We start from the raw sequence: 128,773 nt of genomic DNA, 5'->3' as shown, positions 1-128,773 counted from the left end.
ATTACAAATGGGGAATGGTGTGATTGTTACAGCTAAAAAAAAAAATTTTGTTTTTGTAATGAACCTCAGAATAAAGTTGTCATTTTTGGTTGCGCTGTGTAATCTATAAAACAATCCCCTCACTAAGGTAGTCAAACTGTGTGGGTTTTTTTGTTTGTTTTGTTTTTTTCTTCTCTATTTCACTCCAAATAGAATTTTTTTTCCCAAGTTTTTCAGTATGTAGAATGGTACCATTGAAAATACAACTTGTCCTGCAAAAGAGAAGCCCTCACACAGCTACACTGACTGAAAAATAGGCGTTATGATTTTTCCTTAAAGGGGTGGTCTCGCGAAAGCAAGTGGGTCTATACACTTCTGTATGGCCATATTAATGCACTTTGTAATATACATCGTGCATTAAATATGAGCCATACAGAAGTTATTCACTTACCTGCTCCGTTGCTAGCGTCCCCGTTGCCATGGTTCCGTCTAACTTCGGTGTCTTCTTGCTTTTTTAGACGCGCTTGCGCAGATGCATCTTCTCCCTTCGGCTGGTCTTGGAAGCATCGGAGTTTTGGCTCCGCCCCCTTTTCGCGTCATCGCGTAGCTCCGCCCCCGTCATGTGCCGATTCCAGCCAATCAGGAGGCTGGAACCGGCACACGTCATGGGGCGGAGCTACGCGATGATGCGTACAAGGGGGCGGAGCCAAAATGCCGATGCTGCCGAGCGGAGCCGAAGGGAGAAGAAGGGAGAAGACGGATCTGCGCAAGCGCGTCTAAAAAGGCAAGAAGACACCGAAGTTAGACGGAACCATGGCAACGGGGACGCTAGCAACGGAGCAGGTAAGTGAATAACTTCTGTATGGCTCATATTTAATGCACGATGTATATTACAAAGTGCATTAATATGGCCATACAGAAGTGTATAGACCCACTTGCTTTCGCGAGACCACCCCTTTAATTTAACCCCTTCCCTCCATATGACGTAAGGGTATGTCCTGGCAGCAGGGTACTTCCCACAAAATGACGTACCCTTATGTCATAGGGATAGCGCGAGATCATAGCAGATCTCGCGCTATTCCGCAGCGGGAGCCAGCTGTCACTAGTAGCCGGCCTCCCGCTGCGACAGCGGGGGGGCATCGGAGATGCGCCCACCCACTGTTAACCCCTTCCTTGCTGCGGTCTAAGTAGATCGCAGCAGGGAAAGTGTTTACAAAGGGAACGCGCTCCCTCTGTGACTCCAGCCGGCTCTCCAGGATAACATCGCCAGAGCCTGGCTGGTTGCTATGGCAACAGGACGCCGTATACCCGGCATCCTGTATTGCCATAGCCTGTGATCACTATAGTAAGCGATAAGGCATGGCAGGAGAGAAGTCCTGCAATGCCTTATCACAGCGATCTGCAGTCCTGCTCTGTAAGGTGTAAAAATAAAAGCTAAACAAAATACAAAAAATTAAAATGTAAAAAAAAAACTTTTTAATGCTTTTTTTTTTTCTCATATTAGCATAAAAAAATTTCCACATTTTTGGTATTGATGCGTGCAATAAATTGAACACACTTTTTATCCTGCACGGGAAAAAGCATTAAATGCTAAAAAATTGAGGTAGAATGCTAGTTTTTAGCATTTTGCCTCCCAAAAAAACGCAATAAAAGTGATTTTAAAAAAAAAAAATAAACATACCCCAAAATGGTACCAATAAAAACTACAGCTTGTCTCGCAAAAAATGGGCCCTCACAGAGCTCCACCCATGGAAAAATAAAGTTATAGGACTTTGAATGCAGCGAGTTTAGAAAAAAATAATCATTTCTAAAAAAGAAGGGTTTTTATTGTGGAAAAGTGCAAAAACCTAAAAAGAAAAATACATAAGGATTATGGTAACCGTACCGACCCGCAGAAAAAACGGATTGTGTCATTTAAGCTGCATGATTAACGATAAAAAAAGACAAAAAATCTAGGGCTGAATTGATGCGTTTTTTCTCGCTGCGATCATTAAAAAAAAATAACAGTTTTCCAATCCAGTCAATGTACCCAAAAATGGTACCAATAAAACTGCAGTTCGCCACACAAAAAACAAGCCCTCATACGGCCGCGCCGACGGAAAAATATAAAGCTATGGCTGTTGGAAAATGGAGATGAAATCCGCCAAGAATCATTTGGTCCTCAACGCCAAAATAGGCCAACGTGGCCCCAAAGGGGTTAAACTGTATAGGGCCATCAATATTTGGTGGTGGGAGTCTGACTCCAAGGTGACCTTCACTGCTGCTGGTTGTAGAGCGGCTCATAAAATGGGATCATGCCTGATGTATATAAGGTGGGGGGGAAACAAGTAGCCTTCATTCCTTCCCTCTCATTGCTAATAGAACGCTGGGTGCACAAACTATCACAGGGGGTTTCAGAAGGATTGCGGGGGCGGGCGGGCGATCATCGAGCCGTGATATCACCTGCGCCATCTTCAGCGGTTTGTCTTTATTTTAAAGGGCCCAAAGCACAGAAGAAATTTAAGCGACTGATGCTGAGCCGGATCAAGTGGGACGAGCAGACGTCCAATCCAAAGGCGGATGGTGAGTGTGGGGATGGGTATAGTACTGGGTGCAGGACAATTAGGGGGCAACAGTAGGAAATGATGAATGACTTGTGTATCACTGGGCTTTGACATGACTGATGGAGTTCTCCTGCGCTTCTCCCATACAGAAGACGACGCGTCAGATGAGGAAACTGTAAAAAAGTCCAACAAGTGCTCTTTAGTGTGGGAGGTGAGTCCTGGAGTATCGCTGCTTAATACTGGGAATCAGTGATTAACTGGTCCAGGTCTGAACTATTGATGCTGAGTCCTCAGCTGTTCTCCTGGCCTCTGTCAGTGTGTACAGAATTGGAAGCTGACAGCTCTGTACACACTGCAGTGGCTCGGGTTGGTAATGCGGGCACGGCTCCTATACAGTTCAAACCTGATGTATGACCACTTAGGGCTGTACTACATGGCCCATTCAATCGCTCATGTTCTGTCTGACTGATATGGATGGAACCTGCATGAGAAAATCACCTCCACCCCCCCTCCTTTTCTTTGTGTTTATATGCATGGGGGATTTGTCTTTCAGGCAGTCTTGGGTATAAAAATTGCAGCATGTCCTATTTTGGAACGCCCATTATTGTCTCGCGTGCAGATGCAATTTACAAGTGCGATTCCATTTATTTTCCTATAAAAACATGCATTTTTTACAAATCCTGACAATCACACGTGAAGTGATGCAATGCGGTCTTCTCGCACAATGCATCACAATCGTGGGTAAATCATGTTTACGAGCACAATATCCATTTCATGCTCACCTGTGTAAATGTAGCCTAACTGGGCGATGTGACCATTGAAGCTATAAAATGCATCTGGTTGTCCCCCACCTCAATTAAAGGGAACCCGTCACCACCCTGTAGCACCATAAACTAAGTTACCATGCTGTTGAGGGACGGGACAGGGAGCCGCATGATGGGTTTTTTTGTTTTTTTTTAATGCTCGCCTGCTCCCTGTCTTGCATGATGTCCTATTTAAGGATCACATGGCACATGAAAGTCTTGTTCACACGAGCGTATATTGGCTGCTGTTTTCACGACCAGTCGATATACGCTACTTTCTGATGCATTGGATTCCAATGTATCAGATCATAAAGCCGTATTCCTGCGATGTAAAAGTGCCCGGCAGGCCAATATAGCGTCGGGCGCTTTTACGTTGGGCCGCAAAGATAGTCCTGGAACTATCTTTCGGCCCGGAATACGTTGGACACTGCATGGGCTCCTATGGGAACCAATGACAGCGGCCGGAGGGGGGAGGTGGGAGGGAGTTTAGCAGCGGGACTACTAGACTCCCTCCCTCTTCTCTCCTTCTCTCTGGCTGTTTGCAATGGGAGGGGACTGGACAGGGGCGGAGCTAAGCAAATTTGTCATAGTGGTAGATCCGCTGCCAATTTGCCACATATTTTGCCCCTTACAGTGCAAAGGGAGAAATCTACAGCATAAAGTCTAAAACCCGTTATTTTGTCCACAGCCTGTGGATGAGATGTTAAACATCTGCTGTGTTGCTACTTTAACTACTGTGGAAACACCACATGTAAAAATCGGCAGCAAATCCATCCCATGTGAAGCTGTCCTTGGGCTCCAGATACAGAAATAGTGCAGTTTTTGTGGCAGAAATACTGCGGTTTTGCCTCAGATCCTGACCGTTTGCATTGCAGAGGGTGAAATCAGTGGTGGGAATCGTAAATTGACACACTGGGGATTCCAGTGGCTCTCTTCTGTACTGCAGGAACAACTGTTGAATATAATGGGAGCTGCGCCTGCAGGTCCAAACCCGGCCACTGCATTACAGACGGCAATGTTTGCACTGACATTGGTGAGGATTCCGAGAGGTGGACCCCTGACAAACTATTGATGACCTATGCTGAGGATAGGTCAACAGTAGTATGGACAACCCCTTTAATAGCCTCAATTCTATGACAAGCCTGGGGGCTTAACTAGGGCATGATTGACTTGGTCAAATGTTAGTGATTGAGGTTGGCTCCCATCAAGGGTAGGTGTCAGCTATCTTAACACAGCTGGCATCTGCCACGTGTGGTGCCCGCTTCATACCCACTCTTATGACATAAATGTACATCACAAAGGGATAATGAGTTAAAGGGGTTGTCTGAGAAATAGAAACAAAATAAAAGCACCAAATGTGCTGAAATGTAAAAAAATTAAGCCCCCCCCCCCCAGCAGTCGAGCACACAAGCTTCATAGGCTGCCCTCCGGCTGTCTCTACCTGCTGCCAGTGATGTGAGGGCTGCCTCCTCTAATGATCTGATGCTGTAACCTCCTCCGCCTCGTGCTAATTAATATTGGTCATTTTCAGGGAACAGCCAAAGAACGAAGTTTCGGGGACATAAAGTTCAAGCAGTGCCCCACAGAGAACATGGCTCGGGAACATTTTAAGAAGCACATGGCCGAGCACTACTGGGACCTGGCACTCAGCCAATCAGTTTTGGAAACTGCAGACTGAGCTCCGTTTTTGGCTTTTATGTTGCATCTAGTTTTACCAAGGTTGTACTTCCACAAAAACAAGCAGGAACCTTCCACACTGGACCGCAGCGGATCTCCTTACACCCCGCTGAGGGGCGTTCAGCCCCCCATCACCGGACTAGAATACAAGCAGACCACAACTTCTGGATTACCGAAAAATAAACCTTCTGCTGCCGACCGGCCCCTCTGCGTGAGGCCTTCTGGTAGCCACAGTGGTCCAGGAGTTAGCCGTGACACTGGTATCATTTCGACGGGCATCTGGTGTATTTTTTTCTTTTTTTTCTTTTCTCTGAAAGCAAACCTACGATAAAGTTCTTTCTTCCGGCAGGACATGGATGATGCATTGTATAACTCTTCCTGCATTGTTCTAAGTGGGTATACTAGTGCCTACATGGGTCCTAGAGGTGCACTGTGGTGGCACTGCTCTGTACCCTTGTACGTCCAGTTGTGGCCACTTGGATGTGTCCTAGGAAGCCCTGGCCATGTGGGGTCTGTTCACATGTAGCTTATTTGCTGTGGGTTTGCCGCAGCAGAAAATCCATACCAAATGGTTGCCAATGTTGACATGGGTTTCGGTACTGGTTTGCAATGGATTTCACCCGTTCAAATGACTGGGGTGATACGCACTTCAAAATCTGCATATTACAGCTAATCTGCATATTACAGCTGATCTGCTGCGGAAAATACGTTCACATGGGGCAGATACGGTTTGCCACAGCAGAGAATTCCTAAATTTTAGTGCGAATTCGCAACAGATTTCATCCCCTCAATTGCAGGGTGAACTCCATGATGGCGGACTTGCTGTGGATTTTTGATGTGGATCCATGTGTGACCTTTCCCTTATGCCTCACTTTCTATGCTGGATTTCACTGTGGGGTTGGGTTCTGTGCCCAAATCCATGCTGAAGTCCGCATCATTCTACCGAATGCTATAACCATTCCATGCGACGTACAAATGTCGTGGATTCTGAACTCCGTGGTGTTGAAAAAAGAACTGATGTGTCCGTTTTTGGTGCGGTTGTAGGGTTGGGTTGCCAAACGTGGATTTGCTGTACTGATAGGGGCAAAATCCACGTGTGAGACTGAGGCCCAATGTCCTCGGGCAAATTTGAATTGCAGACACGCTGCCCATAGGGAAACATGGGCGCCCGCAGCTTAACTAAAGATGTGTTTTGTGGACCTTCTGGTTCGGAAGACAAATCGCCGCATGCTCCATTCAGCTGCTGTTCCTGCACAGAAGGCTTCCATTGAAGTAATTGGAAACAGCCCATCCACAGTTGAATTGCGGCCGGTTGCGGATTCTGCACTGTCCTCGGCCACGGGCAGGGTCGGATTCTGCTGTGGGTTTCCGCATGCGGGATCCGACCCGCCCGTGGACATATGAGGCCTGCGGCTCAGTGGATTAAACTGCCGGATTCACGTCAGAGAGACCCAGCTTGGATCTGACATACAAAGCTTGTGTGAATGAGGCCTCCGTGGGGATTCACACCTGCAGATCTCCGTCTCTGCAGGTCTGTTTTGGGGCCCTTCACACAGAATGTTTTGCAGGACGTTGCAGGGTGCAACACAAAAGCACTGAAAACCACATGTCTAACATGCGGATCATGAGGAGGAATTGAAAATAGCCGAATTCTGCTGGCAGTTCCATGTCAAAATCTGCATTTGGACCTTCGAATGTTGGTGTGGAATATTGTGCAACCTCCTCCGGAATCCCATCTAGATTAGTGGGGTAGTCACAAAGATGTATGCAACCAATCTGCTGCATGTGAAGTCCCCCCTAAAGATGATGCAGAGCCGCTAGCAACAAATAAACCGATGTAATGGGACTATTTTAATAAAGTATAAAAAGCAAAATCCCAATAAGGCCGCATGCACACGGGCGGGGCGGATTCTGCATGCCGGAGCCCGCAGTGGAAATCCCCACCCCATGCCCAGCTGGCATCCACACGTACCTGTGTTTTCTTCTTCTTTTCTGTACTGTGGATGGTTTGCAAGGCTCACCATCAGACATGCGCTGTCATGGCTTCCATTGACTTCGATGAAAGCTGTTAGGAATCCGCAGGAAAAAGGAAATGCTGCGATTTTTCATCCGCAAGCGGAAACCTGAATTAGTTTCCGCTCGTGTGCATGAAGAATCATTTTTGCATTGCATGTTATGGGCGGTATTTGCTGCGGAATTCGGAGGCAGATGCCCACTCCAGATTACGGAATTCAGATCCGCCAGTGTGCATGAGGCCCAAGTAATCCTACAGATGTCAATGTGTCTGATGATTGCTGCTGCCATCTTGGGAGGCACTAAATGGGGCCCGGAACCAGCGGATTCAAAGGAAAGTGCTGCAGAGGATGGAGGGCAAGTCATGTCATGTAAATGCCCCCTCTGGACTACAATCCCTTTAAATGATAAATACTGACTGCCTGTAGCTGCTGCTAGGAGGAGCTCACTTCATACAGATTTCTACAGCTCCTATTTAAAGGGAACCTGTCATTGCCTCTCAGTCCCACAAGGTAAAGGTGAGGGAATGGGGACTCATGGGAGATGCTCACCAGGTACTATGGTCCGGCGTTGTGGCTGCTAAGGGGGCAGATGCACACAACTCTGATGCGGCCCCCAAGACTTCTGTCCCTTACCTGAACATAGTTTATGGGGCTCAGAGGTGATGACTGGTTCCCCCTAATTAACAAAATATAACGATGGTTACACTTGAAGATGCCGTGTTAAAGACTGGCCTGAAGCCGGAGAACCCCTACCCCCCCCCCCCCGCATACTCTGTGTATGCAGATTTGGTGCGCAGCCTTGATTACGCAGGGAGAGCCGTACAATGCTTGTCTTCAGAAAACAAACCTAACAAACTGTAATTAAGGTAAGGCTTTAGTTTTTTTTTTCTCCCTTTGGTTTTTATTTCGTACAGCGAAGCCTTATTTGCGTTGCTGAAAGTAACATCTTGTCGTTTCTGCAAAGTTCATTAAACACAAAAGGCCAAACCTGAGTGGAGTATACAGTCATTACTGCCTCTTGGTCCGTTGTTCCCTGTAATGGGATATATACTTGTTTGATGTACTCCTGTTGTTAAGGGGTGGTAAACTACTGGATAGGTCCTGTATACTAGATCAGAGAGGGTTCATCACCCGCCACCATTCGCTGGTTTGCTGTACTTGCGCACTGATCTGATTTCTGCAGGAAGTAGGCAGCTTGGTTCCCACTGCAGTGACTTCACTTAGCATTGCAGTAAAGTTCCCATTCGTTTAAATGCAAACATGACCTGCAATACAAAGCTGAGCCACTGCAGTGGGATTGGAGCTGTCTGCTTCCTGCAGAAATCATCTTGGTGCAGAGTGTAGCAGCCCAGAGAACACCTTATCCATGGGGCGTCCTGGTTGATGGAACCTCTCATCTACTATTGCTGACCTAGTCTGAGGAAAGGCCATCAATAGTCTACAACTGGACAACCCCCTTTCTCATTCGTATCATTGAGGGGGGACACAGCTCAGACTGTATGGAAGTCCACCCACCTCTTCTGCTAGGGCCCCTACTACTACTCCGATCATGCCTTACTGGGGTGCTCCTCTTTTGGTAGTCCTCAATTTTTTTTTTCCCCTCTGTATCTATTATTTTTTGTCCACTGCCCACCGACTGTGATATTAAGTTACCTTAGTGGGCAAACAACTACTCTAGTCACCCAATTGGTGGCTACAATTATGGGGAATGGGCTCACAGGCTCTCTTCAGCCTATCGGGGTGCACCTGCAGGAAGGCGGTACTTCTAATCACTGCTCTGAGTGCCCTTTTCTTGTGCTCCCATTGGTCCCGGTGCTTCCCAGTGCTAAAACCTGCGCTCAGCCCTGCCCTCCCCCTGCCTCAAGGTCTTTTTGTCTTGTTCCTCCTGATTTCAGCATGCACTCTCTCTCCTCGGCTGAGAACTGTGGTACTTCTCACAGCAAAAAGGACTTTCTACTTGTGCCCCTTCTGCAGCGCCCATGGCAGCAAGTGAGTTAGACCCTAGCATCCTGTCTGCCCCCATGGCAAAATGCTCCAGATAGGCTGGGTCATGCTGTCAGCCTTCGTTTCTTTGGGTGCTCCAGTCCACGTATTGTGGATACCACGAAAACCACCAAGGATTGCAAGAAACCTTCCTTCAGGACCTGACCCTCCAGGAACCCCGTCTATGGGTTCCCAGCCTCCCTCCACAAAATCCTCTGCATGCCCACAGTGACTGTGTGAGGGGATGACTTTCCTGCTTTCGAGACCTTTGGTTTTCCTACATCTCCGACAACTGGGTGCGAGAGGTGCTCTCTTTAGGGTATGCCATAGAATTTAAGTTCTCTACGGTCTGTTACTTCAGATCCAGAAACTCGACATCTTCACGATCAAGCAATATGCCAGCTCCTCGCCCAGACTGTAATAGCCCCGGTTCAATTTGCAGAGCGTTTCGGGGCGGTTTATGCAAACCTTTCCATTGTTCATGAGAATGATGGATCTGATCTCTGTTCTAAAATTGAAGAAATTGAATCAATATGTGAAAGTCTAGCATGGAATCCCTAAAGTTGCTCATCGCATCCATGGAACAAGGTGAATTCCTGACGTCTATCGACATCTCTTCTGTTCGCGGCAGCTGGAATTTCTGGGCGTGGTTCTTTGACATAAGTTCCCATGTTCTGATACCATCACACAAACCTCAATTACTCCAGAGACAGCAGCACTCCTTACAGATTTGGACTTCAATCCCCCATTTGAAATTGTATGAAAGTCCTAGAGTTAAAGGGGTTGTCCCGCGAAAGCAAGTGGGGTTCAGTACTTCTGTATGGCCATATTAATGCACTTTGTAATGTACATCGTGCATTAATTATGAGCCATACAGAAGTTATTCACTTACCTGCTCCGTTGCTAGCGTCCCCGTCTCCATGGTGCCGTCTAATTTCAGCGTCTAATCGCCCGATTAGACGCGCTTGCGCAGTCCGGTCTTCTCCCTGGTGAATGGGGCCGCTCGTGCCGGAGAGCTGGTCCTCGTAGCTCCGCCCCGTCACGTGTGCCGATTCCAGCCAATCAGGAGGCTGGAATCGGCAATGGACCGCACAGAGCCCGCGGTGCATCGTGGGTGAAGATCCCGGTGGCCATCTTACTAAGGTAAGGAAGAAGTCTCCGCAGCGCGGGGATTCGGGTAAGTACTAAACGGTTGTTTTTTTTAACACATGCATTGGGTTTGTCTCGCGCCAAACGGGGGGGCTATTGAATAAAAAAATAGTTTCGGCGCGGGACAACCCCTTTAATGGTCTTTGTTGGAGGCGATACCATGCAGCCTATTTCATGTGTGGACAATCCTCTGAATGGGACGAATCCTCATGCTCACTGGATCAAGAATCCAACTTCCCTGGATGTTTTATCACTCCCTCAACGGGTGGCTAGAATCTCCTCTAGTTTTTCAAGGGTGATCCTTCCTGACCCAACAGTGGTTGGTGCTGACCATGGATGCCAGGTAAAGGGACATTACACAACTTCACAGTGCAGGTAAAGTGGACAGTACAGGAGTCGTCACAACCGATAAATGTGTTAGAACTTCAGGCCATACTACTGTCGCTCTGTCACTTTGCAACAGCTGTCTGTGTTCCCAGTCCATGTCCAATCGCACAATGCAATAGATGTTGCGTACATAAATCATCAAAGTGACACCCGCAGCTCAGTGGTAGTGGAGGAAGTGCAAAAAAATCCTAGCATAGGTGGAAACGCACCTGCCAGGCATCTCAGCAGGCCACAGACCAGGCGTGGACAATTGGATAGCTGACTTCCGAAGCGCAGAGAGTGTGTTTTATTTGGGAGAATAGAAATTCCACTTTGACGTCTTAAGAACTGTACCACAGATGGGGCCTCCCAGATGTCAACATTATGGCATCCAGAATCAACTGCAAGATTCCAGCCTTCGTGGCCGGGTCAAAGAAGCCTGAAGCGCAGGCGGTGGACGCTCTTGTAATTCAGTAGACAGACTTTGTTCCTCTACGTATTTCCCCTGTTCCCACTCATTCATCACCTTCTCAAGAAGATCAAACATGACGGTCTTCCAGTGTTACTCGTGGCTCCGGACTAGGCTTGACACACACAGTATGTAGAACTACTTGTCAAATGTACCTTCCTCTGCAACACTATTTTCTCTTGCAGGGAACCCTCTTCCACCGGAGTTTAGCCACGCTTTAATAGTGTTGGTTGAAGCTGTGACCCTTGGGCACTGGGGTTTTACTGAACTTGTCATTGAGACAGAAATCTTTCTTCCTCTGGAGCGAACAGCATGGTTTTTACCTCATGAATTTTTCTCTTTCCTGACTACTTTCTTTTCCCCAGGCAGGTCTAGATGTGGGCTTGGGCCTCAGCTCCCTGAAATTGACGGGTATCAGCAGCGTCCACCCACTTCCATTGTACTTTGGCATTGAAAGCGGCTGTCCACACCTTCATACAGGGAGTTGCCCATGCTGCTCCTCCCTATTGTTCTCCAGTTCCACCATGGGACCTTAACTTGGTTCTAGATGCACTTCAATCATGTCCTTTTAAAACTGTGTGAGACATCTCGGCTCGCCTTTTGGCATACAAGGTGGTGTTTTTAGTGGCTGTCCCCTCCTTTCGCAGGGGCCCAGAATTTGCAGCCCTCTGCCAAGCCTCCCTTCACTGTAGCACACTAGCATAAGTTGGTCCTCCAGCCTGTACCCTCCTTTCTAACAAAGGTATTGTCATGATTCCACATCAATAAGGACATAGTGCTAGCCTCCTACTGCCCTGCAGACTTGCACACATTCTCCATAAGCTCAATGTTGGTTCATCCTCTGAGAATCTATTAGGCTCAAACTTCTGCTTTCAGGCTCCCTGACTCCCTTTTCATGATTCCGGACGGTCCTAGAAAACGCCTTGTGGCTTCCAAGGTGATAATGTTTTATCTGTCACTCTACCTGTTGTACCTTATTATATCCTCCTCGATAAACCTCTGATAGTTCCTACCCAACTCCAAGACCCGGATTGACAACCCGCTGGTCACCTAATGTCTATGTCCTGTAATATCACAGCGCTCTAGAAAGACATCCTCTATGGATCCTGCCATCACCACGTCCTCAGGCAGAGAGTTCCACAGTCTCACTGCTCTTACAGTAAAGAACCCCCTTCTGTGTTGGTGATGAAACCTGCTTTCCTCTAGACGTAGCGGATGCCCTCTTGTTAGTCGCAGTCCTGGGTGTAAACAGATCATGGAGAGATCCTTGTATCGGCCCCTCATGGATTTATACATAGTTATTTGGTCGCCCCTTAGCCGTCTGTTTTCTAGAGTAAATAATCCCAGTTTTGGTGCCTCTCTGGGTATTCCAGTCCTGTCATTCCATGTATCAGTTTAGTTGTCCTTCTTTGAACCCCCTTCCAGCACTGTAACATCTTTCCTGAGCCCCGGTGACCAGAACTGTACGCAGTATTCCATGTGGGGCCTGACAAGTGCCTTATATAGTGGGAGAATAGGAGGAAGGCGTATAGCTGGTAGCAGGAGCTAGCCCTTTTTCTGCTCGGTGTTCGCTTTGACCGTTGGTATATCTACTGCCACGAGGGGGCAAAGTACAAAAAGAATGGATGACTTACCAGTAGTCCTTTTTCCAGGAGTCATCACGACGGCCTCATTACATATGGAGGTTGCCCTCTGACCTCGGTAAGGACAGGAAGAGCCCTTAAAGCACCTCCTCTCCACCATCTCCTCAGTGACTTTCAAATTATTACGGTGGACTATGTTTACTGAACCAAACATTTTTCCTTTATTCAGTATCATTTTACATAAAGTACATAAATATAGGGGAGGGAACTATGGGCCGTTGTCATGACTCCCGGAAAAAGGACTACCAGTAAGTAATCCGTTCCTTCCCCGGTCGTCAACACGACGGCCCCATTACATATGGAGTAATACCAAATTATAAGTACTTAGGGGTGGGACTACTGCCTGGAGGACTCTCCGTCCGTATACCAGGTCGCTGTCAAACTGTACATTAATCCTATAGTGCTTTATGAATGTATGCAGACTGGACCAGGTAGCCGCTTTACAGATTTGTTCAGCGGAGGCCTGGGCTTTTTCTGCCCACGAGCAGGAGAGGATCTTGTACAGTGGGCTTTGATATTTTCCAGAGGATCGAGACCCCTGACTCTGTACGCCTCCCGGATGGCCATCCTGATCCATCTTGCTATGGTACTCTTAGATGCTGTCTTTCCTCTGCCCGGCCCCTGAAATTGGACAAAGAGGTTATTATGCTCCCGAAAGGATTGGGTAGCCTCTACATATGCTAGAAAAGCCCTTCTGAGATATAAGGTATGGAATTCTCTCTCTGTCATTTACGGGGTCCTGGCAGAAAGCGGGTAGGGTAATTGCCCGTTCTCTGTGGAATTTAGAAACTACCTTTGGAAGGAAGGTGGGATCTAGGTTAAAGATGATTCTACCGTCTTGCGCTATCATATGTAGCTTTACACTACATAATGCCTGTAATTCCCCCACTCTCTGTGCTGAGGTATGGCAACCAGGAGAGAGACCTTAAAGGGGTGGTCTCGCGAAACCAAGTGGGGTATACACTTCTGTATGGCTATATTAATGCACTTTGTAATATACATCGTGCATTAATTATGAGCCATACAGAAGTTATTCACTTACCTGCTCCGTTGCTAGCGTCCTCGTCTCCATGGTTCCGTCTAAATTCGCTGGCAGCTTGCTTTTTTAGACGCGCTTGCGCAGTCCGGTCTTCTCCATTCAGCACGAGCCGCTTCAGTGTGCTCCCCGCTACAGCTCTTCTGCGCATGCGCAGATGAGCTGTCACTGCTCGGGAGCGCGCTGGAGCGGCCATTCTGCACCATCCTCTGTTAGAGGAAGGTGCAGAAACTGGAGCTGCCCAGCGGAGAAGCCCAGCCCAGGAACCCCCGAGAAGCGTCCCAGGTAAGTGATGGGTCGGGGGGCGGCTGCCGCTGCGCCGGGGGAACTAGCGCTGCGCCGGGGGGGGGGCTGTCGCTGCGCCGGGGGGGCTGCTGCTGTGATGGGGGAACTAGCGCTAGGCCGGGGGGGGCTGTCGCTGCGCCGGGGGGGCTGCCGATGTGATGGGGGAACTAGCGCTAGGCCGGGGGGGGGCTGTCGCTGCGCCGGGGGGGCTGCCGATGTGATGGGGGAACTAGCGCTAGGCCGGGGGGGCTGTCGCTGCGCCGGGGGGGCTGCCGATGTGATGGGGGAACTAGCGCTAGGCCGGGGGGGGGCTTTCGCTGCGCCGGGGGGGCTGTCGATGTGATGGGGGAACTAGCGCTAGGCCGGGGGGGCTGTCGCTGGGGGGGGGGGGGGGGCTGCGCCGGTTACCTTCTGCCTGGCGGTGGGTGACTGGTCGGTGGCTGCGGGGCGTCCAGTCGGCGGCTGCTTGGCGTCCGGTTGCCATGGAGACACAGCTGGCAGCGTCTCGGGAGCGCGCACGTCGGGCTGCAGCGAGCGACGGGGAAAGAGCCGGCGGCCATCTTGGGGAAACTTTTATAAGTTGCTGGAACGGTAAGTAGAAACCAGCTAGGAAAGTAATTTACAGGGGTAATTAGTAATGTATGTTTAATTAGGGGGACTGGGCAAAAAAAAAAAAACACTGCTTCCTCGAGACATCTCCTTTAAGTGTGAGTGATTTCATTGGGAGTTGGGTGGCTTGCAGAAACTCTTTAGGACTAGATTTAGGTCCCATGTTGGAATGGTGGCCCTGATAAAGGGCCGGGGTCTGTCATCCCCTTTAAGGAACCTGCGGACCCATCGATGCTCAGCTAAGGGAAAATCCAGACAGGACCCCAATGCTGCCACCTGTACTCTGAGTCCTTGGACTTAGACCCTTCTCTAGGCCTGTTTCCAGAAATTCAAGAATTATGGGTATATCTATGGTTGGGCCCTCACTCGGATCTAGATTACAGTATTTTGAGAATTTCCTCCACACTTTGTGGTAAATAGCTGTGGTTACAGGTTTACGGCTTTTGTAGTAATTACTTTTTGTGAGAGCCCTTTCCCCTTCAGCATTCAGACTGCTATCTTCAGTTTCGCAACTCCTTAGTAAGTTAGTGGACCCTGGAATAGGAGATCTTGTTCGACTGGTAGCTGAAGCGGACCCTGTATTGCTAGGGTCTTAAGTAGGGGATACCAAGGTCTGTTGTCCCACATAGGAGCGACTAGGATTACAGCTGCTTGGCTGATCTGAACCTTCCTGAGGATATGAGGGATCAGTGGGAAGGGGGAAAGCATACGTCAGCTCTATGTCCCAGTTCTGAGACAGGGTGTCTACCCCTCATGGATTGTCCCTTGGATTGAGGAAATAGAAGTCCCGGTATTGTGGCAAATAGGTCGATCTGTGGTTGCCGACCCTGACGCGTTAGATCGCCCAGCGTATTATCCTAGTCGCCGGCTGTTGAAGGTGCGGGCGTCATGTTCCTCCCCTGGTGACGAAGAAAACAATAAGGCTGTCATGTTGTCCGTCAGGGTCTTGACATGCCTTCCCCTGAGGTGAGGTTCTGCCACACAAAGGGCCTCCCACATTACCCTTAGCTCCCTATAGTTGGATGAGCATGCGGCTATTCGAGAATCCCAGGTTCCCTGAAAAGTTAGGTTCGCTACTTGTTCTCCCCACCCCCTCTTGCTTGCAACCATTTTAATGGATATAGAGCGTTCTCGTGACCAAGGGGTACCTTTGCTAAGGTTACTCTGGGAAGTCCACCAGCGCAGCGACTGTTTAACTTGAACGGACAGGCTCACCGTCTTATCTAGGGAGGTCTGTCGTTTGTCCCAGCGGGCAAGGATAAACCGTTGAAGCGGTCAGTCCCATAGGCCCAAGCCCATACCCATCTGTATACAAGCTGTTAATAGGCCCAGAAGTTACATTGTCTCTCTAATGGATACTGTCGTTGCTTGACATAGGGACGATACCGACTGGATGAGGTCCCTCCTCTTAGATGGGGGAAGCCGTTATTCCTGGGTGCGGGAATCTAGGAGTACTCCTAGATATATCTTCTCCGTACTCGGGATCAGGTCTAATTTTTGTCTATTTATTCACCCCAAATCGCTCAATGTGGACAAGACTACGGACAAGTCTGTGCGTGTGGTTTCCACTGATTTTGACACCAACAGGAAATCGTCCAGATAAGGGAGAATAAGTATTTTAGGTTAACAATTCTATCACTACTTCCATGAAGACTCTAAGGGCAGTAGAGATACCGAATGGCAGAGCTTTAAATTGGTAGTGATCGATTGCCTCACGTATTTGTAATGAGCGGCAGTTATTGGGACGGGGTAGTTCACGTCTTTAAGGTCTATGGTGCACATGACGCTCTCAGGATTTATTAGAGAGATGATGGATCTAACAGTTTCCATTTTAAATTTCCTAAAGGAGATAAATTTGTTTAGGGCCTTGAGATTAAAGATGGTTCTTATAGAGCCGTTTGGTTTTTTAATTAAGAAAAGGGGGGAATAGAAACCTTCACCCCTTTCCTGTTTGGGAACCTGTACAATGACCCCCAGATCTTTTAGTTCCTGAATGCACTTTATCAAAGTTTTCCATTCTTGCGGGGACCATTGAGGGGTTAGGAAGAATCTGTTGGGGGGCAGGGAATAAAACTCGATTTGATATCCGGTTTCGATTATTTGTAGTACCGAGGGGTTGGACGTTATCCACTGCCACTGGTCCAGATATCGTGACAGTCGAACCCCCATCGTTGGGTCAGAAACTTGCTGAATTTCCTTACCCCGACCTCCTTTTGGGGTACGATCACCTTCCCGTTGTCCCTTTCGTTTCCGGAGGGGGCTGCCGTGTCCTTTTTGGGAAGAGTCGTTTCTTATATGACCTTCTATCCGTAAGGATTTTATTCTTGTCCCCTGCTTTTTCGAGGATTTTGTCCAGGACAGGGCCGAACATGTACTCTCCTTTAAAAGGAATTGCGCAGAGCTTGTTCTTTGATGTCATGTCTGCCGACCATGATTTCAGCCATAGCGCTCGTCTTGCGGTGTTACTCAGGACTGCAGTTTTCGCACCATATGTAACCCATTCCGCCGACGCATTCGCTAGGAGCCCCGTAGCCATCTTAAGAAGGGGAAGGCAGCTTGCTATTTCCTCTCTGGGAGCCCGTTCTTTTATTGAGATCTCCATTCGGTTTAGCCACAGAACCATGGACCTGGCTACTGACGTCGCTGCAATGTTGGCCTCCATGGTGAAGGAAGTCGCTTCCCACGCTTTTTTCATCAGCCCGTCAACCTTCTTATCCATGGAGTCGCGATGCGTCCTCAAAGGGTAGCAGAGTTATCTTAGCCACTTTGGTTATCTGCATGTCAACCTTTTGGGGTTTCTCTATATATGCCGACATCCTCTGGCACAAACGCCAGCCTGTTCTCAATCTCTTTTGAGACTAAAAGTCTCTTTTCTGGCTCCTGCCATTCATCCGACATAACTTGCTTCAGGGTCTGGTTTATTGGGAAAATAGTTTTCCTTCTGGACTGGAACCCCCAGACATCTCGTCCTGGGCGGACGGACGGACCTCTTCAACCTGCATGGTGTGTGTCTCCGCTTTGAGGAGATATTCCATATCCCCTGAAGAGAAGTAATATTTTTTTTCGTCTTCGGCTTGTGGCAGTGGGTCCTCTAATTCCCCTTCTGAGAGGGGTTCCAGGGACTCTTTTTAGATGGAATTCAGCGAATCTGCTAGCAATGACCTTTTGGAGGGTCTTGACGGACCAGGCTGCGAATAGTGAAGGGATGCCATAGAGCAGTGATGGCGAACCTTTTAGAGACAGAGTGCCCAAATTGCAACCCAAAACCCACTTATTGATCGCAAAGTGCCAACATGTCAGGGGGTGGGGCTTACCACAACATATGATTTTTACCTCCTTTGTTATAAAAAGGACCGGGCCAATTCAAAATTGACAGGGTGCAGATTTTGACTGCTTTTTGGATATGGAAATGCTCAAGAATTTGTCACGGGAATTTCCACTGAGGACATTCTGCAGCATTTCTGCCATGTGTAAACATACCCAAGCAGTAATAGTGACACCCCCCCCCCCCCCACAGTGGCCCCAGCGGTAACTGTGACCCCCCCCCCCCCCACACACACACACACACCGGCCCCAGCGGTAACAATGACCCCCCCCCCCCCCCATAGCGGCCCCCAGTAGTACTAGTGACATCCCTCAGCGGCCCCCCAGTAGTACTAGTGACATCCCTCAGCGGCCCCCCAGTAGTAATAGTGACATCCCTCAGCAGCCCCAAGTAGTAATAGTGCCCCCTACAGCGGCCCTAGTAGCAATAGTGACATCCCACAGCAGCCCCCAGTAGTAATAGTGCCCCCCCCCCCCACAGTGCACCCAGTAGTAATAGTAACATCCCACAGCGGCCCCAGTAGTAATAGTGCCCCCCCCCCCCCCAATAGCAGCCCAGTAGCAATAGTTCCCCCCGCCCCCAGCGGCCCCAGCAGTAACTATGACCCCCCCACACACACACCGGCCCCAGCGGTAACAATGACCCCCCCCCCCCATAGCGGCCCCCAGTAGTACTAGTGACATCCCCCAGCGGCCCCCAGTAGTACTAGTGACATCCCCCAGCGGCCCCCAGTAGTAATAGTGACAGCCCTCAGCGGCCCCCAGTAGTAATAGTGCCCCCTACAGCGGCCCCAGTAGCAATAGTGACATCCCACAGCAGCCCCCAGTAGTAATAGTGCCCCCCCCACAGTGGACCCAGTAGTAATAGTAACATCCCACAGCGGCCCCAGTAGTAATAGTGTCCCCCCCCCAATAGCAGCCCCAGTAGCAATAGTGCCCCCCAATAGCAACCCCCAGTAGCAATAGTTCCCCCCGCCCCCAGCACTAATAGTGACATCCTACAGTGGCCCCAATAGTAATAGTGCCCAACTACAGCAGCCCCAGTAGCAATAGTGATATCCCAGAGCGGCCCCCAGTAGTAATAGTGCCCCCTTGAGACTCATATACTTACCTCCTTCTTCTTGTGGAAGCGCAGCTGCTCCTCTGCTCGGCGCTGCTAGCGGCGTTGACCCCCGTTTCACACTGTGATATCAGTGTGTGCTGCCGGACACTTACTCCCTGTTCTCGCGGAAGTTAAGAGGAGACATCAGGAGAAGAGGGAGGAGGATCCCGGCTGCACACTGACGTCGCTAGCAGCACTGCTGAGTGAATGCCAGCTGGGGAGCCGTGGACCCTGCCGGCATTCACTAACATGGTGATCGGCCGACGGCGGCACGTGCCAGCAGGGAGCGCTCTGCGTGCCGCAGGTTTGCCAGCACTGCTATAGAGGCATGTAATTCCTCTTGTATCATACCCCTAATATCCGCCCTAAAAGCCGCCCTTTCTTTAGCTAGTATTTTTCCTGTACATTCTTCGCCTAGTGATTTTTTTTTTTTAATAATTATCTTCCAATTTCTTATTGCAGATAACACCCTTTTTAGGGTCCATTGTGCTCTTTAGACCTTATCAGTCTGAAAAACCCAAAAAGGGAAAATATATGCATTCAAATCAACCACAGTGACCATTGCACCTTCCTTTTTGGCATATAGCCACTCACAGTTTGCAGGAGGTCTGCCTCTCCTTCCCGTGCTAAGCTGTCGTGTGCTGACATGCTGGAGCACTCTTGACCTTGCAGGGTAACCTCCAGCAGGAGCAGAGCCTGTCAGTGGAGGCAGGAATTTGAAGTTGGTGCCATTTCCGGGTTTTCCCCGGTAGCCACGCTCCCCACGTCGTGCACGTAACATTACATAGCCGTCTCGGGTAATGTCATCGCTACGCGCCCATGGCGCTGGGAGGAACTACAGGGAACGCAGCAGCAGCACTTCCCGGAATGCCAACCCACCCATGGAGACCAGCGTTGCAGGCTGGGGATGTAAGGACCAGAGCAGTACCGGCCTCCTTCCTCCAGGGGATCTTCGGCATAGCGTGCCCTTGGTGAGTAACCCCCGGAGCTTGCTCTATCTGGCCACTGTAGGGACAGGAAGACACTGAGGAGATGGTGGAGGGGAGGTGCTTTAAGGGCTTTTCCTGTCCCTACTGAGGTCAGAGGGCAACCTCCATATGTAAATGGGGCCGTCGGGATGACGACCAGGCAAATCTGACTTTTCCCCGGCGTCGTCATGAAGGCATACCTGGAGGTTGCACCTTGACCTTGTAGGGACAGGAAGCAAGAGACTTCCAAAGGCTCCTCCTGCCTCCCATTCTCCAGTGCTTCCTGTCCCTACAGGAACATGCAAGAGGAGCTCCCTCCAGGGAGCCGCAAGGCTGACAGCAGGGGATGTGCGGTCCACCGGCTCACCTCCCCTCTCACCTAGTCAGCGCGGTCCGGGAGTACGGCGGGCCACAGGTCTGACCGCCCAGGTATCACCACCGCAGCGCATCGGAGAGCGGCGGGCCAGAGGCTCTAGATCCCCTCTCCTTCACGGTCCGGGGGGCCTCCCCGTGTCTTTACCACAGCCGAGGAGAGCGGCGGGCCATAGGCTCAAGGATCCCCTCTCCTCCAGGCATGCCGGCCGCGTGTAACGTCGGGGGGCAGAGCTAATGACGCAGCGTGGCGTGGTGACGTCAGACGCCGCGGAATCCCGGAAATGAGCGGGAGATTTAAAAATTAAAGCCCTCCGACAAGCTTCCACAGGCAGGACACCTTCAGAGAAGGATTATCCTGACAAGCAAGGCTGGTTATTGCTAAACCTGCACTATGACAACCAGAGACACAGAGGTGGAAGCCCTGCAAACCGTAAGTGTTACTTATGCAGGTGCACTATGCCCAAATGTATGGGGGGATTCCTTTATGTGCATGTATATATCATTGCAGGACAGGGAGTCCACCAAGACTAAACCGGACCCTAAGAAAAAGCATAGGAAATACGCCCTGTGCTTTAAGAAATTGGATGAGACGTACAAAAAGCCGTTATGCTCTGATTCTACAGCTAAGATCCTCACGGACAAGCAGTCAGCGTTCAGGGAAGACATAAGGTCCCTGGTTAGGGAGGAGGTCCAGGCATTAATCTCCAGCCTACCCCCAGCCCAGTGGGAGAGAAGGGCCGCCAAAAGGGCTAACTATGTACCGATGACAAGCTCTGACTCCGAACAGTCACTGGGTGAGCTCTCCGAGGGTGAATTGTTTGACCGTCCCCCCGACTCTAAAGATGAGAACAAAAAGTATTATTTCTCATCAGGAGACCTGGACGACATGATTAAAGCGGTCAGGAATACTATGAAAGTGGAGGATGTGGTCGAAACAAGGTCCGTACAGGACGATATGTTTGGGGGGGGGGGGGGGGCTGAGGCCAAGAAAACGGATCGTCTTCCCGGTAAATACCACCCTGAAAAAGGTGATCGCTGATGAGTGGGCTTGCGCGGACAAACACCTCTACCTACGCCGCGAGTATAAAGAGAGGCTCCGTTTCGCGGAGGAGGATGTGCGCATCTATGAAGAGGTTCCTAAGGTGGACGCGCAGGTGGCCAGGATGGCCAAGAAGACAGCCCTTCCATTTGAAGACTTGTCACACCCCAAAGACCCTATGGATAATAGGGTGGACGCCTTAATGAAACGCGCCTGGCAAGCGACAGCCTATAATTTAGAGTCCAACATTGCGGCTACCTCTGTGGCAAGGTCAATGTTCCTCTGGCTAGGGGAGCTAGATGACCAGGTCAGACAAAGAGCTCCGAGAGAGGCAATACAGGAGTGAATACCCCTGCTGAAGCTGGCGACAGGTTTTCTGGCAGATGCTTCTGCTGAGTCTATGAGGCTGGCAGCCAGGAGCGCCGCATTATCTGACATGGCGAGGCAGGCGGTGTGGCTGAAAACATGGAAGGCTGATGCGGCATCCAAAGGAAGGCTGTGCAACATTCCTTTCCATGGCCAACACATCTTCGGCGCCGACCTGGAGAAAATTCTCAAAAAGGCAACTGACAAGACACACAGTTTTCCTGACCAAATGAGGACTGGACTTCCCCCTCCCCCCCCCCCCCCCCACCCCCAGATGACAGCCATCCTTCAGACCCTACCGGGGGAAAGGGAAGACGGGCCCCGTAGAGGATTACTGGGTACCGGGTGGGGGGTAGACTATTAAGGTTTTCCCAGGAATGGCAACATATCACGGGCTATCCGTGGGTTCTGCAGCTCATATCCCAGGGGTATAGGATAGAGTTCTTCACTCTGCCCCCAAATAACTTCAAAGTTACCCCCGTGCAATCCCCTGCTCTGCAGGATATTTTCAAGAGCGAAATTGCCAATCTGCTACAAATGGGGGCAGTAGTCCGGGTCCCCATGGTAGAGCAGGGCTCTGGATTCTATTCGCCCTTCTTCCTTATTAAAAAACCAAATGGAAGTTACCAGATGATCCTCAACCTGAAAGGCCTGAACAGATACATTACCTATAAGCAGTTCAAAATGGAAACTGTCAGGTCAGCAGTAACCCTAATTAGAAGAGGGGACCTTATGAGCACGGTCGATCTGAAGGACGCATACTACCATGTCCCAATCCTGCCGGAACATCACAAGTACCTGCGATTCGCGATCAGGATAGGAAGTGTGCCACTTCCAGTTTCAGTGTCTACCATTTGGTATTTCTACGGCACCCAGGGTTTTTTCCCAAAATAGTGGCATAGATGGTGGCGCATCTCCATGTATTAGGCGTTAACATCATCCCCTATCTGGACGACTTCCTAGCAATAGGATCCTCGCCAAAGACCATCAGAGAGGATACCGCTCGAGTCATCTCCCTATTCCAGAGACTCGGTTGGGTGATAAACTTCCCCAAATCGAGTCTCCTTCCCGAGACATGCAAAACCTTCCTGGGGGTGCGTATAAACTCAGAGTCGCAGTCCTTATCCTTGTCCCCACCCAGGCAGGAAAGCCTTAGGCGCACAGCCCAGAGATGCGGCCAGAGGAGACTAATAACAATTAGGGATGCAATGAGACTCCTGGGCCTTATGACTTCATGTATCAGCATTATTCCATGGGCCCAGGCACACTCAATATCACTCCAGAGGGCCATCTTGGGCAACTGGGACGGGCGAACAACCTCCCTGGACACCAGGATGCCCATGTCAACATCAATCACACGGTCCCTTCGCTGGTGGAGGTCAACACACAACTGAGAAGCAGAGTCCCCGTGGGTGGCGGAGCCCTTCATTTGTGTGGTCACAGACGCAAGCCAGTCTGGCTGGGGAGCACAAGTAGGACAGTGCCTGCTCCAGGGCGAATGGGGTCCAGGATTGAGAAGCCAGACCTCAAATTTCAGAGAACTTAGGGCCATCTGGGAGGCACTACGCAGAGCGCGCAGGATACCCTAAGGAATAAACACGTTAAGATCTTCTCTGATAATATGACCGGCGTTTCCCTTATTCGCCTCCAGGGAGGCACCAGGAATTTCCACCTACTGAAATTGACAGCCTGGATTTTCCGATGGGCCGAGGCTACGGTACAGTCCCTGACGGCGGTCCATCTCAAAGGGTCTCAGAACTTAATAGCCGACTTTCTCAGCCAAAGACGCCTAGACCCCGGGGAATGGTCCCTGAACGGCGAAGAGTTTCAACACATTGTAGACACTTGGGGCAGGCCACAGGTGGACCTATTTGCGAACAATCGAAATATAAAATGCCCCGCTTACTTTTCCCTAGATCCGAGGGACAGGGCTAAGGGGATAGCCGCCTTTTCCCAGAATTGGGACATCGGCCTGGCCTACGCCTTCCCACCCATTCCCCTGATCCCCAGGGTCTTGCAGAAGGTCCAGCAAAGCCACATGACTCTCATCCTAATCGCCCCATACTGGGAAAAACCGGCATGGTTTCCAGTGCTCCTAAGACTGGCCATCGCGGAGCCAATCCACCTTCCAGCCAGGAAGGATCTCCTAGCGCAGGGCCCAGTGTTGTGCCCCAATTTAGAGAGGCTGAACCTTACAGCGTGGATATTGAGGAACAGATGCTACCGAGGCAAGGTCTGTCCACCAGAGTTATCGCAACCCTACGCCAGTCTCGCAAACCGGTTACTTCAGCCATCTACAACAAAATATGGAAAAGGTTCTCCTCCTGGAGGGCCATGGCTATGCCGGACCAAATATGCAGGGCGGCCACATGGTCGAACCTGCATACATTTACCAAGCACTATAGGCTGAATACGGACCTATCCTCCGACCTCTCGTTCGGGAGAAAGGTCTTACAGGCAGTAGTCGCCCCCCCCCCCGGGCAAAATAATCTTGTATAATTCCAGGTATGCCGTCATGATGACACCGGGGAAAAGGAGTGAATTTCTTACCGAAAATTCCTGTTTTCCGAGTCATCATGACGGCACGTAGTTCCCTCCCAAATAAACACACAGATACGTCTAGGATCATGCGGGTATGGATACGTAACCCAGAGGCTCCTATATTGGACTTTCATGTGATAATTCTTGCATAATATCCTTTGTTAAAGTTCGGGCGAGCCACCCTCCTGATTATGTTCAAATGAAATTAACCATGTTATTTTTGTCTTGGAACAAATAAATATCTTCCTTGGTTAACCACGACATGTCCATGTAAGTAATTTAGAAGACACTGGTGAATGGGAGGCAGGAGGAGCCTTTTGAAGTCTCTTGCTTCCTGTCCCTACAAGGTCAAGGTGCAACCTCCAGGTATGCCGTCATGATGACTCGGAAAAAAGGAATTTTCGGTAAGAAATTCACTCCTTTTGCATCAGTGCCCTTGTTGGGTAGCCTAGTAGGCTCTGTCTACTCCTGGACGCCTGGCGCTTCTCCCGCAGGTGACTGCTGCTTGAGGCCAGACAAAAGCCCCTCTCTCCTCCCAAGCAGGGCTTTCTTAGCAGCACATGCTGCAGGCTCTTCATCTGCTCATGCTTACTGCCAGACCTCTTTTGCTTCTACGTGGGCCAGCAGGTATTCTCCTGAGTAGGTCAGGCAATTGTGCTGTGGCAATTTCTTGTGTTCTTCCTCTGAAGAACTCGTAGACATTGTGACGCAAATAGGCCAGGCAGGCAAATACCTCTGTGAGGTATCTCTGGATGTGGGCAGACTAGTGGCTTGGGGCTTGGCAGCCTCCATAGCGACATCTAGGACAGTGGTGGCAAACCTGCTGGCACGCGCCGCCATCGGACGCTCACCACTTGTGAATGTCGGCAGGGGCCGCGGCTCCCCTCCTCCCCCGACATCTCCTACTACTTAGTTCCGCAAGAGCAGGGGGAGGAGGCGTCCGGCAGCACATTGACATCACCGTGTGCACCAGGATCAGTACCAGCAGCAACGGCGAGCAGAGGAGGAGCAGGTAAGTATATGGGGAAGGGGGGTGTCGCTGTCACACTTGGGGCTGCTGTGTGTGTGTGGGGGGGGGGGGGGGCGGGGTTACTGTTACACGTGGGGCCGCTGTGGGGAGGGGGGGGTCGCTGTCACACTTGGGGTCACTGTCACACTAATGGGCTGCTGTGGGGGGGGTCACTGTCACACTAATAGGCAGCTGTCACATTAATGGGCTGCAGGGGGGGGTCGTTGTCACACTAATGGGCTACTGTCACACAAATGGGCCGCTGGGGGGGGTCGCTGTTGCACTAATGGGCCGCTGGGGGGGGGGATGTCGCTGTCACAGTAATGGGCCGCTGTGGAGGGGGGGGTTGCTGTCACACTAATGGGCCGCTGTGGGAGGTCGCTGTCACACTGGGGGCTGCTGTGGGAGGGGGGGGGGTTGCTGTCACACTAATGGGCTGCTGTGGGGGGGTCGCTGTCACGCTAATGGGCCGCTGGGGGGGGTGCTTTTTAGAACGACGGGAGTAAAATCATACATCGTGATAAGCCCCCCCCCCCTGACCTGTGGGCACTTTGCAATAAATAAGTGGGTTTTGGGTTGCAGTTTGGGCACTCGGTCTCTAAAAGGTTTGGGCACTGATCTAGGACCTTGTGGCTGAAATCCTGAGATGTGGATGCAGCATCATAAAGGTCTTTAACTGGACTTCCTTTTGTAGGTTCCCACCTCTTTTGGCGCTCAGCTGGACAAGATTCTTGGAAGCCATTGGTGGTAAGAGCTCCCACCTACCTCAGAACAGATCTAACTGTACAAGGTGCCCTCAGAAGAAGCGCCCTCAGTTTTGTTCCTCTCAGCGTCCCAGTCTACACACTGCAGATGCCAAGTAAACCACACAGGATCACAGGAAGAAGTCTCCTTTCAGACCCCGACCCTCCTGGGGTCTTCATCATTAACAAAATCCTCTGCATGAGGGGCGGATCCCATCCCAGTAATTCAGGATGGTGGGACGACTTTCTCGCTTCGAAGACACCAGGTTTTCCCATGTCTTAGACGCCTGTATCTGGGAGGTCATCTCTTCAGCATATGCCCAAGTCTGTCAACCACTCTCTGGACCATTTCTTCAGGTTCAGACTTCTGACATCTCCTTCATGGGTCAAAGATGTAGATCAAGTGATTTGCCACTCATTCACCTAGGCTGTCATTGTTCCGGCCTTCCCCTGGAGCATTTCACAGGGTTTTATTCCAATTTTTTCATTGTTCTCAAGAAGGACAGGCCCATTCACCCCGTTCTGCATTTGAAGAAACTGAACGAATATGTGAAAGTCCAGCATTTCCACATTGAGTCCCTAAAATCGATCATTGCATCCATGGAACAAGGCAAATTCCTGTAGTCCATCAACATTAAGGATGCATGTCTCCATATGACCATTTGCAAAGCGCATCAGTGTTTTCTGTGCTTCACAATTTGCTGAGAACAATACCAGTTTGCGGTTCTCCCATTCGGGTTGGCCATGGCTCCTCAGGTGTTCACAAAAGTCCTGTAGGCAGTGATGGCCCCTCTACAATCCACGGGGATTGCCGCTATCCCGCTATCTCGACAACATCCTTGTAGAGGGGCCTTTCCACTCGGCTTCTCTGGAGAGCCTCCACATCAACTTGTACGCTCTCTCTCGTTTCGAGTAGATTATCAATCACCCCAAATCCTTTCTTTCCATCTTGGCATCTGGAATTTCTGGGTCTGGTTTTCAACACAGTCAGTGCCCATGTTCTGCTACCATTGCAGAACCTTCAGCTACTCCAGGCACAGCTGCACTCCTTGTAAATTCCAAATCTGATCTCTGACATTGCATGATAGTCCTAGGGTTGATGATCTCTTTGTTTGAGACGATCCCATTTGGTCAATTTCACACCCCACCTCTCAGTGGACATTCCTCTCACAATAGGACAAATAAGTGCACTCACTGGTTCAGAGAATCTGACTACCCTGGATTCTTCGTCATTCCCTCAACTGGTGGCTGGAATTCCCTCTAATTCACCGGGGATATCCCGACATTTCAGTGGTTGGTTCTGACCACAGATGCTAATCTCCTTGCTTTAGAAGAACATGGACAGTACAGAAGTTGTCCCTTCCAATAAATGTCTGTGAGCTTCAGGCCGTACTTCTGTCGCTCTGTCATTTCACATGACACATCTTGGGGTTCCCAGTCTGTATCCACAATGACAACATGACGGCAGTTGCATAAATAAATCATCAAGGCGGAACCCGCAACTCAGAAGTCATGGAGAAAGTGGAAAAAATCCTGACATGGGTGGAAGCACACCCCCCAGCAATCTTTGCCGTCAACATACCAGGCATGGCCAACTGGACAACCAACTTCTTGAGCAGAGAGAAAGTTGACCCAGGAGAATGGGAATTCCATCCTGACATCTTTCAAAATCTGTGCCGCAGATGGGGTCGCCCAGATGTCTACATGTTGGCATCCAGATTCAATTGCCAGATTACACCCTTCATTTCTATGTTGAAGGATCCCCAGGCTCAGGCAGAGGACATGCTCATAATTCTGTTGACAGGCCTCCAGTTCCCCTATATATTTCCCCAATTCACACTTATTCCTCGTCTCCTCAAGTGGCACTCATGGCTTCTGGACTGGCCTAGAAGCGCATGGTACATGGATCTAGTCGAGTTTTCCACCTCAAGACTATCTTCTCTTGCTCCTCTTCCACATGAGTCTAACCACGCTTTAATAGTGTGGTGGTTGAAGCTGTGATCCTGATGTCTTGGGGTTTTACTAAACCTGTCATCCAGACTATGATGAAATCTTCCTCTTCTCGGGTCTACCACTGGGTGTGGAAAACTTTCTTCCCCTGGTTTTCACCTCATGTGCTTTTCTCTTTCCTGACCTACAGTCTTTTCTTCTGCCGGGTCTCGACATTGCCTTGGCCCTCAGTTCCATGGAAAGTGTCCTTTGGTTTCGAAAGCGGCCGTCCAAACCTTCATACAGGGAGTTGCGCACATCATGCCCCCTTACAGTTCTCAAGTTCTGCCTTGGGATCTCAACTTGGTCCTAGATGCTTTGCATTCACGTCCCTTCTAGCTTATGTGAGGCTTCCCAGATCACATTTTGGCATGCAAGATGACATTTTTGATGGCTGTCACCTCCATTCGCCGAGTCTCAGAGCTACTAGCAGCCCTCTCGGCCAAGCCTCCTTTCACTGTAGTACACCAGGACAAGATAGTCCTCCATCCTGCGCTCTCCTTACCATCAAAGGTGTTGTCATCAATCTACATCAGTGAAGACAATGTGTGATTATACTTCTGTCCTGCATACTCATTTGAGGGCAATACGTGATGTCCAGGGGCGTAACTATAGGGAATGCAGAGAATGCGGTTGCTCTCAAGCCCAGGAGCCTTAGGGGGCCCCTAAGGCCTCTCTTCTCCATATTGGGAGCCCAGTACTATGAATAAAGCATTATAGTTGGGGGCCCTGTTACAGGTTTTGCATTGGGGCCCAGGAGCTTCAAGTTACGCCTCTGGTGATGTCAATTGTGAATGGGCCGTGGGTTGGACGGCTTTCACTGACTTCAACAGAAGCACTCCGTGCAGAATCCGCAGAAGAATAAAGCATGCTGCAATTTTATTTCCGCGAGCGGAAATCGCAATCGCTGTGCGCTCATGTGAACGGACGTGCAAGGCTCTATTATTGTTTATGGATGCAGATCATCCGCAGCTTCTGCAGTCCAAATAGGGTCGTGTGAGACCGGCTTTAGTGTCCGCCTCTTAGTGGCAGTAGCAATACCATAGTCCAAGCTATGTCTCAATGAATGAGATGAGAGAAGATGTTACAGTAAGTACAAAAATCTCATGATATTTGTGTACTGCTACCCATAAAATAACTGCATTCCTCTGCGACTCCTCCTGGAAACATATACATACACTGAGTATTACAATACTACTTGTCAGTAGTGGATGTCTTTATGCAGTCTATCACTGTCTAATAGTGATAGACTGCATAAAGACATCCACTACTGGAGAAAGTGCTTTCATAGTGCAGGTTCCTCAATAAATGGCGCAAGAAATCTTATTTTAGCTCGCAAGTTTCCTGTTGGAGTGAGTGATATGTGGCCGTCTGATCAGGAACAAATCAAAAATGGGTATAAATGTGATAAACTCGTCACCGGCAATTCATAATCCGTTATCAGATTTCTGTTTTCCGGTGTGGCAAGTTGGGTTCCTTGCCTGCGGATCGCCGACCTCTCGGACCGGTAAATGGCCGCCACATGTGTAGAAACGGCTCAGGAGACTTCACTTATCTGACGCCTGCCAGCGTTTATTTCAGCATCGCAGCACACTACAGCAAACAGCAGTAACATAAAGTCCATTATTTAGGGTTCACAACCCACAAGGCCGCTGTCACTACCCCGCCCGGGGCATCTGGAGGGTGTCTTCCTCTGTCAGATGCCACAACTGGTCCGCACGGGACCCCAGGCTCCCAGTCCTGATGGCTGCTCTTACAGCCTCTCACTCTGGCTGGCAGCCAGCATTCCCCCTGAGTGTGGCAGGACTGACACTTGTAACCTTTTGTTTCTGCCACACCCACAGATGTTAACCCTATCTTAGGCTCTAGGATGCCTGTCTGTAGCCCTCTGCAGGCCATCCTGTGTACGGCTCTTCTACACCGGATATATGCACAAGAGCCGTATACTCTCTGTAGGCTAATTCAGACTCAAAATGAAGCTGAAACGGTCTTGCAGGAGTCTATCTGTCCAAATACAGAGCTGCATGGTTCCGATTGTAGTGGTGGAAACCTAACGGGTTTCTCTGCTAACGGCCACTAAACGCTTCATTATTGACTATAGAACGGTTTTAGGAATCGTCCAGGAACAGAGTCTCAGGACGGAAAGTCTTCAATACTTCACAGCACGTCCTCTCAAGAGCATCCGCAGCTTAAGATGATGGAAGGGCTTGGCTGTGTCCTATTCTGACAGCCGGTGACACCCAGCCTCTATTTACATAGCGGGCTGCATGCGAGAGCTGTACTTTAACCCCTTAGGGACACGGCCTATTTTGGCGTAGAGGACGAAACGATTTTGTTTTGGATTTTTATCTGCACCTTTCAAAAGCCATAACTTTTGTTATTTTTTCTGTCGACGCGGCCGTATGAGCGTTTGTTAGCGAGGCGAACTGTACTACATATTGGGTACATATTGTAAAACTGTTATTAACTTTTTTATGATCACAGGGAGAGCAAACGCATCAATTCTGCCATCGATTTTAGTGTGTTTTTTTCTTAGCGTTAATCCTGCAGCTTAAATGACACAATACATTTTTCCGCGGGTCGGTACGATTACTACGATACGAAACATAATTTTTTTTAGGTTTTACCACTTTTCCCCAATAAAACCCTCCTTTTTTTGGAAAAGGTTTGTTTTTTTAAATCGCTGCATTCAAAGTCCTATAAGCTTTGTGAGGGCTTGTTTTTTGCGTAATGAACTGTAGTTTTTATGGTTACCTTTTTGGGGTAAATACGACTTTTTTGATCACTTTTATTGCTTTTTTTGGGAAAAGGAAAATAAGCATTTGGCCTCCGTTTTTTACCATTTTTTTTAAACGCTTTTTGCTGTGCAGGTTAAAAAGTGGGTATAATTTGTTGTGCGAGTCATCACGGATACGATGATACCAAATATGTGGGACTTTAATTTTTTACATTTTTTTATACTAATAGAAAAAAAAGCACAAAAAAAGTTTGTTTTTTACTTTTTAATTTTTTAAACTTTTGATCTTTTTTTTTTTTTACACCTTTTATGTTCCTGTAGGGAACTTACAGCATAGCACCTATGATTGCTATGATAAACCTCTGTCCTGCAATGCCTTATCGCTTGTATTAGCAATCATAGGCACTGGTAATGCAGGACGCCTGTAGCTGGCATCCTGTTGCGATGGCAACCCATTGGGCTCTTCATAATTCTATCTTGACTGTCCAATGACGTCAGAGGGAGCACACTCCCTCTGTGAACCCTTTACATACCACGATCTACATAGATTGCAGCATGTAAGGATTTAACAGTGGGGGTCGCTGTCCCGATGCACCCCCACATTGCAGAGGGAGACTGGCTATCAGTGACAGCCGGCTCCTGCTGCCGGATAGCACGGGATCTCTTCTGATCTCACGCTATGCCCAGGCCATAAGTGTATGTCCAGTTGCGTTAAGTGCCCCGCAGCCAGGAGGTACATTTACGTCCTGTTGCGTTAAGGGGTTAAACTTCTCCGGATAAGCAGAAACCAGACAAAAGGAAACTTTATTTCTGTCCAGTTTGATCTTAAGACCTAGGCCGTTCAGGATGAGTTTGGTTGATTACATATGTCTCTAAAAATTGAGCCCAAACATTGGATAGATCGAGGTTGTGTTGTGGCCCAGGCTCTTTTACTGAAGCCTGAATTGTTACCGTTGAGTCCTTCCATGATGGCGCCCATCTGTATGTTTATAAAACAAGCCCGCTGTAAACTGCGACGCCGGGGTGTGCGGACCGTAACTTAAAATACTTCAATGTATGCTCTACAGCTATAAAGGTAATCAGATGGTGAAATAAGTCAATCCCCCAAAGTGATGGATAGAAAAGTGTTGCTGTAAGATAAGTCCCACATGAGAACCGTCGGCCATAGCCGTGTTATCTTGTGTCATTACACGGCACTTTATATACAAGAGGGTGTTCTTTAAATCGTAATGTTCTCCACTTCAGGATACGAAGCAATGTCCGCCGGAGCTGTAACAGGCTGGACTTCTACAGTTAGAGATTTTTCAATACTCTGTGTGGGCCCTATGTCGAAAATATCCCATTCAGCTTTGGTGCAGTCAGCAGAGCCCTCGTGTGTGAATGCCGTCTGATCAGCAGACGTCTAACTGGTTTCTGGCGACAACGGCTTTTAGGCACTACACTCTCTGGTGAAGGTTCCTTTATACTGTGGGATCGTTATATGATCTCCAATTTCGAAAGGGGGTTTAACAGGCTTAAAGTCCAGAATGTCGTTAGTGATCAAACAATCACATCTTCAAGTCTACTTTAGGGACTAAAGAATAGTGGCAAAAAAAGTTCCGTAAAGTCTAATTTCAAGAAAAAAATCCAGTTAAAAAGAATACAAATTTTTTGTCCGTGTCATTGGGGGACACAGCACGACCTTGGGTATAGTTTATGTCACTAGGAGGCAGACACTAAGCAAAGAAAGAGTTAGTTTCTTGTACCAGCTACACCCCCACCCCCCTCTTGCTGGTACTGAGCTACATCACTTTTAGCTTGGTGTCCATAGGAGGCAGACCACCTCTACAGGACTTTTCGGCTTTTATTTATTTTTTCTTATTCACAGACGGAATTCCTTTAAGAACAATCTTTTATTAATCTTAATGAAAACCTATGGGCCCTAAACCAACAAGACAAAATAAACAAATCGGAAGGACAGGCAAACATTAATGTGCCTTACTAGATCCAGTAAGGGATTGATAGAGAGAACTGGTATAGTGTATAATCCCCTCAATACAAAGGGGGAGGGTGAAGAGATCCCCTGGATAGAATTCAAATTACACTAGTACTGTCTATAAGCACAAAGTTTAGCCCACTTGGATATATCATGGGCGGATGCACTAGTGAGCAGTAAAGAATAATAAGTCTAGTGTTACTTGATATCCTGATGGCAGTAGATGTGTGTGTGTACTCAGACAGAAGGAGATGATGGAGAATCATTATAGGATTGATTCTATGGAATTATTTTTTTTCCTCTCTGTTAAGATCAGGGATAAGCGAACTTCCCTGATTGTCCCTAAGTGGGGATGGCAAACAGTATTGCATCAGACACACTGTTACGCCCTCCTGCAAGAACACAAAGTGGAACAGAGTGGCATTAACCACTCTGTTTCCTGCCTGCCATGGGGTCACCTGAGATTCCTGCATGCTCCCCCATATCTGGCGATCTCTCACACTAATCGCACATTTACACGTAATGAGTGTTACTCAGAATTCATTCTAAAAGGAACAAATTTGCGCAATAATTGTTGCATCTGAACGCGAAGTCATTGTACACTTTTCGTTTGTCGCTCAATTTTGACATGCATACAAATCATCGCTGGTTCGCTCACTTCTTGTAACGTCTGACGCTCCCCACTCGGTCTTTCACATGGGAATGTGCAGCATTGAGTGAGAAGTCAGCGATTCTCAGTGATGATTGGTCTGTGTGAACATTTTGCATGAAGGCATTCGCTTGTGCGCTCGTTTAAACAAGGATCATCCTGTGTAAAAGGGGCATCAGTAACAATTTCTGGAGCGATTACCCTGCTGGTCCCCTGGGGAAGCCAAGACGAAGAGGATGAAGATAGTGGATAATGGGATTGGGTAAGTATGGTTCCTTCACCCTTCACCTTCCTCCCGTCTCAATCCACCTTTGGCTGTGTTTTTTGCCCCAGTTCCTTGCAGTGCCCCGCTATTCCCTCAGTGACTTCCCTCCTCTGTTGTCAACCTGTACTATGGTCCTTGGCCCCGTCACCTCCAGCAGTTCCTGGCCTGTTTCTATGACAGCTCCGTCTCTGGTCCCCCACTTGCATGCACCTGTACTGGGCGGAGGCTTCTGTACCCCTCCGGCTCTACACTCCTGGGGAGTTCCTGTGTGCCTTAATACTTTATCCTGACTTCTGGCCCCTCACAAGCTTTGGCCAGGAGGTACGACACTCATGGGCATCACGCACTGATGATGGCAGAGGCGGAACTCCCACAGTCCCGGCCAACTCCTCTGAGGTTCTGGCTTGTAGAACTATATATGTGCTGGTGGGGACCGGACTTCCTGTTCGCGTGCTGGAGGAGGTGAATCTTCCTCGTTCTGCAATACTAAAGGCTGTTGGCTACATGCAGCTCCACCTTCCTTGCCCTAGGATCCTCCCTTCCCATAGCAGCTCTCCAAGGGGAACATAGCAGCATACATCTAAAATCCAGATAGCGCTGTGCTGCAGCCTTTTCCAGCAAGGTCTCCAGCAGATCCTAAGATTTCTGGTATACTGCCTTGGTTAATGTAGGCCTTTGCCTATAGGTATTTTTTTTTCTTGCCATTACTTCATCCCACAGACCCTTGCATATAAAGGCATGGGAACCTTACAGACAGGAATCGACAAATATCCAGTGTATGGCCAGTTCCAGCCCCCCTTTGTGGTTGTCTAGAACAAGTCTGATTCTCCCGGGTCCCTGACGTTCCTAACGCTTACTGCCTCTGTATTAGCTGTAGAGATAATTCCAGAGGCGGAGAATGTTCATGGCTAAGGATAGCACAGTCTTCCTCTGGTCAATACCATTACCCTGATTAGATCCGAAGGTCAGTTCCCCCCCTACCTCAAATGGAGTGGGCGAGCTCCCCTTTGACAGGTTCTCACCATCCAGAGTTGTCCTACTTCTGCCTACTGTTTTTTCAGGTGCTGCACAGGATCTCCTTGGGATACAGGCGCACCTATACCCTGTACCTAACATGGTGGAGAAACTACTACCGGTATATGTACACCTTCCCCTCCCGCATAGGAGGAGTCATTGTTAGACCAGGTTACCACAGGAGGTGGGGAGTTCAACTTCAATGGAACTGTTCGAACAAAGGCTGGACAAATATCTGTCTGAGATGATTTAGTGAATCCTGCACTGAGCAGGGGGTTGGACCCGATCAACCTGGAGGTCCCTTCCAACTCTACCATTCTATGACATGACCGTCATGTAATCAGGGGCAGAGGTCAGAGCCCAGGTGACTGATCGCATGATGGTGACATTATCACAGGTCCTGTCAGCACACGGCTGCTGTCAGGCTCTGCATGTTTTATGTTTTACGTCACCGTCATGTGATCAAGGGAGGAGCATGTAATGCACTCATGTACAAGTGGTCATTGGCACAGTGACTAGTTATTAGCATTATTTATAGCACCAGTGTTTCTGGTGGTGCAATGCGCCACTTACTAATATAATATATAGTGAAAGTTTGGAGTTTGGGCAAAATATTTCCGTGCAAATAGTAAGCTATTGGCATTATTATTTACAATTTTCCTGAACATTGCAAACAGCTATGAAAAATAAAACTTCAATGAATCTAAAAAATAGCAACACCGATACTGCAACATTTACACCTGTGGAGCTTCTGAAGTGATTTACAAACTTCAGCAGCTCGCTGAGGAGACATGTTCGCTTGTAGCTTTCGAATATCTGCTGCATGAGATGTACAAACTCCAAGTGGTGGCTGAGGTGATATCGTGGCTTGTCGCTGTCATGTAAGCTGCATCAGCTTCTCAGCGGCGTTGACCCCTCTGCGGTGACATGTTTACATAACAGCGACGGTTTGTTTCCACACTGGACAGCGGTTGAGGATTAGATGAAGGCTGGACCGGTTTTGGCAGCATTAGCACTGGAGATGACACGATCTCACGTTCAGGAGATGTGAAGGACGATGGTTCAATGTTGTTGGTCAATATGCACCGCCAGCTATGTACGTGGACATTTGTGAGGTGTCATTTATTAGTCTCCACACAGGGGTCCAGCTGTCTCACAACCAGGTACAAACTTCCAGACTGAGTACTGCTGTATCCAAAGCAACTGAGGCCGCAGGGGTTTGTGGCGAATGTAGTCCACCCATTATCCCTCATTCAGGGCATAAGTATAAGGGACCTGTAATGACAACACTGTCATGTGATAAGGGGGCGGAGCTAAGAGCCAGTAACTGATTATAGGATAGTGACATCACAGGTGCTGTCAGGCTCTGCATGTATCTCTCTCACACACAGACGGACAAGTGGTCGTTAGCGCTTTGATATGTTTCACAGCTGGAATCTGCAGTGATATGATGATGCAGTAAATAAAGGCATAACGCCCCCTTACTACCCCTCGGGCAGAATGAATGAACTACTGCTGGAATCTATGTCTCACACTATTCTACAGTGAATGTGATTTCCAGGTGGCCTCATTGCCTCCTCCATAGGTGGAAGAATGGTATTGCTGCACAACTCGGTATTTCACGGCTAATGCTCCTTTTACATGGGATGATTCCCGTTTGAATGAGCGCACGAGCGAGTGATGTCATCGCTAGTTGTTCGCGCTCATGCAGAATGCTTAGACAGGTAGATCCTCGCTGTCACTTCTTGCTCAGTGCTGCGCAGGGAGTGTTTAGACATAATGAGAAGTGAGCAAGCCGACGACGATTTTTATGTAGGCTGGAACTGAGCGACAAATGAAAAGCAAACAAAACGTGTAAGCTGACTCGCGTGTAGGCGTAACGATTATGGAGCACTTTTGTTCATTTGAGCAAGCTCTGAGCAACAATTGGTAAGTGTAAATGGGCCTTCAGGCAGTGACCACCGCATTTCCACCTCTGTGGGTGGAACAATTGTATTACGGCTACCTTGGGAAGTACCATCAGATGGTCCCTTTTCACCCTTCGTGGAGGAGTATCTATATTACCGTGTCACACAGTATCCACGTGGCCTGCAATACTACCCTCCATACCACCGTTACATTACCGCTACATTCTTTATAGCAGGATCATGAAGTCTGGGAAGCATCGGATTGGCCTCGTTCTTTTCTCGTCATTAGACAGTGTCTTGCTACATTCTGTCTCACGTTAGTTACATTATGTTTGCCGAATAGCCAGAAGCATAATTGCATAGGTCAGGCCATATCTAACATGGTTATACCATGTTCTCAAATATCAGTCAGCCCGTATCTCCATAACCACACTGTTATGACTCCTTCCACAGGTTATCATATGCCTACTAGATTCTGACGTCTTACTCTCATGCCTCATTCAGGGCTCATGTCCACGGGCATTTTTTCACTGCATATTACGCATGCGTTGCACGGCCGCATTATACGCGGTGAATGTAGTCAATTGACTATCCTTGATCCATGCACATGTGCATATAGATACGCATGAGAAATAGATTGCAGCATGCTTCGTTTCTCTGCATAGCTCGCAGCGTGAGCCCAATGTGTTTGTATACACAGCGAATGCAACACTGTCCATACGCAACACAAACGAAACGCTAACAGTAAACGGCTTTGCATTTAGATGTAACGGTTCTCGCGCTTTTTCATTCATTTGAACAACTTCTGTGCAATAATTGTCCCGTGTAAATGGCGCTTCAGTCACATCTGCCATACGGATTCATTAACCCCTCCCATGACGGAATATTTACGTTGAAGTTAATGTGGGTACCGGCAGCGTTTCGAGTGTCTGCCTCCTCACTCCCCATAGGCAGAGCAGTTCTGCATGGCAGTTTGTTCCCTCCTCACCTTCCTTTCAAGCTGTGTTTCTTATGTTGATGCTGATCAGCACTAGTATTGATCCTAAATCCCTTACTCCCCCCATACCCTGCATATCACTCTATGCCAGACTAAAAAATCTTTGTAGCGCAATAGCCAAGGCTGCACAGTACAATTGGACGCCCTGATATCAAGTCCAACCTCTTCCAGTTTTTGGCAACTTTTTGCCCTCAAGAAGGGCATTCTCTGGACGAGGCTTCATAAGACTTGTCTGATAACACTGAGGCAGATTCTTGAAGCTTCTCCAGTTGGCATAGCTCTTCTGGGAGCAGTCACGCCTGAATGAAACAATAGAACAGAGACTTTGAGTATCGTTCTTCTCCGGCAGTGTTCACTCTCAAAAGGGACTTCTAGTCCTGTAAGGATTCTGCTAACCTTCTGTTGTTTCGGGATAGATCCCACAAGAATCCTGCTTTGGGATCATTATCTAGTTTCTTCTTTTGTGGTTGGACTTCAGTGAAAATGGCTCCAATTCCAGGGTGACCCCACTCCGCTATTGACGAACACACCATCCAGCAGGTGGAGGCTGCCATTTTGCAAAATCGGCATGTTACCATTCACAACCTAGCCCAAAATGTCAAGATTAGTGTGGGGTCATCCAAGACCGACTTCATCTGCATCAGGCATACGCTCGCTGGGTTCCCCTGGCTGCTCACACCTTTCCAGAAGCAGAAACAAGTCCCAGACTCTTGACGATGTGTCGCAGAAACCAGGAGGACTTTCAACAGATTGATCAGACTGGATGAAAGCCGGGTCCATCACTATGATCCGGAGACTACAGTCGATGCAATGGAAGCATCCGGACTCACCGCCTCCAGTGACGGCACGTGCCCAACCCTCGGCAGGCAAGGTCATACTCAGTCTTTTGGGACCGGCACGGAGTAGTCTTGATGGATTTCCTATTAGAGGGTCCCACGATTACTGGGGCATTCGATGCTTCACTGCTGCGGAAAGCCATCAAGGCCAAGAGGCGTTGCATGCTCACCAAATGGGTCCGCCTTCTGCAAGACAATGCCTCAGTTCACAACTCACATGTTGCCCAGATGGAAGCACGCTGCTGCAGGGATGAAGTCCTACCGCATCCCCCTTATTCACCCGACCTCGCACCATCGGACAGCCACCTCTTTCCAACAATGAAGTCATTTCTGAAGGGCAAGCATTTTCCAGATGATGAGACTCTGATTTCCGAAGTCACAACCTGGCTGATGGAGCGACCTGTCAACTTCTATAAGCGAGGGGTTTACAGCTGCATAAAGATGGGAGAAGTGTGAGGCCCCTGGTGGCACGGGTGTAGAGGGGGGCTAATAACTGGGCCATGTATCGTTGCTCTCAGTCCACAGGAAGTGGGTCAGGGGAAACCTTTAATGAACGCCCCTCGTATGGATGGCTTATTACAATTGGTTATTAAAACTCGTAGTGCAATGATGCCAGTATCTAAACAACTCCACCCCCCCCTGTGCAGTTTGTTATAGTAACCAATCCTAGGCTTGTTAACTACCAGTAGTTAATGTTTAGGTTTCCTCAGCTGATTCTATTCCTAGTCATGTGTTTACATGTATGTTATCTATTGCTACAATTATTAGCTGGTAATGTAAATTACTGGCAGTGTTGAGTAATTATTAATTGGTTAAGGCTTACCTTACATAGGGTGACGTCACATTCTCTTGGCAGACTGTTTTTGCGGGGTGAGTTTGCCACATCTCTTGGTTTTGATGGTCTCTTTCAATTTCAGCAGCAGTGAAGCCTGTGAATTTTAACTGCAATATGTCAAATATGTGCAAACATACTGTACACATTTTTGATTAGATACATATTTTCACTTGTTTACTTTATTCTGGAAGCACATTTAAAAAACTTTAGTTTTTTTTTTTTTAAGCAATTTAATATTGGTTATTAGAATTTTGAGGAACATTGTTTTCCTGCACCAAGCCAAGATTGTGAAGGCTCATAGGTGTCAGAGTGATAGATACCCCACAAATGACCCAATTTTAAAAGATACACCCCTTAATATATTCACTGAGGGAGGTGAGGGGGGGCAGGAGTATTTGGACCCCACAGTTTTTTTTCAGTAGTTAATGCCATTTAGAAGAGAGAAAATAAAATTTGATATATTTGCAAATATGTCAGTTTAAAGGAAGTTTTTTTCTATAATGCACATGAAAATGAAGACTTGCACCCCAAAATAGATACCCGTTTGTCCTGTGCGCAGAGACATACCCATTGTGGCCCTAATCTTGTCTGTATGCACAACGGGGCCCAAACCGCAAGGAACAGCCAGTGGCTTTTTAGAACAGACATTTGGCTTGATGGTGTTTCAGCTCCCATTGCCCACTTGTAGAGCCCTTGAGCTGCCGAAACGATACAGAACCCCCAAAATGACTATTTTGAAATCGAGACCCCTTAGCCCATTTATCTAGGGGTGTACTGAGTATTCTGACCTCACAGCAATTAGTAAAAATTATTATAAAGCAGGTGAAGGATAAATTAAAATTTAATTTAGCCCCAATCTGCTTACAGGACACATGGCTCGGCCTATAATGGAGGGAACACCCACTGGCTTTAACCCCTTAGTGACGAAGCCTGTTTGCGCCTTAGTGACGGAGCCAAATTTTGGAAATCTGACATGCGTCGTTCAACGTAGCATAACTCCGTAAAGGCTTTACATATCCCAGTGATTCTGTCATCGTTTTTTCACCACATGTTGTACTTCATTTTGGTTGTAAAAAGAGACCGATATAATTTGTGTATATTTATTAAAAGCGCCAAAATTGGGAAAGTTTTGAAAAAATTGTCATTGTTTTCACATTTTCAACTGTAATATCTCAAATATGTCCAAACATACTGTACAAATTTGTGATAAGATATATATTTCCATCTGTTTACTTTATTCTGGATGAACATTTGAAAAACTTTAGTGTTTTTTTTTTTTTTTAACCATTTAGAGGACGTACAAATTTAACATTACTTTTCAGCATTTTGAGGAACACTTTGTTTTCCTGCACCAAGCCAAGATTGCAAAGGCTCATAGGTGTCAGAATGAGAGATACCCCCCCCAAATGACCCCATTTTAAAAACTACACCCATTAATGTATTCACTGAGGGAGTCAGGAGTATTTTGACCCTAGCAGTTTTTTTCAGGAATTAATTCAATTTAGAGGAGAAAAAATAAAATTTCATATTTTTGCAAATATGTCATTTTAAAGACATATTTTTTCCTATAGTGCCCATGAAAATGAGGATTTACACCCCAAAATGGATACCCCCGTTTCTCCCGTGTTCAGAACATAAATTTTGCTTGTACTGGTGTACTGACCATTTTGACCCCACAGTTTTTGAATAAATTCAAGCAAAGCAAAATGAAAAAAATGTGATTTTCGTTTTGTTGGCAATTCTGTTGTTTTAAAAACTGCTTTTTTTGTACAACACACATATGAATGAAGACTTGCACCCCAAAATGGATACCCCTGTTTGTCCCGTGTTCAGAGACATACCCATTGTGGCCCTAATCTTTTTTCTGGGGCCCAAAATTAAAGGAGTAGTCGGTGGCTTTCAGAACAGAAATTTAGCATGAAGGTGATTTAGGCCCCATTGCCCACTTGTAGAGCCATTGAGCGGCCAAAACGATAAAGAACCCCAACAAATGACCCCATTCTGAAAACTAGACCCCCTAACGAATTCATCTAGGGGTGTACTGTGTATTTTTACCCTACAATTTTTGAATAAATCTAATCAAAGCAGTAGGAAAAAAAATTACAATTTTCATTTTTTTGGCAGTTGTATCAATTTAAAAACATTTTTTTTTGTACAGCACACATAGGAATTAAGACTTTCACCCCAAAATGGATACCCCTGTTTGTCCCGTGTTCAGAACCATACCCCTTGTGGCCCTAATCTACTTACAGGACACATGGCTAGGCCTGTAATGCCGGGAGCACCCGTTGGATTGCAGGGCACAACTGAATAAATTCCAGGCCCCATTGTTCATTTGTACGGAATAAAAATTGACTCCCTAAAAATCCCCCACCGCTTCCCCTACACACTCCGCGCCCTTTTCGGCGTTCCCCAAATCTTAGATAAAGTAATAATGTGAACTGTGTGGTATTTCTGAAGACGGGGGTAATTACGGAAGCTAGTTGGGATGGCTATATGGGGCAATAAAACCATGCATCCCCCCTCCTCTCATGCTTTTTGGGGGTCATTTCTTGACCTCAGTGGCGGGTATGGGGTGTAAAAAGTGGCGCTCTGTGGGTCTCCGTAAGCTTGATGAGGTGCGGCGGTCTCGCACAGAAGACGCTCAACAAGCTGCTCCTGGAACTGCATGAAGGCGAGCGTTCCCGGGGCTTCTTGTAACATACGTATTACAGGTAGCGGTCTGAATAACGCCGGGCTCACGCAGCCGTAGGCGGGATCCGCTTGTGGAGGCCTGTAGCAGATCCCGGCTGTGACCCTGCGTACGGCCGCGTAATGTACTGCGCATAACTGCGTACTCACACAGGCGGTCAGGCGCAGTACATTTCTTTTTTTGCTTGTATTTCCCGCACCGTCGCTTAGCGATGACCCGGGTACCCGCAGCCCGTATACAACGTAGTTGCGTATGGGCAGCGGGTATATCCACGACCATAGAGCACAATAGGCTCTATGCTGCGGATATCCACGGTAAAATAGAACCTGCTGCGTTCTCTTTTCTGCGAGTGGATTACGCAGTTCCGACCCACTAATGTGAGCGGAATTGTGTAATCCAAGGCGATTGATCTGCGTATTACCACGGATCAGACGCATGTGGAATCTGTAATTCCTATCCGGTCATGTGAGACCGGCCTAAGGTAGATCGCTACCTTTTTATCACGTGACCGGGCACCGCTCAATGAGGCCACCCGTCACTGCTCCAGGCTCTCGGCGACCGTTGGTCGCTGGGAGCAAGATTTTAAATTTCCTGGGCTCCCCCACTCCTGCGCATGTGTCCGGCTTTTTGCCGGCGGTCGCAGAATCCGGGAAAGTTCACGGAGGAAGATCGCGTCGGGGTGCAAATACGGAGGCCTTCGGTAAAAAGGTTCATCTCCTCTCACCGATCACATTGGTGAGGGGAGATGAACCTTCACTAAGGATGAGCGAGTATACTCGCTAAGGCACTACTCGCTCGAGTAATGTGCCTTAGACGAGTATCTCCCTGCTCGTCCATAAAGATTCGGGGACCGCCGCGGCTGACAGGTGAGTTGCGGCGGGGAGCAGGGGAGAGAGGGCGGGAGAGAGAGATCTCCCCTCCGTTCCTCCATGCTCTCCCCCGTAGCTCCCCGCCCCGCGGCGGCACCCGAATCTTTAAGGATGAGCAGGGAGATACTCGTCTAAGGCACATTACTCGAGCGAGTAGTGCCTTAGCGAGTATACTCGCTCATCCTTAACCTTCACCTTTTTTTTACTTTTACGTGATCGCCATTATCCACTGGATAACGGCCAACACGTGATAAGTTTTGTAGCCAGGAGCAGGGAGATTTTAAATTATCCTGGCAATCCACAGCTTTTGCGCATGTGCCTGCCATTGTGGCGACGGGCGCTTGCGCAGAAGCTGGGGTAAATTCGCGGGTCTTAGGTACGTCATTTCATCCTCCCTCATGGATATGATCCATGGGGGGAGATGAAACGCAAGCTTTTTCAACTTTTTTTTTTTATTTAACACTTTTTTTTAACTTTACATGATCACTGCTATCCATTGGATGACAGTGATCATGTCCCCGGTATAATCTCTCTGCTCCTGGTCACATATGGCAGCCAGGAGCAGAGGGATTTTAAATCTCCCAGGGCTTGAGCCCCTCTGTGCATGCGCCCGATGATTGACATCGGGCGCGCATGCGCAGACGGGGACTTCGGGTCCCGGGACATCGGGGAGGACTTAGGTGAGTATTTTCACCTCCCCTCATGGATCTGATCCATGAGGGGAGGTGAAACTGACACTTTTTTAAAAAGGGCCCCTGGTAACACCTCCTGGCTCCTGAAGGTAGATTTCAAATTTGCCGGGGGCTCCCGGGATTCTGTGCATGCGCCTTACGTCATCGTCTGGCGAGTATGCGCAGAAGGCCGACGGCGGGTCCGGGAGGACCAGATCTCCGAGGGACACTGCGGACAAGCGGGGTGAGTATTTTTAGCTGCCCTGATGGATCCAATCCATCAGGGCAGCTGAATATCTAACTTTTTTTACACTTTTATTGACTTTATTGCGATCGGCGCTATCCATTGGATAGCGCCGATCGCAATGCCGGGGGTGACTGCCCGCATCCTGGGATGACAGCTCCATGCTGTCGGCTACCTGCGGGCACCGACAGCATGGAGCTGTCATGTCCTCAGGCAAGTGGGCATTAATCCAAATAGGATTCTACGTCCTCTAGGATTAAAGCCCACTTTCTGAGGACGTAGAATCTTGATGGGGCCGTCGTTAAGGGGTAAGGGCACAACTGAATAAATTCCAGGCCCCATTGCTCAGTTGTGCAGAAAAGAAAAAAAAAGTTGACTCTCTAAAAAGACCCCCCTTCCTTTTGGCATTCCCTTAAGCCGCCTTTACACGGCCGAGAAACTCGTGTGAGATTTGTGTGTTGTGAGATGCACTAATATGAGTCCCATTCTCCTGAATAGGGTCACACATGATGTTTTCCCGCATGGCACTGCGATGTGATGCAGGAAGCAAATCGTGGCATGTTCTGTTTTGCTGCGTTCTCTTGCATCACACCGCCCATTCTTTTCAACAGGGCGATGGTAGCAGCAACGGCTCCATTGAAGACAATGGGAGAAACTCTGCAAGGTTCCTTTCATCCCCGAAGTGATGCGAGGCTGTTGTCACATGGGGCGGAGCGCGATATTGCGCTCACCTGTGTGGAGTAAGCCTAAATCCTAGGTAAAAGTAATAATGTAAACTGTGTGGTATGTCTGAAGACAGGTAATTACGGGGACCGGTTGGGATGGGTACATGGGGGCAATAAAATGGGGTAGCCCTCCTCTTCCCATGCTGGTTTTGGGAGGTATTTCATGCCCTCAGTGGCCGGGATAGGGTGTAAAGTGGCGCTCTGTGAGGCTCTGTAATCTTGCTGCAGTGCGGCGGTCTCACACAGAAGGCGCCCAACAAGCTGGAACTGCAGGAAGGCGAGTGTTCCCGGGGCTTCTTGTAAATGACGTATTACAGGTAGCGGTCTGGATAAGGTAGATCAGCGGGCGGCCTGTAGAATAAAGCTCAGGCACGCAGGAGCACATATGGATGGTCACTAATCAGAACATTCTGGTTTCTCTCACAATTAGTAGAAGTAATTCATTATGTGCACCGATGCAGGAGCATGCACTTGTTGTACCAACTAAATGTGCGCACAACATACAGCTCTGTAAACAAAGCCATTGCAAACAGCGGTTCTATTCCCGGCATGGCACCTGTGTAGATACATTGGTGTGACAGGCCTGAGGCACAGAATAGGCTCCTCACTAAGGCCCACGGACGGATTATCACTGCAGAACTGGCGGTCAGACACCCGCCGCGTATTCCGCAGCGATCTTGGGCTATAGACCTGCTGTGATAAATGGTTCTCCCATGCCCATGAGTGGAAATTAACTGCGATTTTCCGCTCGAGGGGGAGAACTGCAGCATGTTCTACTCTATGCGAAAAATCGCACAGACGGCTTCCATCGCAGTCAATGAAAACCGTCCGTCCCGCGATACTCCGCGCTGTGAGCACAGCAAAAGTACTGCAAGAACCTGCGGCACCGCCCAGCATCAGCGCGTGCTGCCCTGCACTGCAGGTACACGCCGGGCGAGACACTCTCCGATGTGGAGAGGGGAGTATAGGGTCTCTTGGGGCGCCAGGTCTGATGCCACGCGCCGTGGGCAGGAGCCCTAAAACGTTAATTTTAAAAGCTGCCAGAATAGAGAATGTGTTTATCAGACGCTACAGCTGGATCTTACATTCACCAGCAATGGCAGACCCCGTATGCAGGGAGCGCCCCCTAGCGGCAGCCTGTATTTTATCATTTATAGCCTCTCTTATGGGGTCAGACCCCATTCCCTGCAGACATATATGTAATGTTGGCGGCCTTATTCCCCAGGTATCTGCTCAGCCTATAACTTGCGGTTTCCCCATGTATCCACGCAGCCTGTAACCTGCGGTTCTCCCGTGTATACATGCAGCCTATAACTTGCGGTTCCCCCGTGTATCCGCTCAGCCTATAACCAACGGTTCCCCCTGTGTATCCGCTCAGCTTATAACCTACGGTTTCCCCTGTGTATCCGCACAGCCTATAACCTACGGTTCCCCCTGTGTATCCGCTCAGCCTATAACCTACGGTTCCCCCTGTGTATCCGCTCAGCCTATAACCTACGGTTCCCCCTGTGTATTCGCGCAGCCTATAACCTGCGGTTCCCAGTGTATCCGCTCAGCCTGTATGCTGCGGTTCCCCCGTGTATCCGCTTAGCCTATAGCCTGCGGTTCCCCAGTGCATCCACTCAGCCTATAGCCTGCGGTTCCCCCGTGCATCCGCTCAGCCTATAGCCTGCGGTTCCCCCGTGCATCCGCTCAGCCTGTATCCTGCGGTTCCCCCTGTGTATCCGCGCAGCCTGTATCCTGCGGTTTCCCCGTGTATCCGCGCAGCCTATAACATGCGGTTCCCCCGTGTATCCGCGTAGCCTATAACTTGCGGTTCCCCCGTGTATCCGCGCAGCCTATAACTTGCGGTTCCCCCGTGTATCCGCGCAGCCTATAACTTGCGGTTCCTCCTATGTATCCACACAGCCTGTAACCTGCAGTTCCCCGTGTATCCGCACAGCCTGTAACCTGCGGTCCCCCCGTGTATCCGCACAGCCTGTAACCTGCGGTTCCCTGTGTATCCGCACAGCCTGTAACCTGCGGTTCCCCCGTGTATCCGCGCAGCCTATAACTTGCGGTTCCCCCTGTGTATCCGCACAGCCTGTAACCTGCAGTTCCTCGTGTATCCGCTCAGCTTATAACCTGCGGTTCCCCCGTGTATCCGCTCAGCATGTAACTTGGGGTTCCCCCTTGTATCCGCTCAGCCTATAACCTGCGGTTCCGTGTATCCGCTCAGCCTGTAACGTACGGTTCCCGTGTATCCGCTCAGCCTGTAACCTGCGGTTCCCCCCGTGTATCCGCTCAGCCTGTAACCTGCGGTTCCCCGGTGTATCCGCGCAGCCTGTAACCTGCGGTTCCCCCGTGTATCCGCGCAGCCTGTAACCTGCGGTTCCCCCGTGTATCCGCGCAGCCTGTAACCTGCGGTTCCCCCGTGCATCCACGCAGCCTATAACTTGCGGGTCCCCCTGTGTATCCGCACAGCCTGCAACCTGCAGTTTCCCGTGTATCCGCTTAGCTTATAACCTGCGGTTCCCCGTGTATCCGCTCAGCCTATAACCTACGGTTCTCCCTGTGTATCCGCTCAGCCTATAACCTGCGGTTCCCCTGTGTATCCGCGCAGCCTATAACCTGCGGTTCCCAGTGTATCCGCTCAGCCTGTATCCTGTGGTTCCCCCGTGTATCCGCTCAGCCTTTAGCCTGCGGTTCCCCCGTGTATCCGCTCAGCCTATAGCCTGCGGTTCCCCCGTGTATCCGCTCAGCCTATAGCCTGCGGTTCCCCCGTGTATCCGCTCAGCCTATAACCTGCGGTTCCGTGTATCCGTGCAGCCTGTATCCTGCGGTTCCCCCTGTGTATCCGCACAGCCTGTATCCTGCGGTTTCCCCGTGTATCTGCTCAGCCTATAACCTGCGGTTCCCCCGTGTATCCGCTCAGCCTGTATCCTGCGGTTCCGTGTATCCGCTCAGCCTATAGCCTGCGGTTCCCCCGTGTATCCGCTCAGCCTATAACCTGTGGTTCCGTGTATCCGCGCAGCCTGTATCCTGTGTATCCCCCTGTGTATCCGCACAGCCTGTATCCTGCGGTTCCCCCTGTGTATCCGCACAGCCTGTATCCTGCGGTTCCCCCTGTGTATCCGCACAGCCTGTATCCTGCGGTTTCCCCGTGTATCCGCACAGCCTGTATCCTGCGGTTTCCCCGTGTATCCGCGCAGCCTGTAACCTGCGGTTCCCCCGTGTATCTGCGCAGCCTATAACTTGCGGTTCCCCCTGTGTATCCGCACAGCCTGTAACCTGCAGTTCCTCGTGTATCCGCTCAGCTTATAACCTGCGGTTCCCCCTTGTATCCGCTCAGCCTATAACCTGCGGTTCCGTGTATCCGCTCAGCCTGTAACCTGCGGTTACTGTGTATCCGCTCAGCCTGTAACCTGCGGTTACTGTGTATCCGCTCAGCCTGTAACCTGCGGTTCCCCCCGTGTATCCGCTCAGCCTGTAACCTGCGGTTCCCCGGTGTATCCGTGCAGCCTGTAACCTGCGGTTCCCCCCGTGTATCCGCGCAGCCTATAACTTGCGGTTCCCCGTGTATCCGCACAGCCTGCAACCTGCAGTTCCCGCGTGTATCCGCTCAGCTTATAACCTGCGGTTCCCCCTGTGTATTCGTGCAGCCTGTAACCTTCAGTTCCCCGTGTATCCGAACAGCCTGTAACCTTCGGTTCCCCCGTGTATCCGCACAGCCTGTAACCCGCAGTTCCCCGTGTATCTACTCAGCCTATAACCTGCGGTTCCCCCGTGTATCCGCGCAGCCTATAACCTGCGGTTCCCCCGTGTATCCGCGCAGCCTATAACCTGTGGTTCCCCCGTGTATCCGCACAGCCTATAACCTGCGGTTCCCCTCTGTATCCGCACAGCCTATAACCTGCGGTTCCCCTCTGTATCCGCACAGCCTATAACCTGCGGTTCCCCCCTGTATCCGCACAGCCTATAACCTGCGGTTCCCCCGTGTATCCGCTCAGCCTGTAACCTGCGGTTCCCCGTGTATCCGCTCAGCCTATAACCTGCGGTTCCCCCCGTGTATCCACGCAGCATATATCCCGTGTATCCGCGCAGCCTATATCCTGCGGTTTCCCCCCATGTATCCACTCAGTCTATATCCTGCGGTTCCCCCCGTGTATCCGCTCAGCCTATATCCTGCGGTTCCCCCCGTGTATCCGCGCAGCATATATCCTGCGGTTCCCCTGTGTATCCGCGCAGCCTATATCCTGCGGTTCCCCCCGTGTATCCGCGCAGCCTATATCCTGCGGTTCCCCCCGTGTATCCATGCAGCCTATATCCTGCGGTTCCCCCCGTGTATCCGAGCAGCCTATATCCTGCGGTTCCCCCGTGTATCCGCTTAGCCTATATCCTGCGGTTCCCCCCGTGTATCCGCGCAGCCTATATCCTGCGGTTCCCCTGTGTATCCGCTCAGCCTGTATCCTGCGGTTCCTCTGTGTATCCGCACAGCCTGTAACCTGCGGTTCCCCGTGTATCCGCACAGCCTATAACCTGCGGTTCCCCCGTGTATCCGCTCAGCCTGTATCCTGCGGTTCCTCTGTGTATCCGCACAGCCTATAACCTGCGGTTCCCCCGTGTATCTGCTCAGCCTATAACCTGCGGTTCCCCCGTGTATCCATGCAGCCTATAACCTGCGGTTCCCCTGTGTATCCGCTCAGCCTATATCCTGCGGTTCCCCCGTGTATCCGCTCAGCGTGTAACCTGCAGGTCCCCCGTGTATCCGCTCAGCCTATAACCTGCGGTTCCCCCGTGTATCCGCGCAGCCTATAACCCGCGGTTCCCCCGTGTATCCGCTCAGCCTATAACTTGCAGTTCCCCGTGTATCTGCTCAGCCTATATCCTGCGGTTCCCCCTGTGTATCAGCGCAGCCTGTATCCTGCGGTTCCCCCCGTGTATCCGCGCAGCCTATATCCTGCGGTTCCCCCGTGTATCCGCTCAGCGTGTAACCTGCAATTCCCCCGTGTATCCGCTCAGCCTATATCCTGTGGTTCCCCCGTGTATCCGCTCAGCCTATATCCTGCGGTTCCCCCCGTGTATCAGCGCAGCCTGTAACCTGCGGTTCCCCCGTGTATCCGCGCAGCCTATATCCTGCGGTTCCCGTGTATCCGCGCAGCCTATATCCTGCGGTTCCCCCACCCCCCCCGTGTATCCACTCAGCCCGTAACCTGAGGTTCTCTTGTGTATCCGCTCAGCCTATATCCTGCGGTTCCCCCCGTGTATCAGCGCAGCCTGTAACCTGCGGTTCCCCCGTGTATCCGCGCAGCCTGTAACCTGCGGTTCCCCGTGTATCCGCGCAGCCTATAACTTGCGGTTCCCCGTGTATCCGCTCAGCCTATATCCTGCTTTTCCCCCCGTGTATCCGCGCAGCCTATATCCTGCGGTTCCCCCGTGTATCTGCGCAGCCTATATCCTGCGGTTCCCCCCGTGTATCCGCGCAGCCTATATCCTGCGGTTCCCCCCTGTGTATCCACTCAGCCTATATCCTGCGGTTCCCCCCGTGTATCCGCTCAGCCTATATCCTGCGGTTCCCCCCGTGTATCCGCGCAGCATATATCCTGCGGTTTCCCCCCATGTATCCACTCAGCCTATATCCTGCGGTTTCCCCCCATGTATCCGCTCAGCCTATATCCTGCGGTTCCCCTGTGTATCCGCGCAGCCTATATCCTGCGGTTCCCGTGTATCCGCGCAGCCTATATCCTGCGGTTCCCCCCGTGTATCCGCGCAGCCTATATCCTGCGGTTTCCCCCCATGTATCCACTCAGCCTATATCCTGCGGTTCCCCCCGTGTATCCGCGCAGCCTATATCCTGCGGTTCCCCCCGTGTATCCGCGCAGCCTATATCCTGCGGTTCCCCCCGTGTATCCGCGCAGCCTATATCCTGCGGTTCCCCCCGTGTATCCGCGCAGCCTATATCCTGCGGTTCTCCCCGTGTATCCGCGCAGCCTATATCCTGCGGTTCCCCTGTGTATCCGCTCAGTCTATATCCTGAGGTTCCCCCGTGTATCCGCGCAGCCTATATCCTGCGGTTCCCCCGTGTATCCGCGCAGCCTATATCCTGCGGTTCCCCTGTGTATCCGCTCAGCCTATATCCTGCGGTTCCCCCCGTGTATCCGCTCAGCCTATATCCTGCGGTTCCCCCCCGTGTATCTGCGCAACCTATATCCTGCTGTTCCCCCGTGTATCAGCTCAGCCTGTAACCTGAGGTTCCCCCGTGTATCCGCGCAGCCTATATCCTGCGGTTCCCCTGTGTATCCGCTCAGCCTATATCCTGTGGTTCCCCCCGTGTATCAGCTCAGCCTGTAACCTGAGGTTCTCTCGTGTATCTGCGCAGCCTATATCCTGTGGTTCCCCCCGTGTATCCGCACAGCCTATATCCTGCGGTTCCCCCGTGTATCCGCACAGCCTATATCCTGCGGTTCCCCCGTGTATCCGCTCAGCCTATATCCTGCGGTTCCCCCCGTGTATCCGCTCAGCCTATATCCTGCGGTTCCCCCCCGTGTATCTGCGCAACCTATATCCTGCTGTTCCCCCGTGTATCCGCTCAGCCTAAATCCTGCGGTTCCCCTGTGTATCCGCTCAGCCTATATCCTGCGGTTCCCCCCGTGTATCCGCACAGCCTATATCCTGCGGTTCCCCCGTGTATCCGCGCAGCCTATATCCTGCGGTTCCCCCCCGTGTATCCGCTCAGCCTATATCCTGCGGTTCCCCCCGTGTATCCGCGCAGCCTTCCCCCCGTGTATCCGCTCAGCCTAAATCCTGCGGTTCCCCCCGTGTATCCGCGCAGCCTATATCCTGCGGTTCCCCCGTGTATCCGCACAGCCTATATCCTGCGGTTCCCCCGTGTATCCGCTCAGCCTAAATCCTGCGGTTCCCCCCGTGTATCCGCGCAGCCTATATCCTGCGGTTCCCCCGTGTATCCGCACAGCCTATATCCTGCGGTTCCCCCGTGTATCCGCTCAGCCTATATCCTGCGGTTCCCCCGTGTATCCGCACAGCCTATATCCTGCGGTTCCCCCGTGTATCCGCTCAGCCTATATCCTGCGGTTCCCCCCGTGTATCCGCGCAGCCTAAATCCTGCGGTTCCCCCCGTGTATCCGCGCAGCCTATATCCTGCGGTTCCCCCCCGTGTACCAGCTCAGCCTATATCCTGCGGTTCCCCCCGTGTATCCGCGCAGCCTTCCCCCCGTGTATCCGCTCAGCCTAAATCCTGCGGTTCCCCCCGTGTATCCGCGCAGCCTATATCCTGCGGTCCCCCCCCGTGTATCCGCGCAGCCTATATCCTGCGGTTCCCCCCCGTGTATCCGCTCAGCCTATATCCTGCGGTTCCCCCCGTGTATCCGCGCAGCCTTCCCCCCGTGTATCCGCTCAGCCTAAATCCTGCGGTTCCCCCCGTGTATCCGCGCAGCCTATATCCTGCGGTTCCCCCGTGTATCCGCACAGCCTATATCCTGCGGTTCCCCCGTGTATCCGCTCAGCCTATATCCTGCGGTTCCCCCGTGTATCCGCACAGCCTATATCCTGCGGTTCCCCCGTGTATCCGCACAGCCTATATCCTGCGGTTCCCCCCGTGTATCCGCGCAGCCTAAATCCTGCGGTTCCCCCCGTGTATCCGCGCAGCCTATATCCTGCGGTTCCCCCCCGTGTACCAGCTCAGCCTATATCCTGCGGTTCCCCCCGTGTATCCGCGCAGCCTTCCCCCCGTGTATCCGCTCAGCCTAAATCCTGCGGTTCCCCCCGTGTATCCGCGCAGCCTATATCCTGCGGTTCCCCCCCGTGTATCCGCGCAGCCTATATCCTGCGGTTCCCCCCCGTGTATCCGCTCAGCCTATATCCTGCGGTTCCCCCCGTGTATCCGCGCAGCCTTCCCCCCGTGTATCCGCTCAGCCTAAATCCTGCGGTTCCCCCCGTGTATCCGCGCAGCCTATATCCTGCGGTTCCCCCCCGTGTATCCGCTCAGCCTATATCCTGCGGTTCCCCCCGTGTATCCGCGCAGCCTTCCCCCCGTGTATCCGCTCAGCCTAAATCCTGCGGTTCCCCCCGTGTATCCGCTCAGCCTATATCCTGCGGTTCCCCCCGTGTATCCGCGCAGCCTTCCCCCCGTGTATCCGCGCAGCCTATATCCTGCGGTTCCCCCCGTGTATCCGCGCAGCCTTCCCCCCGTGTATCCGCTCAGCCTGTAACCTGAGGTTCTCTCGTGTATCCGCTCAGCCTATATCCTGCGGTTCCCCCCCGTGTATCCGCTCAGCCTATATCCTGCGGTTCCCCCCGTGTATCCGCGCAGCCTACATCGTGCGAACCACCCTCAGCCCGTCGGTGCCCTTTGCGCATGCGCCACCACTTTCCCGCCTCCTCTGGCGCTCGCGCTCTCTCTCTCAGGAGGGGGCGTGTCCGTTCCGCCGCGCGCCCCCGTTGTTATTAGCGCGGCCCCGGTTGCTGCGCGCTCCTGCGTCGTGTCCGCTCGTCGGTGACGCACTGCCGTCCTCTCCGTCCGGTACGCGGCTGCTTTCCGACATCGGTTTCCTTCCCCGCCTAGTAGCCGTCGTCCTGTTCATGGCGGGCGCCGGCCTGTAACCCAACACACCCCCTTCTCCTCAGCGGCCGCAGGGCGTTGTGGGGGAATCATGGCGGCCGGCAGCAGCAGCGGTGGGAGCAGTAAGGCCTCTGTCGGGGCCCTGGAGGCCGCCCTGGACAGGAAGCTGCAGGCGGTCAGTAACACCATGGAGTCCATCCAGAGCCTGTCCACCTGGTGCATCGAGAACAAGAAGCAGCACTCCACCATCGTGCACTACTGGCTCAAGTGGGTCCGCAGATGTGAGTATGGCGGCCGGCGGGGGTCAGCGTGTGGCTGCGGGGCGGGCACCACGGGGGAGGACTACAAGTGTCAGCATGCCCTGCCATGGTCCGGACGTGCTGGTAGATAGTGTGGAGAACTACAAGTCCCAGCATGCCCTGCGGTGCAGACCTGCAATACTCCTAGTAGGTAGTGGAGAACTACAAGTGTCAGCATGTCACTGCTGTGTGCTGGAGCTATAGGGCTCCTCGGGGGAGAACCACTAGTCCCAGCATGCCCTACAGTGCAGACCTGTGATACTCATGGTAGGTAGTGGAGAACTACAAGTGTCAGCATCTCTGACAGGGCTCAGCGGGTACCTCGGGGGAGGACTACAAGTGTCAGCATGCCCTGCTATAGTCCGGACGTGCTGGTAGGTAGTGACCTACAAGTCCCAGCATGCCCTGCGGTGCAGACCTGCAATACTTCTGGTAGGTAGTGGAGAACTACAATTTCCAGCATGCCCTACAGTGCAGACCTGTGATACTCCTGGTAGGTAGTGGAGAACTACAAGTGTCAGCATGTCACTGCTGTGTGCTGGAGCTATAGGGCTCCTCGGGGGAGAACCACTAGTCCCAGCATACCCTGCAATACTCCTGATGTGCTGGTAGGTAGGGGAGAACTACAAGTCTCAGCATGCTCTGCAGTGCAGATCTGCGATACTCCTGGTATGCTGGTAGGTAGTGGAGAACTACAAGTGTCAGCATGTCACTGCTGTGTGCTGGAGCTGCAGGGCTCAGCGGGCTCCTCGGGGGAGGGGAGAACTACAAGTGTCAGCATACCCTGCAATAGTCCAGACGTGCTGGTAGCTAGTGGAGAATCACAAGTCCCAGCATGCCCTGCTGTGTGCTGGAGCTGCAGGGCTCGGCGGGCTCCTCGGGGGTGTAGAACTACAAACCCCAGCATGCTCTGTCCGCAGTATTATCGAACATACTGAGGTGATCTAGAAAGTGTGGAACCAGAAGTGTCAGCATGCCAGGAGGTGTGGTCATGTTATGGTATTACCCAGCATGCAGCAGTACTGCGGTGCACAGCACCAGGGAGGGGAGAGCCACAAGTCCCAGAGTGTCCTGCAGTGCTTACCCCAAATATTGCTGACATGCTGGTAGAGCGTTCACCTCTGGTATGTGTGGAACCACAAGTCCCAGCATGCTGTGATCTCGGTATTATGTAACATGCTGTGATACTACAGAGGCCGGGGTTACATATTTAGGAAGTATAGCACCACAGATCCCAGCAGGCTCTACCTCCAGTGTATCGCTGTTACCGTATCTTGACGCCACCAGGAACTCCCAGTGGAGGCAAGCTTGACGGGGGAGACGCCCCCTGTACCTGATTGGCTGGGCATGTGGTAGGTCTGTGGGTCCTGCAAGACCACTACAGAATCCCAGGTGGCAGTGGTAAGCGCAGGATGGAATTGGCCGCGTGAGCGCCGTGGGGAGCGCCGCCGGGCAAGCAGGGAGGCTGCAGGGAGACAGGGCTCCGGCTTCGGGAGGTCGTCAGAGCACAAGCACCGCCTGCGTTACCGTTGCGATCGGGGGAGCGGACGTCAGGGACCACAGAGTTGCGGCACCCGCCACAGCGCTGAGCCGGAGCTGGGAAGGTCTTTCGGTAACAGATGGATACAGCCTGTGCATTGGTGTGTGCCAGCGGTGCTGCCCTAGGGTGAGGGGTGCGGTCGTCTTGGGCATACATTACATGTTAATGCTGCCATGTTCCCGCATAATGTGTGCCTAAGATGACCAGAAAGCCTCAGGGTGCAACGCTGGCACATCAATGCCCACTCTTTCTTTTAGCGCCTTCCAGTCTTGACCCAATCGGGAGCTGGGGGTGTGAGAGGGGCGTTCACCCTGTCAAACCCCTAGCTAACGGTGGTGTCAAGATACACTAATACCCAGTGTATCTAACCTGCTGCGGGACTACACAGCTCAGCATGTAGCTATGGGGATGGTGGAGCCACAAGTACCAGCCTGCTTTGCTGTAGAGCTCAGCATGTAGCTATGGGGATGGTGGAGCCATAAGTACCAGCCTGCCCTGCTGCAGAGCTCAGCATGTGGCTATGGGGACGATAGAACCACAAGTACCAGCCTGCCCTGCTGCAGAGCTCAGCATGTAGCTATGGGGATGGTGGAGCCATAAGTACCAGCCTGCCCTGCTACAGAGCTCAGCATGTAGCTATGGGGGCGGTAGAACCACAAGCACCAGCCTGCCCTGCTGTAGAGCTCAGCGTGTAGCTATGGGGATGGTGGAGCCACAAGTACCAGCCTGCCCTGCTGCAGAGCTCAGCATGTAGCTATGGGGACGGTAGAACCACTAGTACCAGCCTGCCCTGCTGCAGAGCTCAGCATGTAGCTATGGGGACGGTAGAACCACAAGTACCAGCCTGCCCTGCTGCAGAGCTCAGCATGTAGCTATGGGGACGGTAGAACCACAAGTACCAGCCTGCTCTGCTGCAGAGCTCTGCATGTAGCTATGGGGATGGTGGAGCCACAAGTACCAGCCTGCCCTGCTGCAGAGCTCAGCATGTAGCTATGGGGACGGTAGAACCACAAGTACCAGCCTGCCCTGCTGCAGAGCTCAGCATGTAGCTATGGGGACGGTAGAACCACAAGTACCAGCCTGCTCTGCTGCAGAGCTCTGCATGTAGCTATGGGGATGGTGGAACCACAAGTACCAGCCTGCCATGCTGCAGAGCTCAGCATGTAGCTATGGGGATGGTGGAACCACAAGTACCAGCCTGCCCAACTAAAGAGCTCAGCATGTAGCTATGGGGATGGTAGAACCACAAGTACCAGCCTGCCCTGCTGCAGAGCTCAGCATGTAGCTATGGGGACGGTAGAACCACAAGTACCAGCCTGCCCTGCTGCAGAGCTCAGCATGTAGCTATGGGGACGATAGAACCACAAGTACCAGCCTGCCCTGCTGCAGAGCTCAGCGTGTAGCTATGGGGACGGTAGAACCACAAGTACCAGCCTGCCCTGCTGCAGAGCTCAGCGTGTAGCTATGGGGACGGTCGAACCACAAGTACCAGCCTGCCCTGCTGCAGAGCTCAGCATGTAGCTATGGGGACGGTAGAACCACAAGTACCAGCCTGCCCTGCTGCAGAGCTCAGCATGTAGCTATGGGGATGGTAGAACCACAAGTACCAGCCTGCCCTGCTGCAGAGCTCAGCATGTAGCTATGGGGATGGTAGAACCACAAGTACCAGCCTGCCCTGCTGCAGAGCTCAGCATGTAGCTATGGGGATGGTAGAACCACAAGTACCAGCCTGCCCTGCTGCAGAGCTCAGCATGTAGCTATGGGGATGGTGGAACCACAAGTACCAGCCTGCCCTACTAAAGAGCTCAGCGTGTTTCTATGGGGACGGTCGAACCACAAGTACCAGCCTGCCCTGCTGCAGAGCTTGGCCTTCTTGTTGCGCTGTAGGGTTGTATTCACACCAGTTTTTCGGTCTGTACAGTCTGCAGCATGAGGCGTCACGCCGGTGAGCGTGTGAGAACACGCAGTACATGATGGTCAGGGGCGTCCGGCCCGTCTGCTGCGGCTCCTCTTGCAGTCTGTATTTTTCTCGCCGTGTTTCCTATGGAGCTCTCGATTTGTCGCACTTCAACGCACGAACTTGTGATCATGTGACGCGTTAGACAACAGGAGCTGCTCGTGTTAATCGCGGGAGAAACCGCAAGCGGCCGCCATGTGCTTCCCGGAAGAAGCATCACTGATGCCCAAACATGGCCGTGACTCTCTGGTGTGCCCGAGCCCGTATGGTGGCAGCGACATGGGTGGGCTTCACAGTCTGTAGAAAAAAACTGCTTTAAATCGGGGTGGAAATTGAACGGCGGTGCGGAATATAAATCCGCAGCACATCGGGTGTAGCAGCGGATCTCAGCGAGGAGGCGGTAATCCGCAGCAGGTATTTTGTAACAGTAGGTCACGCTGCAGATCCCCCCCGCCTTACAGATGGCGGAGTTTGTTGCAGATATGAAAACCTCTGCATCCACATTTGCACCATTTAGTGCAGATTTGCTGCAGATTTCTTTTCAGCTGCCACAGGAAGTCCATCTGAGGGGCTTTCTCCGAACTATTGATGACCTATCCTGGCGATGGCTCATCGGTAGTTGATTAGGATGCCTGAGGCCGTGACACCTCAGCCGTTGGTCCCATGCATGTTATCCCAGACGCAGCTGTTGTGATGTATGGACTGAAGTGGTCACGGCCAGTGGCCCTCCGCCAATTAACTATCGGTGCGCTGTGTTGAGAATAGATCACCAATAGTTCAGTCCTGGAACCCCCTACCAGTTGTAGCGCTCACAGGATTGCTGTTGTGGATCCCAGTTTTAGCGTTCTCTGCCAGAAGACTTGTGGCGTTTGGTGCAATCTGACAATATTCACATCTGTCTCACGGCTCAGCGTCCGAACCGTCGCCTGACCGCCTCCATCGCTGCCTGGCGGCCCCCATTGGTCTTTGGAATCCCAGCATTGTTTGTTAGTCTTTTTGGCCTTGTGCCATGGTGCAGAGTAAAGCGGCAGTAGAACCACAGGTTCCAGCATGCACTGCAGGAGGAGCTATTGTTTGGTTGGACTGCACGTTTAGTCAGGTCTCGGATCTGTCCAGTGGCTACTAGACGTTTCCAATGGCCACCCCTGGATTTTGACACTTGCTATTGCCACTGTCTTTGAGTTTTCATTTGTAGTAGTTTTGCAAAGTCTTCCTAATTTGGAGAAGTCTAGAAGGAGCCTTGCAGTAGTTGAAGTGTGAGTTTGCGCCATTTTCGGACTATCTGGTAGCGGGCTTTGATGTGATCTTCTGACCGTTCCTTATGAAGAGGCATGCAGCTTTTAATGAACTTTGATGGAAGTTCCGGCAGTTGCCTGCTTTAGGGCTCCTGTCTAGGGTGCAGCGATATCCCGCTGGGGAGAGCTGACACTTCTCTGTGGTCAGCCTACCTGACAGGCTCACCGCAGAGAATGGCGGCAATTTAAATCCCGCCAGCGAAGAATCGCTGTGATCCTCCGCTCGTGGGCAGCGGGGCTGCACCCTCCATAGTTAGTCTATGGAAAGCGTTCACTGCCTTCCCCGCCGCCGGATTATTGCCGCAGGGAACGCAGTGAAAATCCGCCGGTGGCCGGGAGGCCTTACTTGGACTGATGTAAGATGTTGTTGGAGCGCGTCCGCCTGCGGCTGACATGTACGACTAATGTGGCCAGGCGCACAATATTCCACCCCTTCATGAATCTGCATGCGCGCTGATGACTTATTACGGCTGCGGCCATACCTTGTGGAATATCCTTGCATGTACAGGGAGATAGTAGAGCCGGACTGTTGTGTTTCTTGCTGCCAAGTGGGTGTGATTAAAGGGGTTTGCAGGGAAGTGCTACCGATGGCCTATTTTCAGGATAGGTCATGAATAGTTGATCGGGTGGGCTCCTGGAGACCCCGGCTGATTGGACACCCGCGGTCAGCGCCGCTATACACAGGTTATGGAGTGGAAGCTGTAGTATGACCCCTGTGTAGTGGCTGCTGCTTGTAATTGTAGGCACATGGGCGCTGCAGCGGCCACTACGTGGTTCAGAGCGGTGGACCCCAGCCAGTCAGCTATTGATCTGTCCTTGGCATAGGTCATCAGTAGTGCTTACCTGGAGCAACCCTTTAAATGCTGTATAATATAATAATAATAATAATAATAATCTTTATTTGTATAGCGCCAACATATTCCGCAGCGTGTTCAGCTGTCCGTGTGCTCCTGGGCCGTGCCGGGGGTCTCGCATGTCCCGCTGACCTCTAGTACCGCACTTGGTGTAATTCTCGGTTTTCAGGCTGCTTGGTAGAAGTGCTCTTTGGTTTCTGTGGCTGAAGTTAGACTATCGGGGACATCAGTAGCGGCGGTCCGTCTTGTTCTTGGCTCTTCCTTTTTGATATGTGGGGACGTCTTTAAGGGGTTATCTATCCCAAGATTGGCTCTTGTTCCCCTTGTAAGTAGCATGCTGCGATTCTGTGCCGCCATTGTAGTCAGTGGAAGCCGTCCGACCCACGGCCCTTCCGCGGACATCATTGCAGATAGGTCGCGGGATCCGAGTCATCGGCTAGTATGCCAGGTATGGTGTTGTGTGTACTGCGCATGTGCGCCGGCCGGATATCCACAATACGGAAAAGAATCTGAATAGTTAGCGGGGGTCAGCTGGGCGCAGGGTCTGATTCCGCTACGGGACCCTGCATGTGGGATCCGACCTGGTCATGTGCGTTCAGCCCTAATAAACAGAATGGTCGCTGCTCCTCCTCGCTTTAGGAGAGGGAGGGGGATGCAAGGTCCACATTTTCTGGATCGGTGGGGGTCTCGGGGTACACATGGGCTATTGGATGGAAAATCGCTCAAATTTAGTTGTCCCATGTAAAAGCTGAGAACTGACCAAACAAATGACTCGTTGGGGCCCGTTTACACGGGTGCAAGGGCGTTTCGGCTGTGTAAATATGCTGCGTATTTACGTGACTAAATCACGAATGGCGCATACTTCCCCCGCTATGGCGTGGTGCTCGTCAGGTACACTGCATTGGTCAGCAGGTCTGCCGTCTCCTGTGTATTTCACGCACATTCATGCCGTCAGCTGCTAAGATGCATAATACACGCCAAGATAGCAGAAGGCACTGATGTGAATGAGCCCTCAGGCTGCCTGTCCATGGCCGTAGCGATATCCCATAGCGGGGAGCAGGAGCCAGCTGACGGTTCTCCGAACTGAGCCTGTCAGACAGATAGGCTCACCGTGGAGAATCGCAGCATGCTGCAATTTGCTGGCCGCTAGTGGATAATCGCTATGATCCTCCGCTCGTGGGGGAGGGGGGGGGGGGTTGCGCTTTCTATAGCAACACTATGGAAGGCATTCACTGCGTTCCCAGCAGCCGGATTATGGCTGTGAGGAACGCCCGTGGACACTAGTGGCGCTGCTTCCTGCTCGGTGTAAGCCGGCTGACTGATGCCGCTTGTACCCCGATTCTCCTGTAGCCTCGGTGTGTGCCAGAAGATATGTTGTAGTTAATGTACACGGATGGCGCCGTACGCCCTCGTTCGCACTCGCTGTTACCGGTTTTCAGTTTCTGTTTCTCTGTTCCGTTTTTGAAGCATGGAAATTGAAGAAAAACTGCAATAAACGGATCCGCTTTGGTTTTCCTCCGTTTGTTGCGGCTCCATTTTGCTTCCGTTTTTGTTAGTGGAACAAATGGCGCAGCGTCTGGTAAGAATGCTGGAGCGGCGCAGGACCCAAACGGCCCCCGTTGGAGTGGGTGTGATCCATTCGGCACAGCCTTATGAGACGGATCCGCTCATCCAGGGACCATGAAACCATCTCTAGTGCAGATGTGAAGTTAGCCTTAGGGCGCTGTTACATGGGGTGACCTGTTGGGCGAAAAATGGCCGGCAGGCCGTCCCAAGGATGATCCTTCCTGTGCCTTTACACAGTAGCCGTTATCACTAGTGAATGGAGGCGGTGCGGGCCAGGGGTCCTTCCAGTTCGCCTGCCTCCATTCACAGGAAGCAGGCAGTCCTTCACAAGTCAACCACTGCCTGTTGCTCCAGGAAACTAAACGACTAACGAGAGCCAACCAGTTCTAATCCGTCATTTACACTAAACGATAATGGTTTCTTGTTGGATGGCAGGACTCTGTATGATAGTGGCCCACGTGGTAGGCAGGAGGGAACATGTCTGCTACACGGATGTGAAGTGGGCAGACTGGGCACTAAAAGCAGGGCAAGTGGCACACCAGGAAGACCCCACAACAGCTGTCTGTATGATACTGGCCCACGTGGTAGGCAGGAGGGAACATGTCTGCTTCACGGATGTGAAGTGGGCAGACTGGGCACTAAAAGCAGGGCAAGTGGCACACCAGGAAGACTCCACAACAGCGGTCTGTATGATAGTGGCCCACGTGGTAGGCAGGAGGGAACATGTCTGCTACACGGATGTGAAGTGGGCAGACTGGGCACTAAAAGCAGGGCAAGTGGCACACCAGGAAGACCCCACAACAGCTGTCTGTATGATACTGGCCCACGTGGTAGGCAGGAGGGAACATGTCTGCTTCACGGATGTGAAGTGGGCAGACTGGGCACTAAAAGCAGGGCAAGTGGCACACCAGGAAGACTCCACAACAGCGGTCTGTATGATAGTGGCCCACGTGGTAGGCAGGAGGGAACATGTCTGCTTCAGGGATGTGAAGTGGGCAGACTGGGCACTAAAAGCAGGGCAAGTGGCACACCAGGAAGACCCCACAACAGCTGTCTGTATGCTTTCCTATACCCAATCATTGTTAAAAAGTCACACATTGATTTGCAGGAATGCTGTCTTCCAGCAGGTGGCGCTGCAGAGGGTTTGTTCCATCAGACTTATTTACCAGGAAGACCTTGACCTCTTCAAAGGAATGCAGGGAAAGTAAGACATTTACAGACGCCGTGCGGCATGGACAAAGGAAGGCACTGCCTGCTAAATGCTGGCGGGGAGGAGGCAGCCGGCTGCCCCTCTACACAGGAGGATCGTTACTAGTGAATGCGGGCGGACGGGTCAGTAGGAAGGTCTAGACTGAGCGATGCAGTGGCAGGCCAACAGTGCAGGAGAGACCCGGGCAAACCGCTCAATGGAAGGGCCATAAGAGCTGTGAACCCCGGTCATCAGTGTGCACTCACTGATCCTCCTTAGGGAGAGCATCTAGACGGTGAGTGAGGAGACTCAAATGGCCATGCACGCTCCTCTGGGTAATATGCAAATGAGGGAGTGCCACCTATTGGAATGCAGCATTCATCCAGTAGGTGGTGCTGTAGAGGTTTTATTCCATCTCCCTTAAAGGGGTTGTCCCGCGGCAGCAAGTGGGGTTAAGCACTTCTGTATGGCCATATTAATGCACTTTGTAATATACATTGTGCATTAAATATTGGCCATACAGACGTTATACACTTACCTCATTAGACGCGCTTGTGCTGACTGCTCTTCTGTTGAATGGGGCCGCTCCGGCGTGCTCGCGGCGGAGAGCTGGTCTGCGTATGCTCAGAAGACCTGTGTGGCGTGAGCACGCCGGAGCGGCTCCATTTAACAGAAGAGCAGACAACGCAAGCGCGTCTAATGGAAGGAGAAGAAGGCTTCAGTTGGCGCCATGGAGACGGGGGCGCCAGCATCGGAGGGGGTAAGTGTATAACTTCTGTATGGCCAATATTTAATGCACGATGTATATTACAAAGTGCATTAATATGGCCATACAGGAGTGTATACCCCCACTTGCTTTCGCGGGACAACCCCTTTAAGAATCACGCCGCATATTTATGAAGATTCTTAATTAGCCTTTTTTCCTGCACCGGTCTAAACTGTTTGCACCGTGTGTATAATCTCCGATATATGTATATTGCTCTATTCCGTAAGGTATGCATGAGGGGCGGCGCGGGGTACAAAATACCTCACTCCCTAATATACTTCTGTCTCTTATCCTGTGGAGGACACTGGTGGTTTTTTTCCATCATGATTAGTGTTTTATTGGAGTGTTATAGCGACAGTTTTGTATCAAACAAGTGAAGCAGGAAGAGAGAAAACAAGGAGGCGTTGAGGGGAGAGATTACCCACCGAGGGCGGGGGAGGGTCCAGATTACCCACCGAGGGCGGGGGAGGGTCCAGATTACCCACCGAGGGCGGGGGAGGGTCCACATTACCCACCGAGGGCGGGGGAGGGTCCACATTACCCACCGAGGGCGGGGGAGGGTCCACATTACCCACCGAGGGCGGGGGAGGGTCCACATTACCCACCGAGGGCGGGGGAGGGTCCACATTACCCACCGAGGGCGGGGGAGGGTCAGAAAAATACTACTTGTAAAATATATATATATATATATATATATATATATATATATATATATATATATATATATATATATATATATATATATATATATATATATATATATATATATATATATATATATATATATATATATATATATATATATATATATATATATATATATATTATTTGTTTTTTTTTTTGCGAATATGAAGAAAATCTCTTTGGGCTGGGGACCCTTCTCTCCCCCACTGCCACCAAAGGTCCTTTTTTTTAAAAAATTCCCCCACTTATTTTTATAGCTTGCCTATACTAATGTCGGGCTCAATCTATTTTGTGTGTATTTACACGTTGTGTCAACATGCTCATGGATTACTGACAGTCCATTGACTTCATTCACTGCTTAGCATGTGGCTGCGCAACGCGTGCATTATATGCCGTGAGAACACGGTTATGGACATGAGTCCTTATATCACAGCAGGATTACACTGAGAGGAGACACCTATAGATAACACTGGACCCACCATTCACAATAGTCACAGCTCACCTCCACCCCTCCCTGTACAGACAGGATTACACTGAGAGGAGACACCTATATATAGATAACACAGGAGCCACCATTCACAATGTCACAGCTCACCTCCTCCCCTCCCTGTACAGGCAGGATTACACTGAGAGGAGACACCTATATATAGATAACACAGGAGCCACCATTCACAATGTCACAGCTCACCTCCTCCCCTCCCTGTACAGGCAGGATTACACTGAGAGGAGACACCTGTATATAGATAACACAGGACCCACCATTCACAATAGTCACAGCTCACCTCCTCTTCCTGTACAGACAGGATTACACTGAGAGGAGACACCTATATATAGATAACACATGTCCACCATTCACAATGTCACAGCTCACATCCACCCCTCCCTGTACAGACAGGATTACACTGAGAGGAGACACCTGTATATAGATAACACAGGACCCACCATTCACAATTGTCACAGCTCCCCTCCTCCCCTCCCTGTACAGACAGGATTACACTGAGAGGAGACACCTATATATAGATAACACAGGATCCACCATTCACAATAGTCACAGCTCCCCTCCTCCCCTCCCTGTACAGGCAGGATTACACTGAGAGGAGACACCTATATATAGATAACACAGGATCCACCATTCACAATAGTCACAGCTCACCTCCTCCCCTCCCTGTACAGGCAGGATTACACTGAGAGGAGACACCTATATATAGATAACACAGGACCCACCATTTACAATAGTCACAGCTCACATCCACCCCTCCCTGTACAGACAGGATTACACTGAGAGGAGACACCTGTATATAGATAACACAGGACCCACCATTCACAATTGTCACAGCTCCCCTCCTCCCCTCCCTGTACAGACAGGATTACACTGAGAGGAGACACCTATATATAGATAACACAGGATCCACCATTCACAATAGTCACAGCTCACCTCCTCCCCTCCCTGTACAGGCAGGATTACACTGAGAGGAGACACCTATATATAGATAACACAGGATCCACCATTCACAATAGTCACAGCTCACCTCCTCCCCTCCCTGTACAGGCAGGATTACACTGAGAGGAGACACCTATATGTAGATAGCACAGGATCCACCATTCACAATAGTCACAGCTCACCCCCCCCCCCCCCCTCCTGTACAGACAGGATTACACTGAGAGGAGACACCTATATATAGATAACACAGGACCACCATTCACAATAGTCACAGCTCACCTCCTCCCCTCCCTGTACAGACAGGATTACACTGAGAGGTGACACCTATATATAGATAACACAGGATCCACCATTCACAATAGTCACAGCTCCCCTCCTCCCCTCCCTGTACAGACAGGATTACACTGAGAGGTGACACCTATATATAGATAAGAGAAGCCACCATTCACAATAGTCACAGCTCACCTCCTCCCCTCCCTGAGAAATGATTTCTGCACGGGTCACAAGACAGGTCTAGAGCAGTCTCCATACAAGTCTGTGGGTCCCCAGCTGTCCATTGTGTGAATGGCCCATAAATGCTGTTAAATGTATTTCAGACACGATGGCCGCCCGCCAGTCATGTGCCGACAGCAGAATAAAAAAAAATCAGAAAATGACCACCGAGAAGAACAATGGGAAATGTTTTTATATTTGGTTGTAATAATTGGTGAAATCCTTCCTTTAACCCACCATAACCTATTCTAGTCCTGTATACAGGGAGGGGACAGGGAGCTGTATATATTTATTGTAATCCTTGCCCACTTCCTGCTGAAGTCCCCATGTGGACTGCTATGTGTGCACTCCAATGGGCTACTATCAGGGTGCACGCAGCGGTCTCTAGAGTCAGCGGGGGTCCCCGTGGGAACCCAGGGAGTATAAAGGACACAGAGTAGCACTGTAGCTTAGTGTATGGTGCCTTATTGTTGTCTTTAGGCCTCATGCCCACTTGCTGAATGCTGCAGCGGTATCCGGGGCCATGGAGAGGAAAAGACATGTTCTTACCTCTCCGGCTCCAGCACGGGTCTCCGCAGCCGGATCTTCTTTCTTCAGCACGGCGGATGTGTCTGGACGCGCTCAGCGCATGTGCATGCTGCTTTTTCCTCAGATCTCCTGCTTTCCCACGGATCCGTGTCCACAGTGACGGCTGCAAGCGGTCCGCGGCTCGGGCGGCTTCTATTGACTTCAATGGGAGCAGTCCACGTGGGATCAGCAGGAAGAATGAGCATGTTGGGATTTCTTCCAACGCGTGCGATCCACATGCCGGAAAAAATCACGTCGTGCGGTTTACTGTCCTGCGGACGCTAATGCATCCCTATGGGCGTCTCCCGCACGGGTACCGAAAATCCTATCTGCCTGTAGATATTGGGCCTTAGGGCTATAATGTACTGTGCAATATACACGGACACAACACATGGGCAAGAATAGCGCGGTCTGTGCAGGTGGGGGTCATTTAAAATCTCACTTCTGTGAAATTGCGATCCTCGGTTGCGTGTTTACCGTTCGTCAGAGGATGGCTAGTGTTTCCATTGATTTCACGCACTTCGCACGGCGTACATGGTCATTTTGGGTCCCTTTTGTCTTCTCTCGCAGCATCTGAGGATAAGCAATGGCTCCAGTGAGTACGTCCATTCAGAAGCATGGAGGTCATCGGTATAACGTAGGCTTCCCTCCATGCCTTATATTCTGCTGGTGGCGCACCGCCGTGTAGACGTCTGCCCACTTGTACAGTCGTGGTTATAACCGTCATTCTGAGGGGCGTTGTGGATTGTTCTCTCTCCATCTCTCAGTGATATCTTACAGCATGTCATTAAAATATAAGCTTTTGTACGATTGGTACCCGGAATAGCTGCATCCATGTTTGTAAGTTTTTATTCCTTCTGCGGGTACCCTGTCACTCTAGAGCTCTCTGGTGCCACCTGTTGGACATCAGCTCACATGTCTGCTACCAACTGGCCTTGAAGTCACTTGGTGTGTCGGCCGAGACTCCCTGCACTATCCGGATGGCCACAAGGTGGACCGCTACCTACAAAGAGCGACATCCTTATTTGTCATTTTCGCTTTATTTAGGTTTATTGGGCTAGTTTGCATCATAATGTTCAGAGTGCGTACCGAGCGCGCTCTGCTGCATGTGACCGCCGCTGAACTTAGTGGGGGCTTCCAGTTGAGTGGTCTCTGGTGTTCCTGAGGGCTCTGTATTGTTGTATGCACATTTTCTTGAAGGGTATGTATTGATTACTAGTGTGACATGTCTGCCTGCTGCGGGTAGATCTTACCCAAAATAAAGCAAGCTATATACTTTGTCACTTCAGATTTAGGCTATGAGAGTTGCTGAGTTAAAGGTGGGGAGGCGGACTCTCAGAGGGGGCTGCAGCTCAAACGCTTACTATGTTACTGTAATGGCATCTACACTGCTCAGTACTGCTGTATATAACCGTCCCCTGAGTGTGTCATTTTGAGATATGGGTTAATGCTAGCCACGTACAGTCTCCTCTATCCCAAACTTAGTATCAAAGATTGGACTTAATGGGAATGTATCGCCTGTATGCATGGGGCTTTACCTTTTATCTAATCTTGTTCTTGCTGTGGATATATTCTCAGAATCGGTCATCTGTAGTTGGTTGGTGGGGGTTCGCCGATCAGCTGATCTCCGGGCTTGCTGTCATTACAGGCAGCAGTGGAGGCGGATACTGTAGGCACAGCGCACATTGAAGTCATTGGCAGCCGTGCCAGCACTACCGAACCCAGCCACTATAATACAAATAGCACTATCTTCTTCCAGAGCCTTTCATATTGACAGTGGGCTTGGGGATCCCGGACAGGTCCCTGCTACACTGATTGCAGTGGTATGTCTGCTCTGTGCAGTACTTGTGGAGAAACTTGCCGTTAGTAGCAGCCAAACACAGAACTAGTCTTGCATATTCATAAATGGCACCACCCCCCCTCCAGCCAATGATTGGCAGCTCTGTATGTACAGTAATAGGGCTGGAGGGCAGGGTGAGTGCAGCTCATGAATATCCAGGACTACTTTTAGTAACCCTCCATGTATTGGCTGCTGATAAAATGGAAGTTTCTCCAAAACTACTGCACAGATCAGTGTGACGGTCACCACCTTGTGCTGCTGGCAGAGGGGTGCAAAAAGATGGCGACGGTCTCTTTATATTAAGACTTTAAACATGAGGTGAAATACCTGCCCGAAGATGCATCACCAGCAATATCAAAGTTTATCTAACCAGCGATCCTGTGGCTCTCCCACTGATATGACATAACGGCTCCCCTCGAAGTAGTAACGACCACTTGTCCGTGAGTGAGTGAGTGACATGCCCCGCCCCTGATCACATGACGGGGACCTCATCCCAGCCACGATTTCACCTCGGCGAGCAGCTCAATCACCAGACCTCTGAGCTCAGCCTCTGATCACATGACTGACATCATTTATAGGTCCTTCAGTAGTTTTGACCAACTCAAACAGTCCTCACAGGTCCTTCAGTGATGTCATTCACCAGATGATAAGTGGCGCACACCGGTACTATAAATACTACTAACCATATGGGTAACAGACCCTGTATAAGCTATTCTTCAGTCTGTCCCATGGTGTCTGTAGAAGTTGGGGTAAAGGGGCATTTATTGCAGCAGTTGACTACCTCTGGGTCTGTTGCCATGGAGACGCATAGATCTGCAAAGGAACTTGGTTTTCTTTTTTAAATCCACTCCTGTTGCTTTATTTTAGATGCATCAGAGCCTTTATTAAGGCTGACACACCGCAGGACTCCGGTTACCAATATGCTTAGAGATTTTCCGTAGGCTATGTATTTTTATTTTTTTAAAGAGGTTGTCAGTGTATGTATTTTTTTTAACCCCTTAGTGACCGCCGATACGCCTTTTAACGGCCTGTATTGACGGTCTATGTATGAAGAGAGATCACACGGCGATCTCCCTCCATACAATGCAATAGCCAGCTGTTTCTTATAGCCGATACCCATGCGGCTGATTGGAACGGTTATGCCTTTGTCAAATCTGACAGAGGCATTTAAAACCCCCAAACTATGTTCGAGGGTCCCGTACGGCCCCTCAAGATGAGAATGCAGGGAGCCATGCGGGTGTCATGGCAGCCGTGTGCCTTCTGAAAAGTCCCAGAGCTGTCATGGCAGAATGCCTATCAAGTTATCCCTGTGGGGTGGCTTGATAGCACTATGATGTAATTCTATGGCATTACATCATACTGCAGGAGTAATCAAAGCATCACGAGTTGTGGTCCTAAAAAAAAAAAATCAATAAAGTTTTATCAATTATTAAAGTAATAAAAGTTTAAAAATAAAACCCTTTCCCATATTTATAATAAAACAAAAATACATATTTGGTATCGCCGCATTCGTAAAAGTCCGATCTATCAAAGTAACGCATTATTCACCCCGCACGGTGAACGGTGTCAGGAAAAAAATAACGACCGCCAGAAATGCACTTCTTTGGTCACCCCCTGTCAAAGAAAATGCAATAAAAAGCGATTAAGCAACTACAGGACTTCCTGCAAAATCTGAGCCCTCTTACAAGTAGATCAATGGAGAAATAAAAGCTTATTGTGCGCGGAAGAAAATGATAAAAAATACTAGTACAGCAAAAAACCCCTAAGTTTGGTATCGCAGTAATCGTACCGACCCAGGGAATAGCGCTTTGTCATTTTTGTTGCAGTGTGCGCCGTAGAAACCAGACGCACCGAAAGATGGTGGGATTTAATTTTTTTCCCCATCTCTCTCCACTGAAGATTTTTTAAAGTTTTTCCGTACATTAAATACCAATAAAAAAATACAACTCGTCCCGCAAAAAACAGGCGATGGATAAATAAAGGAGCTATGATTTTTTAAAAAAGGGGAGGAAAAAGACGAAAAATGAAAAAAAAAAAAAAGCTTGGTCACTAAGGGGTTAATGGCTGGGAATGCTATAAAATAAGAGAATCACGGTTTATATCTCTGGTGTCAAAGTGACTCCGGTGAATCTCCCGCTGAAAGTCCGATGACCGCTGCAGCCAATCAGACTGGCGCCCCCGTTCTCCTGGCAGCGGCTCTCAACATTCTGGGCTCCATGATGCCAGGCTTTCAGAATAGGTGCAGCGGCCTCTGATTGGCTAAAGTGGTCACCTGACGTCCAGCCAGTGCTAACGGTGGGAGGTTCCCTGGAGCATTATCTTGGTTTTAGAGCATGCCTGGCCCCTTTACAGCCCCTTTAGTTGGTCATGCTGGCTCCTAAAGGGTTTGTGCAGATAGTTATCCCCTGTCCACCCCCACTGATCAGGATCCCAGAAACTGCACCTACACTTCCATGGGAGTGTCAGAGATCCCAGGGCGCTTGTACACCATGGAAGATAGCTGCAGCGTCCCTGCACAGGGCCTTTGGGATTGGTGGGGGTCCCAGTGGTCAGACCTGAATTCGGAGGAGGGGATATGTTTTCACCTTGGCACTCCCCCTTTACGCGTGGACAGGATTTTGTGGGCATTAGGAGCCAGGTTTGATAATTCTTGGTAGCCATCTGTCAAACTTCTATAGAAATTACTAGAAAACAATGCGAGAAGTTGTCAGGAAAACTGTCTGAAATGCCCAGAAATAATCTTCTGGCGGCCGCAGAGTCTGCAGATGTAACCCAGAGCACAGAATTCACAAACCTCCAGAGTACTAATGCTTGGAGGCATACGGGAACAGAGCAAGTGCCACAGGAGTTATCGGGCGACTAGGAGGTCCTGTTTGGTGACTCGTATCTTGTGGGCAGCCAGGCTTATATGGGATGTGGCACGCACTTGGCACAAACTGACCTCTGGATACCCCATGAAGGTGTCTTGGGCCCCAACACGGCTCTGTGCTGACACGATTGCCTAGTGGAGTTGCTTCTGGCATCGGGGCACCCAGGCTCTTATTTGGGCCACTGTGCCATCTCTATCTGGGCTCACTTGGCTGGGCACCAGGGCTGTGGAGTTGATAAGCTGGACTTGCGACTCCCCAATTTTCCCGGACCGACTCCTTCCTGTAGGACCTGTTTTTAACTCTAAATGTACTGTATTAGACTGTCGCCTCCTCTCAGCCCTGTGACCTTCTAGGTGAGCCGCTGTTATACTTGGTTCCCCCGTCGTTCGCTGGAAGCACCACCCAACACATTGAGCGGCATGCTGAGTAGTCCGCCCAATAGAACACTGACTGAACCAAATACTTGCTACACTGCTCCATGCATTGGTTGGTGGCCTTCAGCAAGGTAAGCAGGCCAGGCTCAGACGGCCGTAATTCGCGGTGTGCCGTACGCAGGGACGTTGTGCCCTTGCTGTGTGCCGCCAATCACCATGCACTATCTTGGCGCACATAATACGTTCCAAGATAGAACATGTTGCGATTTGTCTTGCGTGTTTTTTGTGCAATACGTGTGAGCGCCAACCTGGCCTCCGATGGGCGTGCGGAGACCCTATACCAACACGCTGGTGTTAGCAGGCCCGAACAGCGTGATATGCTTAGCTTATAGGGCTAGAAGTAAACCTTGGAGCAGTCCATGAAGACTAATGAGAACGTGTTTATAGGACACGCCTAACATTTGTAGATTCCTATGAAAGAAAACATGCGGCGAATTCTGCCTTGTATTATAGTAATATACACAATATTTATAGCCTGAATCGGTCCATTTACTGACTATGGCCCCCTGTTCACGGCCGTGACGGCATGCGATATTCTGCATTGTATTATACTAATATACACACTATTTATAGTCTGAATCGGTCCATTTACTGATTATGGCCCCGGTCACGGCCGTGGCGGCATACGATATTCTGCCTTGTATTATAGTAATATACACAATATTTATAGCCTGAATCGGTCCATTTACTGACTATGGCCCCCTGTTCACGGCCGTGACGGCATACGATATTCTGCCTTGTATTATACTAATATACACACTATTTATAGTCTGAATCGGTCCATTTACTGATTATGGCCCCGGTCACGGCCGTGACGGCATACGATATTCTGCCTTGTATTATAGTAATATACACAATATTTATAGCCTGAATCGGTCCATTTACTGACTATGGCCCCCTGTTCACGGCCGTGACGGCATGCGATATTCTGCATTGTATTATACTAATATACACACTATTTATAGTCTGAATCGGTCCATTTACTGATTATGGCCCCGGTCACGGCCGTGGCGGCATACGATATTCTGCCTTGTATTATAGTAATATATACACAATATTTATAATCCGCCTGAATCGGTCCATTTACTGATTATGGCCCCGGTCACGGCCGTGGCGGCATACGATATTCTGCCTTGTATTATAGTAATATATACACAATATTTATAATCCGCCTGAATCGGTCCATTTACTGATTATGGCCCCGGTCTGATTATGGCCCCGGTCACGGCCGTGGCGGCATACGATATTCTGCCTTGTATTATACTAATATACACAATATTTATAGTCTGAATCGGTCCATTTACTGATTATGGCCCCCTGTGCACGGCCGTGACGGCATACGATATTCTGCCTTGTATTATACTAATATACACACAATATTTATAATCCGCCTGAATCGGTCCATTTACTGATTATGGCCCCGGTCTGATTACGGCCCCGGTCACGGCCGTGGCGGCATACGATATTCTGCCTTGTATTATACTAATATACACAATATTTATAATCCGCCTGAATCGGTCCATTTACTGATTATGGCCCCGGTCTGATTATGGCCCCGGTCACGGCCGTGACGGCATACGATATTCTGCCTTGTATTATACTAATATACACAATATTTATAATCCGCCTGAATCGGTCCATTTACTGATTATGGCCCCCCTGTTCACGGCCGTGACGGCATACGATATTCTGCCTTGTATTATACTAATATACACACTATTTATAGTCTGAATCGGTCCATTTACTGATTATGGCCCCGGTCTGATTATGGCCCCGGTCACGGCCGTGACGGCATACGATATTCTGCATTGTATTATACTAATATATACACAATATTTATAATCCGTCTGAATCGGTCCATTTACTGACTATGGCCCCCCTGTTCACCGCCGTGACGGCATACGATATTCTGCCTTGTATTATACTAATATATACACAATATTTATAGTCTGAATCGGTCCATTTACTGATTATGGCCCCGGTCTGATTATGGCCCCGGTCACGGCCGTGACGGCATACGATATTCTGCCTTGTATTATACTAATATATACACAATATTTATAGTCTGAATCGGTCCATTTACTGATTATGGCCCCCTGTGCACGGCCGTGACGGCATACGATATGCTGCCGAGGGGGGAGCTCTGAGAGGTCTCAGTGGTGACATGCTCACCGCAGAGAATCGCAGCATGCCGTGATTTGAGAATCGTTCTGATCCTCCGCTCCTGGACGGGGGGCTGCCCTATGGGAAGCATGCACTGTTACCCGCAGCTGCATTATCACAATCGCCCGTGGACAGGAGCCCTGGCTCCACGGCTCTGGATGTAATGTGTGTGCAGCCATGGCTGATGGGGTGACCTGCTGGCCTGCCGCTCTCTACAAGGAACAGGATGACTGACGGGGAACCTGAAAACACACCTGTGGTGATACTGCAGACCTTGGAGGCTTCCTGATAGCCTGTGGGGACATAGAGCTCCTATCACCTGTATGAGGCGGACTAGTCTAGCCTCCAGCGACTTCAGATTATAGTGTTGGTTATATTGGTACTTCTGTTCCTGGTGGCATCAGGTGTTGGCACACCACTTTACATGGCACATTGGTGAAGCTTTGTCCAGGGGGGTTTCTCTTGGTTTTCCCTCCTATGTTTTAACCTGACATTTCAATGTGTTTTTGTATTATGTGGCAGAGCCAGGAAATGCTGTGGTGTAGAATATATATGCATCGGCCCGTTGTGGATGTTTGCTGCTCCAGATCTCCCGCTCTGTAGGATCAGTAGGGATTGAGTCTTTCTGGGTGTGAAATCATTGCGTTTGGTTCACAGCTGTAGTTTGATTTTGCAATAAGAGTGCCAAGGCAGCAGGATGCAGTTCTAAGCTCTCGCTCACGACCTGAAGGTTGCAGGTTCAAACCCCGCTTGGTTCATGTAGCCGGCTCAAGGTTGACACAGCCTTCCATCCTTCCGAGGTCGGTAAAATGAGCCCCTAGCTTACTGGGGGGGGTAATAAGTAATAAATGACCTGAAAGCTGCGGAATAAGGTACCACTATTCAAATAACAAGTCCCCCTCTGCAAATCTTAACTTTTTAAAGGGAATGTCATCAGAAAATGACCTAAATTTAACTTCAGTCTTTAATCTATATTTTAAAAATCACCAAAATATCTACAATATATTTGTGTCCAAAAATTAAAATAAAACGAATCCTGCATTTTTCACTCTAACCGAAAAGTGGTGCAAAACTTTTGTGCTGTTTGGTGCAAGGGGTGATAAAGAAAACTGCCCTGTGTATGTGAGGGTGCGCCCCGCTGCCCTCCTTGCCTCCCCTGTCCCTCAGAGCGATGACTTACCACCCGTTTATGGACCTCTGCTCCGAAGTTGTTACAACAACAACAAAAATACACCTAGTGGAAGCGTCTTAACGAGATCCCTGAAGCATCTAGGTATCTAATGATAAACCCGAAGGTCTGTCACATGTCGGCATTGGAATCTTTACCCTCTTAGTGGCAGTTGTTTTTTTGTTTTTTTTTTTCCCTTTTTTTTCCGTTTTTTTTCTCCCCCACCCCATTAAAATATCGTAACTCCTTTATTTATCCATCGCTGTATGAGGCTTGTTGTTTTTTTCGGGACAAGCTGTATTTTTCAATGTTGCTATTTAATGTACCGTATTTTCCGGCATATAATACAGTGTAGAAAAAAAATCAATCCTCTCCTCTCCCGGCGCTGCTGCAGGCTGTCGCTCCCTCCTCCACGCTGACAGAGCATTGCTTTCTAGATGCGGGGCTGGATTGCCCCGCCTCCAGAAAGCTAATGCTCTGATTGGCTAACTCAGTGTGGTGCTAGCCATTGAAACCCGGCGAAATGATGTCCTTGAATGGCTGTCATTGGTTAACGCAGCGCCGGGTTTCATTGGAGGACGCCGCGCTGAGTTAGACAATCAGCATTAGCTTTCTGGAGGCGGGGCAATCCAGCCCCACATCTAGAAAGCAATGCTCTGTCGGTGTGCAGGAGGGAGCGACAGCCTGCAGCAGCGCCGGGGAAGGAGAGTATTGTCCCCCCCTCCCCCCCACCCCCCCCCCCCCCCCCTCCATACAACTTTCAAGAAGATTTTCTTGGGTTAAAAAGCTGTCTTATACGCCTGAAAATACGGTACCATATAATGTACTGAAAAACACAAAAAAAATTTAAGTGGAGAGAAATAGAAAAAAAAGATGTAATTCCGTCATCTTTTGGTGTTTTGTTTTTATGGCGTACGAACCAACAAACATGATGATAACTTAATTCTATGGGTCAGTACAATTACTACGATTCCAAACTTGTATAGTTTTTTTTTTTTTGGCTTTTTTTTTGCTGTACTACTTGTATTTTTTTCATAGATATTTAATTTTTTATTTTTTTTCTGCCGCCATCTTCTACACGGAATAGCTTTTTTTATTTTTCTGTCGACATAGTTGTGCGGGGGACGTGTAAGTTGCCAGGGCCAAGTCACAGGAGGATGCGGAAGCATTAACAAGGAGTCTCCAGTCACGCCCCGTATTTCTGGTGGAGACAAGATGCAGCAGTACCCAACTGAGCAGATGTACATGTGCTTGGAGGTCCTCCAGTACTGGGCCTGCTGGAACTACCTTACTGCCCTGATCAGAGACCCTGCCTCCTTTCATGGTGGAGGCAGATGTACTAATAGTGAGTCTATGCAGACCCAGGCCGCTCTCACACAGGCGACAGTAAAAACGCTGCTTCTGTTTTTTTAGCGCAGAGCTTCTTTTCAGAGGGAGCGCTTGTCTGCGTTGTTTCTGGGCAAAGCAAACCGATGTCCCTTCCCGGTGGTGCCGAACGCGGTGTTCAGAAACTCTGTACACAGCATTTTACTGCGTTTTTGACCGTGTTGAAAACCCTCCCCATTTGTTTTGATGAGGAATTGAAAACGCTGAAACGCTTGAAAAATGACTGCCTGCTCGGCTGTGAAGCACCATTTGAAATCAATGGAGGCGGTCTACAGCGTAGCGCTTGAAGCGGCGCGGTAAACACTGTGAACCGACCTGTGAGCCGCTGTACACGCTTTAAATGTTTTACCTGGGACTGCTCAGTGAGAATGGTCTAGTAAATTAGGTCACGATTTAGCCCTGCTCATGTCATCATACAAAGCCACACCCCTTTGGCAAACAAGTTGTAAAGTGTGACTGAAACCGTCTAAAATACATGCTAAATGGGGCACAAAGCACACATTTAGATGGGGGGACATTGGTCTACACGACTGTCACCGCTAGGTGGTCAGAGCTTGTGCAGAGCGGTAAGACGGGCAGATCCTCGCTGGCTTCTAACACAGCGCTTCACAAAGAAGGCATTTACACTAGCTTTATTTATGACCGACGGCGAGTGTTTGCAGTCATCTACACTTCAGGAAAGATGGCTCAGTGCGGAGTACGCGGGCTCACACATGCCGAATCTGACTGGTTTGTGTGCAGCCGGCCTTAGACTGGATTGGCTCAAGCACACCTGACCGGCAGTCATAGCGAGGCGGGCGGGATATGGGGATTATCTGGGGAGCGATGGCGGCCTGCTAAACTGCGTCATCTTAAATGAAGTACATTGCAGTTTTACTATTTAGCACATTTCTTGTCATTAACATACGTTTGTTGAAATGACGGGGGCCATTTAAATGAGAATGAAGTTCAGACACCCTTTGTTCACATGCAGTTAAATTAGTACATCTGTTAGAGGAGTCGGGGCCCATTGACACTGAGCGATCGCTAAAAAGCGATTGTTCTAGCACTAATCGTTGCATCTAAATGTGCGCCCATCCGGCCCTTTTGGGCACTGCTTGCTGATCGTTATATTCAGTCCAACCTAAAAATCGTTGTTCACTCTTATCAGCAGTTGTCTGTGGGTAGTGCTGATAGCATTGTTTCCCGTGGGTGAACAAAGGAGCTGAATGGAGATAAGAGCCCTCTGGCTAGTAACTGCTTTCAGTGAAGGCTTCATTTGCACAATAATAAGCTATGAAGTGGCTGAGTAGCTACTTAATAGTTGATTCAAAATCACTTCTAGCTGTCCCTGTTGTCTGATCTTCTGCTGGCTGGTGTAAATGGGGCTTTATTTGGGCAAAAGCTATTGATGCCCTATCTTTAGGATAGCTCATCAGTAGTCAATCCCCGGCGACCGGCAGGTTGGCATCCCCAGCAATGAGCTGATCACCCAGCCCACTGTCAGTGCCACAGACCGGACGTGCCCCATCTGGCTTTACCTCCATTGGGAGCTGGAGAGGTAATTACACTTCTGGTTCTTGCGCTATTGATTTCAATGGGAGTGAAGCCAGCTAGGGCACTTGTGCTTCTGGGGATAGGTCATAAAAAGGGATTAAAAGCTGCATGTACCCAAAATGGCATTAATAAAAGCTTCAATTCGCCCTGTACAAAACATCACAGACGAGGGAAAGTTATAGCCCCCCCCCACAAATGTAATCTACTTTAAAAAGGGGTGTATAACTTTCTGTCAGACGCATACTTTAGGAGATATTGAGCAAAAAGGAAAAAAATTCCAAAGATGTGGCTGTTTTGGGGGGGTTTTATGTAACTCGCACAAGTCTTTCAAACTTGGTTCCTTACCATTGGCTTAGATCCCAAGAACATATTAGCGCTGCATGACCTTTTACAAGGTCGGATGTACAAATTGGCGGGGCTGCTACGGTTTTCAATAGATTATATGGTAAATTAAAGGTACATTAAATTGTTTGATGAAACCATGTACAGAGCGCTCTGGTGATGGGAAAGAAGCCATGTTTGCCTAATCCGCTACGTGGATGGTATGTAGCCTCGAATTTTCCATCACACCTGCAGGTACGAATTGCGGATTCTGTGAGCGAAGGGAAATTGCTCCATTTTACTGCAGAATCGGCAGCTATAAGAGCCCTATGTGCGCTGTGGTCGTGGGCATACCCGCGGCCCATCCGCAGTTAGTGGGCTGTGGGCACCCGCGGCATCGGTACTGCACAAGACTGCCTGCGTGCCTCCGCCGTCATATGCAATACAATTGTACGCAGGCTCGGCTCGCTGCCCGGATCCACATGCAGAATCCGGCCCAGTTGTGAGCCCAGCCGGAGAGCTTAACGTGGCCCAAAGCACACAGGAAGGTCTTACCCGGGTTGTGGACCCAGTTCTCTGAATCATCAAACAATACAGTTTGGTTTCTTTGTTATTTTCTTACTGAGGCTCCAGACATTACTTTTCAGTCTAATCACCCAAGAACTGCCATTGGTTTCCTCCGTGTTTTGTTTGGACTTCCAGAAGGAGCTGCTGGTGGTTTCTTGGAGGCGACTGTATAGATGAGCGAGCATTGCCTTAAGTGAGTATCTCCCCTGCTCGAGACTGCAAGTTCGGGTGCCGGCAGGGAGCTGCAGGGGGGAGCGGGGCGGAACGGAGGGGAGATCTCTACCCCCCCCCCCCCCCCGTGCTCCCTCCTGCTGACAGCCGCTACTCAACGCTCCCCCGCGCCGGCACCCGAACCTGCAGTCTCGGGCGGGGGAGATGCTCACAAAGGCAATGCTCGCTCATCTCTAGGCGACTGTCCTCTTCATGTGCGTCAGTCCTGGTACATCAAATGGGAGACTCCAATGATGGATTCTGGGATCCTAAGACCAATGTGGAGCCTCTTCCCGCATGTCATGTGATGTCTAATGTAGCACCTTTGCTTTAATGTCTTCTAACCCTTTAGTGCCCCAGATATATATATGTATTATGGGTGTGGGTATAATATGGCGCAGGCTTGGAAGCAGAGTACGCTTCATACACGGCTAATGGCGGCTGTCTGTGACAGCCAACGCCTGGCTGCAGCCGCTGCGATCAGCATTCATGCCAGATTGTGGCCATTAACCCTTAAGTGCAGCTGCACTAGATTCCCCGAACTACTTGCAATGAGATCATGAGGAGCCGTTTGGCCTCATACGCAGTACAGAGACAGTAAGGTGTGCGGGGGCGCTGATGGTATTGGGCTTCTGAACACTTGAGCTGTAAGTGCTTGTGTTGTAGCTGTCAGGATGCCTGATGGCAGCCGTCTGGCACCACAAAGCATTTGCTGCCAGCCTGGCGTTTTATCACCTTGCCCAGAACAAGTTCTCGGTGCCCATAAGATGTGGTGGATTGTGTCGTGTCTTATGAAATGTTGCTTTTCTGGAATACTTCCCAGTGGTGTCCTAGCCCATGTTGGAAACTCTCCCAGAAGGGGGTATCACAAAGTGTATACAATGTTACCTACTGATATGCATACGCCTTCATGGACAAGCTGGGCCCACCAGAATGATCACCCATGGTGGTGGCTTATTACAGCCCAAGGCTGCCTCTGCAGGCGTAGCCATATCCCGCGGTGGATCTCTGCCACCTGGGAGCTCACTGTTCTGACAGGCTCCTCCGCAGGCGTAGTGATATCCCGCGGTGGATCTCTGCCACCTGGGAGCTCACTGTTCTGACAGGCTCCTCCGCAGGCGTAGTGATATCCCGCGGTGGATCTCTGCCACCTGGGAGCTCACTGTTCTGACAGGCTCACCGCGGAGAATTCGCCATTTGTGGACAGGCGGGCTGCGCTTTCCATAGGAACACTGTGGAAAGCATTCCCTGCGGCTGGATTATCGCCCGTGGGCAGGCAGCCTTATAGTGCATGTGGGCAGAGGTGGTCTAAATTGGACAGCCTTTTAGAGGTTCCATCTAAATCTATTATGGCACTTCTACCATATCCGCTACACCCTTCCTTAGGAGTCTGCGGCCCTCCGGGACTCGGGTGATCACCTCAGTGTAACCTGGCGGCTCTGCGTGAGGATCTGGTACTGGTTGTATATCGGGTGTATGTTACATAGTGCGGGCACGTCATCTGTGTGCCCGGCGGCATGCCCTTAGGAGTCTGTGGTCCTCCGGGACTCGGGTGATCACCTCAGTGTAACCTGGCGGCTCTGCGTGAGGATCTGGTACTGGTTGTATATCGGGTGTATGTTACATAGTGCGGGCACGTCATCTGTGTGCCCGGCGGCACGCACGCTGTGTCTCTTGTTGATGGGTTTTCTATAATCTTTTCTGAAGTGTTCATTAGCAGACGGATTGACTTCTTACCGCGCGTCATTGGCCTCCGCAGACAATGGCCCCAAGGCTCTGTAGGCCGTGTCTGCCCAGCCTGGTGCAGCATTGCTTTAGCTATGAAGAGGAAGCTTCTTTTTGGTACAGATTGGTGTTTATGGAGTAAAGCCTCCTCCGGTCGCCCCCGCACACTGGAGCTGCTTACCACAACATTTCAGGAGGACCTTCTTGGTTATCGAGAGAGAGTCTTGATGTGACCAACTCTACACTGACGAGCGGTTCAGTAGTATCAGATGGACCAAATGCATCATGGGATTGTGTGAGATCTGTCCCGTGTGAAGGATGGGTCAGGGAAATGTCTGACCAATAAGCTGGCATGTAAACTGCAGATGATGAAGTACCTTCACAGAGTTGGGGTGAAACTAGGCTTCAATGGGATGCAGGTCTGGGCCCTGGGGGGCCATTCCATAACTCTGATCTTCTTGGTGATTTATCCGTCTCCTTTGGGTTGTTGTGCTGAGAGATGAAATTCCTCTTGAGCTTTTTAACCTTGGACTGTTTGGGACTGTTCATCCCCTTCACCTTGACCAACGCCCCCCAGCCCAGACATAGGAAGAATACGGAGATGGTTGTCACATGACTACATAACCAGTACTTGCCAGAATCTCCTGCAGCTCCTCTAATGTCTCTTGGCAGCTTCCTGGACCAGTTTCTTCTGGTGTTTCCATCAGTTTCTGAGGGCCGTCCAGTTCTTGGTGATGTCATTATTATGCCAAATGCAACCCCCTTCTTGCTGACTGTCTTCCCTGAGCTCCGTGGTACATGTAATATCGTGGTCATGTCTTTGCCTCCTTCTTGCTGACTGTCTTCCCTGAGCTCCATGGTACATGTAATGTCGTGGTCATGTCTTTGCCTCCTTCTTGCTGAAGGTCTCCACTGAGCTCCATGGTACATGTAATGTCGTGGTCATGTCTTTGCCCCCTTCTTGTTGACTGTCTTCCCTGTGCTCCATGGTACATGTAATGTCGTGGTCATGTCTTTGCCCCCTTCTTGCTGACTGTCTTCCCTGAGCTCCGTGGTACATGTAATATCGTGGTCATGTCTTTGCCTCCTTCTTGCTGACTGTCTTCCCTGAGCTCCATGGTACATGTAATGTCGTGGTCATGTCTTTGCCCCCTTCTTGCTGACGGTCTTCCCTGAGCTCCATGGTACATGTAATGTCTTGGGGATGTCTTGGTCTCCTTCTCCTGACTGACACCTTCCAACAATCAGATCCTTTTGATGTATGATAAGATCTTTACCGACCAATTAAGAAAATGTCAAGAAATCCTCCTAGAAGTGGCGAACCTTGTACGGGGGACCCAGAATCGCTGCAAACAATGGCAGTGGAGTGCAGACTGAATCATTGCGTCTGAATCTGCGGTCATCGTGCACTTTTCATGCACTGCTAGCTGATCATTAAATTCAGTCCAACCTACAAATCGTCATGTGGTCTTTGAGCAGTTCTCCGTGGGTAGTGCTGATAGCATTTATTACCCATTGGAGATCAAAGGAGCTGAAAGCAGATAAGAGCCCTCGGGCTATTAACTGCTTTCAGCTAAGGCTTCATTTGCACACTTAATTGCTGAGTAGCTACTTAATAGTTTAAGCAAAATGATCGCTCAAAGATGTCACTGGGCGATCATCGCTCCGTGTAAATGGGCCTTTACATGTGATTGGCTAATGCTGAACACATCCCAGATATAGGAGGGTGTGAACAATCTTAGTTTTGTTGTTTTCCCACCTTCAATGATTTATATTCCTGTGTCTTGTCCTAATCCCGGCATCCTGTAGTGCGGTGCGTCTTGTAGGGCTCATTCATACAAGCATAATGTGCGCTGTGTAACAGTCAGTGGAGTCGATGGAAGTGCATTAATTTTCATTGACCTACTCATAGTGGCGGTTTTTATTGTGTGTAATAGACGCATAAAAACCGCAGCGTGTTCTATTTTACTGTGTATTATGCACTTACAGCTTTATTGTTCTCTATGGGTGGCGTATTAAACGCTGTACATACACAATACATGGTGTTTAACCCCTTCCCGCTCCAGGACATACATTTACGTCCTGGAGCGTCGGGGTATGTATGCAGAGAGGTCGCGGGGCGACCTCTCTGCATACAGTGCGGGCAAGAGCTGTTTACTACAGCTGACACTTGCGGGCAATGGCTGCAATCGGCCGATCTCGCCTACTAACCCTTTAAATGCTGTCAATTCTGACATCGTTCAGGGGTCCCGTATGCCCCCCGCGGTGAGATCGGGGGGAGCCGTGCAGGTGTCATGGCTGCCGGGGGCCTTCTGAAAGGCCCCAGGGCTGCCTATCAAGCCATCCCCGTGGAGTGACTTGATAGACTGCCTGTCAGAATGCAGTATGACGTAATACTATAGCATATACGTCCTACTGCAGGAGCGATCAAAGCATTGCTGGTTGTAGCCCCCAGGGGCTTAAAAGTAACGTTAAAAAAAAAACAACTTTTAATTGTAAAAAAAAAAAAGTAATTTAAGTTTAAATCACCCCCCTTTTGCCATATCTATAATTTAAAAGGCTAAATAATAAAATAAAAATACATATCTGGTATCGCCGTGTCCGTAAAAGTCCGATCTATCAAAGTAGCGTATTGTTTACCGCACGGTGAACGTCGTCCGGAAAAAAAAAATAAAGTACGCCAGAAATGCACGTTTAGTCACCCTGTCTCCCAGAAAAACACAATAAAAAGCGATCAAAAAGTCATATGTATTCAGGATTAGTACTAACGGAAACTACAGGACATCCCGCCAAACATGAGCCCTCGCTGAACCACGTTGACGGGAAAATAAAGTTATTGCGCGCAGAAGAGACCGCAGAGAAAAATTAAATGTCTTTGAAAAAAGTTGTACAGTAAAAAAAAAACCTCTACAAGTTTGGTATCTTGGTAATCGTACCGACCCGCAGAATAAAGTTATGTCGCTTTTGTTGCAGTTTGTGCGCCGTAGAAACAAGACGCACTGAAAGATGGTGGAATGTCGTTTTTTTTTTTTTTACTCCACTTAGAATTTTTTAAAAGTTTTTCAGTACTTTATATGGTACAATAAATAGCACCATTAAAACTACAACTCGTCCCGCAAAAAACAACCCGCAGACAGCGATGGCGATGGATAAATAAGGGGGGAGGAAAAAACGAAAATGGGGGGAAAAAAGGGCTCCGTAATTAAGGGGTTAATACGCAACGCTGCTAAGCTGGTCGAACGGCTTCCACTGATGTCAGTGGAAGTTGTCTGTGCTGCGATTTTTATTTCCGTGAGCAGAGATGGCAATCGCTGTGCGCCCGTGTGAGCAGACGTGCGAGGTGTCTGTAATGGATGCCGCGGATCGTCCACGAGGGTAACTAGCGCAGATTCTGCAATTCAGATCTGGTGGGGTGCGGCTGGCCTAAGGCCGCTCTCACACCCGCGCTTGTAAAAGCTCCGCGCTGACATGTTTTTGACTGCGTATTCAGTACCGTTGTAGACCCAAGCAAGCTGATAAGGCCAGAACTGAAGAAATGCTGCCAAACATGCGCTAACCGCATTGTATCCCGGCGCGGAAAACAGACGCCATTCATTTCCATGGGCAAAGCATCCCGTTGTAAAACGCAGAAATGTATGGAAATGGAACACGGTGCTTGATAAACGCAGGGTTGGCGCACATGTCTGAGGAGCCCATCGGATGTAATGGCGGCGTTTGACAGCGCTTATTGCGTGAGTGGCCTCTGGCCGGGTTCACACAGACGGATTTACAGGGAAAATCCGTGCAGAATTGCCATGAGGCAAATCCGCCTGCAGCTCCTAATCCCGGGATTACTGCCATGTGGACGAGATCTCGCAAAACCTCATCCACACCGGACGGTCAATCGGTCGCAGCAAAGCCAGGCGGAACCAGCGATGCAGCGCGGAGTGCACAGCCGCAGCATGTCAATGCTTTTATATTTTCTTTTCCCATTGCGGCCTCACTCCTTTCTATGGGGAGAGAAAGCCGCAGCAGAATGCCGGCGGGTGAACCGCTCCAAAACCCGTTGCGAAATGCTGCGGCTCCCCCCTGAAGATCCCACGGCTTTTCGGTGTGGCCAGGCTGCAGGATTTCCGTCTGTCTTAGTAAGAGCAGGCATGTTACATGGGGCTACTTTGTCCATATCTACTAAGGCCGTTCTCACAGCGGTTTGCATAGTCTTAGCGTCTTTAAACTCATTCACCAGCTTTTTATGCACCCCGTCGTTGCAGTGTGTGACGTGGCGTGTTAGAAACGCCGCGCTAAAGTGCTCATCCGAGAAGCCCATCGAAATCAATGGAATTTAGCGGTTTCAAATGTCAAACTCTGTAAAGACGCCTGTGTGAGACGGGCATTTAGTATCGGCACTTGGCCTGTCCTCGGGGGACATTCTGGGTACTACTGTATTTTGACGCCACTGGAAGCTTGGGGTTTGACAGGGCCTGCATGGAGGAATGCCCCTGTCACACCCCTAGCTCATGATTGGCTGAATAACTGCAGGTCTTGGAAGGTGCTAGGAAGTCCATGATTTCCCCCTCATGGCTTCGTCCCCTTGCAGTTGTACGTAGTGTGCTACTACGGGGGATGTTCTATCTATTGCTCTGCTTCGTCACTCGTGGGGTCCGATGTCCCTCTGCCTGAGCCGCTGTTTGCTGGTGGTTCCATGTCCCAACGGCGTTTGGCGGATTGTACAGGCGAACGCTGTCAGGCTTGCTGCTCTGTCGCCTGTGGCACTGCTGCTCCTGTGGTGTGGCCTCCCTGCCGGCGACCCAACACAGGAGGGGAAGCACCTTGCACCTGCGGCTGCAGCGGGGGGGACGCTGTCTGCTATTAAAATCCATTGAGCTGTAGGCTAACCTTACTGGGCTGCCAGGACCTGCAGCACAGCCAGCTCTGCAGCCAATCACGTACAGGTGGCGTCACCTCCTGTCAGTCTTGACTCCACCAGTACTTCCTGGTGGCATCTAGATACAATAGTCCCTACGTTCTGCTGGCTGTATGGAGTGCATTTATGTACAATAATTACCTCTGTGGGGTCAGCAGATTGTAATCCTATCCGACCTGCAGCATCCATACAAACCACTATTCTGAGGTAGGTGCTGCCCTGCCCTCTGCTGTCCGTAGAGCTGCTCCATAGCTCTGAATGACAGCTGTGCATCCGAGCGGGTTATCGGTGAGAGGAAAGCACCTCGGGGAGTTCGGTCTCCGGAGGACTAGTGGCGGCACCCAGTAAGGAAGCTTCACACCCACAGGATTACAGTTTGCTTCCTTGACCCGGGATAAGTTGTGTTTCAGTGCTGCAGTTAGTTAGTAACTTCACAAGGTTATGAATGCAGTCTGCGCCCCTCACCCCATACAGCTGCTCAGACTCCGGGCTCCATCAGGAATTAGAATTCTTTTTGTTTTATCATGAGTTTATACTTTTGAAAAACTTTAAACAAATAAGCCTGAACCCCAACAAGTGTCCCCGGGGTCACAGGAGCGCGTCAGGATGGCTTATCCCACACGGAGTATGCTTTACTAATCTCCCATAGGCGGCCGTGTTACCACTCACGGATTATAGAAAAGTCGCAGCATATTGTATCTTGGTGCCCATACATGCCTAGATAGTACATGGCGATGGGTGGCACGCTGCCCATACTCTGAGATGATGCCCATGGCGCATATTCTACAGCTCCACAAGCAGAACTAATTCTGTGCAGTACAGAAACACAAAGCCGGACCTGCCATCCACAAGAAGAATGAATGAAACCAACCCATGCCACGATTACATGCGTGATAGCGAGGCGTGTTCTGTGTGATATGTTCCCAAGTGTGACTCCATAATACAACATGCTGGGACTTGTCCTTCTATGCCAGAAAAATCGCCTATGTAAATAACCCCTTGTAAAGAGTTTCGTGCAACTCGCATTGTACTTATTAGTGTGTAGATATAATTTTTTCTCCCGCCCGTGTTAACGCACCCTTAGGTACAGCTATTACCCCCCCCCCACAGGAAGCGCCGAATCCCCTACGCCATCAGAAACCCGTTTTTCCGTTCTTCGCGCCTGTCGTCCTCTGGAGGTCTTCTCTGCGTATTGCAGTCTCTGACACTTGGCCGCGCTCACACGGGTGGATCTGTAATGGGGATTCAAGCTGGACCATCCGCTGTACGATGCCGGCTTTGTAAGGCCTTCTGGCTTTTTCCTTCACACTTGTGGATATGAATTGCATATTCTGCGAGCGGAGAACAAATCCAGTATGCTTGATTTTGCCACAGAATCCACGCAGACTGCCTCCATTTATGTCAATGGAGGTCATCGGACTCCGTCGATACGCAGGTACCATCGTGTATGGCCTGCGGGTACCATCGTCATCACTAAGCAAAGGCGTGTGACATACTAATAAACAAAAAACCACGTCCGGGCTCACAGCCGGTATCCGCTGTGCGCCTCGTACATCCAACCCGCTCGTGTTTAGTCGCTACCTCCTAATAAGCTGCAGACCAGAAGTATGCAGGCAGGAGGATGAGCTGTGATCTGCTCTATTATGCCTGTGGGACCATCATCAGAATCTGTGCAGTTTCTGTGGTAGATCCATTTAACAGTATCACACAAACCTGAAAATCTGGCTAGAAAAGGATTACTTAACCCCAAGTACACCTAAGCTGGTCGGAATCCAGATCACACGAGCGTCTGAGGGGAAAGAGGCTGCTAGTTCTATGGAAAGCTTGTCATGCGAGCTCCGCAGATCTCACAATGACGCCCGTGGACAGCCTAAGAGGGTTTATCACTTACTGAACGTAGCAGCAGGAACCTGAACAGGTGTGGTCCGCTGTGCTGCTTAAGGGGTATTCCGGGAGGTTTAGGATTGACCACCTATCCCTGGGGTAGGTCATCAGTAGTTGATCAGCAGCAGTCCGCCAATACTGTCAGTGCTGCTGCCGTTGATGTTAGTGGCTGCCTACTGCACTTTCTGACCACCCATGACTGCATTGGCAGCGGGCTGGCCGATCAGCTGATGGTTTGGGATCCCCATTTTACTTGCTGGGTTTTGGTTAGCGATGCTACAGCTTTAAAAGAAATGCTTGTTTGGTTTATTTTAAAAAAAAATCTTTTGCTTCTGAAACCTCTTAAAATGTGTGCGCTACATAAATGGGTAAATAAAGTGTTTAAAGGCTATCCTGGAGGCTATCCTGGAGGCTATCCTGGAGGCGCAGACATTCTTCCAGTTTTTTGTCTGTGTAAACCTTGCAGCAGGGTATGTGCTTTATGGCAGCTGCATAAGTAGGAGGTAATGAAGTTGCCCGTCGGTTGGGCCGCGCCCAGACTTTGTATTAGTAACGGTTTTTATCTATAAAGTAATCAGACCCTTAAGGCTGGGTCCACACGGGGTGTAACTGCCGCAGATGTTCTGCACGGACATAAGGCTGGGTCCACACGGGGTGTAACTGCCGCAGACGTTCTGCACGGACATAAGGCTGGGTCCACACGGGGTGTAACTGCCGCAGACGTTCTGCACGGACATAAGGCTGGGTCCACACGGGGTGTAACTGCCGCAGATGTTCTGCACGGACATAAGGCTGGGTCCACACGGGGTGTAACTGCCGCAGACGTTCTGCACGGACATAAGGCTGGGTCCACACGGGGTGTAACTGCCGCAGATGTTCTGCACGGACATAAGGCTGGGTCCACACGGGGTGTAACTGCCGCAGACGTTCTGCACGGACATAAGGCTGGGTCCACACGGGGTGTAACTGCCGCAGACGTTCTGCACGGACATAAGGCTGGGTCCACACGGGGTGTAACTGCCGCAGACGTTCTGCACGGACATAAGGCTGGCTCCACGCGGGGTGTAACTGCCGCAGACGTTCTGCACGGACATAAGGCTGGCTCCACACGGGGTGTAACTGCCGCAGACGTTCTGCACGGACATAAGGCTGGGTCCACACGGGGTGTAACTGCTGCAGACGTTCTGCACGGACATAAGGCTGGGTCCACACGGGGTGTAACTGCCGCAGACGTTCTGCACGGACATAAGGCTGGCTCCACGCGGGGTGTAACTGCCGCAGACGTTCTGCACGGACATAAGGCTGGCTCCACACGGGGTGTAACTGCCGCAGACGTTCTGCACGGACATAAGGCTGGGTCCACACGGGGTGTAACTGCCGCAGACGTTCTGCACGGACATAAGGCTGGGTCCACACGGGGTGTAACTGCTGCAGACGTTCTGCACGGACATAAGGCTGGGTCCACACGGGTGTAACTGCCGCAGACGTTCTGCACGGACATAAGGCTGGCTCCACACGGGGTGTAACTGCCGCAGACGTTCTGCACGGACATAAGGCTGGGTCCACACGGGGTGTAACTGCCGCAGACGTTCTGCACGGACATAAGGCTGGGTCCACGCGGGGTGTAACTGCCGCAGACGTTCTGCACGGACATTCTGCCGGTGGCTTTTTATCCCGGGATAGTCAGCAAAGTGGACGCGATCTGCAAAACTCTTGTCTGCACGCTGCGGCCGATCTCTTACCGCCAAGCTGCGCTGAAACTGACACACTGTGTGGAATTCCCGGCCGCTGCAGTTCAATACTTTCCCCATTCCGCGGCGGCCTTTCTCCTCTCTATGGGGACAGATGGCCGCAGCAGAATAAGGCAGCGAAGCTGCTCCCAATTCTGCAGTAAACGCCTGCGGGTTTTGAAGCTGCATTTCTGCAGGATTTTGGTTCCGCGTGACCCCAGCCTTAGGGCGGTTTTTGGCGCTAGAATACTGATGACGTGTCCTCATGATAGATCCTTAGTATTAGACTGGTGGACGTTAGATAGGTCGTTAGTATTAGATTGGGAACCCACTGCTCACGTTTATAGGAAATCCTGGCCAAATCTAATATACTTCACACCTAAATCCTGATGGAATCTGCAACATGTGAACACGGCCTAAACATGTCATCATGGCTTCTGCTTTTATGTTGGGAAGCAAATAACGCAACAACTCTTCTTTTCCTTTCCTCTTTTTCCGCAGCCGGCTTCACACACAGACTGAACCTGTTCTACTTGGCCAATGATATTATCCAAAACTGCAAGAGGAGGAACGCAATAATCTATCGCGACACGTTTGCTGATGCCCTTCCTGAAGCCGCCTCTCTAGTGAAGTATGTACATGTCTGGCTATGAGAGAAGTAGGATCATTTCAGAATTCCTTACCTGCATCTCTCAATTAAATGACTGCATGACTCCAGAAAAAGTTGTAAAAAAAAGTTTTTAAAGGGATTTACCACAATTTAAAATCAATCACCTATCCATGGAAAACTTTCTGAGCAGTGAGGAGGAGACTAAGGCCGCCTGCACATGGCAAAGCCAGATTCCACATGCGGGATTAGGCTCTGACCACGGCTGGTGACCCCCCAAGTACCTGTTTTTTCTGTACTATGGGTGGTCGCGGCAAGCTGCTGTCGGACATGTGCAGTACAGAATTTTTTTTTTTGTCAAACTCCTGCTTTTCCCACTTCATCGCTAGGCAATGACGTGGAATCCGTGACCTGTCCACAAAGTCAATTGCACTCTGGCCGTGGGTCGGATGCCTTCCAAGGACTTCAATGTAAGCAGTTTGTGCGAACATCGCACTAAATTAGGGCGTGCTGAAATTTTTCCTCTGCTCGCAGAAAGCTCAATTGGGTTTCCGCAAGTGCGCAGGACTTGGCATACTATGGACAGTATTTGCTGTGGATCTGCCGTGCGAACACCCGCTGCAGATTTCGTAGCAAAAATCAGCTTGTCTGCAGGCGGCCTAAATGGAGATTGGTCATGCAAGTGCACTAGCGCTCCATCCACCTTCAATAACACTGTGAAGCTACCCACGCGGCGTCCACGTAGGTATTTCCATTAGCCCCACTGAAATGAATAGAGTGCTGGGCACTGCAGGTGGGAGAAGCGACTGATGGGGGGTAACTTGTAATTGTGATACAGCCCCTTTAAATAATCTTAATGCTTTGTCTTTGGGTCTGCTGCTTTATCCTGTGGAAGTGGCCACTGCGATATAGACTGATAGACTGAATATGCTTTTTCTCCTATTTTCTTGTATTTGGAGCATAAAACCTTCTTTATGCACCACTAATGAGGTATAGACAGGGACTTAATGACACCCCCACCCCCTTAATGACTTTTTGTACTTCTGTCCAGGCACCCTAGTGCTTTGCATACATTGGTGGTCCATGTAGTAGGTTGGATATAAAGTGTACGAGGTCTGTTCAAAAAGTACCTAACCTTAATTTTGTGCGTAAACAAGTGAAGTTCGGGCGGCGCGGTTCGGTGCACGTATTTCGGCAACTGTAATGCGCATGCTTGGATTTGCGCCAGCAGACAGCCGATGAGGGAGGACGTGTAAGTGAGCGCCCTCCGATTTTTCTTTTTTTACAAAATGACAGAAAAACTTGACCAACGCTGCTTCATTAAATTCTGTGTAAAGCTTGGCGATTCCCAAGTGAAAATGATCCGCATGATTCAAAAGGCTTTTGGGGATGAAGCGAAAAATGGGCACCACACAGGTCAAGGAGTGGTACAACCGCTTCAGAGATGGGCACACAGCAGTGGTCCGGTAGACCCTCAACATCCAGTGAATGAGATTGACCAAGTGAGGACGCTGGTGATGCAGGATGGTCACGATCAGAGAACTTGTAGATGAGGCCAGCGTCAGCATTGGATCCGTTCATTCCGTTTTGACTTCAGGAGAATCTCAGCAAAGTTTGTGCCAAAGCTGCTGACGATCAAGCAGAAGCAACTCCTTTTGGAGATCGCACGGGCATGCTGCAGACTGTGAACAGTGACCCCAAATTCCTCAACACAGTGGTCACTGGCTAGGAGCTCTGGGTTTAAGGGTACGACTCAGAAACCAAGTTGCAGTATCTAACATCCCGAGGCCAAAAAGCAAGGCAGGTTCGCAGCAATGTCAACGTTGGGCTGACCGTTTTCCTTGACTCCAGTGGCGTGGGTCATCAGGAGTACATGGCACAACCGTCACCAAGGAGTACTACAAAGAGGTTCCCTGTCGCTTTCATAGTGCTGCGAGACACAAACTGCCAGACCTGTGGGCAGCGGACAATCGGCAGCTCCATCACAATAATGCACCTGCCCATTCTTCACATTTGCTACAAAGTTTCCTGGCCAAATACCACACCGGTGCTTTGTCAGGCTCCCTCTCTCCCGGCGGCTCCATGTGACTTCTGGCTTTTCCACAAGCTGAAAATACCCTGAAAGGAACCAGCTTTCAGTCTAGAGAAGACCTCATGCAGAATGCGATGGGCCAGCGACTCCCCATGGCGAGAGGTGTTTTAGCACGGCTTCCGACAGTGGCAGAAGCGTTGGGAGAAGAGCGTGGCTACCCAAGGGGACTGAAGGAGATTAGTGGAAGATTGTTGTATCTCAATGTAAATATTTTTCATGAATAAAGGTTGGATACTTTTTGAACACTCCACAGAGCTGCACGGTGCTATTGTACCTTGTCACCACCAGAATAATGGGTGGAGACCTAAAGTGACAGCTTAGGTCTAGGGTACGCCCTCAAAGGTTTTGATTGGCTTCCTGTAGGAGGGTCCTAGCAGCGTGCGGAGTGATTTTTTTTTTTTCTTATCTTGGATGGAGGGTTAGGGTGAGGGTTTGTTTAAGTGTGAGGCTTACATTATTAGCTGTAAATGGTCCAAAATGGAAGCATTTACAGCTAACACTTAAACCCTAACCCTCCATCCAAGCCAAAGTTCAGTCCACACGCTGCTAGGACTTGCAATGTGTCGGCTACCCGCTCTGCCGCTCTGTCTCTGGCACTGAGCGTCCACGCCGGCGGCCTCCCAGCAGCGCTGCAGGAAAAAAAATCATCTGTCAGCACTGATGTGAGGTCGGCACTGGGGAACTGCACAGCGGCGGAGCAGAGAGGGGACAAGGCTGACCGCCTGACAAGTGAAAGCTGCAGGCATGGAGATGGAGAGCGTAAGAGCGGGGAGGTGAGCTGAAAGCTGGGAAAATGGAGACTGACAGTGGGGAGGCAGGTACAGTGACAGCAGCAGTGGGGAGGTGAAATCGGGGCCAAGAACCAGCGCAGCACCAAGTGACAGAGCAGGGAGATGAGGGGAAGGTTGGCGGGCTGCAAGTACCTGCACAGGAGCCAGCTCTGCAGCCAATCAGTAACGGGGTGTCCCCTGCCTGTCACTTGTCTCAACCACTACTTCTGGTGGGGACAAGATACAATAGTACCGAGCTGCACTGCTGCTTTTTGCTTCTGCTGGGATTGGCTTCTGCATTGTTTTACTTTGATAAAATTGATACTTCTTGTTTTTTTGTTTTGAATTGATTACATAATCTTTTTTTTTTATTGGCAATGACTTCATCAGACATGGCAGATATCCTATAGGCATGCCGGTGATGTCATTACAGTCAGCCATTCTATCTCTAATCCATGGACCAATAGTGAACATGTTTGTGTATCCCGCCATAACCGATGCAATAACTGACTTGTCAAATCCGTTTTCCCAAGGGATTTATCGGTGTCAAAATCAGTGGAGAGAATCTTCAAAATCTGGGAAGACAGGAATGTTTATCATGAGGATACGATCGCTTCCTTTAGAACGGCTTTAAGTAAGTTGCCTTTTATTTTTGTCTTCTACATGGAGAATTGGCCAAAATAAGGAGCGCTGATCAACCAAACTGGTGAAGCGGCACTTCGCCGGCTGCTGGACCGTTAATACCATTGGTCAGCCGCTGAAGGAAGGTTTGCTTTTTGCCAACTTGTTTTGGGCAAACGTTATTTGCCCGTTCGGGCCATATGGAAGGCTCCTAAGTGCCCCTCCACGTAGCGTCGTACATGTCTGGTTGGGATGGGGTTGCAGTTAATTATCCCTGCTTTGTTTCTTGTTTTTCTTTTTTGTTTGTTTTCAAAATTGGTTTTAGGCAATGTCCCCCTAAAGCGCTCCTGCATTTATAGTATCGAAGTCAGTTTTGTGTAGTTTTGCACGCTTCGTTTACAAAATACATGCTCATTTGAAGTAATTGTTTCATCAAGACACCCCCCCCCCCCCCCTCACCCAAATAAAGGTGGGCTGGCTGATTACGGATTCTGTCGTCTTCCTGTGATTTGGACATTACATACACCCGCTAGCCGTTTCCTTGCTGAGATTTGACCATTTCTCCCTTTAATACTTAGGTGGTGGATGGAGTAAACGGGAGAGAAGCAAGAGCTCCCGACCTAAACCTGTGGAGAAGCCGGCGCCGGAACGTAAGTGGCTGTGGGGCAGTTCTATGTATTGTATGTATACACCGTCAACGAGTACACTTAGAGGGAAATGTAACTAGTATGAGGAGCAGGGAGCTGTCACGTATGTGGTTCCCGGTCACATGATGGAGAACCGTGATCATGGAAAAGTGAGAAAAAAATATATGTATGTATCATGGATCATATCCTCTGGGGGAGATGAAATGTCGCACCTAAGGCCCCCAGATTTATCTGCGAACCAACCCTGGCTTCGGCACACATGCGCAAAAGCCGCAGATTGCCAGGGTAATTTAAAATCTTCCCGCTCCTGGATACCAAAACTAGCTGAGAGCCTGGAGATGTCACGGGGGGCCGTGGTTTGCAGTTCTTGGTCATGTGATTGCTGTTATCCAATGGATAATGGCGATCACGTAAAAGTTAAACTGTGTAACTGCACTGCTCCTTTAAGTTTGAGCCCCGTTGTGCACCCAGACATAATATTAGGGCCACAATGGGTATGTCTCTGAACACAGGACAAACAGGGGGATCCATTTTTGGGTGAAAGACTTCATTCCTATGTGTGCTGTACAAAAAAAACACTTTTAAACATGACACAATTGCCCAAAAAATTAAAAATTGTAATTTTTTCCCTTCTGCTTTGCTCAGATTCATTCAAAAACTATGGGGTCAAAATATGCTGTACACCCCCAGAGGAATTCGTTAAGGGGTCTAGTGTCCAGAATAGGGTCATTTGTGGGGGTTCTCTGTCGTTTTGGTCACTCAACGGCTCTACAAGTGGGCAATGGGGCCTAAATCACCTTCATGCAAAACGTCTGATCTGAAAGCCACCGACGGCTCCTTTTGGTTTTGGTCCCCGTTGTGCATCCAGACATAAGATTAGGGCCACAATGGGTAGGTTTCTGAACACAGGACAAACGGGGGGATCCATTTTGGCGTGTAAATACTCATTTTCATGTGCATTATAGGAAAAGTCATTGAAATGACAGATTTGCAAAAATATCAATTTTTTTTTCTTTCTAAATTGCATTAATTCCTGGAAAAAAACCACTGGCATCAAAATCCTCCTGACCCCTCAGTGAATACATTAAGGGGTGCAGTTTATAAAATGGGGTCATTTGTGGGGGGATCTATCATTCTGACACCCATGAGCCGCTGCAAAGCAAAGTGTTCCTCAAGACATTGATAAGTAAAGTCTAAGATGTAGCCTCCTAGACAGATTTTGACGTGAGATTCGGAGTCGGCGCTCTCTATTTCATGTAAATAACATGCTTTCTCCCAGTTGTATAATGTTTCTCAGTGTTATAAAGGATGGGTCATCCGAGCGGCTAACACGGTCTCCCCGATACACCCCGAATATTGTGTATAGGGAGGTAACACTATAGCGGTCAGGCTCTGCTCATCTCATGTGCCGTCTGTCGGAGGGCAGCCAATACAGGCACGGAGGATAGAACCAATGCTGTCATCCTCAGATATATGACATATATAACCTGCCGACCTGTTTGCTTATTTCACTTGAATCCCATGAAGAATAAAACATTTAACTGTTTACAAGCTATACTGAAATGCTGTGACCTGAAGAGGCGCTCTAATGCTTGTTGGAGTGCTATCCTCTAGGTTTCTAATGACCTCACATGTTTCACCGGCCCCCAATGTTTACACCCTTATGTTTAGAGGGGTTATCCTAGGATGAGGGGGGGATTGTAAAATGGGTGGGAGAACCTGAAGACTCCTCACCCAGTCCCTACTGCTCCCATGTCTCTGGTGCCCTGCTAGTTGTTACTTTCCTGCTGAAAGGAGTCGGTGGGACTACTTCACTACAGCAGTCTGTGATGGCCAGCAGAGGCGACTAGGTGCCCGCAGAAGGGGAGCAGTGGGGGTTGGATGAGGTTTTTTGTTTTCCTACTGCTCTGTTCCTGCTTAACCCATTGTAACCCCCAGCATGTGAGACGAACCATAGTGCATTACTGCAAGCCTTGGTACAGTCCCTTTATCAATGGGCTAGAGGATAACTTCCTGTTCAGTACGGGTCTCACTGCTGCGGCCCCCACTGATTTTAAGATCGGGGGTCCCATGTTCTCCTGGTGTCCTCACTGCAGAGTTACTACACCCCCCCACTGTGAAGAAGAGACTGAATGGAGTGCCGGTCACAACAGCGCACTCCATTCATTTTCAATGGTGCTGTGGGGATTCCTGAGCAGCAATTGGATACAAGACAGATTGCTAGTTACCCCCATCATATGCAGCCCTGTTTTAGAGATCGGCAGGGGCCTTAATATAATGGGGGATAACATGCGATCTTGGTACAACCCATTTGATCTGGAATAGCAGCAATGTTCCAGGATGATGGCCTACAGTGAACATAAAAACAAACTGTCTTATATTTCAGTGCTTATTAACTTTTTTGTTCTTCTATTGTTTTATCAGCTCCAGTCACCCCTAAAGCAGCAATGAAATCAAAGATTGTGGCTGAATTCAGGGTAAGAATATTCAGTCTTAAACGGAAAAGTAAAGGACAACTTTCAGGGCAGCCTCTCTCCACGTGTCCATATCCTAGGGGGGCCGCCCCTCTCCACATGTCCATATCCTAGGGGGCAGCCCCTCTCCACGTGTCCATATCCTAGGGGGCAGCCCCTCTCCACGTGTCCATATCCTAGGGGGCAGCCCCTCTCCACGTGTCCATATCCTAGGGGGCAGCCCCTCTCCACATGTCCATATCCTAGGGGGCAGCCCCTCTCCACGTGTCCATATCCTAGGGGGCAGCCCCTCTCCATGTGCCCATATCCTAGGGGGCAGCCCCTCTCCACATGTCCATATCCTAGGGGGCAGCCCCTCTCCACATGTCCATATCCTAGGGGGCAGCCCCTCTCCACATGTCCATATCCTAGGGGGCAGCCCCTCTCCATGTGCCCATATCCTAGGGGGCAGCCCCTCTCCACATGTCCATATCCTAGGGGGCAGCCCCTCTCCACATGTCCATATCCTAGGGGGCAGCCCCTCTCCACGTGTCCATATCCTAGGGGGCAGCCCCTCTCCACGTGTCCATATCCTAGGGGGCAGCCCCTCTCCACGTGTCCATATCCTAGGGGGCAGCCCCTCTCCACGTGTCCATATCCTAGGGGGCAGCCCCTCTCCACGTGTCCATATCCTAGGGGGCAGCCCCTCTCCACGTGTCCATATCCTAGGGGGCAGCCCCTCTCCACGTGTCCATATCCTAGGGGGCAGCCCCTCTCCACGTGCCCATATCCTAGGGGGCAGCCCCTCTCCACGTGTCCATATCCTAGGGGGCAGCCCCTCTCCACGTGTCCATATCCTAGGGGGCAGCCTCTCTCCATGTGCCCATATCCTAGGGGGCAGCCCCTCTCCACGTGCCCATATCCTAGGGGGCAGCCCCTCTCCACGTGCCCATATCCTAGGGGGCAGCCCCTCTCCACATGTCCATATCCTAGGGGGCAGCCCCTCTCCACGTGTCCATATCCTAGGGGGCAGCCCCTCTCCACGTGCCCATATCCTAGGGGGCAGCCCCTCTCCACGTGCCCATATCCTAGGGGGCAGCCCCGCTCCACGTGTCCATATCCTAGGGGGGCAGCCCCGCTCCACGTGTCCTGGACCATTAGCACACTGAATACAACTCTTAACTGCATGTGGGAGAATGGAGCATCTGAAAATACCTGCCGGGGACAAAATACACGAAAAATGACATTTGTGAAGGTGCTTGGTCCATGCAGCGTGTAATGCAGAACAGATGACTGGAGGTTGGCAGCTCCTTGCCCATCACTAGCCTACCTATTGGGAGGCTTCCCTGGCAGTCCGGTTCCCCTTAGCCGATAGGCCCTGACTATAAATGCCTAATGTTTCCTCTTCTCACAGTTGTATGTCCTGACTTTCTCAGCTTGATGTTTCTATCTATTCTTCTCTTCCTTAGCCTCAAGGTCTGATTGATGACTTGCTGTCTTACAAGCGCTCACTGGATAATCTGGAGCTCAAAGAGAAGCAGCTCTCTAATATGAGAGTCGATGTGTGCAGCACCGAGACACTAAAACGCTTGAAAGGTAATGAACGCCATAGCTGTGGATTAAACGCACTCATCCGCGCTCAGGACTCGGATCGCTCTGCCGGTATGACCAGTGCTGTGTGTCCTTCTATTCCAGATAAAGCTGGAGGAAAGAAATTTTCTAAGGATTTTGAAGAAGCAAGTGCAAAACTCGAGGAGTTTGTTGGGTTCCTGGACAAGCAGGTCAAAAACAGCCCCTCCTTGTCAGAGGCCTTGGAGAACGCCGGCATATTCTATGAAGCTCAGTACCGGGAAGTCAAGGTTGTAGTTAATGTAAGTAAGGCCATAGTCGGCAGGCTGAGGGGCTTGTATGCTGGTAGCGATGCTACCTTTATAGTGTCCCCGTGGCACAATTGCTATACAAGGCAGATGCATAATTACTGGTCTCTTAATGAAATGCCTGCTCTGGTCCCATGTGAGCCGCAGTCTCTCTACGCTCCTAAGGGAGGGACTCGCGTTGCAGCTCTCATTGGGATTACGTTGGGTCACACAGCAGACCCTGTACCATTCAGCTAGTCACCGGTGACTGGAAGAAAGCTGAACTCTCATCAGGATGTTATCCCTTATTTTCTGAGTGGCCCCATAATTTTGAAGTATGGATGATATTTAACCTTCACGCTCCAGGATGTACGTTTACGCCCTGGGTGTGCGGGCATTCTGCTCCATACACTGCGGCGGGTGCCAGTTGTATGACAGCTGACACCCTCCCACACAGCTGTTACTACTTCCTAAATGTTCCATGATGGTCACGATTAGTGGAAATTATCAGACAGTTTGTGATGATAAACGGGGCAGGCAGCGATCCTTCTCTGGACAGTAATGGATCTGTAACAGGCATTTAGCTGGTTGGTGTAGTCAGTAGACAATACAGATTTGTCATACGATCATTCTTTGTCTTCAGGCATACAAAACATTTGCTAATCGAGTGAATAATTTGAAGAAAAAGCTGGATCAGCTGAAGTCGACTCTACCTGACCCCGACGAGTCTCCGGTGCCATCGCCAACCATGGATGCTCCTTCTCCCACCGGCTCCGAGTCCCCGTTCCAAGGGATGGGAGACATGAGCCCATTGTCACCAGAAGCAGAGTTAGTGCAGTCGGATTCACCGGAACCTCCGAAGGACAATCGCATGGTGGAGGACATGGAGCTGTCTGATGTGGATGCCGATGAGGAGATGCCAGCTATAATCGGTACGCTTTAACTCGTCACTTTGTTAAGCTGGCAGATAGCCAGGCTGTTGGCTTGTCATGTGGTTCGTGGACTGTAATGGACTTACCTGCCGGTGGCCAGATGGGCGTGATGCCTGGAGGGCCGGCTCAGCTTAGTGATGGCGCAGGTCAGAAATGACAATCCAGCCTCTATCACACTTTTAGAACGTGTCTTTGCAGTTTGCCATAAATACAAAGGATTGGAAAAACCTTTTAACTCCTTCCCTCCCCGTTAGGTACATGAGCATCATGGGAAGGAAGAGTTACATGTGAAATATTGTACCTTAACAGCATATAAATGTCATGGGCTTAGGGGCCGTTCCCACATTATCTGAGCTGGCATCCCGCTGCAGTGGCTAGAATTGGAGAGAAGTCTGATGCTGGCTGTTAACCCTTTACCTGTTATGGTCAGTTTACATGCTGACCACAGAATATGGTCCCTCTGTTGCATCGTCAGCCATCCGCCATCTAATCTGGGAGGTCTACCTGTGGACCTCCAGTACGGCTATTAAAGTAAAAGAATAGGGAACGCAGCGATCGTAGGATCGTATTGTCAAGTTTCCTACAGAGACACAAAAGTGAAAAAATTAAAACCTAATTTAAAAAAACAACCCTTTTAGGTTACGTTCACACACCAAATCTATTTTGTGCTTCTGTGTTTGGTGCAGATCCGCACCAAAACCCACATCCGAATCAGAATCTGCCTCTAGTCTGGACCCGCAGCAGACTTCGTCTTTTCAACTGAAGGGCTGAATTCTCCTATGAATCTACTCCAATGCTGTGGATTTTGACACTGTTTTTGGTGCAGAAATGCACTAATTCTGCTGTGTGTGAATGTACCCTTATGCGCACCTTTCCTTTTATTTGTAAAAGAGAAATAAAAGTGTAATTGGTATCGGCACATCCATAACAAACCATAAACGGATCACCAAAAGCTGTATGTACCCCAAATGGTACTAGTAGAAATGACCTCTCGTTGCCCTACCAGATCTGTCAGCTAATTCACTTGAGAAGCTGGCTGGGTGACGACCCTCTCCCCAACTCTGAGGCGCATCTGGCACATTACCTAAAAGTCCCTAGATTGTGGCCCCTGCTGGAATCTCCTTCTATTCGAACAGGTAAAATGTCGGCAGGCCAAGTCAATTGGCCGTTTCATGGACATAATGGCTGACGCTCCCCTTTGGCGTAATCCTGGGCTCCTGGAAGACGCCCAGGTTTGGGAACAATATGGCATCCGCACCCTGGCAGACCTCTATCCACAGAACACCCTGGGCTCATTTGAGCAGTTACAGAATAAATCCGATCTGCCCCGCTCCCATTTGTATAGATTTCTCCAGATTAGACTCTTTGCAGGCGCAGTTCCCACCGCCCAGACCGGCTATCTCTCATTACTCCTTAATAGGCGTGCTTTGCCCCCAGGGCCTCATATCGGCACTGTACTCCCACCTTATCTCAATACGAGCCGCTCAGGATATGGAGGACACTGATACCGACTCTTACAGATGATACGTTCCAAGAGCTCCTGGAATCTCCTCTATATGTATCCCCAGCAGCCAATACCTAAATGATCCTGCTGTATACAGTGTATCGGTGCTATCTCACCCCAGCAGGATGGTATATAATGGGCAGAGTACGGTCTACAAACTGCATTAGGTGCTCCTGCCAGTATTCCGATTTTTGGCATAGGATGTGGGAGTGTCCTGTTATTGAAAGTTTCTGGGGCTCTCTGAACTTGTGGGGGTCCCAGAGATTTGCCTGTTTGGAATATTAGATGAAGAAAGCTGGCAGCACCATATAAAGATATTTCTGCGGGAATCTGTTCCTTGCTATAAAAGCGATTGCACTGTGGTGGACGGATGGTAAGAAGCCCTCACTCTGAATGTGGAGGAAGCTGGTCAACCAGGTGGTGCCATATAATTATATAGTCTACAAGGGGCGCAAGTGTGCTGGGAATGTGATCGTGTGGGGTCTGTGGTGGGACTCCCCCTCACGTTATATCCACCACAATGTCTTCATCTATTCTGGAGCTCAGATGTGCCCCCTAGTGGATACACCTGGAGCCGGACCTGCGGCCTCTGGGCTTTGGTCATTATTTTTGATGTATCGGGGTGAGTGACCCCCCTACCAATCTAACGATACAAGGTTCTGTATTTATGTGCTGCGCCTGTCTGACTGTATGTTCCTTATGCTACTTCATTTTCAATAAAACGAGTTAAAAAAAACCAAACTACCTCTCGTCGCACAAAAGCCGGTTCTACAGCGGTGCTGATAAAAACCTTAAAAAGAGAAATTTGGGGTCTCTGAATGCAGCGATTCCAAGCAAAATTATTTTTTTAATTGTGTAAAAGTAGAAAAAATATATAATTTAGGTGTTGGAATTGCACTGACCCACAGAAAAATAATGTATTTTATACTGCATGGACAGTGTGACAAGTGGGGTTTTGTTCTTTCCCTCTGACTCCTTGTATGGGCCTTGAACATGCCATCATCAGTCATATAATACACTGCAGTGAGGAGTTTCAGTATAGTGGTCTAGTATTCATGGTGCGGCTCCATTCACCATCTGTAGGACTGATGGAGTCGGTGGGGTGCATGCTCGACCAGTACTCCATTCACCTGAATGTGGTAGTGCCTTGAGGGAGATGATCTAGGGCCTCCAGTGATCAGTGCAGTCCTCGGCCCTCGTGTGCCGCTCCTGTAGATCGGAGATGCGTTCTTTTGTTGGACAGCCCCTTTAAGGTCTATACGGTAATAAATCTGCTCAGGAGGCCTTTCTCACTAAGCTGCACTTTTTAGAATAATCGCGTGGACTTTAATTGTTCTAATGCTTTATTATTGCTTTCATAGTTGAAGAAGGGAACGAGCATTCGGAGGCGCTGGCATCAAGCTTGAAGGACCCCGTCGGTTCTCCTGCAACCACACAACACAGTGAAGCTACAGCCACAACTACTTCTGTAGCTTCATCCCCATCCCCGTCAAGCATCGCCAGCAGTGCACCAGCACAAGCTCTCACTCCTTCTGTGACAACTACAACATCTGCTCCAGGAACAACAACTTTGCCTAAAACCGTAACCACTCCTGTCATCCCCCCGTCTATTCCCCTTGCATTGCCGAATTTGGCCAATGTAGACCTGGGGAAAATCAGTTCCATCCTAAGTAGCTTAACTTCTGTCATGAAGACAACAGGTGAGTTCGACTCAAACAAGATCTGTAGATCCTGACGTAAAAATGTGCAATATACAAATTTAAAACTAGAGGCCCATTTACACGCAACGGTTGTCGTTTGAACAGACTTCTTTTGTGCTTTCAAATGCTGAGCGTTTACATGTAAATTGTGTAAAACCTCGCCATTTCCCTCGTTGGCTATGTAAACACTGTATGCTTCCTTGATTGGCATGTGTATATGCAAAGAATCTGTAAAGGCCCTTTACACGTAGCGAGGGTCAAGCAAACTATGCCCGACGCACATCCCCGTGTATACTCGCTGGATCGCTCACAGCGCGACCAGCAGGGAACGCAGGCTGCTGGAGGAGCGTTCTCTCCCCTCTATTCACTGTAAGGAGCTGCTGTTCAGTATTGAACAGCTGCTGTTTACACTGAACGATAGTCGTTCATGGTTTGAGGCTGCGTCTGGCCTCATGTCCACGGAAAAATCAACCCTGCCTGGATTTCTGCTGCGGATGCACTTTATTTGTGTGTGTTTTTTTTTTCTCCATGTGGGAGATGAATTGCAATAGAGCTCCCGCACACGTGATCCGCGTGACAATAGAGCTCCCGCACACGTGATCCGCGTGACAATAGAGCTCCCGCACACGTGATCCGCGTGACAATAGAGCTCCCGCACACGTGATCCGCGTGACAATAGAGCATGCCGCATTATTTTCCCCACACGTGAAATCCGCAAATCGCTTAAAATACTATCTGCGGCTATTTAATTAACCGTGGATGGTCAATGCATTCCTAATTTCTCCATGGACATGAGCCCTAAAGCTGAATGGGCGGTTCTTTTCCAGTCATTCCGTTTCTGTACGCTTTTATACGGGACGATTACCATTGAAAACCCCCAGGAGCCTGAACAACAAGAACCATAATTATGCCATGTAAAAGGGCCTTAAGGTTCAGGGTCATTAATCACCCCTTCTCTCAAATCGTTTGAACGTAAGCCTTTTAAACTGAACTACCAACTCTTGTTATGTAGGCTGCAGCTCAGCAACAAACCAATAGTGCCCCATGCCTTCACCTTTACACGTAACCATTACGGCTCACTTTCGCTCGTTTGAACACGTTTTGAGTGATAATTATTGTACGTGAGCGGGCCGTAAGCCTGCAGGCTTTACTCGATCTGTAATTATAAAGAAATGACGGAACTAGGACCAGAGTCATGTCTGACCTTGGGAGGGGCAGCAGCACGTGTACGAGTAACTGCAGACATGAATGTGTCCTCCTGCTCTGATACATCTCTCCACTTCTGATCCTTAGGTGTGAGTCCAGCAGCCAAGCCTTCCCCTGGTACACCAACAACACCGACGTCTACTTTAGGTTCAGCGGTGAAGCCAGCGGCTCAGAGCGCTCCCAACCCCCTGGCTAATATTCTCTCCAAAGTAGAGATAACCCCTGAAAGCATCCTCTCTGCCCTGTCTAAAACCCAGGTTCCCTCCACACCAAACCTGCAAGGTAGGTCTATCAGAGCTTGTTCATTACTGTCTGCTCGTTTAGGGCCATTTGGTGGAAAACCTCTCAGCAATTCTATTTATTGCAAACAAGTCTGTTTATATAAATAACAGCTTGATGACCTCGTTATCTGGGACTAAGGGGCTGAGAGAATGGGACGGAGGGGCACAACCATGGGAATATACAGTACTGCAGCCCCTACTGATCTGTGGGGGTCCTTAATGGTGGGATGTGCTGCAGCTATAGATGGTTAGCGCTCCATGTGCAGAACATCAAGCACTGATGCATCATTCTGCCATCTCTACCACAAGGTGCTCCAAGTCCTATTCGTTTGCTTCCAGTCCCTAGAAGCATCATCAGAACACACATACCACAGATTTCAGCTCATCATTACTAGCAAGGGTAACAGAATGATGGGGGGGGGGCTCAAGCATATGCTTTAACTTTTGTCTATCTACCTTATTTCTTTTATTTGCCATTAAAGGGATATTCCCACCTCTGAGACATGCGGCCCGGCTGTATAATGTGGCTTGGGGCGGTCGGGAAGTTATGCAGAGTTACTTAAACAGCCTAACTGGCTGAGCGCCTCTGTTCACGTGCCTCGCATCGACTTCTGTTGGCTGTCCCCGTCATCCTGGTCACGTTATGTAGAGCGGTATACCCATCATGGCCATGTTTGACCAATATGTTGGCTGTCCCCGTCATCCTGGTCACGTTATGTAGAGCGGTATACCAATCATGGCCATGTTTGACCAATATGGTAATGCCATGTTAATACGGAAATGTATAGCATTTTACATGGGGGTAGAGCGTTTTCAGAGAGACTGGAAAAAGAAGGCCTTGTTCACATCTGGAATAGAAACCACCGTGCTCTGCGGGATCTGACCTGCAAGATACCAACGGTACCGAGCGGACGATGGCTTCCATCACGATATTAATCGTCTTAACGCACTAAATAGCGGCTGTAGCATGACTTCTCCCATCCAATCTGATCATAGTTGTAACTGATGCAGATGTCTACAGAGCCTGTATGGGTATACTAACACTAAGCCTCCCAAATTTGGGAGCATTTGGGTTTTACAAATGTGTGCTGGAATCTATAAAATATGATTTGGATTAGAGAGACTTCTTTCTACGCTCATCTTGGTTTAATGGAATAAGTTAGACGGGGCAAGTGCTAATTTTGCTTTCCTCTTATGCCGGGCTCACACAGGCGCATTTGGATTTTGGATTCTGCAGGCTGTCCATGTGGGAGATCCACAGTAAAGCGCAGGCATTGAAAGGCATGCATTTTCGCTTTTTCGGTCACTCACGGATACAAATTGCGTATACTGTGAGCAGAAGAAAAATCGCAGCATAGAGCGGTTTCCACGCAAAGTGCCCCCATTTAAAGTCAATGAATGTGAGTGTTCTGTCGCCCATACGCAATTAACATTGCAGAAACGCTCGCAACTTCAGTAGAGGGCAGAGAGAGGGAGAGCTTTCTTCCATGAGGACAATACTTTGGTCATAGCGTCCATCCGCGTAGAAAACGCTTGCATCCGCCATATTCCGCAATCACTTTGCGCGAATGATAGGTTTTCCGCTACGGCAATCCGCATGTGTAATCCAAATCGTTGGTGTGAACCCGGCTGTACCGTCTTATGGGAAGACTGCTCTGTTGAATTGTTATGGCAATTACTTGAAGTAACTCTTCTCTAATTACTTTTTTGCAGGTTTGTCATCTTTGATTCAAAGTGTTGCTCTTCACAGTGGGTCATCAACAATCAGTACATCAACGGCACCAATGAATACAGCTGTTCAGACTGTAAAAGATAGGAATACCCCAGCTGTAATCCCCCCTTTTCTGCCCAAAACGTATGGTTATTCTCCCACAAACTCCAACTCTGATGTTTCATCCACATCGGTTTGTAAGCCGAATGTCCCTCCTAGCTCAAATGCAAAACTACTACCAGTATCCACTGGCTTTTCATCTCAGCCTCTCATGACTGACGAGAAGATCAGTAGCCAGCCTTCAGAGATGCATAAACCCCCAGAAGAAGTGGAATCGTCAAGTCTTGAACTCAAGATTCATAATTTTTTGAAAGGAAATCCAGGTTTCAGTGGTCTTGATCTAAATATTCCAATTCTCAGTGGTTTAGGTTCCACCGTTGTTCCAGAACCCTCTTCAGAGTTTCTCAGCGGACCCTCAAGTACCTCTCTGGATAACGTGGATGGGACGCCTGTTCGTGATGAGAGAAGTGGTACGCCTACCCAGGATGAAATGATGGACAAGCCGACTTCAAGCAATGTCGATAGCGTCTCTTTGTTATCAAAGATAATTAGCCCTGGCTCATCTACCCCCAGTAGCTCCAGGTCTCCTCTGTTAACGAAAGATAACGAATTTCCAAAACTTCAGTCTTTGCCATCGTTTCGGGCTTATGGTCTTGGTGCAGATTCACCAACTGCTTACCGGCAGGCATCGGATATTATGGAAAAACCTTCAGCAGTTGATTCGACTTTAGAGAAGTTTTTTCCAGACACATCATTTCATGAAGATGAAGACTATCGGGACTTTGATTATGCCGGGCCACCATCCTCTGGTAGCCTAGATAAAGGACCATCAAAATCCATGCTAAAATCGAACATGCACTTAGATTCTATGGAATATCCACCACCCCAGAGTTTCAGCCAGTCCCAAGAATTTAGACAGTCCTTCTCACACACTATACAACCTACTTTCCTTTCTGGGGAGAAGGGCAGTTCTTTGTCTCCGGCCTCCGATAGGTATAGTGGCTATAATATAAGAGGAAATAATCTTGAGGCCAACAAGTCACCTTCCCCTCCAAAAGATGACCCATTTTACCCCTCTGACACCAACCATAATATACCAATGTTGTATTCTGAATCTTCTCATACACCTCAGAATAGACATTCAAATTTTCACCCTAAAAATAATCCCCCTCCCACCAGAACAATTGGCTCTGAACAATCGAGTTCAACTCTCTCAGCATCCTCAACAATGGAGTTTAAAAACATGCTAAAGAACGCGTCTCGCAGGCCCTCTGACGAAAGTAAGTTTGGACAAGCAAGCTTTAAAGAAGATGTTCACTTGTCTTCTCGTAGTCATACTGGGTCGGCTTCTGAAGACCACTCAGACGAGCAGTATCGCATAGAAACTAGAGTCTCATCATCTTGTGTTGACATGCCAGATAGTACTGAAGAAAAAGGAGCTCCCATTGAAACTTTGGGCTATCACAATATGGGAAACATGAGGTTCTCGGGGGAGCCTATTAAAACCGTAGAGTCGATGAGGGTTGGCATGAAAGCTGGCAGACCACATGGAATTGACGGAAACAGAAGTGGTTGGTTTGAGATGGGTAATGCAGGGAGTTCTTTTGATGGTGGTCCTGCTGCTGATGATCAGCCTTCAGTAGGCGGTGGTAGTGGGGGTGGGTATAAGACGCAGTATGAGGAGCACTTACCACCATTTCAGGACCCTGTAAGTGACTTCAGACCAAAAACTATTCCGTCTTTTGAACATCTCTTGCCGCCGCCGCCTCCACCACCACCTCCTCCACCATCCATGGTTTCTCCATTGGATCGGGGGGGACCATTTCAGATGGAGCAGACAATGCCCCCTAGTGGGCCCCCACCCGGCTTACCACCTGATATGTTTTCCAGAGAGATGTCTGTCTCTTCGCGTATGCAATCTGTAGAGCAATCAAAAACTTTGCCGCATGTTGCTCACCCTCCTCCACAGCTTGGCGGAAATCCTTTTTCTCTACTTCACTCAACAGAACACGCTGGCATTCCATTTTCACCACCTCCTCGTATGGATCTACGCCACCCGTTCTCACAGGACCATAATGCAGTCCATCAAGGGACGATGGAGCTTTTCCCCATGCATCCAATTTCTGCACGAGATCATGAACCCTTATCTCGTGACAGTAATCAACACAACCAACCTCTTGGCAGGGTGAATGAATCGTTGGGTCTTATACCCAGGGACCTCCACGGGGGGTTTATTGGTCCTCCCCATCATGTTGGCCCACATCACATGAACACTGGTGGCATGCGAGCACATCGACCTCCGTTCCGACCTAGAGAACCATACCACAATTTAAAACGACCACGGCCACCTTTTGGAAGGGGCTCGCAATTTTTTTCCCCAAAACGTCCTTATTATCAACCGAGATACTAAAATGGCGCTGTTGAGAATTTTTTTTTTTTTTTGAAGTTGAGGCACTGATTTTTGTATGTGTCCATTTAAGCCTGCGTTTGGTTTGGGAGTTCTGAGATGTGATAAAAGCTGAAAGTATAATAAAAACACACATGAGAATGACATAGGGGACTCACATGGTGTACCAGTTACAAGAGGGCTAGTTGGACCCTTCCATTCGGTGGCAATGCTGTTTTCTTTGAGGTGCCCAGAGTATCAAACAATTCCTAATAAATCCTACCTGAACCAAACAGTGAAGTCAAACAAAACTGTCGTCCTGTTCTTTTCAATGAAGCCAATCCAGATCAGCCCATTGCTTTCAAAATCCCAGATAGGTGAGTCACAAGGGAAATGTATTAAGGAGATCAGTGTATTTTTTTGAGGCTAAATATTGGAATTGATGTATTTTTATAAATTGTTAACAATTTTTTCCCTACTCCTTCCAACTATCCTCGTACTCTACAGTTGAAAGAAAGTCAACGCCCAATGCACTTAAGCTACATTCCATCCCGGTGCGTTTCAAGACTGGCGAATGGCAGCCTGATGTCCTTGCAGTATGAGGAGGAGAGTATGAACACTTGGTGGCTTTAGCAATCCTCCCAAGTTGTGCATGAATCGGCCTCTACCTACACGTGACACAATTAGGCGTAGGACGTCGGATTATACGGTGTGCTCGGTCGTATGCCCGCTCTTTGTACCGAATAGAATGGAGACGCATCTCACCATCGTTATTTGTGTGGGCAGAACTAGAACGTCTTCTCATCAAACCATTCTTTCCAATCTTGGAAAAGAAATCAAATGCACCTGAACAAAAATCAGAATTTGGTGTCCTTCTCTACTCTTGAAGATGGTCTTTGAGCTCCCTCTATAATTGTAGGCCTCATGCACACACCGGTATTATGGCTCCTTACAACTTGAGTTGTAATATGGTGGCCGCACATGTTAGATAGATCTTGGCTGGACCTGCCGATTTCTGGGGGACCTGAGTATCCCAACTTGCACCCAGGGAAGGGTAGACATGTTAGATTTCAACATGCCTGATCCTTTTGTTACTAGGGACGAGACTGACTGCTGGAGGGGAATGGCAGTGGCCAATTCTCTTAGCCAAGCCAAGGGTGCATGTGTATTGGGGAGATTAAATGTGTTTGAGCAGCAAGTATCTAAAGCCTGTGGGTGGTTCTACTCTACCTCAGTATGCTCCAATTTCAGATATATAAAGTAATGCGGAGTATGGTACAGTATCACTGCCCTGTGCATGATGCCATGTGTCAGAGGTACAGCACCTATCTGATGGCTCATGTTGGTGTCATTCTAATGACTTATGGCCCTTTTACAAATCAAAGGCATGAGCGCTGACGTCCCCGCTAAGGTCGTTGGCGCTGCTGCAGAGCGGTGAGACTAAGACATTGCTGGCGCGTCGCTCAATGATTCCTCTGTGTGAAGCGCTAAGCATTTACACGCAAAGATAATCCAGCGATTGTTTCTCATTTACACTGAACGATTCTTGCTCAAATTTGTCCGTCTGAACGAGTTTTGAGCCATTATAGTTACGAGTAAACGGGCCATTAGTCACGTGCAGAGTAGCCACCTTGACCAGCCAGCCATGGGATTTGCAATTTACGAGTCACTCTTGAATGAAGAAGAGATTTGCAGCACTAATATCCCCTTGTGGTGATCTCCTTATTGAAGCAACGGCCTTACAGTCTGTGGCTTCAGTAATACAAGCGTTTGGGTGTTGGTGATCTAGAATATCTAACACCATCCCTGTAGTTGATGAGAACTAAGCGGACAGCTCGCTAGGAAGCCTCAGCTGCTAATAACATGTTTGTCTGCTATATTGTAGACTTCTCTTAGAATGTGTGATTTTTCTGCAGCTTGTCGGCCAGCGATGAAACCCCCTTTTGAGTCTAAAAAGGGCCGAGTCCTGGGGCGTGGTTGCAGTCAAGTCAATAATCAGCCCAGTTTTATACAGCCTTCATAAAGCCACGTGTTAATGCCCGTCTTATGGATGGTCCAACCCAAACCCCCTGTTCTTGGTTCGGAGTCTAACTGCGTCTCATTGGGTTCATTAGTAATTGGTTTGTGCGTCGAGCAGTCAGTTTATTGCCATGTGCAGCTGTCCCTTAACATGTTGCATACGACTGTGAAGGTAGTCGCACTCCGTTATTTGGCCATAATCAGATTGATGTCGCCATAATGTTAGGTTTTTATTTTAATTTTTTGCAAAAATACAATCTTAGTGGCTTTTTTTCCCTGCAAAATAACCGCATTACGGCCAGAAATTAGAAGGAAAATATAAAACTCTCTAAAAACAATGCTGTACTCACTTGTCCTGTTTTTGTAATGGTAGCGGCTGGTTTGTCGTTCCCACCCTCCTATTTTTGTGTAGGCTTCTTTATAGGGCAAAAATTGGCGCAAAAGGAAGCATTTAAACATGTATAAGTAAAAAAGTACCCAAAATGCCTCTAAGGGCACATAATTATTCCCCCTCCTTCCCCATGTTTTAGGGGGCAAAAGCACAAATGTGATGGAAACCTTCCACCTCGGTCAGACATCAATATTCTGATCAGTACTCTGCTTAAAGGGTTTTCGCAGGGAGAATACTATTGATGACCCCTGCATATAGGTTGATTGGCTGGGGTCTCTGCGCTCGCTGACAGCACCACAATAACATGGGTCAGAGCAGAAGCTGCAGAAGTCTCTGCCCCGACCTCTGTGGTGGCTGGCACTTGTAGCTGCAGGTACGGCTCGCTTCAGAGGTCAGAGCAGAAGCTGCAGAAGTCTCTGCCCCGACCTCTGTGGTGACTGGCACTTGTAGCTGCAGGTACGGCTTGCTTCAGAGGTCAGAGCAGAAGCTGCAGAAGTCTCTGCCCCGACCTCTGTGGTGGCTGGCACTTGTAGCTGCAGGTACGGCTTGCTTCAGAGGTCAGAGCACAGACTTCAGCTCCGACCCGTCTTATTGCGGCGCTGTCAGCAGGCGCACAGTCAGCTGATCGCTCAGGGCCCAAGTGACAGACCCCAGCCCATCAACTATTGAGGGCCTCTTCTCAGGAAAACCCTTTAAGTATTGATCAGTTAGGAGTAGAATCTAGAGATAGAAGCTATAATGGAAAGACTTTGTAGTCCTGTGTTTTCTCCTCATTTTGGCGTACCGTATTGATGCAGACCAGAATACTGCCGTCTACAAGGGGTCTTAGTCTGACTTGCTGTAATCCAAACCATTTCATTGCTCAGTCGTTCTGCGTCACCTTGTATTGCACAGAGTAGGACTTTCTGCTTGACGTCATTAAAGTAGTTGTTCCAGGATCGGGGATAACTTTCTGATTGCCGATACCGATTAGCTGTGGTCCTGGAGGTCTCTGCAGGAAGGGAGTAGTGGTCGGGCGCATTGCTGCTCCATTCATTTCAATGGGACTGCTGAGAATAGCAGCGTCCAAGTGGCTGTGTGTCTGTGGCATCCGGCATGCACGCCTCTCCATTCATGTGGGACCTTCACAACGTCTTTGCATCAGTAAGAGCGTGCCAGGGATTGGAAAAATGTCCCCCATCCTGTGCCTAGAAGACCTCTTAAAGTACAACAATGGTAAAAAGGACAACTTGCACCTCAGATTATAGGGTAGCTTTGTCAGGTAGAGCAAAACTGTGGTATGGGCAAACTCCACCCAGCATATGAATGTTATAGGGGCCAGTAGGTTGTGGGTGCTGTAAGCACTATATTCCTTTCGCTCTGCAAACACAGCCTGCTTACCTTACCTCTCCTAAAAGTGACGGCCCTGTTCTTGTTATCCCCGCAATACTGTGTAACAAGTGTATCGAACGTCGATGGACCCCGACCTTTTATGTAGACCTAATGTGCTTCTGGTACACTAAACCAAGAAATGTGTAATACGTAACAAAAGCCTGTTCATGGTGGTCTCTTGGCAACATTTTTCAGCTAAAGTATGTAAATTTCTTAGTTCTACCTTCAATTGTCTAATGAAGGGGCAGTTCCTGCAGGAGCGATCATCGCTGGGACAAGGGTGGGGCGCTTTGGTCTCCGCCGGGTCGTTCTGTGTAGAAGGGCCCATGCAGCTGGAGGCAGGCTACTGATGAGGCACAGAAAAAGAATTGAATGTCTTCAGTCTGCAGTTTAAAGTCTTACAAGTACAATCAAATTACTCTTATGTATCTTTTTCAAGTATCTTCAATGTTGCTAAGAAAGATGTTTAGACGCAAGTGAGCGATGAACGAGAGTGGTGGGCGGCTCAGTCGGGGTTCAGCCTCATCCGGCATAAATATCATAGTTGGCTTCTCACTTAACCGCTGATCATAGGAATGTGAAACACAAGACGTTCACCATTCCCAGCGATGGTCTGTCCAGCTTATTCGCTCGAGCAAATGAGAATCCCGAGGTTCTCGTTGGGTCTAAAGTGGCCATTCGGGTCCATATAGACCTGCCGGAATGAGCAAATGTCCGTTGTGGGCAGCCTGTTTATACAGACGCCTCGTTGGCTCGTTCACATTAGCTGTATAATGGACTGAGAACGACAGAAGGATCGGTATTTAAACTGAACGAGTCAACGGGGATTATGTCTGCATAACATTAACGAGGAATGATGTGCTGTTTTTGTTCGCTCATTGGCCGTTTTACACTGAACCATTTTAGTTAATTTTCACTCTTATGAATGATTTTTTTGAATACTTGTGTCGGGCGAAAGGGCCTTTAAGCCATGAATGTCAGATTGTAGCAAACTGCTGCATGTAGACGGGTGTAAGAATGCAAACCTCCCCGGGACCTCCGTTGATTAATATATATAATAACCATGATGTGTGGATTTTGGCTTAGCCAATTTTTAACTCTTAGACACTTTAAATCCCCAAAATGTTTGAAATGTTGGTATCTACAAATGTTCTTAAAAGGGTTGTACCACAAAAATGTGTTTTTAGTTAGATCTCGGCCATAATTAGGAACTTTTTTGTATTGGAAGTATCTTCCAGGACTAATGTTGGCATAGCGCCCCCTATCCACCTCAGTAGTTGTTCCAAGGTGGTCAGGCCTGGACGCTGCTGATTCCATTGGGTATGGGCTGAGATTGCGGGTGTAGTGAACGGCTCCTTCCAAGGGCCCCTGTACACTGACCCTCTGAATGATCGTTAAGTGTAAATGCTGCCAGTGACCAAACGACCGATGATTATTCAGATGGCTTTTTAATAGTTGCAGAAAATGATGGGCCTGTGTGAACAAGCAGTTCATCTATGAAGACCTGCCTGCTTACTGTGAATGGAGGCGGCTGCGCTGGAACGCTCCCCAGCCGGCCAACTCCTTTCGCTAACTAGGATTAGTTTCTGTTTAAAGCCACGTTATTGGAAGGATGTGTCGGGTCTTCCCATGTAGAAGGGCCCTCTCTTCACATCTAAGATGTGACCTTTTTGAACACTTATGGCCCTTATAGACTGAGACTCTCCTGGTTCTCGTTTGCCGCAGTGAAGGCGCTGGTGACATCACCGGCTCGTTAGAGCTTGGGCAGCCTCTTCATACTGCAGAATTCTTGATGAAAAATGTGCAGTTTTTGGACGTGTTTCACATTCCTATGCGAACGATCCGTGGCTTAAACCGCGTGGTAAATGCAGAAGCCGGCACTGATCTGTATGCTGGCTGAAACTGAACGACTAACGAGAACTTCCTAATTGTTCCTCATTGGCTCACAGTTAAACTGAATGACTATTCTGTCTAAACGTACCGTTACTGAGGCGGGTGGACACATACTATTCAACAGAAACAGCAGCTGCTGATTGGTTGGCATTAGTTCTGGAAGAGCTGGAGATTATTATTTTTTTAATAAGTGTAAATACAAAAAGTTTTATTGCTTAGATTTAGCTGTAAACTATCTTCTGGCGGACAACCCTTTAAGGCCAATGGAGTTGGGCTGCTTCTACCTTCTCAGTAATGAGCTGTATCTATGGCTGTCCCAGAAATGTAAGGAAAATAAGGGAATTCAGCCTCCACCCCAAGGAGCTTCCACCGATGTTTGTCCTAATGCTGTATATATACACGTTCTATCCCCGTCCCTCTTCTCTAAATGCTTCATATGTACTCTGTGTGAAACCAACCTTTTGCATTTCAGCCAGTACCAATAAACTGGAGGCGGTCTGATGTGTGTTCATGTAATAAACTAGAGCGTTTGCACTACATTTTTTTTTCTTTTGAACTTTGGACATTTCAAGATAGTGATAAAATGTAAGCGCTACACTTATTGTACATTGTGTGAATTCATAAAGCGTACAACAATGAGGTTGTAATTATGTCACGGGGGGGTGGGGGGGGGGGCGCTTTATTGGGTAGGGGGAAAATACCCTTTAAGAACAGCTTCTGTTAAAGTGTGAGCTCTCAAACCTAAAAAGAAAAAATAATCAGTGGAAGAAAAAATAAGGGCAAGCCCCCCCCCCCCCCCCCCCTCCTGCTTTAGACCTTTTGTGTGGGTTTTGAAGCCTGTTCTGATTGAAATTAAGGTACTGCTTCCTTAATAATTGAGTTCAGTCCAGTTTCTGTAGTACAATGTGGTTTACAAAGTGTGTCGGTCTTCAGCATCTTGAGTCAGGGTTCAAGTTATGGCTCAGGAAGACACACCATTCCCTAGAGTAGTGGCAGGGATTTTGTAGACTAAGGGCTCCTGTCCACGGGCGAGTAGTGGCTGGCTATAAATTTCCGGCGAATCACACTGTCTGGAGATCCGCTGCCGGGTACCGCATCGCCCGAGGACGGGGCAGCCTAAAGGCACCTTTTCTACAGCTGTCCTACCGCCTCGCTCCTGGGCGGAGTTCGGAGAATAGAGGCAGAGTTCACCACGCAGCCGGCGGGGATCTCCTTTTCCATTCACCGCAGGCAGGCAGTCGTTCATGCATGATTGCATGCCTTTTTACAAGTCAACCATTTTTTGCTCTCTGTATACGGGACAATTATTGCCCAAACTGTCTATTTCCAGCGACCTAGTCAGGCAATAATTGCCCCATGTAAAGGTACGTTTTGACTTATCAAGTTTGCTACCCAAGCAAAATTAAAATTATTGGCCCTCCGCCACGAAGATGTACAAGTGGATTAGCATGTGACGTTACTGCACATACATTCCAGTTAAGATCTATTAATGTAGGTTGGAGATCTTGCAGATAATAATTGGATAGTTGTAGATCTTTAAGCTAGAAACATTGTCACTTAGGCTCCTTCCTTCTAGTATTTGGTGGCCGTCACAGCTGTGACCCCTGACCTTTACTCTGAATGCAATGGTGCATAAACTCATAGTAGGATTTGTAGTTGTCATGAGGCTAAAAAATACTAAACTGGCCCCATTAGACACAGAAACTGTAGAAAGGGGGCCCTTATGGTGGACAGAGGGGACATTGCTTCTAGGCCTTCACTAGTGGTCACCAGCTATACAAAGAGGGAAGTATAGATGTGTTGTGGATAGTTTGTGGCTTATCTCTTTAGATTCCTAGCTGCGCCAACCCTGGCTTCTCTGCCATGAGCATCAATGCCCTAGATTCAGCACAACACGTCCCTTTCTGTATACCGGCCTCTTCTGCTGCTAGCAGGAAGCTACAAGTAACTTGGTTTCTTTGCCTACCTACACGATCCATATTAAGGAATCCTAGAAGTCTTTTGGGATACATGAGCATCTTGTCCTGGAGCCCCATTCTACTTATTTGGGGATGGTTAGCAGGCTTTTCCTGGTTTCTCCTCCACCTTCTAGCATTAACATACAACAGGAATGTACTTTTCTATATTTTCATGGAAGATTAGATCAAACTCACTAGGTTTTAAAATAAAATGTAGCTGTTTGTACTGACCAGCCGTGAACCCGACAGATTGGCCCCAAGGCACCCCATTACCACATATGGCCTACATGATTGGGTGCTCTGCCTTCCTTTCTATTAGCCAATGCAAAGAGCATTTCAAATGATTGCTGTGTGTAAAGTAGCACCTTGCTATTGATATATGCTGATCTGCCATAATGTTAAAACCACTGCCAGCTAAAGGATGGTATATATTGGGCTCTAAGTGAGCAGTTCTTGAGATTGATCTGTTGTAAGCAGGAACAACGGGCAATGTAAGGATCAGTGCAACTGCGACAAGGGCCAAAGTGGCAGGACTTGTGGGGTATTACTGATGTCCAGTAGTGGTTAGAATCTGCAAAAGGTGGTCAAAAGAAAGACAATTGCTAAACTGGCAACAGGGTCATAGGCACCAAAGGTTTATTAAAGCACATTGGGCCAAAGTAGCCATCCCTTATTATCGACAGAAGAAATACAATGGTGCAACTTGTGCAGGGTATGCTAGAAAGGTGTCTGAGCCCAGGGGATCGCAGCTTACATAGCTGCAGAACGGTCGGAGCGCCCATGCTATCCCTTGGCAACCACAGGAAATACCTACATGTGGGCATCAGAACGAACAATGGAAGAAGGTGGCCTGCTCTGATTGCATTTTCATCATGTGGATGGCCTGGCGCCTCTTTTGACTGGGAAATGGATGGCAACATGATTTACTATAGGAGAAAGACAAGCTGGCGGAAGCAGTGTGACGCAATCAACAAGGTTCTGCTAGGAAGCCTCGGGTTTCAGCATTCATGTGGATGTTATTTTAATACGAACCGCCTAGTTAAACAGACCAAGTGCACTTCTTCATGATACAAGTATTCTCTAATGACGTCAATCTCTTGGTGGGACAATGCTCCCAGGAACACTGCAAAAATTGTTGGTTTGAGGAGCATAACGAGTTCAAAGTGATGACTTGTCCTTCAAATTCAATCTGATTGAACATCTGGGGGATGTGCTGAAAACAGGCTTGATCCCCGGAAGCCTTGACTCGCAGCTTACAGGACTTGGCAGTGGCTTTTGTAACATTTCTTTGCCAGGACACTTTCAGGTCATGTAGAGTCAGTGTCTCAATGGGTTCCAGCAGTATTGACAATACAATTGGGAACCTACACAATATATTGGGTGGTTTTAATATCATGGTTGATCAGTGTATGTGGCACCAGCTTACCCTAGCCATAACTAAGCAAATTCTGAAAGTGGGCTCTTTAGCTTGATTTAAATCTTTTAATATTCAGTGATTTGCTATGTGTTCTAGGCCCCCACGGAGGTGAGGAGTGGGTTTAGTAGCTAAACTTACTCCATACATGGTGGTTGCTGGCTGTTTTGAAACAGCTGACATGTGGCAGTTTAACTACATGGCTACTGTGGCCAACATTGACCACAGCATCTAAGCCAATAGCAAGGGAAGTCCAATCAGCCCCTTGTGATGTGATCGGCATCTGCCATGGCCGCCTAGGGCCTAGTGAAGGCTCCCAGGCCTGCTATGTATTCTAACATGTGAAGGTCTGCAGGGCTTAATAGGCTAACTTTAAAAAAAAAGTGCAATACAGAAGTAGTGTAGTATAATGGACAAGCCATTGCAAATTCAAGTCCCCTAGAGGGACTAAAAAAAGGGGGAAAATTGTCCACGAAAAAATAATGGATACTTAAAGAGGAAAAGAAATTAGAAGTTGGAGGTTTCCATGAAAAAATGTACACAATTGCAAATTTTCTTTGGTCACCTTGCCTTCCCCCCCCAAAAATCAAACAAAAAGCGTTAAATCACTAGCAATAAAAACTGCAGCTCATCCCGCAAAAACAAAAAAAACCCCCAACCATATATGGAAGTTATGGGCGTAAATTGGCTACAAAAGCAATTTAAAATTAGTTTTACGTAAACAAACAGCTATAATCCTACTGCGCTGCAGAATAAAGTGAGTGCTGCAAAAACAAAAACCAGTCATAGGAAACTTTATTCACACTTCTGGCCATCATTGTAAATGGTCAACAAATGTATCGCGTGACTCCCTCCCAGCACCTTATATACAGCCGTATAGGGTTTCTCACTGTACAGTGGCGAAGGCACTGCTCTGGACTGCAATACAGGCTGCAACGTGAGCTCTATGTAAGGTGCTTGCTGACTTCTCTCGAATGTCCTGGGTAGATCGGGTGTCGTGTGGTAGACACGGCCTTTGTACTCTCTGCATGCAGTGCAGTTCTGTAATAGCCGTGACCATGCCACGTACAGCAACCACCCATACAACAAACCCTAAACCAAATCAATTGAGACGCCTACAAAATCTAAATTATTTTTTGACGCTTCTGATGTGAGTTTGTTTTGCACCACAACAGAAGTTTTCACTATCTGGGTGCTTCTCTCTACAAGTAGTTAGACCTTGTGATATGACTCCATGGAGAGTCTGAGTCAGCAGTAATAACCATCACGTTAAGGAAGCACGGTGGTATTGTAGACACTTTGTTGTGAAAATGTCCGAAAAGGGGTTGTAGAGCTGCTGCAGCAACGTAGAAAGTTTGTGAACCCTTACAAATTTAACATTTTTGACTTGAGCAATTAGTACAGGATCCTTACAATTTTTTTTTGACAAAGTACAAAAACCTTAAGCTCAGTTCAGTTAGTATTGGTTATGTGTGAACATCAAGCCTCCCTCATATGAGTAATTTGTAGACCTTAGCAGCTGTTCAGTTATCAGTATGGAAAGGATTACAAGACCATGCAAGAGTGTGAAATATTCAGTGCCGGTATTATATTCCACTGGCGTCTTCCAAAAACCCCACAAAGAACAAGTTTTAAAGCGTCTGAGGCGGTCACAAAGAAGCCAAAGAGTAACATATTTATGAGCCTGCATTCCCTTACCCTTCTTCATGAATCGGACAGCATGCAATACTAAGCCAATAATGGTTGCTGAGGACGATGGTACGGAGAATGCTTACAAGGACGACTCTGCTGCTTCTTACATACACCGCTAGATGAGAAGAATTTACTCTGAATGGAAAGAATTGAAATTGGAACGTTCTCCAAGCTGATCCTGCTGCTACCGCAGACCAGTTGCCAACAGTGGTGGAACAGTGACCTTTGGGTTGCGTTAGATTTGCTGAGCTCAAGCCTGATGACATCTGGCAGCAAAACGGCTGTCTGCTACAGAATTGCTAAAGCCAAGGAAATACGCTTTCACAAAGTAGAATGAAATGTTGCAGAAGACGGCTGATCATCCAAAAATCCCCCCGTGATTGTCACATCAGTGAAGAGCATCTTCAATTCCTCAAACCTACAGACTTGGTCGATATTGGGAAAAACAAGCAGAGTTTAGTACCGTGTTAGCCAGCAGAGCAAAGTGTGATTGTTCTCAGCAAGAACAACAAAGTAATCCTGTAGATATGATACAGTTTAATGGCTAACAAAAATACATGATGTCATTGCGAGCTTTCGACCAACGCAGAGTTCAGAAGGAGAGCCCTAAGTTGGTCCGGAAGATCACAAGACCATGTATTTTCGTTAGCCATTAAACTGTATCATATCTACAAGATTACTTTGTTGTTATTATGGGGAGAACAATCACACTTTGACACAAACCCTTTATGTTAAGGGTCTCCCATCCATCAGCTGATCACATGGTGTCCTGCAGCTGGGACCCCCGATGGACAGCTGTAACTTCAGAATCTGAATTATTTCTTCATCGATACCATTGGGACAGTAGTGATATCCATTGAAATGCTGATATCCAAATGTACAGGCATTCTGGCTCCCCCAGAAAAAGGCACGCTTTCTAGCTGCTGCGCTCGGGCTATTAGGTGACTCATTCAATATTCTTTAACTTTTTTTTTTCTAAACCAGACAACCTTTGCAACACAAGTTACTATGGACTTCAAGGCACATTTTTTATAGTGCTTCTTTTTGGAAAAACAAATAACCAACTTTATAAATAAAAACACAAGGGTTCACAATCTTTTTGCACCCCTAATGCAAAAACACCCCTACACAACCAACTTGGTTGTCCTCCCTTGATTGTATGGTTACGTGTCTCAAAACTGTCGAGGCACCTGAATATTGCATAGGTGTATATGCATATTGATGGATATTTGTCCCCTTTGTAGGAAAGCTTCCATATACTACATGAATTATCAATACTTGGCAGAGTTTTAAAGCCTTCACTCACTGGTTTACATCTTGAAATCTCAAATTTGTGATCAGCTATTTCGGTTTTTATGGCGACTTAGTGTACCGACAGCTGGGATTCTCTTCTCACTGCTAAGAGTGGAGAAACCTCTGATCCTGGATGTCGGACTCCTTGAATGCCGCGGTTAACAATGACCGCAGCATGTAAGTGGTAGAAGGAGCTCCATTCATTACAGGGTGTCCGCGGGTTGTCGCGGTAAGCGGAGGTGTAACTTAGCCTCTTAATCCTTGCCTCTGGCAGGGTCTAAAGGAAGAGCTGTCACAAGCCTACTACACGACATAAGTAATGAAGCGTAGCATGTCAGCGATTGAATGATCACTTCTTCAGGTTCCCTTGAGTGACTAAAAATTTTTACATAAATTACCTAAAATATAATAAATTCATAAAGAAAAATAGATGTTTCTCCCCACATCCAGTATTAAGTATCGCCACATTCGTAATGACCCAAAATACAAAAATCATTCAGACGGTGAATGATGTAAAAATAATAACTGTCTGTCTCACAGAAATAAACTAAAAGGCTCTCGAAAAGTTGCACATCTCCGAAAATGATACTGATGGCATCTACAAGTCATCCTGCCAAAAAACAAGGCCTAACCCAATCCATCCTATCAATCAGTCCTTCTAGTTGTAGAAACCCAAGAAAGTCTCCCCGGCCATGGACACTGTATGATGGTCACTGCATCCTGGCCTTGATTTTGCATAATCTGCCACCTACTTCATAATTTTTGGTTCAACCATCTCTTTATACCGTCCATTATTGTAAGCGTGGATTGGACATGGAGCTTTTTTTATCCTCCCTAGAGATAAATGACCAGTTTTATCAGGCTTTATCAAAATAACACCATTTCCCCAGTCCAAGGTTGCCTACACACCTTTAATAGCCGTTGACCGAACACTTGTTTGGCTAACCGTTCTCCCTTTTGACTCCCCAATTCACGCATCTACGTTCGGCCCAGTGCTCATGTGCTCTCAATTTGAAAAGGGGAATTGGCCAACATCAGACACCACTGTAGGCAGTTTGCCTACCGTGAGAACAAAAATCCAACCTGCCCGACAACAGATGTTAGGACACCCCCATACACCTAGTTTGCTGATCCCATTGTAATCAGTAGGTTTGGCTGACTGTTGTCGTACGTATCATCTTAGGTTATTGACCAGCAGTTCCATTGTGTATCTTCTAAAATACCACCTTAAGAGGCAAAAACTTGACAGATTCCCTACTAGCAATTTGAAAGATCCCCAGGAAATGGTGTGGTGACTCTAATGATGCACCGTCACCACATTTGTTTGAGGCCATTGAGATATAGACCGTGTTCACCTCTGCAAACGTTTGTCTAAGCCTAACTGCAGCTAAAATTAAGCAAATTTGACAGTGATCTCAAAAAAACCCAAAACCTTGTGTCTACAGCTTCTGTGCAGACCGATAAGTCTCCATGGTTCTAGCCCACAATCGTCCTGTATAGCCTGAACCTGCAGTCATATGGTCTCACCGTTCACCCATGTGTATTTGGTACATAAGGTTGAAGTAGGGAACAAATTAATGTAAGGATAACTGCAGGATCAGACTACACAGGGTTTGTTTGTGGTCTGTTACCATGGAGATAAAAGGATTTGTATAGAAGCCTACAGACACAATGTTGGAAGATTTGTCATTTAGATCATTTGCCAAGCTGCGTTTTTTCACATCTGATGCTTTGGAGCTATAAAAAAAAATGGAGGCAAAGTTGAACACGGCCTTTAGGCCTGTGTCACACCGGCTACCAAAAGCATGTATGTGAAGCCCGTGGTTTCCAATGGGTTCTCTCAGGCTACAAAACATCTCATGTGAAAGAACCCATTGGAAGCCCTGAGCCTCCCATCCATGTGATCTGTAGCCTGTGTGAAACGCCTTAATGTTGACCCTACATGTAAGATAGCTGTTCCACCTATCTTGTGACCTCACTATTAAAGAGGTTGCACAGGGTAATAAAAGCATTGCCACACCTGTCCATGTAGCTGAGGCGCCATACCTCACACAACCTGTCGACAGGTGTGGCGCTGTTTGAGCAGCCATGTTTCTCTACTGTACAATCCTTTAAGATGCGCTTTCGCCTCATCCGAGCGTACGTTAGTAGGAGAAACGGAGACTTATTAACAGGACAAACCGACGTGACGACCTTTGTGCTTCCAACACCTGGGAGCCCTATACACCGTAGATTATCAGTGGAGTCACAAACATTAGGGTCTCCGCACACAAATTAACACCCCATGGGGGCAACTTACAAATCTGCACCAAAATCCACATAGGAATCGGCGCAATTAAGCTGCGGATTTCACTTCTTTCATTGCAGGGAGTTAATTCTACAGAGATAATCCGTGGCGTTTCCACAACAGGCGGGACTTGCTGACTTCTGTGGAGGGAGTGGATGGGGTTGGTAAAGCCCCCCTCATTGTGATGATGCACTGTATGCCCGTAGAACATCACTGCGAATGCGGCAGCCAAGTACTCCGTATGTGAGTCCCTTCACTGTCTGGGCTGTAGCCATGAGTCTATATACAAGTCACTCTGTCCATAGTAAGGCTGCGTTCACAAGTTGTGGCCAAAACTGCACCGTTCGGGTCGTCGCGGTCATGAGTTTGAGCGCAGTTAAACCGTTGGATTGTAAAGGGCCGTGCTTTATTGCTGGTATTCGCTGGAATGCTCCGAAGCCGGTTATAACCAAACACGGACGCTACATCAACTTGCATGGCGTGCATTTTGACCGCAACGTACATACAGGCTCAACAATGTACACTTCATGACTTGATGTTAGAGGTTTTTAAGGTTTTGGCCTTTTTATGTGTTCAGAAGTGTTATTTTTTTTTTGTTTTGTTTTTTTTTGTTTAAATCAATATCCATAATCCTCTTGTGGTGTATCTACCTCCTAAGCAGACTGGTGTTGCCATAGCAACAGACTACAAGCTGTGTAGTCTGATCTTACAACAGTGTTACTTCTGTTAAGACAATTTTTGATAAATTAGTTGAAGTTAAGGTATTCTTTGCAACTTTCTGTAAACTTCCAGCGTTGGATGCAGGAGTGTGACACGCAGTAGGCTGACAAATTTTTGAGGGGTGTATACCATTCCCCTTTCAACAGTTATGCCCCCTCTGAATAAGTCTGCTGATGCTGGCTCTTGCAACCAAGCTCAGTCAGGCAGGTTTCACGTGATTGTATTACAGGCATTGTTATGCCCCTTAGGGCTTCTGTCATTAGAGAAAAAAAAATCAATACTTACCTTTTCCTGCCCCGACAGTCATCTTCTCCTAGCTTCTCCAGGTCCCCTCACCTCAAGCCGTCCGGATGATCTTTTTCCGGTGATGTAGCGTACATTCTCGGCATTCTCCTTCCTGCAGGTTAGTGTTACCCGGTCACTAGTGATATAGCTTCACAGCCTAGCAGGGAATGCTGAATCCTATGTCTGGCTAATGCCGGGAGTGTTTATATACTATTGCCGCGGCTCACCGTGCATGCGCAATCTCAGCAATAGCCTGGCTAGGCAGTGAATGCTACGTCACTAGTGACCGGGTACACTGATCTGCAGGAAGGAGAATGATGAGAATGTACACTACATCACCGGAAGAGGAGGATCTGGACAGCTGGAGGTGAAGTGACCCGGGGGACTAGAGGAGCCAGGAGAAGATGCGGTAAGAGGATTGACTGGGGAGAAATGGGTTAGTCTAGAATTTTTTTTTCTCCTAATGACAGAACCTCTTTAACCCCTTCAGTGGCAGGTTTATTACCATGTCATGCCTCACAGGGCAGGTTTTTTAAATGAGTCAACAATGCAATTTAATCTCGCAAGTATTTGAAAGTACTGTGCTACTTTGACAGTTGGTATTATGGCAGGGAAATCTCCGGGGTTTGCTGCACTGAGTATGCAGTAAAACCCCAGAAGATTTCAGATGACGGCTCAGTGCTCTGCACATTTTAGCACTACAGCTGTCCATGGAAATCTTCCGGGGTTTAACTGCATGGTCAGTGCAGCAAGCCCCGGAGATTTTCCTGGCATACCACTAAAAGGGTTAAGGCTGGATTCATACAACCATATTTACTCACTTTTTTGTGTTTTCAGTGGGTTTGTACATATACGCAGCATGCTCTATTTTCCTGTGCATTTCCACAATGAAAGAGAACATATTGAACTGCTTACAATAATTGGCCATTTCATCAATGTGGGTTTTTCGGTGCGTCTGCAAAAAGTACAGTAACTGCACTTGTTTTCGGAAATGCGCAAAACACCAATTAAGCAAAAACGCAGCCCTCCTTCAATCTACTCTTTTAGACAGAGCAGATAATGTAACTGTAAAACATAACTTTGCCTGTGGTGGCGCTAAAGGGCAGTTGGAGCACAGATTGCTGCGGATCTCTGGGAATACTTCTATAAAACGGATGGTCCAAAATAGACAATTCCTTTAAGCTATAGGTTCCCGGGATTTGTGGGAATTGTTTTAGAGATCTTATTAACTTCAAATACCTGTTGGGCCGACGCCATCCCTCCCTTATGATATCTCTTGGACTGACGTCCTTTCTTTATGATATCTGTTGGTCCGACGCCGTCCCTTATATCTGTTGGTCCGACGCCGTCCCTTCCTTATATCTGTTGGTCCGACGCCGTCCCTTCCTTATATCTGTTGGTCCGACGCCGTCCCTTCCTTATATCTGTTGGTCCGACGCCGTCCCTTCCTTATATCTGTTGGTCCGACGCCGTCCCTTCCTTATATCTGTTGGTCCGACGCCGTCCCTTCCTTATATCTGTTGGTCCGACGCCGTCCCTTCCTTTTATCTGTTGGTCCGACGCCGTCCCTTCCTTATATCTGTTGGTCCGACGCCGTCCTTTCCTTATATCTGTTGGGCCGACGCCGTCCCTTCCTTTTATCTGTTGGTCCGACGCCGTCCCTTCCTTATATCTGTTGGTCCGACGCCGTCCTTTCCTTATATCTGTTGGGCCGACGCCGCCCCTTACTGATATCTGTTGGGCCGACGCCGCCCCTTACTGATATCTGTTGGGCCGACGCCGCCCCTTACTGATATCTGTTGGGCCGACGCCGCCCCTTACTGATATCTGTTGGGCCGACGCCGCCCCTTACTGATATCTGTTGGGCCGACGCCGCCCCTTACTGATATCTGTTGGGCCGACGCCGCCCCTTACTGATATCTGTTGGGCCGACGCCGCCCCTTACTGATATCTGTTGGGCCGACGCCGCCCCTTACTGATATCTGTTGGGCCGACGCCGCCCCTTACTGATATCTGTTGGGCCGACGCCGCCCCTTACTGATATCTGTTGGGCCGACGCCGCCCCTTACTGATATCTGTTGGGCCGACGCCGCCCCTTACTGATATCTGTTGGGCCGACGCCGCCCCTTACTGATATCTGTTGGGCCGACGCCGCCCCTTCCTGATATCTGTTGGGCCGACGCCGTCCCTTCCTGATATCTGTTGGGCCGACGCCGTCCCTTCCTGATATCTGTTGGGCCGACGCCGTCCCTTCCTGATATCTGTTGGGCCGACGCCGTCCCTTCCTTATATCTGTTGGTCCGACGCCGTCCCTTCCTTATATCTGTTGGGCCGACGCCGTCCCTTCCTTATATCTGTTGGTCCGACGCCGTCCCTTCCTTATATCTGTTGGTCCGACGCCGTCCCTTCCTTATATCTGTTGGTCCGACGCCGTCCCTTCCTTATATCTGTTGGTCCGACGCCGTCCTTTCCTTATATCTGTTGGTCCGACGCCGCCCCTTACTGATATCTGTTGGGCCGACGCCGTCCCTTCCTTATGATATCTGTTGGTACGATAGGGTCCCTTCCTTATGACGTCTGTTGGGCCGACGCCGTCCCCCGTCCTTAGGACGTCTGTTGGGCCGACGCCGTCCCCCGTCCTTAGGACGTCTGTTGGGCCGACGCCGTCCCCCGTCCTTAGGACGTCTGTTGGGCCGACGCCGTCCCCCGTCCTTAGGACGTCTGTTGGGCCGACGCCGTCCTTAGGACGTCTGTTGGGCCGACGCCGTCCCCCGTCCTTAGGACGTCTGTTGGGCCGACGCCGTCCCCCGTCCCTACGACGTCTGTTGGGCCGACGCCGTCCCCCGTCCCTACGACGTCTGTTGGGCCGACGCCGTCCCCCGTCCCTACGACGTCTGTTGGGCCGACGCCGTCCCTACGACGTCTGGTGGGCCGACGCCGTCCCTACGACGTCTGGTGGGCCGACGCCGTCCCTACGACGACTGGTGGGCCGACGCCGTCCCTACGACGTCTGGTGGGCCGACGCCGTCCCTACGACGTCTGGTGGGCCGACGCCGTCCCTACGACGTCTGGTGGGCCGACGCCGTCCCTTCCCTATGACGCCAGGGTGGGGCATCATGGGGTGTAATTGGTCGTACTTGCTGTCTTATCACCAGGGAATGTACTGTTGGGCCACCTTCATACGAGTGGATTTTTGCCCCAGATTAGGTCCATGTTGAGGGACCACAGTCCGGAGCCGATGTAAATCTATAGGGATCATCACATAACAGTAGATTTACAACGGTTTTGTGAAACCGCAACGTGATCGATCATTCGCGTATTCGCCTCTTTATTTTGTTTACTTTTCTATAGGCCAAATACAGATCAGTAATTGACCAATACGGATGAAGTATCGCTGACATACGGGTGTAATGTCTTCATCCGCTTGTGGGGTCACTGATGCAGGGTCATGCCAAGTATTCTGTATAGGGACCATTAATAGATGGAAACCCCCAAGTGTGGGGGGCCGCCTCTTGATGTCCACCTTCCCCCTTGAAGGAGTGGTGCGTGGCTTTCTATATGACTTGGTAGGGTGGGATCATCGATGGGGACCCTGCGGTATTACCATGGGGTTAGTGGGATGTCTGCTGTGAATGTAATGGGACCCTCTTATAGTAATGGCAGCAAAGTGCTTGCTGATCAGAGGGGGTTTAAAGGACCCCAATATGACCGTTATCTGACCGCTGGTCACCGAGATCGACACCCGCCTAATGGTGCTTTACGGAGAAGGAACTATTGTTCGTTTCTCTAATTCTGGGGGGGGGTCGTGAATGAGTAAGACACGAGTGGCGCCGGGCACACACTTTATTGAAGACTAATTCTTCCAATCCCGACTGCTGAAGTCAACTTTCACAACATCTGCTATCAAATTGGAATTGGGTGCAGTGGTCACATGACGTGCCGGTGACCGGGATCGATGGCATACGGTCTTCAGTGTAGCGGGTGCCCGGCACTACTCGTGCCTTACTGGGGGGATACAATCGCCTCCATCTCCCCCTCCGCCCCCACCCTTCTCCCACCATAAAACATTTCGCTGACAAACAAACATTCACTGGCGCCTCGGGTGCGGCGCCATGCGGGTGGTCAGTCGCCCCAATGAGAGCTCCGATGACTTATAATAACTCTTAGGGTCGGTCACTGGGCGCAGTTTTTTTACTAAGTGAATTCGGACCCAGGGAATGACATTAATGTATTCAGACTGGCATGTTTTCTGCCCATAAGATAACGCCAGCAGGTCCCATATGGAAGTCTATAGGGGCTTTAGGGAAAATGCCCTTCTGGGTACTTTATAACAATGTCTGATATTGCAGGTTGTGATTGGAGACGGTAAGCAGTTAGTCAGCTGATCCAACGCCCGCTGACAGCGCTGCAGATACAGGGGTCAGAGCGGAAGTCGTTACCCCGACCCCGAGTAGTGGCCAGTGCTGCAGGATGGGGGCTCGTTGACATCAGTGGGAGTAGTGCTTGCAGTTACAAGCGTCGGCCACTAGACGGGGGTCAGAGCAGCCGTTTCTGCAGCGCTGTCAGTGGGTGTCTAATCTGCTCATTGGCCGGGGTCCCAAGCAGCGGACCACCGCCTGGGGGTAGGTCATCAATAGGATGAGTAATGGATAGATAAACCTGGCTGCTTTCTTCTAAATATGGTGTCAAACCTCTGGAAATGACACCAAGGAGGCTGCGCTGCAATACCACAAATGCCCTGTGGGCAGGGGTGGCACTGTTTTTGGAAGAAAGCCATACTCTTGTAGTCAGACAACGGAGTGCAAATATTTCTGTTTGGATTGGAGAAAAAAACCCTCATTTTAGTGTTTTGGATTACATTTTACGGCATTCAAGGTGCAATGAGTAAATGAGGTGATGCCCTTCTGTGGGCGGCGCCATTACAGCGGTACCACGTTTATTGTTTGGTTTGATGGTTTTTGTTTTCTGGGGGCTGTCACTAATTGTCACTAATTGTGTTGAGAGGTTCCCATTGGCTGCGTAGCGATTGGTCATATCATCTGGGGAAGCCCAATGGGTTGGGTATTGGACCTTTACTTCTGGGTTCTCTGCAGGATTCTGTTGGGTTGCTCTTTTCAGGGCGATCGCCCTCATTTCCTACTACATGGGGTGTGATAGATCTCCCCTCCTGCTCTCTGGCCCCCCAATACCCGTCCGTTGTTAGGGGCATCCATAACGTGTTTCTTGTCGCGGCAGCCTCCGTTCCGTTATCTGATTTGTGTGTTTTGTTCTTCGCGGCGCCATTTATTGTAATAGTGTATCCGTAAGAGTTGTTGTAAATGATGCCATTGTTCACCCTTTCCTTGCTGGATTTGCAGGTGTCACATGATCGTATTTGCGCAGCACAACATTCACGTGAGCAGTATGCAGTAAACAGAATCCATTGATTTCATTGGCTGCGATCGCATAGGCAGAATTTGCGTGCATTTTTTTTGCGCAATGTAACCCCAGCGGGCGGTATTGTTCTGCGCAGGAAATGAGCCGATATTGAACTAATTAACTTTTGCCCGTTTCAATGAATGGGATCATTGGGCCCTAAATCATCAACATGTCGATTACACTGTGGATTGGTGGCGTGTTTGAAGCGTTGCGATGCGCAGGTGGATTATCCACACATTCACTGCTGACCGTCCCCAATGCGGGATACGTCTGAGATGCAACTCGCACGTCTCAGTGAGGCGCTAGAATCTGTTCTGAACAGTGATGCACGTGTGTACGACCGTGGGACCGGCGAGGAGCAGCGCCGTGTTTTTGAGGGACTCGTTAAGTCACATGCTCCAGTATGTGGCTTTACCTGCTGTTATGGCGCCCCCTGCAGTTGGTGATTTCCTCTCATAACTGGTGATTTGTGTTAATTAGTGGGACCCAGGCGAACGCAGTGCGGCAGAATCTATAGAGGTGATTGTGGCGATTTTCTGTACTCGTGTTTTCCCCTGATGGCCGCGCTGGTCACACGGGGGAGCGCTGCTCTGGGCAGTGAAGGCACACAATTATTTAGCTATTTTCACGCATGTTGAAAAACAGACCTGAGCTAAAAACGTCTTTCACTGACTGTTGCGTGCAGGTCACATGACGTGCGGCTGTGGTGCGTCTTCGGAGTCTGTGAAAAAGGTGCTGCTTTCACTGCGTGCGTTCATCACTCTTTTGTCACATTTGCGCGGTTTTTACGTCCATATTGCATCCATATTTGCTGCATTTTTCAGGTTGCAAAA

General features: G+C 49.3%; 2 protein-coding genes and 1 long non-coding RNA gene across 3 annotated transcripts in view; all 3 read left to right on the top strand.

Annotated features, from left to right (window-relative positions):
- PRPF3 (pre-mRNA processing factor 3) overlaps nucleotides 1–8,009 on the top strand; it is a 28,717-nt gene extending 20,708 nt beyond the window's left edge. Inside the window, exons 14-16 of the mRNA XM_066609244.1 lie at nucleotides 2,458–2,541; nucleotides 2,672–2,733; nucleotides 4,857–8,009. Of these exons, the coding sequence (XP_066465341.1) occupies nucleotides 2,458–2,541; nucleotides 2,672–2,733; nucleotides 4,857–5,003 (293 nt within the window). The 3' untranslated portion in view covers nucleotides 5,004–8,009. The remainder of the gene's footprint in view (nucleotides 1–2,457; nucleotides 2,542–2,671; nucleotides 2,734–4,856) is intronic.
- Nucleotides 8,010–52,851: 44,842 nt separating this feature from the next.
- RPRD2 (regulation of nuclear pre-mRNA domain containing 2) lies at nucleotides 52,852–107,510 on the top strand. Its single transcript, XM_066609241.1, has 11 exons — nucleotides 52,852–53,267; nucleotides 88,875–89,004; nucleotides 92,376–92,476; nucleotides 93,042–93,113; nucleotides 95,535–95,587; nucleotides 97,033–97,159; nucleotides 97,259–97,434; nucleotides 98,063–98,351; nucleotides 101,217–101,555; nucleotides 102,849–103,043; nucleotides 104,756–107,510. Exons 1-11 carry the CDS (start codon nucleotides 53,078–53,080, stop codon nucleotides 107,221–107,223), a joined length of 4,140 nt encoding a protein of 1,379 aa, XP_066465338.1. The 5' UTR covers nucleotides 52,852–53,077; the 3' UTR covers nucleotides 107,224–107,510.
- A 942-nt stretch (nucleotides 107,511–108,452) lies between these two features.
- Nucleotides 108,453–113,412, top strand: LOC136633482 (uncharacterized). The gene is made up of 2 exons (XR_010793276.1): nucleotides 108,453–109,982; nucleotides 110,165–113,412. It is a non-coding gene; the product is annotated as an uncharacterized lncRNA (long non-coding RNA).
- Nucleotides 113,413–128,773: the final 15,361 nt, after the last annotated feature.

Source organism: Eleutherodactylus coqui, chromosome 6 (genome assembly GCF_035609145.1).
Source record: "Eleutherodactylus coqui strain aEleCoq1 chromosome 6, aEleCoq1.hap1, whole genome shotgun sequence".
NCBI lineage: Eukaryota > Metazoa > Chordata > Amphibia > Anura > Eleutherodactylidae > Eleutherodactylus > Eleutherodactylus coqui.
Note: the sequence above shows the minus strand (reverse complement) of the source record. Positions and strands in the feature narration are given on the sequence as shown.

What these genes read in the sequence shown, in the direction of transcription:
- RPRD2 (XM_066609241.1), top strand. Translation starts at nt 53,078, where the DNA reads ATGGCGGCCGGCAGCAGCAGCGGTGGGAGCAGTAAGGCCTCTGTCGGG. An exon ending in GCTCAAGTGGGTCCGCAGAT is followed by an intron (nt 53,268 to 88,874) that starts GTGAGTATGGCG and finishes CTTTTTCCGCAG; the next exon opens with CCGGCTTCACACACAGACTG. An exon ending in AAGTCAAGGTTGTAGTTAAT is followed by an intron (nt 97,435 to 98,062) that starts GTAAGTAAGGCC and finishes CTTTGTCTTCAG; the next exon opens with GCATACAAAACATTTGCTAA.